Below are 144,179 nucleotides of genomic sequence, written 5' to 3'. Positions count from 1 at the left end.
CATGCCATGCATCAGGAAAACCTCTAGAGATAACACGTTCGAGGAAGGATGTATTGGGCAGATCTTTCGCTGAAACACCGACACGAGGTGTTGCACAATCTTGCATGAAAACAATGGTTTCCACACTGTTGCGTTCTTGCAAAGCAGGAGTAACATGCCGTACAAGAAGGTCTCGATGATGTGTAGACGTCACGATACACCTGACACTCCCACTGGGCGTATTTTCTTCAAAGAAGAATGGACTGAAAATGAAGGTGTTTTTGAATACACACCATACAGTCACATACGGCGAGGACAAAGGCTCTTCGCGCACAACGTTGGGCATAACAGTACCCCTAATTCGGCAGTTCTGTGCACCCACTGCACTGTGCAGTGTAAAATGTAATTCCTCATGCAACAGAATATTGCTCGGCTACATGTCATCAACTTCGATCCGTGCCAGAAAGCTAAGAACAAATTCAGAACGTTGCTGTGGATCATGAATGAGCTTTCAGTTGCTGCACCACATGGATTTTGTGAGGCACCAGTGTAAAATAGACAAAAACTTTCCGAACTGCTGATCATGGGAAGAACAACTCTAGTGACACTGCGCAAGCACCAGCAGTTCCCCGGTGTACGTGCTGCACGGTCAGTTACAGTAACAGCAACCTCGTCGATAACTTCCAGCCGGCCGGAGTGGCCGTGCGGTTCTAGGCGCTACAGTCTGGAGCCGAGCGACCGCTACGGTCGCAAGTTCGAATCCTGCCTCGGGCATGGATGTGTGTGTTGTCCTTAGGTTCGTTAGGTTTAATTAGTTCTAAGTTCTAGGCGACTGATGACCTCAGAAGTTAAGTCGCATAGTGCTCAGGGCCATTTCATATCTTACACGTGATAGGATGCCTTCCTCTTCCAGGTGCCACACCAAGCTCATCATGTCTTCGAATTTGATTATCATCTTCTTTAAACCATTTAATGACATCAGGCCTCTCCTCAGACCTTTCAACTAGCGATATTTTCACAATGCAACACTAATTGGAGCCGTTCACATAAAACAGTTTCATTAACAGCGCATGTGCTCTCTTCTCGATAGCCATACTGTTCACTCACGTTATGGCTTGTCAAATGACACGTGGATATCATATCGTCATACAAACAGTGTACAGTGCCAGGTTTTCATGCGGTGGCCATAACTGGAAAAAAAATCCAGTGTAAACCGTTCCTCAATAACGCACTAGCATGTCTACCAAGTTAATTACAGTCCACACTGCACCTCCGCGAGTATCTGCAGTTTAATTATAACCACCCGGTAGCTGAGAGCTCCGGCGGAATGTGGGCAACTGATTGATTTCATACCTTCTCATTTGGTGTATGTTAGTGCTGTGGTGAACGTCAACGGGCAAAGACTGGCAGATAACCAGAAACGCCAAAGGTTTTGTTCACAGAACATTAAAAACTAGTTAGTTTTTACTAGTAAACTGACGAGTCACAAATGGAATAATTATGTTCTGTTTACTTGCATCTCCAGTTCAAACTATTTCTCGAGTGTTCCACGCCTGAATAGCACGTCGGAGAAATAAATACCTAAATCTTTCCCTGCGAGTTCGGATTACAGTTGTTTTACTATGATTGGCCTTTCTCCCTGTATAGGTGAGAGTCAATACAATTGTTGAGTATTGTACCGCAAGGAAGCAAGGGAGAGGACGTTGTTATGGGTGGTCGGTATCGTTCTTCTACAACACAAATGCACGCGTGGATTAATACAGTTCTTTATTTGCATGAACTGGAAACATTTAGTTGGCTTGGATAGAGTCCGTTGTTTGTGGTACTAGCTCATCAGTAATAGTTCTCTTGCAGACTGATGTAACGTCAGTATCGGTAATATTGCTATTACAAACTTTAGTTTCTCACTGCTAGTAAAGTACAATTCTGGTTGACGTAAACTAGTCCCGCTTTATCTTTGCCAACCAGTGTGCTTGCGACAGCTCATTCCGGCACAAAAATATTTTCGCATTTGGAGGAGAAGATAATGACAGAAATTTTTTGAAAAGGTTCCATTGCAATGAAATACAGATTTGTTTTAATGACTGCCATTCCAACTCGTGTATCACATCATGTATCTCCCCTATTTCGTTATAATACAAAACTAGCTGCCCTTCTCTGAACGTAGCAGCATTCCAGAAAAGGACAAATAAACTTTGTGTGGCCAGTCTCTTTAGAAAGTTAATTTCGCATGACGTTCATTGCCAAGTAATATTTCTCGAAAAAACTTGGAGCATACATAGAAACAACTGCTACAGAATGTAACTACAATACGCAATAAGACGGACAGGAATGACCCTTTTATTCAAAGACAATGATTACACAAAAGTCACCGTGATTCATGATGGTCCCGGGTGCAGTACAGATGAAGGGCTCATAATGAGGTGTGTGTTCACCACGGTTGGCAATACATGCTCTGCTACGCCCTCCCATGCTGGCAGCTGGGTTGGCAAGGAAGTGTAAGGACGCACCATTCCTCCACCAGTGCAGTTGACAACTACTGGATGGTCATTGATGCACATGGACATACTGTAATACGTCTTCTAACGCATCGAACACGTGCTCGATGGAATTTAGGTCCAGGGAACGGGAAGGTCAAACCATTCGTTGAATTTCCTCTCGTTCCAAGAGTTCGTCCACCTGCGGTGTTCGACGACGTCGTGCCTCGTCATCCATAAAAAAGGGGTAAGGGCCGAATGCTACCCTGAAAAGATGCCCATGGGGAAGGACTACTGTATCACTATAACGGTGACCGGTCACTATCACGTGTTCAAAGGCTTGAGAGTCAGGACATCCATGAAACGTTATTCGTCCCCATACCATAACACCTGGACCTTCAAAACGAACATTTTCGACAAAACTGGACGTATCCTCATATGAAAAGAGGTGGAGACGCGAAATGTACCCAGGAGCATTGTCGAAAAGTATCTTTGGCTTGCACGACCCTACCGAAAAGCGCAGATGGAAGAGTTCTTGGAACGGGAGGATATCCGGCGAATGGACCGCCTTGCCCGTTCCCCTGACTTAAGTCTCATGAAGCACTTGTGGGATGCCACAGAGCCACATGTAGGCCTACCAACGACCGTCTGTCAGATGTCAACCGTGCCTAGTGGAGGACTGGGACGCCGTACCACAAGAATTCCTTGCCAACCTTTCCAAAAGCATGCATTGCTGTCCGTGGTGATCAGTCATCCTGTTAATACGTTATTTGAAATGGATTTTAGTTCGAACTAACAGTGCGTGTAGGGGGTATGCAAAGGAGAATACCACAATGTTCACAGGTGTGTTCGACGCTGAGCGATTGTCCCAAGAATACTGGAAAATCTAAGCAAGAGACACAAAGTGGATATGTCTAGGCGAAACCTACTCAGAAAATGACAATAAACAGATTTCATTAACGTTTGTGAAGTTGTGTAGTTCTTTCGTACTAACACGAAATGAGACCCAACTTAGCATTAGCTGTAGAGAAAATCAAGCCATCTGCCACACACAATACATAAATTAACAGAGTACAAATGATACTTGATACAACATTTTGAAATCAATCTACATAAACGGCTAAACTTATTCCAGTACCTCTGACTAATAGGAGGAAGCAAGACGTGAAAATTGGAGAGGTAGGGTCGGTAAGTTATAAAACATGTAAACTACCAACAAATATTTTGTCATTGATGGACGTAGGATGAAATGCTTGATTAGACGCTAATATACTATTTGGTACTGAACTGTATTGTATTATTAAGTTTATCCCCCATTACATACAAAAGTTCATGTGTGGTTAACATACAATGTTATCAGCAGAACATTAGAATAACAAAGATAAAAGAACTCTTGCTGTTATATTAAGCGCCTTACTTCTCCAATCTATGAACACAAAAATTTTAATATCCTTTTGTACAAAGGCTTAAATCTCGGAAAGTTCTTCACTATACTTTTTTAATTTTGAAACAACGTTGCTTTCGAATGTACGTGTTTTATACACCCACTGGAGCCCCGAATGGTGTGTATAAATAAAAATACACCGTATGGCGCTCCCGTATGTGTATAAGTAAACCCGCGTATTCCAAACCAACGTTGTCCCAAAATTTCAAAGAAATCAGTGAAGAGCTGTCGGAGATTTGAAGCTTTGAACGAAAAACATGAAATTCTTGCTGACGCACTTCCCATATATACAGGGTGGTACATTGATCGTGACCGGGTTCAAATATCTCACGAAATAAGCGTCAAACGAAAAAAACTATAAAGAACGAAACATGTCTAGCTTGAAGGGGGAAACCAGATGGCGTTATAGTTGGCCCGCTAGATGGCACTGCCATAAGTCAAACGGATGTAAACTGCGTTTTTTAAAATAGAAACCCCGATTTTTTATTACATAATCGTGCAGTACGTAAAGAATTATGAACCTTTTAGTTGGATCACTTCTTTCGCTTTGTGATAGATGGCGCTGTAATAGTCACAAACATACGGCTCACAATTTTAGACAAACAGTTGGTAACAGATAGGTTTTTTAAATTAATATGCAGAACGTAGGTACGTTTGAACATTTTATTTCAGTTGTTCCAATGTGATACATGTACCTTTGTGAACTTACCATTTCTGAGAACGCATGCTGTTACAGCGTGATTACCTGTAAATACCACATGAATGCAATAAATGCTCAACATGATGTCCGTCAACCTCAATGCATTTGGCAATACGGGTAACGACATTCCTCTCAACAGCGAGTAGTCCGCCTTCCGTAATGTTCGCACATACATTGACAATGCGCTGACGCATGTTGTCAGGCGTTGTCGGTGAATCACGATAGCAAATATCCTTCAACTTTACCCACAGAATGAAATCCGGGGACGTCAGATCCGGTGAACTTGCGGGCAATGGCATGGTGCTTCGACGACCAATCCACCTGTCATGAAATATGCTATTCAGTACCGCTTCAACCACACGCGAGCTATGTGTCGGACATCCATCATCTTGGAAGTACATCGCCATTGTGTCATGCAGTGAAACATCTTGTAGTTAACATCGGTAGAACATTACGTAGGAAATCAGCATACATTGCACCATTTAGATTGCCACCGATAAAATGGGGGCCAATTATCCTTTCTCCCATAATCCCGCACCATACATTAACCCGCCAAGTTCGCTGATGTTCCACTTGTCACAGCCATAGTGGATTTTCCGTTGGCCAATAGTGTATATTATGCCTGTTTACGTTACGGCTGTTGGTGAATGACGCTTCGTCGCTAAATAGAACGCGTGCAAAAAATCTGTCATCGTCCCGTAATTTCTCTTGTGCTCAGTGGCAGAACTGTACACGACGTTCAAAGTCGTCGCCATGCACTTCCTGGTGCATAGAAATATGGTACGGTGCAATCGAAGTTGATGTAGCATTCTCAACACCGACGTTTTTGAGATTTCCGATTCTCGCGCAATTTGTCTGCTACTGATGTGCGGATTAGCCGCGACAGCAGCTAAAACACCTGCTTGAACACCATCATTTGTTACAGGTCGTGGTTGACGTTTCACATGTGGCTGAACACTTCCTGTTTCTTTAAATAACACAACTATACGGCGAACGATGCGGACAATTTGATGATGTCGTCCAGGATACCGAGCAGCATACATAGCACACGTCCGTTGGGCATTTTGATCACAACAGCCATACATCAACACGATATCGACCTTTTCCGCAATTGGTAAACGGTCCATTTGAACACGGGTAATGTATCACGAAGCAAATACAGTCCGCACTGGCGGAATGTTACGTGATACCACGTACTTATACGTTTGTGACTATTACAGCGCCATCTATCACCATGCTAAAAAAGTGGTCCAACTAAAACATTCATATTTCTTTATGTACTACACGAATCTGTAATAAAAAACGGAGGTTGCTATTTACAAAAACGCATTTGATATCCGTTTGACCTATGGCAGCGACATCTAGCGGGCCAACGATTGCACCATCTGGTTTCCCCCTTGAAGCTAGTCGAGTTTCGTTCTTTGTAGTTTTTTCGTTTGATGCTTAATTCGTGAAATATTTGGCCCGGTCACTTTCAATAGACCACCCTGCGATAAACTACCATGTGATATATATATATATCCATGTGATATATATACATCACATGGTACTTTATCGTGTAAATAAAAGCACCCGCAATTTTAATGACACATTGTTTCACGATTTCATAGCATTCGGTGAAGAATTTTCTGAGATTTAAGATTTTGTACAAACGAACATTGATATCTAAATAAATGAAAAATGTAAATGTTTGTGTGTTCAAAATCTTAAATTTCCGTAATTTCTTCACTAACTCCTTTGAAATATCGTCAGTGCGTTGCATTCGAATATGCCAGTGCATTTATATATCGACAAGTGCGCCACATATGTTGTATACATATATGGAATAATTGTAGGGCGTTCAGTAAAAATGTAAATGTTCGGTTGTACAAAATCGTAAATCTCCGGAAGTTCTCGGCCAATTGCTTTGTTAGTTTGATGGAATGATGCATTCAAATATGCGCCTGTTTTGTGTACCAATTTTTTAATATATTTAATATACGAATGAATATGCAATAAAAGGGTAAACTTTTTTACCAAAAATCTCGGAAAATTCTGGATTGTTTTACCTGAAATTTTTACACAATACTCTAATAAATAAGACATACGTTACGTGTATATATATATATATATATATATATATATATATATATATATATATATATATATATGAGGTTGTGAAACGTTGAACGTTGTTGGCGTACAGGAAAGTTTTATTTATGGCTTATCAACTTATGCTACAGAACGTGAATACCCAATAAAAATAAACAATTCTCAATGTCGGAGGGAGAGGTGAAGAGGAGATGGACAGAGGGGTGGGAGAGAATGGGGGTACAAACTGGAAAGGACGTGTTGGACAGAGAGAGGTGGAGGAGAAGATGAACACAGAAAGGGGGGAGGAGGTGTTGAACAGAGGGAAGGGCTAGAGGGGTGGTAGGAGGAGTTGGAGAGAGGGGACGGAGAAGAACCTGGACAGAGAAATGGGAGAGGAGGTAACGCACAGAGAGAGGAAGTGAGAGAGGGCAAGAGGGGATAGAGAGAGTAGTAGAATACAGACAGGGAGAGGGCGGAGGAGGTGCTAGAGAGAGGAAGAAAGAGAAAGAGATGGTCGAAGAAAGGGGATACGGTGATAGGCAGAGACAGGGGAGAGAAGGGGATTACAATGTATAAGCAATATGCATACGTATCAGAAACGTTTGCTTTCTCTTTTCTTACTCGGGAACAGGTAGAATAAAATAAGAATACATCAAATCTTAGTTATTTATTAAATAATTTAGATGTAGGTACATATACAAAAGTTTATCTTCAAAATATTTACAGTTTAAATTAACATTTAAATATGAGTGTGTGCACTTTTATTCTGTAATGTAATCTAATAACCGTGTCAGCTACTGTATGAATTACGATTAGGCATCTCTTAGCCTTCTTGCATATATCCAAGTTTTTTAAGGTTGGACGAAATAGTTAAAAACAACAGATGGTTATATATCTGGGACTCTAACTGAATTAAGAAACATATCAAAAGCTGTTGTGAATTTAAGAAAGAGCTCTGATTTATTTAGAGCTCATCTTTGACCTTTTTCCATCGCTTATTGTCCGGGATTGTTCCTTTCTTTTGTTACATTACTGCAGGCTCATTGCACGTGGTCAATAGTTTAATCTCCTACATTACAAGTGTACAGTACGTCTTGAAGTATTTAGAGTCGTTTGCATTTGGCTTTTAGCTCTTCACAATCTGTTAACATGTCTGTGAAGATCAGAGTTGTTGAGTATAGCTGTGGAGTTCCGATTTTGTAGAACATTTTCTATACTTTGAGGACGTGTTTAATATGTCTTTGTTATTTAGTCTATAGTGTGGCCAAAGACGTATATTACACACTTGAAACAACTCCACTGTAAGATCGAGAGGCCCACGCATGCTGACGATATGTCATCAGTCGCTGCCACCAACATTTTTTGTCGCCGACAATCAGATGCAAGTGGTTAAGTAAACTGCTCTTCCTGCCGTTAATATCAAGTTTTTCGCACCCTAACAGCTACTAGTGCTTTAAGTAGATCGTACATATATCTTACGAGACATGTTACAGCTCTTCCACCCATAAAAATTCATTCACATGAATTCAACCGGGGTTCTCCACTTGGAAATCAACCTGGCTGACCGCTGTCCCGTCGAGGTACCTAACAAAATGCCAACATACTGCTGTAAAACGATACTCCGAAAACAGAAACTAATGGCCCCTGTGGTACTTCGATGTGAACTCGAGAGCACGCTATAATCTCTGTGTCGCTAAGCAAGCACTTCCGTCGCGTCCCGCCGGAAAGTATGCTCTCTCTCCACCAAGACGACTTAAAGGCGTTAACCATGAGCTCATTCTGAGCCATTTATCACTGATAGTCCGCCCCCGGTAGCTGAGTGGTCAGCGTGACTGTACGTCAATCCTAGGGGCCCGGGTTCGATTCCCGGCTGGGTCGAAGATTTTCTCCGCTCAGACACTGGGTGTTGTATTGTCCTAGTCATCATCATTTCATCCCCATCTACGCGCAAGTCGCCGAAAGGGCGTCAGATCGAAATACTTGCACCCGGCGAACGGTCTACCCGACGGGAGGACCTAGTCACACGACATTTACATTTATCTACCACTGATAAATGGGGGACAACCGTGCAAAGACTAGCGCTGCCAGATGTGTGGCACGTGGTCGCTATGAGCATTTCCCAAAGTTAAATAAGCCGTGAGTGGGTGTGTGACTCTGTTCTACCAGCTTACATGCCCGACGCTCGAATTTGATGGAACACGGCTTTGGAACTTTGTGAGCTATTTGTGTCTGCAGAATTAATGGCAAGAGTGGGATTAGTGAGCCGTAGTTATTAACGTACGTTGGTCTCATCTGGTGAGAACCTTACTGTACAGACCGAATTTCGGAGCAATCTGCTGTGCCGTAGGGTTCTTTAAACTGTGTATGTTATATCGTTTGAGGTCTGAGTTAACCACGATTGCATTGAATTTACTGGTTCTAATGCGGCTAGCTTACACTGGTAAAACTGTTTACGCCACAGTTATTTTTGTGGGCTGTTTAGTTCTTGTCTGTTCGGTTTGATATATGTTGCACATGTTGCTTGGTGCGAACTGATATTTGGTATAAAAATTTTTGCAGCCAAGATTGCCTGTTGAAATATTTTTATTTCCTCAATGACCGGTTTCGTTAGAATCTAGTTTCGACAGAGCCTCTCTGTCACCTTCCGATCTTCCCGAAATAATATTGCTGTGCATGAATCGCACAACCATATGGACTACGCTCTCGTTATGGTTGTATGATTCATGCACACCAATATTATTTCCAGGAGATCCAAAGATGACAACTAGACTCTGTCGAAACCGGTCACTGAAGAAATAATAGTACTCAAACAAGCGATCTTTTTTATTGCGCTTAAGTCCAGTTGCTGATTTATGAAAATTGCATATGCTGGCTAGGAGTACTCAGGATTAATGTAAGTTCAGTTTTACAACCTGTTGTTTCAGTTAAAGACATTTGTGCGTTGTTGTTTAAATTTTATTTGTACATTCTCTTATAGAACTATCCTAAGCTATTGGAACATGAAACCAGGCTACATACATTGGTACATTTTCTCTTGGACGAGAATTGCAATATACCGAATTCCATGATTGAGTATTTAATCATGGGTTCTTTAATGAGACAGTAGGTACCTGTTTACGACAGTTCAAATAATTTTTTTGTCAAGTTAAAATAATGTTTCTCTGATTTACAGATTACAATATTTACAGATTACAATATTTACAGATTACAATATTTCATATGGTTTTTGTAGTTTCCCATTGCCTTTTATAATCTGGGGTGCTTACGGGTGTTAACTGATGCGAAGTTTGTATCCTCTTGATTTACTCTGGAACATGTGTTAATCGAAATCTTTTTCTCCCTGCTCCAGTAGTACCTCAATTCATACTGTGCTATAATGAATTTATTTGGAGACAGCACCACCTAAGTGAGGTCAAGCTCTGCCCTATGTCAGGATTTGAAATCTCAGATTAATGCTGAGCAAATCTGAAAAACTAAATGTTTGAAGCTCGTTTTTGTAGACTGTTGTAAACAGCTGCATTCATCTGTTTGTCGAATTCCTTATGTTAAAAAACCGCAAAATTTTTCACGAATTGTTACATAAAACCAAAGTATCTTTTGTGGTTGACATATTATGTTTTTTCCTGGTATTTCACCTCAACACTCCCAGCTCCTCGCTAGCTACCGTTCCCAACTATGTTGTCCGAAGACACTCTGCCTACGTCCCAACATAACTCCTCCCATTGTGATTAAACTTTCGCTCCGTTTATATCAGCCCATAACCGCGTGGAAAGTAAGAAATGCACAGAAACAACAATCCCAAATAAATTACTGTTTCTTTGTCTCATACTCGTTATTGTTAATGAGTGCCCATAATGACAGGGTCATACGCCTAAGGATGGATTTCAAGAACTCACATTGCCTCTTGTAACTACAATGGAATGGTGCTTAGAGAAGATCGTAGTAGTGCCAGATGTCGTTTTCGGAAATAATGTTTCAAACTACTTCCGATACTGTTGCAGCTAGTCAAGAGATTTTGGCGGTAACTGAAATCGGACCAGATATCTTTACATCATGTTCCATACATGCTCCCTCTGCAACAAGTTTTAAATCATGTTATCCAGAAAATCTGAGCGATTCCATGGTGAGCATGTTGAGTGGTGTATATAGAAAGTGTCCTTCTAAAAAAACGTATCCTGACGTTGTAAGACTGCCCTCAGAACGGGTAGCTAATGCTCTGGGTACAATCAATGGCCCATTCAGACGTAGCCACTTAGCAGCGCTTCTGAGTAGCGCTTCCGACGGCGAATGCTGCAGGAACATGAGCGGTTTCACACATGACGCCAGCCACTGAACGATGGCGCTTCTGGCCGTCTCGGCGATCTTCTTCGACGCGAGTAGTGACCACAAAAAGTGGCTCCACTCTCGACATAGCAAGGAACGTGATGTCTGCTCTCTTCGATCTACGTGCACTCTAAAATCCACCGTACAGTGCTAGACAGGGGGCACTTCTAGTCAGTGTCCACTACTTTCTAAGGTGTTCTGTTCACGTATGTAGCGTGGTAAAAATCGCTGCTCATATGACTCTGTACACTCTCATTCCTCTTATACCTCGTATACCTTGTAACATATGGCATATACAGGCGAGGTATTCGGCCACGTATAGTCACTGAAATCTTGGAGTTGTTGTATTTACTGGGCAAAGGGGCCGCGGCAACTCCAGGTACCTAGGGCAGCATCGACAGCCAAGCGATGGCCAGCGAGTCAGCCGCCAGCGACCGGCAATCAGTGGTTTTTGCCAGGCCTCTGGTGTTTGATGGAGATGGTTAGCTGTTTTGAACAGCACTTACGTGAAGGAGCTGGCACTAATCATGGCGACAATCACCATACGGCAGACTGGGGCTATCTACCACCACTAAAAACCCAAAATATGCGTATAGGGTGACCCAAAAGTCTGTTAACATTTGAAAATGCCTTAATTCACGGAATAATGTATGCAGAGACACACATGCCTTAAATAACATGAGGTTTTATCGAAACCAAAAACGAGTGCAGAAACTGACCAAAGATGGCGCCGGGCAGCAACACTTCAGGGACGTTTGCATGAGATCGTCAGCGTGATGGGTACGACGTACTCCAGTACGTTACAGAATCGCAGCATCCCTGACCTGGCTTACAAACACCTACTACAAAGTACGAATTTTATGCAAGATGGCGTTCCACCCCATGTTGCTATGTGTGTGAAAGATCTCTTGCGCATATCGTTTGGTGCGGATCATGTGCTGTGAGGTCACTCTCGTCATGCTTGGTCTCCCAGGTCCCCAGACTTCAATCTGTGTAATTATTGGTTGTAGGGTTATGTGAAGTCGCAAATCCACGTCCGACCTCAAAAGGGATGCTAAAAGACAACATCCCAAGGCAGTTTCTCACCATACATACTAACATGCTGTACAATGTCCACAACATTGTCCCTGAAATACACGTATTGTGATGAGTAGACATCTATATCTACAATACTCCGTGATGTACTGATTTTTCAAATGTTAAGGAATTTTTGGGTCACCGTGAACATTTACTATTGAATTATAACTTGCTTTATATCTATTTATGTAACTGTTTCAGCTCATCGTATTTCCGCACTTACACAAGACACGAACGCACCATGACTTTCCTTGTATCTTGCCCTATGTGCCCAAATGTCATATGTGTAGATTATTGTGTAATTTCTCGTTTATATATTTAATTATTAAATTTAGTCTTTATTCAACATTCTCGTCACTTGAAGTGTAATATTTCATTTCATAAAATGTGAAGTGACACTTCTATTGAACAGCCCACCTTTAGTTTCACCATATTTTAACGTCGCTCTCTTGATCATTTACCACAATCCGTATGATCTGTAGGGTACTGGGAGAGAGAGCTCTGTCATTTCGCACATACACCGGTTGGTTATAGTTAAACTTCTCCTATTTTACACGTTATAACACGGAAACTAATTATCGTACGAGTACCGAACTTGGCAGCATTAAATCCAGAGTATGGGATGCATGATTTCCATGCGTCACAACACCACCATCCAGTTCCAATTAAGGCCACCACCTGCCATAACCAGCGATCGTGATCCATGGTCTCACACACCTGACCAGTCGCAGTGCTCTTGTTGACGTGTCAGCATGAGCTTGGACAAAAGGGGCAGGGCATTATTGGTGAAGCTTTATTATCAAAACAACAGTAACGTTGCAGCTGCACTTCGAGAATACCGCCGGCTGAAAGGATTACGGACAGGTCGTCCTCCTCCACCTGCTGTGCGGTGCACGATGAGGAAGTTTGAATCAACCGGAGAACTGTGCGTCACTCCGGGAAGAGGCCAACGACCGATTGCACCACAGGTGGTTGATTAAATCGCTATTGCTCTTGCAGACAACGCTGCGCGCAATTCCCGATAGTCGGTAAGTGCGCGTGCTTTGTCACGACGATTGAACATCCTGTGTTCCACTATAAGAAAGGTGCTTCGAACCATTCTCAAATGGTGTCCGCGCAAGATCCACATCGTACAGCAGCTTGCACCACAGGACGCACAACGACCTGTTGACTTCGCTCTCCACTTTCTCGTAAGGATTCAAGTTGACAAGGGTTGGCCCTGGACCATTCTATGGGCAGACGAAGCTCATTTTTGCCTGACGAGCGAGGCGAACACACAGAATTGTCGAGTGTGGGGATCTTCACTTCCAGTCAGTATGCATGAAGTTCCTCTGTATGGTGAACGTGTCACCGTATGGTGTGGCTTTACGGGTACGTTCATCATTTACCCGTTCCTTCCCGTACAGGTTGGCGCTCAAGGACCAAAGACGTGCAGTGTGACTGGCCAGGGTTACTGCTATGTGCTTCACGAGCATGTCATAACCGCTCTACAGGAGAGAGACGGATTGAACTTAACAGTTTTCATGCAAGATGAGGCCCCACAGCAAATCGCTCGTGAAGTTGACCTGTTCCTCCGAAACACATTAGGAAACGATCGAATTATCGGCTGATCGTTTCCAAATGCTTGGCCGGCACGATCACCTAACCTCACTCCCTGCGATTTCTTGTTGTGGAGCTACCTGAAGGACAGGGTTTATCAGGGGAACATTCACATATGTGCTGATCTGAAGGGCAGCATAGCAAGAGAGATAGCTAGCATACCTACGGATATGCTTCGTTCTGCTGTTCAGAATGCAGTCCTGCGCTTTGAGACTCTACTGGACACTGGTGGGCGCCATGTTGAGCCTCTTTAGTAGCAGTAATGGTACCAGTGTGTAATGGCATGTGTACTGTAGCAGCACATTAAAAGCGTTTAGTTGAACTGATTCTGCATTATTTCTCTTCCCCATGTCCTTGACATTAATGGTACCAAGTTTGGTCCTCGTACGATAATTAGTTTTGCATTATAACAAATAGGGAAAGTTTGATTATAACCAGCCAGTAATGGTAATTATAACTTGTATGTATTTTAAATGGTGGTCTATTTTCTATATTTTATATTTGTTGTGAATATTGGTGAGGAAAACAAGGCCTGTAATGGTGCCCTGGTCATTCGGAGTTGAGCAAGCACTGTGAGTCGAGTGGTTTTTCCGTGCAGATCCGTCATTGAGGTAATGTGCATGATGAGGAGTTGATAGCGTGGCTTAGGACTGGTGTAGTGATTTTTTAGGTCGCAAGAGTCCCCTCGCATACTTTAACATTTGTTGATTTATAGCAGTGAGCTTCTGAAACTTACTGGAACACATTCCTTGAATGTTATGCAATATGCACCGGTTAAATTTGTTTATTTCTGGAAGAAAGTCTGAAATTATTACTAAATAGACCGTGGGAATCACCATATATTGAACATCATAGTGAATTTTGTTTATGAGCTAACGAATATTTTTTATTTAGTTAACAAAAGGGACGATTTTTCTCGAGGACCAGTGTTGTTGACAGAGAAGTCTACTACCACTTTCAATACTCATTAACATCAGTTTTACATTAGCGAATCACTGTGGGTTCTGGCCCAAAAGTTGCTGATGTCAGCATCGGTATTCATGGAATCATTGACATTAACATCAGCTTTCCTGTAATTACTTCCCCTCCCCCTATTCCTGGAATTCGCCCTGCCCCCTCCAACTCTGGCCAATGGTGATACGTATGTGCATTTATGTCATCATGCTGTCGGTAAATTAAGGGGGGGGGGGGAGGAAGGCGGAGCTCTGATTTTTTGGCGAATGGTCTAAAAGTTCAGTCATCATCCTTCTATCAATTTTAATTTTTATAATTAGATTGCATGAGCGCAATTATTTTTTTGCTGTCTGTCCATACATCTAGGTCTCAAGCTCTCAATTGCTCAATGGACAAGATACTTGTGTTGATCAGTGAAGTCCTTAACAGTTCTATTTGTTGCAAACATGAATGCATTCACAGCGTTCTGCACTACGAATAGAAATGCATGGTGATGGACATGGGTATGACTATAGGCATACAGACAAGAAGAATACTATTCAAGAAATAATGACAGTGCAACAGAGTGGTAAGAATATACCTTACCTTACTGGGCACACCAACACAACGTGATGCACTTGCTAGAACTTATACCCTTCTTCAAATGTCTATTCAGTTTCTCACCACCCAAGAAGTGGTTGTGACCCAGCTGTGAGCTATGATGGAAATGTCAGTAACTATTCGCTCATCTCTAATTATTGTTTTTATTACTAATTGCGTATGTCGTTATATTTAAGGCTTTGTTATTATTACAACGCTAGCAAGATTACTGTTGTCTGAACCACAGATGCAACCTTCTACATCAAGTATATTTGAACTAACAGAAAGAATACAGTCTGTCAATGATTAGTTATTATTGTAATTCTTCGTTTTAAATAAATATTTTCTGTAAAACTGTTTCTTATTTTCATCCAATAACAGCGCACACACACTCACGCACTTGCAGTTTATAAAGTGCTAGCAGTTGAACTTGCAGCAGCAGAGTATTGTGTCAGATGTATCAGGACGTGCCCACCCTCATGCATACCAAGTACACACACAGCGCCATGGATCTGAACTTTGTAGGATCGAACACACACGCACATACACAAAATTGTTGTTGATGCGTTTAAGATATGAAACAACTGGACGTCAAAGTATGTTCTTTCGCTACTCACCAACGAATCCATCCATGTTGTGTACGTACCTGATGTAAGACAGTCACATGTGACTACTGAGGATGCTGGATGTTTCTTTGTAACGATACTGTAGCTGTCCTGAATAGTCTAGTGTCAAGATGAGAGCACTTCTCTACCCAGAGTATGGACTCTTTACATTTAACTCCAATGCGATGCCACATTATAATGATGGTGCACATACATCGCACATAGGTTGCAATTACCCAATGCACACATCACATACACTGCGTATACACCACAATTACACAGCATACGCCACATACATGCCGCATATACGCCGAAATTAGGCCACTCATACACCACATACACTGCAATTGCGCCACTAATGCGCCGCTTGAACACCACAGTTAAGCCATACATACACTGCACATAAGTCGTACATATGCGATTCATGTTCCACATATGCTGCATACATGCCAGGCCGCATCGCTCCCCACTTTGGCTTCGAGACACAGAGGCTGTTGCCGGATATTCACCAGCCACACGAAGCTTCTCTCTAAGAGCCACAGCTGCTCATTCCAGCAGATGTGACTCAACAGGCAGAAACACCACCTAACACTGCTCAAGCCACCTAGAAAACTCCAGACTCCAAACTTTAAATTTGTTACACTAGTGGAACTATTTAATTTCCCGTGAAAAAGGTTTAGCTATTCGAGCATACATCAGTGTTGGGAATTAATGGAAGCATATACTTGCTGCTACATCCACATCTACATCTACGTGATTTCTCTGCTATTGACAATAAAGTGCCTGGCAGAGGGTTCAATGAACCACCTTCAAGCTGTCTCTCTACCATTCCACTCTCGAACGGTACGCGGGAAAAATGATCACTTACATTTTTATGTGCGAGCCATGATTTCTCTTATTTTATCGTGATGATCATTTCACGTGATTACTCTGCTATTCACAATAAAGTGCCTGGCAGAGGGTTCAATGAACCACCTTCAAGCTGTCTCTCTACCATTCCACTCTCGAACGGTACGCGGGAAAAATGAGCACTTACATTTTTATGTGCGAGCCATGATTTCTCTTATTTTATCGTGATGATCATTTCTCCCTATGTAGGTGGGTTCCAACAGAATGTTTTCGCTATCGGAGGAGAAATCAGGTAACTGAAATTTCATGAGAAGATCCCGTCGCAACGAAAAACGCCATTGTTTTAATGATTGCCACTCCAATTCATGTATCATGTCTGTGACACTATCTCCCCTATTTCGCGATAATACAAAACGACCTGCCCTTCTTTGTACTTTTTTGGTGTCATCCGTCAGTCCCACCTGATGTGGATCCCACACTGCACAGCAATACTCGAGAATAGGGCGGACAAGCGTGGTGTAAGCAGTCTCTTTAGTAGACCTGTTGCACCTTTTAAGAGTTCTGCCAATGAATCGCAGTCTTTGGTTTGCTCTACCCACAATATTATCTATGTGATCGTTCCAATTTAGGTTATTTGTAATTGTAATCTCTAAGTACTTAGTTGAATTTACAGCCTTCAGATTTGTGTGACTTTTGTGTAATCGAAATTTAGCTGATTTGTGTAGTACTCATGTGAATAACTTCACACTTTTCCTTATTCAGGGTCAATTGTCACTTTTCGCGCAATACAGATATCTTATCTAAATCGATTTGCAAGTCGTTTTGATCATCTGATGACTTTACAAGACGGTAAATGACAGCATCATTTGCAAACAATCTAAGACAGCTGGTCGGATTGTCTCGTATATCCTGTTCCTTGGGGAACGCCGGATATTACTTCAGTTTTGCTCGATGACTTCCCGTCTGTTACTACGAACTGTGACCTTTCTGAGAGGAAATCACGAATCCAGTCGCACAACTGAGACGATACTCCGTAGGTACGCAGTTTGGATAGAAGACGCTTTTGAGGAACGGTGTCGAAAGCCTTCTGGAAATCTAAAAATATGGAATCAATTTGACATCCCCTGTCGATAGCACTTATTACTTCATGAGTATAAAGAGCTAGTTGTGTTTCACAAGAACGATATTTTCTGAAACCGTGATGACTATGTGTCAATAAATCGTATTCTTCGAGGTACTTCATAATGTTTGATTACAAAAATGGTTCAAATGGCTCTGAGCACTATGGGACTTAACTGCTGTGGTCATCAGTCCCCTAGTACTTAGAACTACTTAAACCTAACTAACCTAAGGACATCACACACAACCATGCCCGAGGCAGGATTCGAACCTGCGACCGTAGCGGTCGCGCGGTTCCAGACTGTAGCGCCTAGAACCGCTCGGCCACTCCGGCCGGCTGTTTGAATACAGTATATGTTCCAAAACCCTATTGCAAATCGACGATATTGATATAGGCATGTAATTCAGCGGATTACTCCTACTTCCCTTTTTGGGTATTCGTGTGACTTGAGCAATTTTACAGTTTTTAGGTACGGATTTGTCTGTGAACGAGTGATTGTATATAATTGCTAAATATGGAGCTATTCTACCAGCATACTGTGAGAGGAACCTGACTGGTATACAATCTCGACCGGAGGCCTTGCCTTTATTAAGTGATTTTAGCTGCTTCGTTACTCCGAGGATATCTGCTTCTATGTTTCTCATCTTGGCAGTTGTTCTTGATTGGAATTCAGGAATGTTTACCTCGTCTTCTTTGGTGGAGGAGTTTCGGAAAGCCGTGTTTAAAAACTCTGCTTTAGTGGCACTGTCATCAGTGACTTCACCGTTGTTATCGCGCAGTGAAGGTATTGCTTGCGTCTTGCCACTGGTGTGCTTTATGTATGACCAGAATCTCTTTGGAATTTCTGCCAGATTTCGAGACAGAATTTCGCTGTGGAAATTATTAAAAGCATCTCGCATTGAAGTACTCGCCATATTTCGAACTTCTGTAAAGCTTTGTCAATCTTGGGGATTTTGTGTTCTTTTAAATTTGGCATGCTTTTTTCGCTGCTTCTGCAACAGCGGTCTGACCCGTTTCGTGTACCATGGGTGATCAGTATGATCACTTATTAATTTATGTGGTATATATCTCTCAATTGCTGTCGATGCTATTTCTTTGAAAATATTCCACAACTTTTCTACACTTACATAATCAGTTCGGAAGGAGTGAAAATTGTCTCTTAAAAAGGCGTTAAGAGCATTTTAATCAGCTTTTTAAATAGATATACTTTGCGTTTCTTTTTGTTGGTTGTAAGTGTTACGGTATTCAGCCTAGCAGCAACTGCTTTGTTGTCGCTAATCCCTGTATTCGTCACAACACTCACTATTTGTCCAGGATTATTTGTTGCTAAAAGGTCAAGTATGCTTTCGCAACCATTTACGCTTCGAGTGGACTCATGAACTAATTGTTCAAAATAATTTTCTGAGAAAGCATTCCGTACAATTTCAGATGACGTTTTATGACTGCCCCCAGCTTTAAACGTATAATTTTTCCAGCATATCGAGGGTAGATAAAATCACCACCGACTATAATTGTATGAGCGGGGTTCTTACTTGAAATGAGACTCAAGTTTTCTTTGAACTGTTCAGCAACTACATCTTCTGAGTCGGGGGGGTCGGTAAAACGTTCAAATTAATAGTTTAGTCCGATTGTCGGGTATAACCTCTACCCATACTATTTCACACGAACTATCTACTTCAATTTCGCTACAAGGCAAACTACTTCTGACAACAATAAATACTCCACCACTAACTGTATTTAATCTATCCTTTCTGAACACTGTTAGATCGTTTGAAAAAATTTCGGCTGAACTTATTTCCGGCTTTAGCCAGCTTTCTGTAACTACAACTATTGGAGCTTCAGTGCTTTCTATTAGTGCTTGGAGCTCTGGTTCTTTCCCGACAATTTACAACTACAATACCAATCGTTTCTACAACTACATCACTGTGTTTTACCTGAGACCCTCTAACCTAAAAAACCGACCAGTTCCTTCCACACAGCCCCCGCTACACGTGTAGCCACCTCCTGTGTGTAGTGGACTGACCTTTTAAGCGGAACCCGGAAACCCACCACCCGATGGCTGAAGTCAAAGAATCTGCAGCCTCCACAGTCACAGAACTACCTGAGCCTCTGATTCAGACGCTCCACTCGGCTCTGCACCAAAGGACCGCAGTCGGTTTTATCAATGACGCTGCATATCGTGAGCTCCGCCTTAGTCTCGGAAGCAAGACTGGCAGTCTTTACCATTTCCGCTAGCCGCCCAAAACCAGACAGAATCTGCTCCGATTCAAATCGACACACGTCATTGGTATCAACATGACCCACCACCTGCAATTGGCTGCACCCTGTACTCTTCTGGCATCCGGAAGCACCATTTCCACATCTGGAGTGACTCCTCGCGTAATGCACGCGGAGTGCACACTGGCTTCCTTCCCCTCCTTGGCAGCCATGTTCCTAAGGGGCCCTATTACGCGCCTAACGTTGGAGCTCCCAACTACCAGCAAACCCACCCTCTGTGAATGCCCATACCTTGCGGGCCGAGAAGCTTCCTGTGGAACAGGGTGGACGGCTGCATCCAGCTCAGAGACATCGTCAGCCACAGATACCGCCGAAACCTGTGGAAAGTCCCCTTATTCCAACAACAATGCAAACCAGCCACAGACTGCACACAGCACATACAGAGCGCTACGTGGCGTTACCAATATAAAAACTTAAACAGCCTACTTACAACTGTTCGTCAAACGAACTGGGGAGGTCCTACGATCGGCCCCTCGGAAAGTTTTTCACTGCCTGCCAGACTTTGGAGTGATCTCCCAATCGACCACAGGTGAGGGGTCAACCTCAATGCACGCAGTACCCGGGGCAGTCACAGCAGTGGACCAATCGGAGGACACGTGGGATGTGCTCGACGTCCCTCGCGTCCCTGCATCCAATCCAACACAGTGATGCCCCTTGGCAGCAGCCTCAAACTGTGTGACGGAAGCCAAAGCAGCCTGGAGCTGTGAGCAAAGGGTCGCCAACTCAGCTCGCATCTGCACACAACAATCACAGTTCTTATCCATTACTGCAGTCGCTCCTGTTTCAAGCTCATAAAAATATGGAACAAGCGAACAGTGTACTCGCTTTATTAGTAGCAGGAACCAAGCTAACAATCAACTCTGCATTTAGTACGAAAGGTAATAAAATTATTCCTCATACTGAAACCTATATATTTACAGCTATCGACAAATCATTCGATCAGTCACGGGAGAAATCTCAGATGACTAACATGTTGAAGTGTACAGCAACAAGACAGTCGCCTTACATGTATTAGTATTGATGATGATGATGATGAATAAAGACTATAGTTGATAATAAACGAACAGGGTGATCTGAAATGTACTGAAAAGCTGGTAAGGGTCTTTCAGGGTAGATTATGCTGGAAACATTTGTTAAGAAAAAAGTCGATTTATTGCGCCATTTCTGAGTTAAATAGCATTGAAGTTAGCCAGTCAGGGCATTGCACATGCAGATTCAAGTGACCTGCCAGAAATAATGTCGCCACACATGTACTTCGTTTGGTTTCCTAAAGCCAAACATGAGAGCTATAGAAAAATTGGATGAGGGATTGTAGTAAGGATCTAACCCAAGCGAAAGGCTAAGCACTCTCATGTGCTGCCATCTACAATATGAGAGAAACCGACAGTAAATGTATCAGGTGGGCTTCTTAAATTTGCACTCTCCACCACCTAATCGGCTAACTTCAATGCTAATGAATGGAGAAAGTATCTATATTTTTTTTCTTAAAATTTCCAGCACAGCCTACCCTACAACACTTTTCCAAGATTTTCAGACAATTTCTGACCACCCAGTATAATATGCTTAACAAATAATGTGTTCTTCTCTCCTTAGAGTCGAGTTGTTGCCATTGCAAAATCAGCAGTCACGTGATGCAGTAATAATATTATATAACCATACCTACAGTTCACACAAATATTGTACCAAAGGCACCAGTGTGGGTATGAAGTTGGATTGTCAGTTCTAATCTACGATTTAGTGATGCCAAATTAGTATTATTTCTGGGTGTGTAGATTCATTATGTAGTGCTTCATTGCAGATGTTATAGTGGAAAACCAGGATCGAATATGCAAAAATGTTTGTTTTGCATGTCTTAAGAAAGAAGAAGTCTTTTATTTTCACCACAGATATTACAGAGTCCAAATCAGTTGGTAGGGAACATTGAAAACTTTATTATCACATTCAAAAAGGACATTATGAATTTAAAACATATTTAGCAAGTGCTTGTAGGAATCAAAATGACATGCAATCAGTTTGTTAGCATATGCTCTGATTGTTGGAATCACATATGGTATGGCTTTCTGGCGATTGATAAAACGAGAAAATTGAGTGGCAGTCGATATAAACAAAACTTATAGAAGTTTCTGCTTGAAAGGTAGTTTACCAATACGCATCTGTATCCGTATACTGCAATAATACAAATCTGCATGTGTGTCATACACTCAATCTGAGGCTACAAAGCCCATACATTTACACATTGACAGAAAAATCGAGGCAATCAGCGCCAAATTAATTTCACTGGAAAGTATTACCAAGGCAGTAGCTAGAAAAGGTAAGCTGCTGACTGACAGTATTGAAGAGGTCAATGCAACACTAACGGATGCACCTAGTTTTATCAGGGCAATACATACGAAAGTTGCATCCTATCACCACCAATAATCTCACAGTGTATATACACTGTATGCCAATCAGAAACTGACTTAGTACACAACAACATGCCAACGATAAATTGCAAATTTATTGTAGTGTGGAATGCTGTTCGATGGAAATTACGACAGGACAGCTGCAATGAAAACAGCCTCTGACAGAAACATTAAACCCATAACAGAAAATCTGAAAAGGCTCTTGTAAACTATGGACTGTGATAGAATAACAGAAGAAGAAGGAGAAGAAGAAGAGAAGGAGGAGAAGGGGGGGATGGAGAAGAAGGAAACACTGTTACTGATTACAACATTAATGAACACAGTGATAGAGACTTAGACTCCACATATGGGGCCAGCAAGGATGACCCTATGTGCAAGATAGCCACCCCACACATTTAATGAAGGACATGGTACAGGTCGGGAATACGAAATTTGAGAGGACACCATGTTTATTAGAGCTAATATTCTTCAAAACTTCAAGTTCTGACAAGTATCTGTCGAAAGAGAAGTTAACATATGTTGAAATATTATGTGTGACTATCACATAGGAAAGGCAACGACCCAAAAGAACAAATAAAAGTCTATAAAAGTAAGAAATACAGTAATATTACTAAATCTTCATTAAAAGCTATATATGGCAGAGGTGAAGGCATTGACATTTGACATAGAGGAATGAACATTCTGCATCTAAAGCATATTTACTACAATGACCTGAACAAAACCATAGAACACTTAGATCTACTCACAACATCGACTGCAGCAGGGAACACAGCTTTTGTAAATGAAATCATTTCACCCATTCAGAACTGTGAGAAAGACATATCACCAGTAATCCTGGAGATAGTCGTTCATGAGTTTCACAAACCTGCATACAAAACATTCACTTGTAGATATTTGATAATATAAGATTTATGTGATTTATCTGCCTGTGAAGGCAAAGACAGAGGAGGGAGCTCCACAGTTATTTGAACTTTTGCTGCAGACTGGGAAATATCAGTATTGCAACAATCATCAAATTGATCTTGGAGGTGAATTTTGTGATAGACCTTTCAAGTTGGAAATGAAACAATGTGGATTAGACCATTATTCAACATTCTCTGAAATGTAGGTGAGCATTGTCAAACATTTTAATAGAATAGTAAAATATCATATGTTGATGGGTCACCAAATGGTTAGATATTTTCCTACAAATAATTGAGCAATCTAATCGAACTAGATATCATATAATTAAAATGCGATGACAATTGACTTCTAAATACAGCACAGCATCATATGAGGTGGACCCATGTAAACAGAAATTTAATGTAGGTGATTTGATGCGTATTTCTGAATACAAAACTGTGTTTGAACAATATTATCTGCTGAACTTCTTTTTTTTCACTTGGTGCTTATTGCTTACAGTGGGTCATTTATTGCCTCTTGGCCGCTGTAATCAGAGTATGGGACCCGAGTGGATCTGAGTAGCAGTTCCACCTGGTGCTCACATCTGATCAGACCGTTGCGCGTGTCGCGCCATGTGAAGGCAGGTTTATTGTTCATTTCAGTGTTTTTTTATTTGTTTCGTACTTTTTCAGAATATAATGCGTGAATTGGAAATGGAAATATAAAAATTTGGTGAATTTAAGAAGAAACAAAATGATAGACCTAGATGTCTGAGGGTGAATATCACAGTATATGCTCCAAACCATTGACTCCCAGACATCTTGCATGTTACTAAGTAGGATGATCCTCGTACAATATTCCTTACCGTAACTGTTGTTACATACATGCTGTACGCAATTTGCGACAATTAACCGGCACTTTTAAGGCTAATTTGTACTAAAATACCCCTGGTTATATATCTAGTTGCTATATACTGCCTGTTGCCTTTGGCAATATGCGACAATGCGCCGGCACTTTACTACCTACCTTAGCCTAATGTGCACTACCAAGTGTATGATTAGAACTAAAATTATTACAAAATGTATTATATTATTACTAAACATACCTACAGTTAAATTAATGTTTACGTTGAATAGCAGTCTAGTTACTAAATGTGCTGTTGTCTGGACTGTCGATTATATAATAATATAATATTGCTCTCTGTGTCGTCTTCCAGGTCGTTACCCAACATACGTAGTCGGTTATTCTTTTGCATATTGTCTTGTCTTCTGTATGGTCATGTGCATCGGTATTCTTCGTGTGTTGCCTTTGAAATTCTGTCTGCTAGTGTATTTAAGTGTGTCCATTCTGTTTTGTATCGTAGCGCATCGTATAGTTGATACTCCGTTTAAAGATTGTGTGCTTGTATTGTGTCCCTGATGTGTATGTAATTTCTGCAGAATAGGACTGTATGTTTGAGAGATACCGTCTCCCCGCATATACATGTAGGTGTCTGCATCAGACTCACGTGGTTAAGATACTTGGGATAAGGTCAGTGACTTATTAAGAAGTGAACCATGCTGTGCCTAGGGTTGGGATATTGCTTTCTCAACCATTCTGATACGCCCAGAAAGACTGTATGGACTCTCTGTTCCTTATCACTTGTGCCTCACTCGTTCTGCCAGGTTTACATTCGCCAGAGTTTAAGCTGGCGATGGCTGTCTAAGGGTGTACCAGTTATTTGGCTAACTCAGTTTAGTCTGCCCATCTTTAGCCAGTATTGTGTAGCCCAGTATCCATTGGTGATATCAGTCACGTAGATTCCAAGCACCACCCATAGTGCTTCGATCGATGTGGTGCCGAAAATTTCCTGATAGTCTAAGAAGGACACTTCTCTGCACCTGGCTTACCAACGTTCTGTCGGTGGTGAGGGTTAGCCGATGCGCCCATGTATTACTGCGAAACTGAGTACTGATTCGTAGAGTGCACAGTGGTATGTTCTGATCACTGACAGGGGTGGTCTGTGTTTTCTGGAGTCTATCCCTGCAAGTTTGTGTAGTATTTTTTCAGCCTTGTCTGTGATTACTCTGATGCGTTTGTGGAAGTTTAACTTTTCGTCTATGTGTATTCCTAGATGGCGTGTCCTCTTTATGTTTGTGTTCCCGACTTTTATTGAAGGATCTCATTCCAGTGGACCCTTCAAGACAGTATATATTGTTTTGTCGCCTGCTGTCTGGAGTCTGATTGTTGTGCACCATTGTGTGATTGCCTGGAGTGGTTCAAATGCTTTCTCTTCTATCTGGGCTCTACTGTTAGGAGAAACTACTACCAGTAGGTCGCCTGCATTATCGACAACTCCATCCGTCCTATTGTCCCCATACAAGAGTTCTAGGAGGATTCAATAGTGATTAACCAGAAGACGGGTCCACAGATCGATCCTTGTGGAGATCCCTTATCAGTTCTCCTGATTAATTTGCGACTGCCCGCACTCCATTCCACTACTCTGTCCCTGCAGTAGTTCAACATACTATTATACAGCAAATGTGGTACCTCCAATTGTTGTAACCTCACACAGTGCTGCCTACCACAGGTTGTCAAAGGCACCTGCGATGTCTATCATTATTGATATGTATGTTTTTTTTGGTATATTTGTAACAATTTCGAGTGTCTTATTAATTCCGCCGTCAATGGATTTTCATTGTCTAAAGCCGAATTGGTGGGGACTAAGACCGTGGAGAGCTCTGTGGGCCTGCAGTTGGCTGTTATATTTATGAAAGATATTGGTCTGTATGATTTGGGATCTGAAGGATACTTCTCTAGATTTTTTTATGATCACCGCATTTGAGGTTTTCCAAATTGTAGGCACCCTGCCGAGTCTTAGGGCGCCATTAAGTACTTCTCTTAAATAAGGGTTGATCTGTGGCGATAATGGTTTGAGTACCCCTCAATGGATGCCATCTGACACTGGCATTATTTTTGTCTTTAATTCTTTTATCGCTACCGCGACTTCTTCCTGAGCAAATTAACAGGTGACAGCAACTGTGTTGTACGGTGCGTTTAGTTCATTTCTCATCGTTGTTTCACGTGGTGCGTCTATGTTCATGGCATCTTCGGGTAGTAGTTCATTCAACAAGAATTGTGCTGGATTCCTCCACCCTCTTGTCATTGTGCCGTCACCCTGCCGTATTGTACCTAATGAATTTTTTTCCAGTGTTGCTTCCTAGTTTGTAGCAGCATTTGTCTGAAGATGACTTTGGCTTGTCTATATGCAGCAAATTGAGTCTGTTTGTTTCTGTATCCACGCTTGTTAGTAGAGTTTTCGTTTCTTTATGTCTCGTTTTAGTCTCGTTAATTCGTATGTCCAGGGTGTAGTTCTCTATTTCGTGTGTGATGCCTTAGGTATTTATTGTTCCTGTGTATATTCTATAATCTGTGTGAGTCTGTGCGCTCTGTTATCTATACTTCCTCTGATATTGTGTGGGTTGTTATCTTGTACTATTTTAGTTTATCCCAGTTTTCCCTCCGGGATATGTAGTGTTTTTTGTCTGTTCTTGTGTTGTGCTAGTGTTTTCGGTTAATTCTAATGTTATTCTGTTGTGGTCGATCGTTTTTATGTTGTCATGTACTGTGCAGATGGTGACTTAAGGTGGCAACGGCCTTGCGCCTTACATGAGTCCATTTAACGTGAGCCTTTAGGTTTTGTTGGAGTAATACTCTAAATTACGGTGTAGGAAATCTATGTGGGAACGCATCGGCGCGAGAGAATTCCGCGATTTTGTAATTATAAGATTTTGCGGAAAGGCAGTACACGAGACAGAGCTCGGCTACCTCCCCGCCTAGCCGCCGAAGGCCACAGCCTGACGGTATGAATGGTGAATTGGAGGATTTCTGTAATCCGTTTAGAGAGGCCACAGCCGTCGCCAACCTCTGAAGGACGTGCGGCTGCAGGTGTTCAAGTGTTTACCAAAACAGAGCAGTGGATAACTGGACTATGCGTGCTCTCGCCTATGTCCCACTAATTTTACGCCTTAGAGTAACTCAAGTGGGGTAGGCCAAGAGTTCCGAATAACAAACTTTCAATGCAAGAATCTGCGTTCGCCACGACGGGGAATCTTGCCGGGAAAATCTCGAGTGGTCTCTTGGGAGAAAACTTCCAGTAAACGTGTTATTGCCCACAGCTGTGGTTCTTCCCAGCCGGCGAGGGCGGAGTTTACTTGCGAAATTTTGTAGAAATAAAAGAATGATGGAAAAGAGTTCTGTTCCCAGGCCGTACATTGGTCGGCACTGGCCAACTGGGTATTTTGAGAGCTTCAAGTGATGTGATTCGCTCGGTAAAAGTTGAGAGGAGAAAACAAAGGTGAAGAGCGATCTTGCTGGACTCTCGGTAAACGTCTTCCGTTCTGGGCTCTCGTACTGAGAGGACGTTACCCAAGTCATCTCCCGTCTTGGTTTTTTCGTTCTGAGGACGTTAGCCACGCCAGCTCTTTGCTGCCGGGAAGATCGTTGCAAATAGAAAAGTTTATGGACAGCGGTCTGTTGTCCGAGTAGTGTAGGAGTGTACTTATCGAGACGCCACACGCCAACCGCACAGCCGCGCCGTCGCCGTCGGAGACCGCCGCTGAAATTGGAACATTACGGTGAGATCGCTCCCGCCTGTGTTAGGAGTAACGTTAAACAGTTGGATCACGTGCAATTGCTGTTTCCACATAGGCTTCACCGTACTTTAAGGTGTAGTGGTTCTTCGTATTTAACGTTTTGTGTCGATGTCAGTCGGTCAGCCAAGTTATAAGAGATCGCGTTTTGGACCAATTTTAACACAGTTCACTACCAATGCCAGTCAGGAGGATAATTTGTAAATTGTTCATTGTGTTTTATTCAGCATTGATCTGAAGGTTATAATAAAATTATTGTGATTCAGTAGAGCCTTTACATTCAGTATTTGATCCTGAAGTCACCCTTTTGCGTTATTTTATTTTTGTGTATGTGTCTGATGTCATTGAACACTCTAAGCGTTCATGATCACTCATGTTTGGAAGTAAAAACATGTGTGATTCATCGTCAACGCTACCACTACAGATTAATTGGGGGTGACAGGGCCACATTTAAATCTAGCGTTATCAATTTTTACGCACTGTTCCACTCCCAATTTCTCTGTAAGTTGTTTGTCAGGGGCGAACACACGCAAAAATCGGACAAGCAACGGGTGGGGTGTTACAACATGTGTGAGTTATTTATGGTTTGCTATACATCTTGCAAACGTATGTGTTTGTCCTGCCGTGTTTAAAATGTGGATTTGTGACTCCTATATCGTATCATTTATCTTTTGTCCTCGGTCATCCGTTCTGTCTGAGTGCCACAGGGTGAGTCTTGCGTTAATTATAAGTTATTATGCATAGAAAAGGCTGCTACGTCCCTTTCATATTGGCATACACACTGAAGCTCCAAAGAAACTTGTATAGGCATGAGTATTCCAATACAGAGATATGCAAAGAAGCAGAATACGGAGCTGCGGTCGGCAACTCCTACATAAAACAACCAGTGTCCGGCGCAGTTGCTCGCCAAAAACACTACTAGCTAGGGCAACACCACCCATGGCGAGCTAACATAAACCCACAAGCGACAACATCAGCATGATTGACGGGATATGCCAGCTGCTATTAAAGCCGACAAGCTCGCACACTAATGCACAAGCAAACCACCAACACTACCCTACACTGTGAATCCGGTATATGACGAACCTAACTGTTACAGATATGCTGACACTGACCAAGAAGCCAACACCGGCACCCAGCAGCAGCCGCCGAGTAACACCACCGCACAACGTCACAGGTATCGACCTGCATGATACCCATTGCTAACAAAGCCTACCCTTGTATGACCTGTTGCTAGCAACAGGAAAACCGCTACTGCTCTTACAACCCGACCAAACTATCGCAGAGGATTTTCTTCCCCCTTGACTCTTGCCTCATCACTATTTTTCCTCTGCCCTTCAACCCCCCACGCTTCGTTCAACTTTCGACCCAATCTATCTCCAGATGAGCGCATATTAATGGTTAACGTTAACCAGACATATGCAGACATCGCAGTAACCACAGCGGGAAGCAATATATTCGATACCTCATCCATAAATGCACCTTCTCGAAACCTGGACAGCAGGCTACACCACGATGCAGAGCGCCTCTCTTGCAGAGTCTACCACTTGAGTTTGCTAAACATCTCCGTAACGCTATCACGCTTACCAAATAACCCTGTGACGAAACGCTTCGCTCTTCTTTGGGTCTTCTCTATCTCCTCAGTCAACCCGACCTGGTATGGATCCCACACTGATGAGCAATACTCAAATATAGGTCGAACGAGTGTTTTGTAAGCCACCTCCTTTGTTGATGGACAACATTTTCTAAGGACTCTCCCAATGAATCTCAATATGGCACCCGCCTTACTAATATTTTAATATGATCATTCCACTTCAAATCGTTCTGTCCGCATACTCCCAGATATTTTACAGAAATAACTGCTACCAGTGTTTGTTCCGATATCATATAATCATAAAATAAAGGATCCTTCTTTCTATGTATTCGCAATACATTACATTTGTCTATGTTAAGGGTCAGTTGCCACTCCCTGCACCAAGTGCCTATCCGCTGCAGTTCTTCCTGTATTTCGCTACAATTTTCTAATGCAGCAACTTCTCTGTATACTACAGCATCATCCGCGAAAAGCCGCATGGAACATCCGACACTATCTACTAAGTCATTTATATATATTGTGAAAAGCAATGGTCCCATAACACTCCCCTGTGGCACGCCAGAGGTTACTTTAACGTCTGTAGACGTCTCTCCATTGATAACAACATGCTGTGTTCTGTTTGCTAAAAACTCTTCAATCCAGCCACACAGCTGGTCTGATATTCCGTAGGCTCTTACTTTGTTTATCAGGCGACAGTGCGGAACTGTATCGAACGCCTTCCGGATGTCAAGGAAAATGGCATCTACCTGGGAGCCTGTATCTAATATTTTCTGGGTCTCATGAACAAATAAAGCGAGTTGGGTCTCACACGATCGCTGTTTCCGGAACCATGTTGATTCCTACAGAGTAGATTCTGGGTTTCCAGAAATGACGTGATACGCGAGCAAAAAACATGTTCTAAAATTCCACAACAGAGATATAGGCCTATAGTTTTGTGTATCTGCTCGACGACCGTTCTTGAAAACTGGGACTACCTGTGCTCTTTTCCAATCATTTGGCACCTTCCGTTCCTCTAGAGACTTGGGGTACACGGCTGTTAGAAGGGGGACAAGTTCTTTCGCGTGCTCTGTGTAGAATCGAATTGGTATCCCGTCTGTTGAGTGATTTCAGTTGTTTTCTGTTCCTTGGACAGTTATTTCGATGTCAACCATTTCTTCGTTAATGTGAGGATTTAGAGAAGGAACTGCAGTGCGGTCATCTTCTGTGAAACAGCTTTGGAAAAAGGTGTTTAGTATTTCAGTATTTTCGTCAGCGATGACCAATTTCGGATCTGCAGCAAAATCTTTGAAAACCAGATACAAATGGTGGCTAGTCTACATTTTAGTAAAGTATGCCATAATGAAAATAAGTACTTTTGTACATGTTAAAAGCTTGGGCATTAAAATATGACAATGTATACCTGTTTTAAAACATGTCCTAATATAGTGAAGCCATACTGGAATCGTCAAAATATATAAGGGGCGTTCAAAAAGAAACGAGCCGGAGGCATAATTACAGAAACCATTATCTGTATGTTAAAAATATTGACCCTGGCTGTTGAGACACTCGTCCCACTGTGACACAAGGCGGTAAATGGCTGTCTCATAAAATTCCCTTGACTGCGATGTTAATCAGTTCCGCACGTACAGCTGGACGTCATCGAGGTGAATCGTGTGTTCCTCAGAGCCATTTTAAGGGGACCAAAAGCGGCGTAATCACAGGGAGAGACGTCCGGACTGTATGGAGGGTGGCCGAGAACCTCCCATTTGAATTTCCGCATGAGTGCCGCCTCTGTGTTGCCCGATTGAGGCTTTGCATTGTCGTGGAGCAGAATGACTCCGCGGGTGAGATTGCCTAGTCGTTTTGATTTGGCCGCTTGGCGAAGGGTGGTCAAGGTTTGCGAGTAATGCTGTGCATTCACTGTTGTCCCGTGCTGCAGGAAGTGAATCAGAAGAGGGCCATCTTGGTCAAAGAAGAACGTCCGCATAACCTTTCCTGCACTCGTGTAGATGGTCTTGGCATTTTTTGGTGGTGGTGACCCTGGATGCTTCCACTGGAGACTTTGTCGTTTTGATTGTGGTTCGAAGTTCTGACACCATGACTCATCTACAGCCACCACTCATGCCAGGAACGCATTCCCTTCCCGAGCATAGCGCTGCAGATGAGCAACACAGTGGGCCATTCGACTTGTTTCCTAGTGTGGTTGAACACTGTGGGGCATCTGTTGGGCGCACATTTTGTGCATGTGCAGTCGTTCCTTCATAATGATGTGAACACTTCCGACGCTCAATCCGACCACGGCAGCTATGGCTTTCTCTGTCACTCGGTGATCCTGGGTAATGAGTGCATCCACCAGCTGGACGATGTCATCGGTAATGCAATATGGTGCTCCAGACCGTGCATCATCGGCTAACTACACTCGTCCTTCGCTGTAACGCTTGTGCCTAGTCTTGACCGTTGCAAGGGACAAGCATTGTTTGCTGTACACTTGTGACATTCGTCGATGAATGTCCGTTCCTCCTACTCCTTCCACTGTCAGAAAACTAACAATACCTCTTTGCTCTTCTTTTGACGTCTCCCTGTCACTGCAATGCAACTGGCAGCGTTGGGCGATTGATGCACGCTGCTGATAGCTCTGTATAGTCACGTGACGTGCATGCGTGCCCTCTAGCAATAGGCTGTGGACTTCCACCCTCTGATCGGAACCACACCTCGCTACACACGTCTCGATATTACCCTCCTGTCACCTGTTTGCGCATTCAACACTCTGGCTCGTTTCTTCTTGAACACCCCTTTTACATTCATAATCTGCTTAGCATCACAGCACATATTTAAAAAGTGGTATAAACTACGCCACTGTGCTGACAAGGTCTTACTGTTAACAGGGCTGTTGTTCATAACAGACTGAGGTACTGTAAGTAAAAAGTGTGTTTTCGTCGTAAGCTCGATAAATGTCGCTACTGTAGGCTTGCACGTATTCGTTAATTATGCAGTTGTATAAAATGCAATAAACTGATAAAGTACAATAGGCAAAAATTATTAGTGCGTTCCTGTTACAGAAACAAAATGTAACATGTAAAAAAACACGAACAAAGTTAAATTTTAAATTATTAAGAGGAAATGCTTAAATGACAAAACGTGTTTCTGTGAAACTCTTGCGGTGATTTTAGGTTGAAAATAATAACATCCAAAAAATAAGTTTAAGAAGCTAACAGAACCATATAAGAAGGATACAATTAACAGAGAAAAAAGCCAAATGGATGGAACGAAAGACTGAGGTAAGGAATCAGTGGCCGCCGCCAGCGTTGAAGTCAGAATGTAACATAGGCGACTATGTTGTAAACGGTAGGGCTTGTACAGCAAACGCCGTCTCAGAACTTCCCATGCAGTTGGTTGGGGTATTCCAAGTTCTCGACTGCCTCTATTGGTAGAGTTATTGGCACTGTGTACAAAACTTTCTTGAATCTGGCAGATCTCATCCTCTGACACACGTTGTCGGCTTGTGCTTTTTCCTTTTTCACACACTCTCATTCTGTTTAAATTGCTTAAATCAACGGCTAACGCTTCTGCGAGTTGTTGGTTGAATACCGAATTTGGCACGAAATGCCCACTGCACTGCAATTTGTGACTCACTTTTCGCGAACTCAAGAACGCAGAAAACCTTGTGCTCCACAGTCGCCATCTCACTCAAAATTGACAGTAGGATGGGCTAGAAATCGCGTTATGTGTTATAAACTGAGAATTCACAGATATCACAATAACAACTTTACAGAATCTGCCTGCGATTTCAGTCGTAAGAAAGAGTATCAAGGAGCGTTTAACATTCAACATCGTGTGCCATCTGTTGGCCGAATTTCGTACTTCCTCCTCTGATCCTCTTGTCTAGCTGCAATTTCAGTGGCAAGTCGCAAGTAGCAACTAAGAAGCGCAGTTAATAATAAACGCCGTGTGTCATCTGACACTCTAAGATCGTACTAGTGTTTTACTTTGTGACACGCTATCGGGTCTAACTATAATTTCCGTGACAAGTCCCAGCTAGAAGTAGCATGTAGCAACTAGAAAGCGCAGTTAACATTAGGTGCCGTATGTGATCTCTTGCCCTACGTTCGTACTTTGTTCTGAAAACCTTCTGCCTCACAGTATGGATGTATTACATGCTTATGCTCAAAGAAATGAACCAAGAAGCTAATTTGCTCTGAGGAAAATTTTATACTCGGTTGAGAATTGGTGCAGCCGAGCAATGTGAAGGCCGAATAAAGGTTGTGCAAACAGACAGACCTGTAGCGTGGACTGGAATTTTCGTGACATATGTAAACACACGCTTCACCATAAAAGCTAAAACTGCACGGGAATTTCAAAAACAGATAACTGATAAGTTTCCAATGAGTATTATGATGAGTATCCGGTGTCTACTGTGCAACTTTTACCAGGAGTTTAATTGCTATATTCACAAGACGGATACTTTTTCCGACAGTACAATATGCAGTTAAATTTTTGTGTGCATTTTAAAATATTGCATTAATACTACTGCCGATTTCAACTTGTAACTGTAAGATCAGTGCTTTCCACGGTTGTGACTTGTAAACCCAGACCTTGGGCTACTCTACAGATCAGTCTGTCGTCACAACCAACATTCAAGGTGGGAGGGATAGACGGACCAATATCGCACTCTAGCAAGTCTTCAACATTAAACACATGGCAGAAAATTTTGGGGTAAGAGATGAGAGGTGAGAACGGAATTTTAATTATTCACTCACAGTATAGTTCACATTTATTTATCATGCCTTTCAAATCATATAATGACATCAGTGGCACACTGTAACAATTCTCATTTTGCACACTTATGTTATCAATTATGGCTCTTTTACGCTGTAAGTCGTTTTGAGTCTTCAAGATTATCTCTTCTAGATGGGGATGGGTACATAGAGCAGCCAGTATTCGAAATGGGAACTGCGTCTGGAAAATCACAAGGATTGTTAAACTATTATATTACTACTAATTACTAGCAATATAATTCATATTATACAGCCGCTAATGCTTCTGGTAATGAAATAACTTGAGTGGGAAGGGGGAGGGGGGAATTTTCACCATTTGCATAAACGACTCCCCTAAGTTCATTCAAAATACTTAGAAACTAACCTTACTTCTGACGAAGACGGTGTAAAGGCGCTGTGCAAACTTTTCTGCTGTCACTGATATTTTGAATTATCGCTATATCGAGTGACTGATATTAGGCTTTAGATACTTGTGAATGTATCAATGTGGTTAGAATCCGTACTCTAAACAAGAACTCCTATGGTACTCTGTGGTATGATTCTCAACATCACACTTCAAAGCCAAAGGACGAACATATGTAAAGTTCATTGTTTCATTGAGATGAAATTTTTCTGTTGGCAAGCGTATCTTTCGTATATCACGTAACAACTAAGGAGCATTCGTTGGAAATATTAATAATACCATTTGAGGTAACTTTTTGTCAGTTGAAATTAGAATTATATTAATACCTTCAGCTGCCGACGGGCCTCGACATATATCAACGGGGACATGTGAAAATGTGTGCCCCTACCGGGACTCCAACCCGCGATCTCCTGCTTAGATGTCAGACGCTCTATCCATCTGAGCCACCGAGGGCACAGAGGATAGTGTGACTGCAGGGGCTATCTCGCGCACGCCTCCCGCGAGACCCACATTCTCACTTTGTCTGTCCACACACTACATTCGTAGTGTCCTAGCCTAACACACTCGTTACTCGTGGAAGACATTCTTACCAAGTCCAGCAAGAGTTCGAGGAATATGTGTGCATCCGCAGAGAAGAAGAAGGTCATGGCTGGTATTGCCAGAACTATATACTTATGTCCGAAAGAACGGACACCATATCCATATAAGTATATTTTGGCAATTGGGTTACTGAAACGTTACATTACGCCTTCACAAATAATCACCTATAAAGGCGAGAACTTACTTATGGGATGCATTGACACAGTTCACTTCTCACTTGTGACTAATGACAGTGTAAAATCTACGGTAATAAATCGCGTAAGTCGCAGAGATCACGTGAATTGCAGAAGTAGCAAAAATCGCAGAAGTCGCAGAAATAGCGGAGGGATACAAGTTGTGAATTCGTTAACGGCGGTTCTTAACTGTGACAAATCGCAGTTAAGAATCGCAGTTACTGAAAAGTAGCATTCACAGAAATCAATGATGTCGGAAAATCGCTGTTTAGCCCATTCCTAACTGACAGTGAAACGGAATGAAGGACTTATTGCCACGCGAACTCTACCGGCAGCTTCTGGAACCATCACCGCCCGCCCGCCGCCGCCCGCCCGGAACTTTGAAACTTCCTTTTTTCTTTGGTATAAAGCTTGTTCACTTTGGATTTGTAGTTGAATACATTAGAATTTTTGAAAATCGGTCCATCATTTAGAACAACCCCGTATTTCAGAATTCTTCATGCTTCACTGCTTCGTGAACCTCCAATATAAAGATTAATGTGTGTACATCCACTACCCCACCCTTCATGCTTTTCATTCCTGGCTGCTTTCTGCCGTTATGTTCCATATTTTATTTGGTCATTACTACTTTACTTGTTCTTTGACATTAACCATATACTGTAAGCGTCTTCATTTCTTGTATAAATTTCTCTATGCTCTCAGTCCGCTATTCATTTCTCTTTTGAGTTCATTAGTTTCCCTGCAATACTCATAACGCTCCTTTAGCAGCATCCCCTACTCATCTAACAATATCCTTATATGCAAGGTTATTATAACTGATATTTCGCTACTTGAGAGGATCGCAATGAAAATACAGTGATCTTAGGACACTGAAATTTTGTGGAAACGTTTGCAATGACACGCAAAAGAGAAATAGCCAATAAACCATTGAAAGAAACGCATTTTAGCTTCCACATGGGAGTTGCATACAATGATTACGTTAAAACGTTCCTTAAAGGACCACACCCTGCCTATCTAAACCATGTTAATTTAGGCAAGTATTTGACCCATTTCTGAAAAAACTATTTGATGCAGGACCTTAATATTTTTACTGTATGTTACATGATGCTAATAGAGTCAACTGTATTAAAATCTACTTTATGAATTTTATAGTTTTTAAGAAACACATTTTTAAATTTATTAACAAAAAATATTAAGTTTTTTCTACAGAAAATATTTTTTTGTGAACTTCCTAATGGGTGAATGCTAATGATTATAGTACCAGAGGTGCCTTTTTATGTTATGCAGAGTCTCTGAAAATTTCATTCCTATATCTATGATAGTTTCTGATATAATGGGACATATGTACTGAAAATTTTAGACTGTGGGGAATTGACTTTAAAGAAAAACTTTTGAAATTTGTTACTTACAGTTAATTAAAACTATCCTGCTGCATATGATGGCCCTTCTTTGGCCTCTAGCAGGTCTTCCAGCTTCTTTTTCACCTTCCTGGATGTTTGTCTTGCTTTCTTGGCCATATTAATTGCAGACCTGTCTGCATCGGCTATCCTCAATTTATCGAAATGTTGCAGCCCAGTGATCATATTTGCTCCAGGATTAATTCCCAGCTTTTTCAGTACCCAACACTTTCCAGTATTACCACAATTGAATGTAGTAACAGCATCATGAACTCATGGTTTCATTGTATGCTTGCCTAGAAATACAGTTTTAGGAAGGCAGTTCCAAATTATGCTGTTGAAACATTCATTTGGGTTCTGTGTCTGCCTGTGCAGACACTTCCTTAGAAGGTCAGGATGAGCCAAGTCTCTGAAAATAGGTTTAATTGCTGTAACAACAGCAGCAGGAAGAGAATGATGGTGAGAATAAGATTCTCTAGTTGGATGAGCCCTATTATATTTGAACCACAAATTTTCTGCTGATGGACACAATCCATGACATGGCTTATCATCAGTAGAGGACTTATGGAAGAATATGGCCCAAACATCTCTCTTCATTGCCTCCAGATTTTCTTTATTTCTCCTAATTGCCTGCCCATAGTATACCTGCAAGTTTTCTATTTCTTTAGTTAACCGATCCTGTCTGGTCAACAATTTTCCATCCTCTAATTTTTTTCCTCGCACATCAACAGTTAGTTTTCTCAGCCTTGTTCCCAAACGTTTTTGAACATTGCCTACATATTCTATTTTGCTAATAATGGCATCTCCATATGGCTTAGAGTTCACCACATTGTTGTATGCCTTACTGTCACCATCCCCCAAAATATTTGGTGTACCGTACGCTTCTTGTTTCTACGGGGCGGTGAAATATATGTTGTACTCCATGAACTTCCATACCACCACTTGTTCCTCTAAAATTAGCCACACAGTTGTGTTCTTTATGTTAATTGACTTTACAGCATTTGCAATATTTAGACATTATCTCCACATCTAACACTTTACCGGTGTCTACATTCGTGGCAGTCACTACTCCATTCAGAGAAGTATGTCCTCTTTTAGCCAACTTCCATCAAGTGCAACTGCAATATCCGAACATCCATCATTTTCTTCCACTGCTTCCCTAGCAGCCAGTTTCATGCTTTCCTCACTGACCTCACATACAGCTTTCTCTAATATTGCAGTCAGTTTTTCAAATTTATTTGGTGGTTGATGTAAGTTCATCACTGCACAAAATGTTCTCCCTGCAGCCATGCCCTTGCCAATGGATCGTAAGACACAAACTAATCTAATATTAATTTCATAAGGACCACTTGCATCTGGTTTTGAAGACCTCATAAATAAAATCACAGCTGAGCATTTAGTGCAAATTATATCCAAACAATTGCTAGGCCTTTTCTCCCACTGGCACTCTCACAAATTTTCACACACCGTGAGTCATCACACGTCTACATTGCACAAATTTAGAAATTAAATCTGATAATATTCTCAAATTTGTAATAATGTTACTGCACCCCTTGTCACTTACAGTAAATTCGTTGTAACTCTCTTGATTTGGCTTTGAGCACTATGGGACTTAACATCTGAGGTCATCAGTCCCCTAGAACTTAGAACTACTTAAACCTAACTAACCTAAGGACATCACACACATCCATGCCCGAGGCGGGATCCGAACCTGCGACCGTAGCGGTCACGCGGTTCCAGACTGAAGCGCCTAGAGCCGCACGGCCACATCGGCCGGCTCTCTTGAAATGGTGAGATCTTCTTTGATGATGCACTTGTTGACGAATTACAATTAGGAACATCCTTGCCAGGCGACATGACCTCTTGTACAGAAAGCTTTCTAAACTTGTTTCCTCTAAACTGTCGTTTCTTGAAAATGCGTTTACGTTACATCATCTTCAATACACACAACAAAACACACATAAACAAGCACTGCAAACGTAAGTATAACAACTACTCGCAATCACACTTGAACAAAACTAACTGCGTGTTTGAAAGCGTGTTGTTTACATACAGCAGAAACAAAAGAATACCGACCGTTGCATTCCAAGGATAGTCAACACACTCGGGAGTAAAAAAAAATCCCTAACGTGCAATTTAGGGGATATAAAGATCTAAAATATAAGCAGAAACGTGGGTGACAGAAAAGTGGGCGTGGTACATAAACACACGTGGTGGGAAAAGGCTCTTTAAATGCTCGAAAAAAAAAATTTTAAGCAAAATCCTTTTCAGAGTATTTAGTAAAACCTTAATCTATGGAAATATGATGAAAACCAAAAATCGATTTTGTTCGACCTGAACCACGGTGTGGTCCATTTAATGCGATGGTTACCAGCATCCAGGAGAGCCTGGAACCGCACTAGAAACTTGTAGCACTTCGAACCGTGGCCCATGGAATATTTTGCTATTCGTGACACAGCTTGTACACTGCTTGAAGATGCACGTTGCGTCCAACATTCTCAGCCGTGCCAACAGAACTTCAGCAATTCGTGTCGCAGTTGGCCGTCGGCCCCTCCCATCAGCAGTTCCCAAATCACCAGTTAATTCGAGCTTCCGAATCATGTTCTTCAACCCCAGTATGGAAGAAGGAACTGTCCGTATTCCTTTACCGCATCGACACTCCCGAAGAGCTGTAGCACTACTACTGTCGATACAGGAGCTTTACGAGTAAATCCCTGTTCACCGCGTCCGCACCCTATGTTGACTGTTTGCACACTGATGCTCGTGTTCCAATCCCAGATGATTATACTACATCACTGAGTTACAGCCACTTCACATCCTTTTACTTCAAGTTATACTTTTATGATACGCTCATCTACTGCATCCCAATGCTTCATATTTTTAGCTAAATTATTATTTACTCGCTTTTCTTTATCGACACCACTGTATAATTCAGTCCGTTTCCTTTCCCCTTCCGTTTAGTCTCTGTAACGGTCAGTAGGTCTTTTTGAAATTGTCTTACTTTTTATTTTTGTTTGCTGAACTTTTCAAAATTCATAATTCATTTGCACCTTCGTCTTCTGTTAAATCCTTCCAGGTTTTTCTTACTGGATCTTTCAGTAATTAAATGTTTTTTTTTCCGCTGAATGAGGGACTAGCCCATTGCTGCAATTCCCTGCCAGGGGGCCAGGTACATTTTTTGCAGGGTTTTGTTCCCCTAGTCTTTGTGGAACCAGTACCGTGCAGTCCAAGACAGCAGCGTTTCTGGGCGGAAGCTTCTTCTGCCTCGTTGACTGCTGGGCTATCAGTTTGCTCCTCCAAGGCCACTCTCGGAGCCTTTGGACCAAGTCGTGATTGCGGCCAATCCACACTGGAGAACAGATGTCGCCGCCTACGTTGCGGAATATTCTTAACTTCTCCCTGCCCTCCGCTGTTGTTCTTCTAGTTCACTGGATACTAAAATGGTTCAAATGGCTCTGAGCACTATGGGACTTAACATCTATGGTCATCAGTCCCCTAGAACTTAGAACTACTTAAACCTAACTAACCTAAGGACAGCACACAACACCCAGCCATCACGAGGCAGAGAAAATCCCTGACCCCGCCGGGAATCGAACCCGGGAACCCGGGCGTGGGAAGCGAGAACGCTACCGCACGACCACGAGATGCGGGCTCACTGGATACTAAGTCACCCCACCACGACAAGGTGAAGATGCAAAGCGGGGGTATTCTGCTTAGTAGACTGAATACATTGACCTTCAAGCTGATTAGGCGATGTTCCTGTCTGTGCTATATTCTGGAATATCTGAATGATATTCTTCAGGAAGTCCGATGGTATGTCTCCGCTCTTATAGATTCTACACACTATCTTGAACAATCGTTGTAGTTGCCATGTATCCCCCCCTTCCCCACTAATGATCCTAGAAATTCCGAAGAATGTTATCTATCGTTTCTGCCCTGTTTGGCCGCAAGTCTTCCGAAGCCCTGTCTCAAATATTGGCTCCCCTATGCCTTACAAATCGACACCCTTTTCAGCTTACATCACGCTCTCAGGTACTTCCTCCTCAGCACAAAGTGCCTAATTGTCCTCTTTAGACTTATATGTATCGAGCGAGGCTGCAGTGATTAGCACACAGCACTCGCATTCGGGGGGACGACAGTTCAAATCCCCGTCCGGCCATCCAGATTGTTTTAGTTTTTCCGTGATTTCCCTACGTCGATTAAGGCAAATGCCGGTTTGCTTCCTCTTCGTTCCCCAAACTGAGTCGGTACTCCGACTCTAATTGTCGCGTTGTCGTCGAGACATTAAACTCTTTATCTTCCTTCCTTCCACTTATATGCTCTCTCTCGTCTGAGTTTAACATATTGATTTTACATTTTTCGGCAGCTGTTTTGACTAATTTCATTCTTCCGATGAACATTTCCCTTCTGTTTTCTTTAATTTTTTTCTTTTCGTTCAGATCTGAGTTACGAACATTCCTTTCTTTTCCTAACCTTTTGTACATTTCCTTCTTGCGTCGAAAATTTGAAGATCGAAGTATTTCTTCTGTTATCTATAATTTCTTCGTAGTTACCCCTCTTATAACTATATTTGCTCAGCTGAAATGACTACTTAACAGTTTCCTGAACTTCAGTGATATTGTAGTAATCAGGATCGAAATGTCTACAGTGCCAGAACATTTTTAACGTATATGATCCCTCAGTACTTTGTTATCAACCGGCCGAAGTGGCCGTGCGGTTAAAGGCGCTGCAGTCTGGAACCGCAAGACCGCTACGGTCGCAGGTTCGAATCCTGCCTCGGGCATGGATGTGTGTGATGTCCTTAGGTTAGTTAGGTTTAAGTAGTTCTAAGTTCTAGGGGACTGATGACCACAGCTGTTAAGTCCCATAGTGCTCAGAGCCATCTGAACCATTTCAGTGATATTGTAGTAATCAGGATCGAAATGTCTACAGTGTCAGAACATTTTTAACGTATATGATCCCTCAGTACTTCGTTATCAGCCGGCGGAAGTGGCCGTGCGGTTAAAGGCGCTGCAGTCTGGAACCGCAAGACCGCTACGGTCGCAGGTTCGAATCCTGCCTCGGGCATGGATGTTTGTGATGTCCTTAGGTTAGTTAGGTTTAACTAGTTCTAAGTTCTAGGGGACTAATGACCTCAGCAGTTGAGTCCCATAGTGCTCAGAGCCATTTTTTGAACTTCGTTATCTCACTTCCTGCTACAGTAATTTTTCCTGACGATGCTCTTATACTAAAGTGTAATCTGAGGGTGTATATCTACTTGTGGTTACTACATACAATCTAATGTCTGATTACGGATTCTCTGCCTCAACATGACGTAATCGAGCAGATATCATCCTGTTCCTCGGGACTTTAAGGAGAGTAACTCGTCATCTTGTGACTTTCTATCAGTGATTGATTATTACGTGGCAGAACTAATTGAATCATCCTCCTCTCCCAATCCTTTTGCCGAACTCGTGAATTTCTTGAGTATTTCTTCCCTTATTACAACGTTCCAATCTCCCATGATTAATAAGTTTTACACACTGAATTACCCGTTCAACTCCCTGATGTGCTCTTTCTCTATCGTCATCTTGTGCTTTTGATCTCAGTATATTTATATGAAGTATACTGGTTAGCGTTGGTTTGGTAGAATGGAAGGAAGACTAGGATTTAACATCCCTTCCATAACGAGGTCATTATAGGTGAAATACATGCTCGGGTAGGGGAAGGATGGGAAAGGAAGTCGGCCGTGTCCTTCTAAAGGAACCATCACTACATAGTTAAACCAGGGAACGCCTAAATCTGGATGGCCTGGGTTTGAACCACAGCCTTCTTGAGTACGAGTCCAGTGTATTCTACAGGATTACTTAGCTCGGTGGCGTTGGTTTCATTTCCGAGTACATCTACCACGTAAGATTTTTTTTCTCCAACATTTAGAACGTTACGCTTTCGGTAAATTTTTCAATCTTCACTACTACTGTGGATATGCAGGGCGATTCTTATCAATGATTAAAAACACCCGAAGTGACGTAGATGACACTGATGCAATTTAATATAAGACATATGGGGCGCTGATTTCAGGAAATACACCAAGGGTGGATGACAAATGTTGAACATGCGACGTAACCAGATGAAGTTTCTCGACGCACGTACAGGGGTTGAGTCTGTCTGTCTATCACACTTATTCATCCCAACGCACGCTGAATATTGGCATCGGGTTGGCTGGACCCACGTGCGTGACTTTAGAGCCCGGGACTCCGGTTTCGAGTCTTACTAGTAGCAAGCAGTATCTTTTTGCATTGCGTTAGACAGTTGATTAAAGTGAGGTAAGACTCACTGCTTTATTTACCGGTCTCGCTGTCTCCACTGGTTTATTGCAAAGTATAGTGCAACTAAAGCCTAGCGTATTGCGTCACAAGAAGAGGAGTATAAGCTTCCGAACTGCGTCGCTACTAAAAAATGGCTCTGAGCACTATGGGACTCAACTGCTGAGGTCATTAGTCCCCTAGAACTTAGAACTAGTTAAACCTAACTAACCTAAGGACATCACAAACATCCATGCCCGAGGCAGGATTCGAACCTGCGACCGTAGCGGTCTTGCGGTTCCAGACTGCAGCGCCTTTAACCGCACGGCCACTTCGGCCGGCTGCGTCGCTACTAAATAAAGCCCACAAACAAAAGAAGGGGCAAAAGGAAAGAACACAAAATAATAGTGTAGTTACAGCGAGGACAATTGTTTCGTAACTTCTACACTACTGGCCATTAAAATTGCTACACCACGAAGATGACGTGCTACAGACACGAAATTTAACCGACAGGAAGAAGATGCTGTGATATGCAAATGATTGGCTTTTCAGAGCATTCACACAAGGTTGGCGCCGATAGCGACACCTACAACGTGCTGACGTGAGGAAAGTTTCCAACTGATTTCTCATACACAAACAGCAGTCCACCGGCGTTGCCTGATGAAACGTTATTGTGATGCCTCGTGTAAGGAGGAGAAATGCCTACCATCACCTTTCCGACTTCGATAAAGGCCGGATTGTAGCCTATCACGATTGCGGTTTATCGTATCGCGACATTGCTGCTCGCGTTGGTCTAGATCCAACGACTGTTAGCAGAATATGGAATCGGTGGGTTCTGGAGGGTAATGCAACGCCGTGGTAGATCCCAACGGCCTCGTATCACCAGCAGTCGAGATGACAGGCATCTTATCCGCATGGCTGTAACGGATCGTGCAGCCACGTCTCGATCCCTGAGTCAACAGATGGGGACGTTTGCAAGACAACTACCATCTGCACGAACAGCTCGACGACGTTTGCAGCAGCATGGACTATCAGCTCGGAGACCATGGCTGCGGTAAGCCTTGACGCTGCATCACAGACAGGAGCACCTGCTATGGTGTACTCAACGACGAATCTGGGTGCACGAATGGCAAAACGTCATTTTTTCGGATGAATCCAGGTTCTGTTTACAGCATCACGATAGTCGTATCCGTGTTTGGCGACATCGTGGTGAACGCACATTGGGAGCTTGTATTCGTCATCGCCATACTAGCGTAACACCCGGCGTGATGGTATGGGGTGCCATTGACTACGTCTGGGTCACCTCTTGTTCGCATTGACGGCACTTTGAACAGTGGACGTTACATTTCAGCTCTACCCTTCATTCGATCCCTGCGAAACCCTACATTTCAGCAGGATAATGCACGACCGCATGTTGCAGGTCCTGTACGGGCCTTTCTGGATACAGAAAGTGTTCGACTGCTACCCTGGCCGGCATATTCTCCAGATCTCTCAACAATTGAAACTGTCTGGTCAATGGTGGCCGAGCAACTGGCTCGTCACAATACGCCAGTCACTACTCTTGATGAACTGTGGTATTGTGTTGAAGCTGCATGGACAGCTGTATCTGTACACGCCATCCAAGCTCTGCTTGACTCAATGCCCAGGCGTATCAAGGCCGTTATTACGCCCAGAGGTGGTTGTGCTGGGTACTGATTTTTCAGGATGTATGCACCCAAACTGCGTGAAATTGTAAACACATGTCAGTTGCAGTATAAAATATTTGTAAAATGAATACCCGTTTTATCATCTGCATTTCTTCTTGGTTTAGTAATTTTAATGGCCAGTAGTGTATGTTTACAACAGATCACGTTTACAAAAGGTACTCGAAGAAAGAGTACCCAAGTGGAGCGACGTGCAGCATTGCCCCCTATCGGCGAGGGTAGCATCGGCAAGTCCAACCGCTGCACGTGTGACGCGGTACATCATCTGGTGACGTCACATATTCAGCATTTGTCATCCACTGTTTTTGTATTTCTCGGCATTTGGGTCGCAAAGTGTCTTAAATTACTGGTCACTGCGTCATTTAGGCCACTTCGGAGGTTTTTAAGCCCTAGTTTGAATCACCCTGTGTATTAACTTGTAGGTTCATTATCTTCTGCAACCTCGTGCGACGGCTACACACCCCCATAGGTTTATCAATTTAAAAAATTGTAAGAAGTGTCAGTGAAAAAAATGGTTCAAATGGCTCTGAGCACTATGGGACTTAACATCTGAGGTCATCAGTCCCCTATAACTTAGAGCTACTTAAACCTAACTAACCTAAGGACATCACACACATCCATGTCCGAGGCAGGATTCGAACCTGCGACCGTAGCAGTCGTACGGTTCCAGACTGAAGCGCCTAGAACCGCTCGGCCACAGCGGCCGTCAAAGTGCCAGTCCTTGTCGAAACTTCGATCAGCAGTCACTTCCAGGAGGAGGGAGATTTTGCTAATCAGTAGCCAATGAACGCAATGCAGAGTCAACACGAACAAAAGCGACAGTAAGCCACGCCTGGCACTCAACATTAATTAGTTAAATAAAATTACACATTGATCTTACCAATATCAAAGAAGCGATTTCTTATTTTTTATTTTAGCCACCCTGGGCCGCCATCTCAGTTTCCTGGCTTCTGGGCTCTCTCTCACCTCAATGATTACGTAATCTGCTGCAAAGCGCTGTTGTGGTGTGTTGACCTTGGATGCTGATAAGAACTCAGCCGCTGTGCTCCGCGTGCCTCCTTCGCTGCCCAGTCACATTAATGTGACCACCTGTCAAAAGCCTGCATAATCCACTTCTCCAGCGCGGACCTTTGCGAGACTTGCATGGAGAGAGTCAGTGAGATTCTGGAAGGTCGACAGGTACGTGACGCCACGCCGACTCCAGTGCCGTGGCCAGCTGCGTTAGGTTTCTCGGTTGAGGATCCATGGCGCGAACTGCCTGGTCGAGGTTGTCCCACAGATTGTCGACTGGGTTAAAATCCACCGAGTTTGGCGCCCATGGGAGTATGGTAAACCTATCCTGGTGCTCTTCGAACCACACATATACATTGTGAGCTGTGTGGCACGTTATGTTGTCGTTTTCCTAGATGTCGTCGTGCCCTACTGCGTGTAGAGGTGGACATTGTCTCCAAAGACGAAGGCATAGTTGTGGATCCAGTGTGACTTCCAGAAGGACGAGATCGCCCAGGGAATCCAACGAAAACATTCCGCAGACCGTAACGCTCTCTCCAGGATGCAGGGTGTTTATTTTCATACGTTTCACGCCATACACGCCAACGACCATATTTCTGATGGAGCATAAAACGTAATTCAGCTGTAAAGTCCACCTATCGCCACTCATTGGACGTCCCACTGTACTGACGTGCAGATTCCAGCCGATGAACAGCAGTCAGCATAGGTGCATGAACCAGCTCCTGCTGCCGAGGCCCATACGCTGGAACGTTCGGTGAACAGTCGTTGAGGAGACACTGTTGGTAGTCCTTGGTTCATCTGAGTGGTCAGTTGCCAACAGTTACACGTCTATTCGCCCGTACACATCTTAGCAGCCTCCGTTCACACCTGTCATCTACGACCCGCTCCCTGGTGTACCATAATTGCCTCGGCTCCTGTTTTGAATAGCGCCATTTTGCCATAGACGGTGTACTTTAACCACAGCGGCACGCGAACTGTTTATAGTCGTTCCGGAAATGCTTCCACTGTTGGTGGACGTCACGTAAGGCGCTCCGTTTCCGCATTGCAACAGTTACACAGTTGTCCCCATACCACCGAAACGCTTTATATACACTCAGCTGCTACTGCTGCCACTTGCTGTCTGTAAGTGGTTACTGCAGGCTGAAGTCGAACATAAGAACACATTCAGCTCCGCGTCCGGGATTACTCGGACTTGGGCGCTGGCGATCGCGCGGATGAAATTAACCGTCATCTGTGACTTGCGCTTTGTTGATTATTAGCCGAGATGCTTCGTCGCCGAGTGCATCGTATGTTTTGTTGGCGTCCAGCTATTGACAAGAAAGTTTTAGATTTAGACACGGACTATAAGATGTATGTCGATACTGCTAAAATTATTGACGTTCTACATGCTCCATCAGTATTTCGTGGTTTCCCGTGTTGATTTTCCATTGACTGATGTTTGTGTTCAATTTAGTCAAGCGTGCCTTACTATCGCTATTGTTCGTATTGATTCAGCATAATTTTCATTGGCTACTAGTATGGAAAATTTCCCTCCTCATAATGTGACTTCTTTCGTGGTAACACAACCTGAAGTTTCGACAAGAATTCATATTTCAGACAATTTTTTATTGATAAACCTACGTGTCTGCGTAGTCGTCGCATGCTGTTTATTCCACCTTTATGGGCAGTTTTCCAGCTGAAAAGCAAAAGGGTGCTTTGAACGCCTTTCCGCTCCCCCTCCCTCTTTTCGCTGGGCCGTTTTTAGAATGAGTGGGATTCCTTAAAATAACGATATTTTTATTGTAGAGAAAAAGCTAGACTCGGGTTCACATGGCATTTCCAATTTAGTTAGTACATGTAGGCTGTGGTGGGTGCAACACTATGCCAACAAACTTGGAAGAACTGTAGAGTGTGTTGAGGAACACACTAATGACTGAAACCCATATCCGAAAACGGCAGCCATCGACTTTGTAGAGCTTACAGTTAGAATTGTTTTGTGATGGCACTTCCTGTTATTTCACGTTGAGGAGCCATTGCCGTGTGTGAAATACAAAGCAAGTCCTTCCATATTTCGGCAACGTGCTACGAATCGTCGAGCCAATAATATGCAAGAACCTCTCTACGTCAAAAGCACACTTTTGAGAGGCCATATTTGTCTCCGCCATTTCCAGCTGAGGCCCATATTTGTTGGGTTTTATCTTATAACTAGCGTACTATGAATATAACTATCCTGTTTCGCCGGCCGCGGTGATCTCGCGGTTCTAGGCGCGCAGTCCGGAACCGCGCGACTGCTACGGTCGCAGGTTCGAATCCTGCCTCGGGCATGGATGTGTGTGATGTCCTTAGGTTAGTTAGGTTTAAGTAGTTCTAAGTTCTAGGGGACTGATGACCACAGCTGTTAAGTCCCATAGTGCTCAGAGCCATTTTTATCCTGTTTCAAACCACTAACGCACGAGGTTCTTTCGAGCACCGCCGTTATTATTGCGATTCGTTGCAATAAAATGAAGGAAAGAGTCATATTGGTAGATAAAGGATCTTCTTAATTAGTTATTTTTATATAACATCTCGCGTGTTATAAAAGTATATACGTTTTAAGGCAACAGCACACTGAAGATTTACCATAAACACGTTGTTCTCGGCGAGATCTGTTATAATTAAACGTCAGTTGTTACATATCGGCGAATAAAGCATTCAAGATATCGTTAGTAATGTTTAATTCTCGTATTCATTGTGTAGTCTCGACCTACAACTAGGCGTTTAAGTGCCAGGTTATTGCCATTAATCATGAATGGAGTGATCTTTAGTAGCATCTAACAAGCTACTTCTGATTTCAAATCTTTGGTTGAATATATCTATCTAATTTATATGCTAGATCTGTCTGTTTGTTGGGGTGTGTTTTCCCCTCTTGCCCTAAATCAATAAGTTTTTATTTAGAGACCGAAACTGCCGCTAGATGGGAAGGAGCCGGACACCGCCACGGTCGAGGGAACAAAAAACTGGCTAATTACACCAATGTTCCAGCCAAAGCAGCATCAGCGGCAGACAGTTCATTCACTTCCTTTCGAATCACTTATCGTCCACTAAAGCTCAACACTACAAAATGACCATCGGTTGGATGGAGCACTTACGCCTAGCCTAAATGTCACTATCAGTTTATTATATCATTTGTTAGAGCCGATTATTGAATTACAGTAGCAAAACCAAGTTTCAAGAATCGAATAAAGCTTCAGCTTTCATGCGTGCTTCAATCTTGGACGACATTCCCTACTTACGAATTACTGTTCAGTATTATTATTTTACTAGCAAACCAGGCAATGCTTCGCAAGTGTTAAATACGTGTAGGAATTGAATATACATCTCAAATTCCTTGCCCTCTCTGTCCATCTTCTGATCCTCTCTCCCTCTCTGTACATCTAGCTCTTCCCTCCACCTCTCTGTACATACCCTCCTTCCCCCCTGTCTATGTCCATTTCCGTCTGAATGTTCAGAAGAGTATAGTGTAAAAATATGAAGCAAATCTGTCTTGAGCTCCTGAGATCTGTGGTAACTACGCTTCTTCTTGTCCGTCCGAACATTCTTTCGAGTGCAGCGAAACAATTTGTAGTAAACAGTTCAAAAACTTTTCGAAGTTTTCGGTAGCAGCGTTTCCCCTTTATATATTCATAAGTGTTTGTATATGTAAACTGCCAAACTGATTTTTTTCTATGAAAAAATGTGACAGCACAACTGTGAAACTGAACGCATTTTTTTATTTTCTTTTTCATACCAAAACTGCCCACATTTACAAAAAAAAAATGCTCAGTCTAGCCTTTTTCAGGCATGATCTTTCAAAACTGATTTTAATTCCAAAAATTTTCTTTCATGCGAACTTTGTTCTGACGATAATGAACTCAAAAAAATCGACCAGATCGGTCAAGCCCTCGGCAGGTGATGATCGTTCATACATGCGGCAGATGATTTTTTTTTTTTTTTTTATATAGATGTCCGCGGCTCGTGGTCTTGCGGTAGCATTCTCGCTTCCCGTGCGCGGGGTCCCGGGTTCGATTGCCGGTGGGGTCAGGGATTTTCTCTGCCTAGAGATGACTGTATGTTGTGTATCTTTCGTCATCATTTCATCCTCATTCACTCGCAAGTCTCAGTTGTGGCGTTAAAGAACTTGTGGAGCGGCGGCCGAACCGCCCCGCCTGGGATCTCCATACGCTCCTTATTATTTATACAGATTTCGTGTCACACACGGCAATAAAATTCAGAGCAGTGCTCGGCTGCCATTTGCTTACTGCCTTCATCCGACTGCATCTGCAAACTCCCCTATAACGACGCTCGCTCTCAAAACAAGCAACCACGAAACTTAGTTGTTGAGCCCAGATGGTTAACCACGCACCGCCACACCTACAGAGGTTCTCTCTCTTTTCATATCGGTTAATTCTAAGAAGATACCAACGATCCCGAACATAGCATTTGTTTCACGGTGGAAGCGGATAAAAATGGAGAGTACCCTTTTCTGGACGTCACGGTTCCTAGTAATGTAAATTTCACCTTGGGACACAGGGTGCACGAAAAGTCAACACACACTCGGGCTCGAAGGGAGAAAGAGACGTAGCTCTGACTGTTCAGACAAGCCATGACCTCAACCAAGGGAATCGTTACACACATGTACAACTTTTTTTAATTTATGGACGTATAGAGCGAGGTTAATTTATTAAATTTGTAAATTATTGGGGAAGGAATACCATCTTCTGTGTTAGGAAGTAATGGGAAAGAGTAAACCAGGCTCAAGATTAGGGACACATTTGCTGAAAAAGAAGTCTTACAATCTCATATATTTCTGTTATATGCATTTATAACAATTAACTCAAGTTAGTATACAGGGTGATTCAAAAAGAATACCACAACTTTAGGAATTTAAAACTCTGCAACGACAAAAGGCAGAGCTAAGCACTATCTGTCGGCGAATTAAGGGAGCTATAAAGTTTCATTTAGTTGTACATTTGTTCGCTTGAGGCGCTGTTGACTAGGCGTCAGCGTCAGTTGATGCTAAGATGGCGACCGCTCAACAGAAAGCTTTTTGTGTTATTGAGTACGGCAGAAGTGAATCGACGACAGTTGATCAGCGTGAATTTCGAACGAAGTATGGTGTTAAACCTCCTGATAGGTGGTGTATTAAACGTTGGTGTAAACAGTTTGCAGAGAATGGGTGTTTGTGCAAAGGGAAAAGTTCTGGACGGCCGAGAACGAGTGATGAAAATGTAGCGCGCATCCAGCAAGCATTTGTTCGCAGCCCAGGAAAATCGACTCGCAGAGCTAGCAGAGAGCTGCAAATTTCACAATCAACTGTATGGAGAGTCCTACGAAAAAGGTTATCGTCTGAACGTCAACTACCCGAGGCGATGGATCGGCCGCCAGGCAGCCCGTGACAGAGCACTTCATCACTGACCTCCAAGAAGCCCTGATCTTACCCCCTGCGATTTTTTCTTATGGGGATATGTTAATGATATGGTGTTTCGGCCACCTCTCCCAGCCACCATTGATGATTTGAACGAGAAATAACAGCAGCTATCCAAACTGTTACGCCTGATATGCTACAGAGAGTGTGGAACGAGTTGGAGTATCGGGTTGATATTGCTCGAGTGTCTGCAGGGGGCCATATTGAACATCTCTGAACTTGTTTTTGAGTGAAAAAAAAACCTTTTTAAATACTCTTTGTAATGATATAACAGAAGGATATATTATGTTTCTTTCATTAAATACACATTTTTAAAGTTGTGGTATTCTTTTTGAATCACCCTGTATATTACAAATATGAGAAACTGTAGATCGCTGACTCACATTGTCATCAGATGAAGTGTAGGCCGTAAATTCTAGAGGCTTTTCCGAATGTGTTTTCTGTGCTCCTGCATTTATACTCAGCTGGCTACACAACGGAACACTTTTTGTCTAAATTATTATTTCATAGCATTGGAGGGCAGCGTGGAAGGTAAAAATCGTAGTGGGAGACCAAGAGATGAATGCACTAAGCAGATTCAGAAGGATGTAGGTTGCAGTAAGTACTGGGGGATGAAGCTTGCACAGGATAGGGTAGCATGGAGAGCTGCATAAAACCGGTCTCTGGACTGAAGACCACAACAACAACAGCCCACTTGGACCTGCACTCTCTAGAAATCGTGAGCAGCCAGGAGAGATGGAGAATGCGTTTAGAATAGTTTCTTTGCCTTGTATCTAGGTTTGTATCTACATCTATACTTTGCCAGTCACTGTGGAGCGCATTATAAATTTTGCGTTGTCGTGTCGGAAGTCAGATCTGAAAGCTGGAGAGATCTGTAGAGATTGAATAAGAGTCCCTAACCGTTCTTTCCACCCCCCTGTCGTCTTCTAAATTTGTGTCCCCAGCGCAGAAGACAGCTCGTCGGTGGTGGTATCTTCTTCGCCGGAGGCTGCTACTCTGTCGTCTCGAACTTGAACTTGTGTTTGTGCTTTTTTTTTGTGTGATGCCACTTGCCTAGGTTATTCTCTGTATCTACAGAGGGCAAGAGCTGTAGTATTGACAATTATGGTAGGGAACACCTCTCATTAATGTATCCTGTTGGTTTATATTTTAAAATATCACTGCCGACCGCTGTGGACGAATGGTTCTAGGCGCTTCAGTCCGGAACCTCGCTACTGCGAAGGTCGCAGGTTCGAGTATTGCCTCGGGCATGGATGTGTGTGGTGTCCTTAGGTTAGTTAGATTTAAGTAGTTCTAAGCCTAGGGGATTGATGACCTCAGATGTTCTCATAGTGCTTAGAGCAATTTGTACCATTTTAAAATATCACTTTTGACACTGTCTTCTACAACACTCGATATTGCTTTCTTAATAGTTCGGTAACTTTACTGACAACTTCCGATACAGAGTGCGACATGTCTGTCCGAGAAGAGATACACGTCCGCCTCTGAAGAACACCCGAAACAGAGTGACTAGCGCAGCCGAAGTACTTCGTCTCCCAGGCGCGCCAAAGCAACCCGAAGGTGCCCAAAGTACTTCGGTTGTAATACCATTACTCTCTCTGTCTCTCAAAACTAGTGAAATTTAATAAACAAAAACTGTAGACTCGTAGGGTAACCATGAGAGACTGTCATACTAAAAACTGAGTTAAATACAATGAAAAGTATATAAATAAGTAATAAGAGAATTTGGGCGTTTTGGCGTCTAACACCCGAATGTGCCGACCAATCAGAAGCAAGTTCAGTACAATTGGCGGTGTCTCCACGGGAATAGTACATACGAGACTGTAGGATCTGCTGCTTGTATTTCATTCCACTTCTGTACCCATATGCTACTTCACGTGTATCAAGCTGCATCAAGGCGAGCTTCTAGCAAGATAAAATACTGGCGGGCACAGCCAAGAATATCACAGCATGACGCAGATTACGTCCACTGTACTAGTTATTAGGATTTCTCACCGTTCCATTCATCTATGAAGCCTAGGAAGAAACATTATTTAAATACCTTCTCGGTGTACTATAATTAATCTACTCTTGTCCTCACTATCCTTATGGCAGTGATACTAGAAGGTTGTAGTATATTCCTAGGATCATCGTTTAAAGCTGATTCTTCAAACTTCGTAAGTAGGCTTTTTCGGGATGGTTTACGTCATTTGCAAGAGTTTGCCAGTTCATCTTAAATAAAAACTGCTTGGCTGCTGCTTTAAAAAATTTATTCAACGACTGGCTTTCGTAGCATAGGAGCCTCATCATCGGATTAAATACGCTGAATCATGACAAAGCTGCAATATGGACGAGGATGAAGTTTCCTCGTCTATGAATAAATGCCACAATTGGCGTATCATCAGGTAAGCGGAAAGTATGGGTCCACGGTTCCTGAGGCGTTCCACGGCCAACCTATCGTCGACCGTTTGGGTTCAAGGACGAGGAATGTTAGTCCCTGTCTGTGTCGCGGCTTTGTCATGATTTACCATATTTAACGCGATGATATGGCATCTACACTACGAAACCAGTCGTTAAATAAAATATTTACAAGAGCAGCGAAGTCGTTATTATTGAAGAGGTCTACTTATGGCTGCGGTTGTCTCTCATACAGAACAGTTCGCCAGTTCAGTTTCTTCAGTATCTCTTTAACACCCTCCCACGGGTCAAACAAACCTGTTCTCATTCGTACTGCCCTTCTCTGTATTCGTTCAATATCGCCTGTTAGTCGTACGTATTTGGTACGCGTCCCACACACTTGAGCAATATTCTATAATGGGTCTCATGAGTGAATCTGTAAGCAAGCCCATTTGTAGACTGTGTGCATTTCCCTAGTATTCTACCAGTAAACCTGCTTCTGCCACCTGCTTTACCCTCTACCGAGCCTATGTGATCGTAATAATTCATGTACCTACTATGATGTTTCCCCTGGAAAATGTATAACCAGAATAAAAATGGAAAGCTACATTGCATTGTGCCTCAGAAATCTAATTGCTCTAAGGTAAGGGCATCACAAAGGCTGCAGCGAGAGTGAAAATGATTTTCTTTTGTTTTGTTTTCAATTAAGATATGATTTGAATGGACTCCCACTGTAGCTGATTCTGCGCGTGTTGCTTTTAGTTTTCCCGTTGTGATGAAACCAGGTGCAGCAATCACTGTAGGATAGCGATAAGTTGTGTAATGGGTAACTAATGGGTAACCGTGTTAAACGTAGTACAATGCAATGGAATATGTCGCAGTGCTCTCTGCCGCCGTTGGATAAGCAGCTGCAGCAGCAAGTCGTATACCCCTAGCTTACTTATTTGTTACATAGTTTAATTCTCAATTTCTTTGGGTGTCTTTGGGTACTTGCATTGTTTAATTCATAAATTTCGGGCGTATTATAGTATTTGAGAGTTGTAGCATCGCACTTTAGTACCTGAATAGTGTAAATTCGCGTAGTCGTCTGTCTTCTGTTTATGTTTTGAACGGCCAGTGTCGGTTGGTCACAGCCAGTGTGCTCCCTGCCGCCGTTGGATAAGCAGCTGCAGCAGCAAGTCGTATACCCCTAGCTTACTAATTTGTTACATAGTTTAATTCTTAATTTCTTTGCGTGTTTTTGGGTACTTGCATTGTTTAATTCATAAATTTCGGGCGTATTATAGTATTTGAAAGTTGTAGCATCGCGCTTTAGTGTTTACTTCGTAGATTCTTACATAAATTGCGTGTGAGTTTCGTATAGGAGGTGTAATTTCGAGTTTTAGTTACTGTAATCATAAATTCAGGCAGATTGTAGCGCAGTCGTTAGACATTTGTACAGGTTAGTTAATACATTCTTTGCGTGTTTCCCTTGCGTTATCTAGGCACGGACTCGTGTTTCAGTAACTGTTGTTCAACATCGATTAGAATGGATAGGGACTGTGATTGCTGTGTTCGGATGAGGGCTGAGTTGGCATCCCTTCGCTCACAGCTGCAAGCGGCGCTGACTTCGGTCGCGCAGCTTGAGGCTGTTGCCAATGGGCACCACTGTGGGGAGCCGGACTTGGGTATCACGGGGATGTCAACCTCGTCCCGTCTGTCCCCAGATCGGTCTGCCGCTGTGGTTGCCCCGGTTGCTGCACGCAGTGGGGCTGAGCCCTCGCCTGTGGTTGATTGGGAGGTCGTTCCAAGGCGTGGCAGGCAGCGAAAGACGTCCCCGGAGGCTGATCAGAAAGCCTCCCCGGTGCGTCTGACAAACAGGTTTCAGGCACTGTCTCTGGCTGAGCCAGATGCAGCTGCCTGCCCTGTTTCAGAGGATGATTCTCAGCCTTCAAGGTCCGCGCAATCAAAGAGGGTGGGCTTATTAACAGTTGGGAGCTCCAATGTTAGGCGCGTAATGGGGCCCCTTAGGGATATGGCGGCTAAGGAGGGGAAGAAATCCAGTGTGCACTCCGTGTGCATTCCGGGTGGAGTCATTCCTGATGTGGAAAGGGTCCTTCCGGATGCCATGAAGAGCACAGGGTGCTGCCAGCTGCAGGTGGTGGCACACGTCGGCACTAATGACGTGTGTCGCTTTCGATCTGAGGAAATTCTCTCTGGATTCCAGCGGCTATATGATTTGGTGAAGGCTGCCGGTCTTGCTTACGAGATGAAGGCAGAGCTCACCATCTGCAGCGTCGTTGACAGAACCGACTGCGGACCTTTGGTGCAGAGCCGGGTGGAGGGTCTGAATCAGAGGCTCAGACGGTTTTGCGACCTTGTTGGCTGCAGATTCCTTGACTTGCGCCATAGGGTGGTGGGGTTTCGGGTTCCGCTGAATAGGTCAGGAGTTCACTACACTCAGCTGGCGGCTACACGGGTAGCGGGGGCTGTGTGGCGTCGACTGGGCGGTTTTGTAGGTTAGAAGGCCTCGGGAAAGTACGGGGTGGGCTGCAATCTCAAAGGGCGCATGGCAAATACAGGACGTGCTTGGATCAAGGAACAGTCGGAATTGTAGTTGTAAATTGTTGTAGTTGTGCTGGGAAAGTCCCTGAGCTTCAAGCGCTAATAGAAAGCACAGAAGCTGAAATCATTATAGGTACAGAAAGCTGGCTAAATCCTGAAATAAGTTCTGCAGAAATTTTTACGAAGTCTCAGACGGTGTTCAGGAAAGATAGATTAGGCAGAATTGGTGGTGGAGTGTTTGTGCCTGTCAGTAGTGGTTTATCTTGTAGTGAAGTCGAAGTAGGTACTCCGTGCGAATTGGTATGGGTGGAGGTTATACTTAACAGCCGAACTAAGTTAATAATTGGCTCCTTCTACCGACCCCCAGACTCCGATGATATAGTTGCTGAACAGTTAAGAGAAAATTTGAGTCTCGTAACAAATAAATACCCCACTCATACGGTTATAGTTGGTGGGGACTTCAACCTTCCCTCGATATGTTGGCAAAAATACTTGTTCAAAACCGGTGGTAGGCAGAAAACATCTTCCGAGATTGTCCTAAATGCTTTCTCCAAAAATTATTTCGAGCAGTTAGTCCACGAACCCACGTGAATTGTAAATGGTTGCGAAAACACACTTGACCTCTTAGCCACAAACAATCCAGAGCTGATAGAGAGCATCATGACTGATACAGGTATTAGTGATCACAAGGTCGTTGTAGCTATGCTCAATATCGTTTCTTCCAAATCCACCAGAAACAAACGAAAAATAATTTTATTTAAAAAAGCGGATAAAGTGTCACTAGAAGTCTTCCTAAGAGACAATCTCCATTCCTTCCGAACTAACTATGCAAATGTAGACGAGATGTGGCTCAAATTCAAAGATATAGTAGCAAAAGCAATTGAGAGATTCATACCTCATAAATTGGTAAGTGATGGAACTGATCCCCAGTGGTACACAAAACAGGTCCGAACGCTGTTGCAGAGGCAACGGAAAAAGCATGCGAAGTTCAGAAGAACGCGAAATCCCGAAGATTGGCTAAAATTTACAGACGCGTGAAATTTGTCACGGACTTCAATGCGAGATGCCTTTAACAGGTTCCACAACGAAACATTGTCTCGAAATTTGGTAGAAAATCCGAAGACATTCTGGTCGTATGTAAAGTACACTAGCGGCAAGACGCATCAATACCTTCGCTGCGCAGTGCCGATGGTACTGTTACCGACGACTGTGCCGCTAAAGCGGAGTTATTGAACGCGTTTTCCGAAATTCCTTCACCAGGGAAGACGAATGGAATATTCCAGAATTTGAAACACGAACAGCTGCTAGCATGAGTTTCTTAGAAGTAGATACCTTAGGGGCTGCGAAGCAACTCAAGTCGCTTGATACGGGCAAGTCTTCAGGTCCAGATTGTATACCGATTAGTTTCCTTTCAGATTACGCTGATACAATAGCTCCCTACTTAGCAATCATATACAACCGCTCGCTCACCGATAGATCTGTACCTACAGATTGGAAAGTTGCGCAGGTCGCACCAGTGTTTACGAAGGGTAGTAGGAGTAATCCATCGAACTACAGACCTATATCATTGACGTCGGTTTGCAGTAGGGTTTTGGAACATATACTGTATTCAAACATTATGAATCACCTCGAAGGGAATGATCTATTGATACGTAATCAGCATGGTTTCAGAAAACATCATTCTTGTGCAACGCAGCTAGTTCTTTATTCGCACGAAGTAATGGCCGCTATCGACAGGGGATCTCAAGTTGATTCCGTATTTCTAGATTTCCGGAAAGCTTTTGACACCGTTCCTCACAAGCGACTTCTAATCAAGCTGCGGGCCTATGGGGTATCGTCTCAGTTGTGCGACTGGATTCGTGATTTCCTCTCAGGAAGGTCGCAGTTCGTAGTAATAGTAAAACTGAAGTGATATCAGATGCTCCCCAGGGAAGCGTCCTGGGACCTCTGCTGTTCCTGATCTATATCAATGACCTGGGTGACAATCTGAGCAGTTCACTTAGGTTGTTCGCAGATGATGCCGTAATTTACCGCCTAGTAAGGTCATCCGAAGACCAGTATCAGTTGCAAAGCGATTCAGAAAAGATTGCTGTATGGTGTGGCAGGTGGCAGTTGACGCTAAATAACGAAAAGTGTGAGGTGATCCACATGAGTTCCAAAAGAAATCCGTTGGAATTCGATTACTCGATAAATAGTACAATTCTCAAGGCTATCAATTCAACTAAGTACCTGGGTGTTAAAATTACGAACAACTTCAGTTGAAAAGACCACATAGATATTATTGTGGGGAAGGCGAGCCAAAGGTTGCGTTTCATTGGCAGGACACTTAGAAGATGCAACAAGTCCACTAAAGAGACAGCTTACACTACACTCGTTCATCCTCTGTTAGAATATTGCTGCGCAGTGTGGGATCCTTACCAGGTGGGATTGACGGAGGACATCGAAAGGGTGCAAAAAAGGGCAGCTCGTTTGGTATTATCACGTAATAGGGGAGAGAGTGTGGCAGATATGATACGCGAATTGGGATGGAAGTCATTAAAGCAAAGACGTCTTTCGTCGCGGCGAGATCTATTTACGAAATTTCAGTCACCAACTTTCTCTTCAGAATGCGAAAATATTTTGTTGAGCCCAACCTACACATGTAGGAATGATCATCAAAATAAAATAAGAGAAATCAGAGCTCGAACAGAAAGGTTTAGGTTTTTGTTTTTCCCGCGCGCTGTTCGGGAGTGGAATGGTAGAGAGATAGTATGATTGTGGTTCGATGAACCCTCTGCCAAGCACTTAAATGTGAATTGCAGAGTAGTCATGTAGATGTAGATGTAGATGCACAGAAAGAATAATAGAACTTGGAATAACACACAATTCGAACAGCAGGTTGTAAGAAAAAGGATGTAAATATGCATGCGACAGCGCGTTGATTGTGCGTAATCGTCACGTCACCCAACTTACATTTCCCAGCGGAAATAGATTGCTGAAACATATAACAAACTTGTACAGACAATTAGTGATATTCAAGACACATACTACATAAATAGTCATTTGACTCATATCAAGTTTATTATTCATAATCAAGTTAAAGACATAAATATGGCGTCCTTTCCTGCATCTAGGCAGAAGAAGGAATAGGAAGTAAGTAGGACCCTAACGAACTTCCTTTGTTTCGTATAAAAGAAGAACGAAATTAATCCTTCGACTCTAATACACTGAGATCCAGAATATATAAATATCTCTCCGTAGTAGTTAATTAAAAGATAAAAAATAATTTATTATACTACAAAGTTTTACATCCAGGTATTTGTTTGAGACCACCGATACAATAGTGACCCGTGGATAATATAGCATAGGTCTTTTTTGAGAAGAGCACAGTTTTACATTTCTGAACACTTAAAGAAAGTTACCAGTCTTTGCGTCACTTTTAAATCTTATGAAGATCCGACCGAATGTTTATGCACATTATTTCAGACAGTATTTCGTTATAGTTAACTGCATCGTCTGGGAAGAGTCTGAGGTTAATATTAACACTGTCCAAAAGGTCATTATTATACAACATTATCAGCAGGAGTCTCAGTATCCTTCCCTGGGTCACACCGGAAGTTATTTCTACATCTGTCGATAACTCTCCATTGAAGATAACTTGCTGCGTCCTCGTTTAACAAAAAGAAAGATCCTCAATCTAGTCACAAATTTCGCTTGATACCCCATACGATCGTACATTTGATAATAATCGGTTTTGTCCCGTTCAGTAACGGCAGGCTTTTGAAGAAAAACTGTATCAGATTGTGATTACGACGCAGTCGCTTCCTCCGGCATTGTATGGGGACCAACACCCCGTTATCATCGTCTGGGCTCCGAACACAGCATGGCGCCGTATCCGTTGCTGGGTCGCGGTGGTATCGAAAAAAAAAAATGGCTCTGACAACTATGGGACTCAACTGCTGAGGTCATTAGTCCTCTAGAACTTACAACTAGTTAAACCTAACTAACCTAAGGACATCACAAACATCCATGCCCGAGGCAGGATTCGAACCTGCGACCGTAGCGGTCTTGCGGTTCCAGACTGCAGCGCCTTTAACCGCACGGCGACTTCGGCCGGCCACGGTGGTATCGCTTAACGCTCTGTCTAAACCTTATTAAATGTGTAATCACTCACGCTTTTCGTAATTTTTGGTATGTTTTTATGCATATTTTCCGTTTACTGTGGTATACACGAAAAACCTACCAGTGTTTCTTGCGTCGCACTATGCAGAAACACAGTAGTATGTGGAATGTAGGTTTGTTTTCTTAAGAAAATTTACAGTGTACCCGTCCGCATTGAATTGGCAATACGTAGATTGATGAAGAAATTTTAAGAGTTTGGATCTACGTTAGAAAACAAAGTATTTTCACCGAGAGAAACAACACGGTTTAGGAGCGGCCTTGAGAAAGAGCCAAAAAATTCTATGCGCAGATTTTTTATTGATCTGTCAGCAGCATTTGTCCTCAAAAGTAATCACAAACACAAACTAAAGCCCTACAAACTAACGGTACTGCACTGACTTATCACTAGATACCGTTGCTCAATGTCAGTTCTGCAGTTGGCTTTTGCAGCCTGTGCTGGCTGATCCTGAAACACTCCTTTTTTTCTGATGAAGCTTGGCAGCATTTATCCAGGTACGTGAAATTGCAGAGCAATCGGCATCTAAGTTCCGACAATATTTCTCGGTTCCATGAACAGCGTCTGAGGGACATGAAAGTTGCAGTTACTGCAGCACAAATAATTGGATCGTTCCTTTGCCATCTAACTATAACTCTTAGGTGTGTGCATAATGTACTGCAAGCTTTTTTCGTAGAACAAACAACTAACGAAAAGACGTACGGTTACTTCACACAAGGTGATGATGGTGCACACACCACTAAATGCATTTATGACAGTTAAACATTGTTTTTGACGATAGGATAGTTGACTGATTTCATTGGGCAAGGTACACACGATTTTTGTCTTTCTTGATGCTAAAAAATAAGGTGAACGCAGTCCCCATACACTCTAATGGTTACAGCACAGTATTCAGCTTGTGATTACAGGAATTTCGGAGGAAAAAATTCGATACGTATTTGACAATTCGGTGAGGAGATGTGAGGCTGCTCGTTGGCTAGAAGTGATTTTACTTTGAGCACCTGCTTTAGTCGCATTGCCCTTCATATTTGCTCAACTCAGAGAAGACACGCCGAGCCATTTCGCGGTACTTGCTCGGGATACTTTCTGGTGCTGTCCGAACCCACCCTCTTGTGTCGCACGTAAAACTCACCACATGTCTGTAGTTTTCGGGCGGGAGTACCATCGTAACAGGTTTTCATAAGAGTAGATCGATCATGCAGGAATATATTCGATTTATTGTCAGTATGGGAAATCATAAATCAGCCAGACATGTCGCACTTTTAAGGAAAACAGCTGTGATGAACATAAAGTCGTAGCAGACAGGCCAGCTCGAAAACTCTGCCGTCGCCTACCAATGTCTAGATGCGGGCCACGGTATGATGAAAGGAGATACCCAGATCGTCCTGTCCTCGCCGATGTACTAGCACTTCATCGTTAAAAACGTACACAAACTATGCGTAAAGCTGGTCCTCAATGGCCTTCATACTAGTTTGAGACACCTATCCACCCCTATGCAACCCTCCTGATCGTTGAATAACTACTGCAACTTACGTCCATTGGAACCTGCTTACTGTTTTCAAAGCGTGGTCTCCCCTACAATCTTTACCCTCAGACTTTTACGTCCACCCAAACTAACAATTTCTTGATGCCTCAGGATATGTGTTATGGATCAAGTGGTCCCCTATTCTATTCAGTACGGAACTATTTTATCTACCAGTATAATTTCAATACTCTCCCGTAGCACCACATTTCTAAAGCTTGTGTTCTCTTCCTGTCTGAACTGTTCACTCAAGTACAAAGGCTCACACAAGAGAAACACATTGAGAATAGACTTTGTAGCACATTTACATTTGAGGTTAATAAATTCCCGTTCTTCTGAATTTCTTTCCTTCCTATTGAATTTTTGTCTTTTCCAAATGGACCATCATCAGTTATTTTGTTTCCAAACCATAAAAATTCATCTACCACATTTAATGTCTCGTTTCGTAATTTAATCACTCACCAACGCTTGATTTAATTCGAATACATTCCATTACACATGTTTTACATTCGATGGTGTTCATATTGTACCCTCTTTTCGAGTCACTATCTCTTAAGTTCAGTTCTTCTTCTAAATCCTTCACTATTTACGACAGAGTTACAATGTTAACGAATAATCGCAAAGTTTTTCTTTGTTCACCCCGTAACTTTAATTACCTTTCCAGCTATTTCCTTGGTTTTCTTTATTGATTGTTAAATGTGTAGGCTGAATAACACAGGAGTAGACAACAACCCTCTCTCATTTTCTTGTGAACTATTGCTTCTCTTTCACGACATTTGACTCTTACAACTGCAATATGTTTTCCATAATATTTCTAAAAGTGCTTTACCTGCCTGTAGTTTTTTCGTGTTACCTTCAGAATTACAAAGAATGTTTTCCAGTCAACATTATACTCTAAATCTCAAATGGTACACGCTCTTGTCTCATTAATCTGACCATTGAATATGTTCGAACAACGTGCAATAATGACTCACAGACAGCAGGTGGCAGCACTAACAGTGGAGGGAGAATGAAGCGCGTCGGGGGGACGCGGAAAATCCTGCATTTGTTGTCGTAATGCAGATAAGGAGGTTTGGCGTCCAAAACGACATGATGATTGAGGTTCGGGCATTTCCGAAACGGCTAAGTTTGTAAAGCATTCTCTTGCCACCGTAGTTAAAGAATACAGTGCAGGGCAAAATGGCGCTATCCAAAACTCGCACCGAGGCAACTGCTGCATCAAATGGTTCAAATGGCTCTAAGCACTATGGGACTTAACATCTGATATCATCAGTCCCCTAGACCTAGCTAACCTAAGGACATCACACACATCCATGCCCGAGGCAGGATTCGAACCTGCGACCGTAGCAGCCGCATGGTTCCGGACTGAAGCACCTAGAATCGTTCGACCATAGCGGCCGGCAACTGGTGCATCACGGGCGGTAGATGGCAGGGGTGAACGACAGCTGCGGAGGTGTGTATAGACGTGCAACAGTTGAGCAAATGACCTCCCAGACGAAGCGAGGGATTACCAACAGCGTCTCGTCAACGACCATTGCTGCGTCTGGGCTTTCGCAGCAGGCGCCTGGTTCCTTCACCCTGCTGACTGCTGTTCATCGGCTCGACGACTGGAATGTGCATGCCAGTACCGTTACCGGACATCCATTGAGTAGCGACACGTGGCCTCTTCAGATGAATGACGTTTTAAGCGTCATTAGTTGGTTTCTCCTCAGCACTGTGGGATCTACGAGCACAATAATGCAACGTGTATCACAGCTCGCAGCGTACGCACATGGTTCGAAGAACACCAGGTTTAGTTTACCGCACTCCCCCGGCAACCAGACTCGGTGGATTTAAACACAATCGAGGATTTGTGGAACCAGCTCGACCGGACTGTTCGTGCCGTGGATCCTCGACCAGAAACATAGCACAGCTGGTAACGGCACTGGAGCCAGGATGGCTTCACATCCCTGTCGGTACCTTCCACAACCTAATTTACTCTCTTCCTCCTCGTCTCGCACCAGCGTTGCAAAAGGTGGTAATTCAGGCTTTACACAGGTGGTCACTAGGCAGTGTACTTTCCTAATCGCGTCACGTGGGCGCAATGGCACCAGGCGGCCTGTTTTGCGACAAACAGAGGTCAAAATATGTTGGATCCTAGGTTTGTCTTCTAAAGTAGTTCGTAGACGTACATACAGTGGAATAATAGAAATACAGAACTTTGGTTCAGATAAGAGTGGGAGGCAGCGCTGACTGCGTTAGGACACCATCGGTCGCAGATCATTGAATGTGGCCAGATCGTGGTGATGGGAGGCTAGACGTCCGGACGTCTGGTTCCGGCAACCGCAGCTGGCCAGGCTGCACACGTCGAGGTCTGCGGCTTCCCGCGCCACACAGCGTAGCGTTCTGGGGCATCCGGGGGCTCTGGCCCTCAGCTTACCCTGCGATTACGTTACAGCATCTCCTCTCCTCCGAGCGCATACGCTTTTCTCGCGAGCGACCAGATAAACTGCTTTTCCACAACAGCTTCTTGCAAAAAAATCCCCTCCCACAAAGCACGTGTGTCGTCTGTTCCGTACTTTACCCTAATGTCTCCGCCACATACTGCCGGAACCACTCCCATTTCACACCGACCCTGCTTTACCTTGTGCGGCAAGTTCAACCATATTGCTGTCAATCCCCTCCACAAGCAGAGGAAGATCCTGTTTCATTACCCAGACACATTGCTCATGATATAAACTCTCTTCTCAATGCTACAGCCCCCCATTAGCGACACGTGCTGACTCAGAGTTACTTCTAGCAAGGGGAAATATGTCAAACCTGTTTTCGAGTCAGGGACAGCTCTGCGGCCGGTAGCCACTTTCGCCTTCCGCCCAGACGACGCTATAGACTGAAGAGGCGCCAAAGCATTAGTCTCACGTGCCAAAATACCACCGCAACCGGAGGAATCAGCCTAAAGCCTGTTGACCGTGACCAAAACAATTTACTGATAGCGGTTACTTAGAGCTTTCTCTTCACAGTTGTACCCAGTCTGTTTTTCTGTAGCTGAGCATCAAGGCCTAGACGATTACCCACAGAAGAACCACAGAACTTCTACCTACCATTAACGTAACACTACCAAATCGATTATGATTATTTCTTAATAACGTAAAAAAAAAAAAGTTATAAGGCTTACAGAGATCTGTCGATTGGTTTTTTAGAAGTATCGATTGACTTTTTACGTTTCGGGATACATCGAAAAACCGAAAAAAGTCTCGTTAGCGTTCACGCTTCCACACTTACTATTTACTTAAGAACAGACCGCGGCAACTCGAGAAAATACGTTTTAAAAATAAAATAAAAATTACTTGTGATTTGGACATATATAGATTTTTTAAAAAAGGCGCTTTTCATTACTGACTAGATCTTCTAGGCGGATATTCCTCCAACAACAGTTTTAGCCTCACTTTATTTGCAAACAGTTGTGCTACCATGTTACTAAATAATTTTTACGAATTTATTAACTGTAAGGATCAAAAAATGACTTCGAAGAATTTCTATTTTGTGTTGGGCGTCTTTTTCAACAAACTATCTCAATTTTTATTTTATGAAAAAACTTTTCAAAACAGGAATTTCACATTTTTGCGACTTTAAAAAAAATTCTATGATCTTCTGGAAGGAAGCTAACTTTTATTTCTTTTCTTTCTTAAATCTAGTGGACGCAATAAACATTTCACGGTACGCTAGATGGAGGCTAATACTAAATAGTTATATTTTCAAGGAAAGAGATAATTCACTGGTTTTTAGTACTAGTAATTGAGAAATAAAGTGAAGCGTGCTAGCGTGGAATGCGTAAACTGCAGCGGGCGGCACAAAATGACGGTTGAGGGTGGAGGTGGGGATAGACAGGCGCTCCCTCGCTCTCAAAATTGATTGTATATGCCCCGTTGGACAGTCTTTGGTATCTGTAGTCCACAGCTGAATTTTTTTGTGAATAATTTACGAAATAGTGGTCAGTGCATTATAAAACGCATGTGAACTACAACTGACAATATATTTTTGTAACTTTTGGTGAGCATTAACTGTTTGAAATATAAAGGTCTAGGGTTCGGGGATGGTCTAAATAAAAGTCTACGCACGTATAATTTTCTGTTGTGTTGTTGTTGCGGTCTTCAGTCCAAGGACTGATTTGACGCAGCTCTTCAAGCTACTCTACTCTGTGCAAGCCTCTTCATATCCGTGTAACTACTGCAGCCTACATCCTTCTGAATCTGCTTATCATATTCATCTCTTAGTCTCCATCTGCAATTTTTATCCTCCACGCTTCCATCCAATATTAAATTGGTGATCCCTCAATGTTTCAGAACATGTCCTACCAACCCATGCCTTCTTCTAGTCAAGTTGTGCCATAAATTCTTCTTCCCCCCAATTATATTCAGTACCTTCTCATTAGTTACATGATCTTCCCATTTAATCTTCAGCATTCTTCTGTGGTACTAGATTTCGAAAGCGTCTATTCTCTTATTGTCTAATCTGTTTATCTTCCATGTTTTACTTCCATAGATGGCTACGCTCCATACATATACTTTCAGAAAAGACTTCCTGACACTTAAATCTATACTCAATGTTAACAAATTTCTCTTCATCAGAAATGCTTTTCTTGCCATCGTCAGTGTACATTTTATATCCTCTCTACATCGACTGTCCTCAGTTATTTTGCTGTCAAATAGCAAAACTCATCTACTACTTTAAGTGTCTCATTTCCTTATCTAATTCCCTAATTTATTCGACTATATTCTACTATTCTCGTTTGGCTTTTATTGATGTACATCTTGTATCCTCCTTTGAAGATACTGTCCATCCCATTCAACTGTTTTTACAAGTCCTTTGCAATCTCTGACAGAATTACAATGTCATCAGCAAACCTCATGGTTTTTATTTATTACCCCTGTATTTCGATCCCTACTCCAAATTTTTCTTTTGTTTCCTCTACTGCTTGCTCAGTATACAGATTGATCAATTTCGGGGATATACTACAACCTTGTCTCGTTCCCTTCTCAATTACTGCTTACATTTAGTACCCCTCCACTCTTGTAACTGTTCCATAAAAATTGTAAATAGCTTTTCGCTCGCTGTACTTTACCACGACCAGCTTCAGAATTTGAAAGAGAGTATTCCAGACAACACTGTCAAAAGCTTTTTCTAAGTGTATAAACGTAGGTAGCTATAAACGTAGGTTGGCCTTTCCTTAAACCATCTTTTAAGATAAGTCGTAGTATTGCCTCGCCTATTCCTACATTTCCACGGAATCCAAACTGATATTCCCCAAGGTCGGCTTTTACCAGTCTTTCCATTCGTTTGTACAGAATTCGTGTTAATATTTTACAACTGTGACTTACTAAACTGATATTTCGGTAATTTTCACACCGTCAACACCTGCTTTCTTTGGAAATGGAATTATTATATTCTTGTTGAAGTCTGAGAGTATTTCGCCTGTCTCATACATCTTGCTCACCAGATGTAAGAATTTTGTCTAGCCTGTCTCTCCCAAGGTTATCAGTAGTTCTAACGGAATGTTGCTACTCCAGGGGCCTTGTGTTGACTAAGATTTTTCAGTATTCTATCAAATTCTTCACGCAGTATCGTATCTCCCACCTCATCTTCATCTATGTCCTCTTCCACTTCCATAATATTACCCCGCAATACATCGCCCTGGTATAGACCTTCTTTATACTTCCTCCACCTTCCTGCTGTCCCTTCTTTGCTTAGGGCTGGTTTTCCATCTGAGCTCTTAATTTTTGATACAAGTTCTCTTTTCTCCGAAGGTCTCTTTAATTTTCGTGTAGACGGCATCTATCTTAACCATAGGGATATACGCTTCTACAGTTTTACATTTGTCCTCTAGCCATTTCCGCTTAGCCATTTGCACTTCCTGTCGATCTCATTTTTGAGATGTTTGTATTCTTCTTCGCCTGCTTTATTTAATGCATTTTTATATTTTCGCCTTTCATCAATTAATTTCAATATCTCTTGTGTTACTCAAGGATTTCTTCTAATCCTCGTCTTTTTAGGTGCTTAAACCTCTGGTGCTTTCGCTATTTCATCTCTCAAAGCTACCCATTCTTCTTCTACTGTTTGTACTGTATTTCTTTTACCTGCTCTTATTAATTGTTCCCTAACTTTCCCTCTAAAAATCTCTACAACCTCTGGTTCTTTCAGTTTATCCAGGTACCATCTCCTTTAATTCCTACCTTTTTACAATTTCTTCAGTTTTAATTGAAATTCATAACCAATAAATTGTGATCAGAATCGACATCTGTCCCTGGAAATGTCTTACAAATTAAAATCTGGTTCCTAAATCTCTGTCTTACTATTACATAATTAATCTGATACCTTCCGGTATCTCCAAGTCTCTTCCACGTATACAACCTTCTTTCATTCCTGACCCTGAGTCCATATTCACATAGTAGTTTTCGTTCTCTTCCTTTTCCTGCTATAGAATTTCGGTGCCCCATTACTATTAAATTTTCGTCTTCCTTAACTATCGGAATAATTTCTTTTATCTCATCATACATTTATTCAGTCTCTTCATCATCTGCGGAACTAGTTGGCATTTAAACTTGCACTGCTCTGGTAGGCTACAATAATGCGTTCACTATGCTGCTCGTAGTGGCTCATCCGCGTTCCTATTGCTTCATTCATTATTAAACCTACTTTAGCATTACCCCTAATTGATTTTGTGTTGATACACTCCTGGAAATTGAAATAAGAACACCGTGAATTCATTGTCCCAGGAAGGGGAAACTTTATTGACACATTCCTGGGGTCAGATACATCACATGATCACACTGACAGAACCACAGGCACATAGACACAGGCAACAGAGCATGCACAATGTCGGCACTAGTACAGTGTATATCCACCTTTCGTAGCAATGCAGAATGCTATTCTCCCATGGAGACGATCGTAGAGATGCTGGATGTAGTCCTGTGGAACGGCTTGCCATGCCATTTCCACCTGGCGCCTCAGTTGGACCAGCGTTCGTGCTGGACGTGCAGACCGCGTGAGACGACGCTTCATCCAGTCCCAAACATGCTCAATGGGGGACAGATCCGGAGATCTTGCTGGCCAAGGTAGTTGACTTACACCTTCTAGAGCACGTTGGGTGGCACGGGATACATGCGGACGTGCATTGTCCTGTTGGAACAGCAAGTTCCCTTGCCGGTCTAGGAATGGTAGAACGATGGGTTCGACGACGGTTTGGATGTACCGTGCACTATTCAGTGTCCCCTCGACGATCACCAGTGGTGTACGGCCAGTGTAGGAGATCGCTCCCCACACCATGATGCCGGGTGTTGGCCCTGTGTGCCTCGGTCGTATGCAGTCCTGATTGTGGCGCTCACCTGCACGGCGCCAAACACGCATACGACCATCATTGGCACCAAGGCAGAAGCGACTCTCATCGCTGAAGACGACACGTCTCCATTCGTCCCTCCATTCACGCCTGTCGCGACACCACTGGAGGCGGGCTGCACGATGTTGGGGCGTGAGCGGAAGACGGCCTAACGGTGTGCGGGACCGTAGCCCAGCTTCATGGAGACGGTTGCGAATGGTCCTCGCCGATACCCCAGGAGCAACAGTGTCCCTAATTTGCTGGGAAGTGGCGGTGCGGTCCCCTACGGCACTGCGTAGGATCCTACGGTCTTGGCGTGCATCCGTGCGTCGCTGCGGTCCGGTCCCAGGTCGACGGGCACGTGCACCTTCCGCCGACCACTGGCGACAACATCGATGTACTGTGGAGACCTCACGCCCCACGTGTTGAGCAATTCGGCGGTACGTCCACCCGGCCTCCCGCATGCCCACTATACGACCTCGCTCAAAGTCCGTCAACTGCACATACGGTTCACGTCCACGCTGTCGCGGCGCGCTACCAGTGTTAAAGACTGCGATGGAGCTCCGTATGCCACGGCAAACTGGCTGACACTGACGGCGGCGGTGCACAAATGTTGCGCAGCTAGCGCCATTCGACGGCCAACACCGCGGTTCCAGGTGTGTCCGCTGTGCCGTGCGTGTGATCATTGCTTGTACAGCCCTCTCGCAGTGTCCGGAGCAAGTATGGTGGGTCTGACACACCGGTGTCAATGTGTTCTTTTTTCCATTTCCAGGAGTGTAGCTCTGTATTCACCGGAGCAGAAATCCTGTTCCACCTGCTACCGAACTTCACTAGTTCCCACTAGATCTAATTTTAACCTTCTCATTTCCCTTTTTAAATTTTCTATCCTACCTGCCCAATTAAGGGATCTGACAGTAGATGCTCCGATCCTTAGAACGCCAGTTTTGTTTCTCCTGATAACGACGTCATCCTGAGTAATCCCCAGGGATCCGAATGGGAGACTATTTTATCTCCGGAATATTTTACCCAAGAGGACACCACCGTCATTTAATCATACAGTAAAGCTGGATGCCCTCGGGAAAAATTATGGCTTTAATTTGCGCTTGCATTCAGCCGTTTCCAGTACCAGCACAACAATGGTCTTTTGGTTGATGTTACAAGGCCGGTTCAGTCAGTCATCCAGATCGTTGCCCCTGCAACTACAGAAAAGGCTGCTGGCCCTCTTCAGGAACCACACGTTTGTCAGGCCTCTCAACAGATACCCCTCCGTTGTGGTTGCACCTAAAGTACGGCTATCTATGTCACTGAGGCACGTAAGCCTTCCCACCAACGGCGATTTCCATGTTTCATGGAGGGAGGATTTTTTGCACGAACAAATTCTACACCGATATTTATGACACGAAAATTCTCTACACACATTTTTCATTGTTTTACTCTAGTGCAAACATCTACTCAATGGATTGTAATATATTGTTGCAACAAGAAGTTCACAAAATATTTACGTATGGAATTTTTGTGTAGGAAGAATCTTCACATGACCTTTTCGTATAGCAAATATAACATTCGTGTTTATCTCATCAGGCTACCCCAGAGTAAGCACAAGAGGGTTATAACCGAGATATCAAGGATTATGGAGGCGCGGGATTTTCAAAATCAGTTTTCAGAGCGAGAGAGTGCCGGTAGCACAACTCTTTGTCAAGAAAATAGGCCTAAAACCGTTGTTTTAGGACGATCCGCAGACCAGATCTAGTCAATAATCAAGAGCGCCCTTTTTTTCCAAAAATCTATGTATGCTGAAAAATAATATTTTTTAATTTTAAAAAGAGGTACTTTTTCGACTTATCGCGGGCTATATTTATAGTAAATAGTAAGTGTGGAAACGTGAACTTTAACGGGATTTTTAACGTTTTTTTCGATGTATCTGGAAACGTATACAATCAATCGAAAGTTCTAAAAAAGCTATCGGTAGATCTTTGTAAGCCCTGTAACTTCCTCCTGTAACATTTTTCGCTCGTTGCCGACTGGGCAGTTTTGTTGGGAATGCAGGAAAACGGCATAGCGTATCTTCAATCAGAAAGATTCCCGACAATTAGTAATAAAATATTTATTAAAGGTGGGGAAATACTTAATTTAAATCTTTCTTCTTCTTGCGAAAATTCCAGCACAATAGGATGTTTTAAATTATTACAAATCCTCTAAAATATTTAATTCCTGTTACTGTGACTCTGAGTGGTGCCTACGTAGAGTCCAGATCTGGCCTACGATGCCTACGAAGTCTCCGAGACGACGGACGGACGCTGCAGCTTGTAGAGTCTGCTGAAACTGGCGAATCTACACGGCTCGGTGCACTGAAGAGAACTGTACGCCGTAGCTCAGTGTTCGGGTATTATTAACGAGGCATCGACCAGTCGCTATCCGCACGCGTGATGCGCATGGGTTGGCAGTTGCGGCCCGTGACGGACGTCGGGTTAGTTCGTTCTGCCAACACACGCAGCTGCTGCACAACGAGTGTTTCTAGCGCGGCTTATCGATTGTGGTGCAGTACTCTCTGGAGTCGAGAGTACCGCACCACAATCGGAGAAACCACTTTTTTGGTAATTCAAGAACAACTGTTTTTCGCCGCTGAGGATTTTTAGGTCATGTTCACCATCTCCGTGCGAGTTTCATGAAACAGAAACTCTATTTGAAATTTAAATGCCTATACGCTCTTATTTTTTGTTTTCGGGCAATAACTTCGCAGTCATTTGTCCTTAGTGCTTAGACTACCAGGGAATGGTAACGCTGAATCTCGTGAGAACGCTTGTTTAGCTGGCTACATACACTATGGATTGTATCTTAAATTGATTGCCAAAACCACTATTTTTTACAAAATTTCTTTGCTCCAAGCTCATGGTGGCAGACAGAATAACTTGGGAAAACATCTGACTCATTTATGTATATTGTAGTAATGTCGCATTTTCTCACGAGGATTGCTTAAAATTGAAACTGTGCCATAATGAGTATGCTTTTACCGCAGTGCTGAAAGTCTGAACAGCATTCCAAGTTTTCTTATAAGAATTTAATTTATTAGTTTTATATTCACCTATAAATAAGTAAAGAGTAAGAAACCATATCAGGAGTTGCATTCGATTTAACGCCCACAGACGGTGTTCTAGTCCGATGTATGGGTCTGCAGAGCAAGGACCTGTGACCTGTGTTTGTGTTACTTAGTATTGTGCAAAACTTATACAGCCTTGTATAGGGATTCGAGGGTTCAGAGGGCGTCGAAGTAGCCTTAGGCAAATGCGGAAGTTATTTCTCATTTCCATTTCAAGCGTGTAGCCTAATACTCATCCTGTCCACATCTTACAAAATATGGAAACGTGTTGTAAGGGAGGCTTGTACCTTGAGCTGGGGTGTACCATGAGCTAATCTTATGTGTCTCTAACTTCAGTCTTTTTCACACCAAAGGTTATATCTACTATGATATGAGTATGGCCAGCTCTTACTGCAACAGCAAGGAGTAATCATTTCAATTTTCTACATATATCATTTTTCTCACCTATAAGTAAGTCTTTCTGTTCTTAATTCAATGTTATTTCAGCTATAGCCGTACAAATAAAATTAAAGTTAAATGATTAATATTATGATAGATATTTATCTTAAATCACCATGCTGAGACTTGTCATGGAATTTTATTATTTTAAGTTATGATGGCCATTCATTGAAGTGAGAGAAAAATTGTACCTTATGCCAGTTGATGGTATTGCACCATGATCCTGGCCAAAAGCTATTTTGTAACAGACATTTATAATATGGCAACAGAGATTGATGATATAAAAGTGCTACATAGGGTTAACACAATAAAAGTAATTTTTTGTTTCTAAATGTTTATTAGTTCTGATTTGTTGACCAGAAAAGTACTTTTATTTGGGTTTATTTGGATGTTCAGTTCAATAGCCCTCTGTATATGTTCAAAATGATCTATGCATAGTACATGCATTATTTTAAACTGTGGCCCCTGGTACAAGACCACATTGTATCTTGAGAAAAATACAACGTTTTTCAAAATTGTCACTTTGAAATAGACTTTTAATAAACTGATTATGTATTGTGATTCATGTGATTGGAAATGAGACAAGTAATGAAATGATTAAGCAAGCACCTCAAAAACCTAATTTTTGCGTCTGCTACGACGATACAAAGAAAACACGTTCAAGGCACAAGCCACTCCACTACACTAAATGTTCTCATGCACTGTGTGAATTGTCGTTAGTATAACTTCGATCTCAAAACATTCAGATTACAGTCAAATATAAAGAACCTTCTTGGGCATGTATTTAGGGAAATTATGGAAACCGTAAATCAGATTATTGGAAAGCGAATTTTGCTTCTGGAAACAAGTTCGAAGCCTTAACCAATGTTGTAGCTCAAGTGACATTTAATATTAGATGTGATAATATACTACAGAAGAATTCACTAAGGGCTTGAGAAAATGGCGAGAACTAACAACAAATAAATAATGTATGTTTGTTACGAGCTTTCGTAGGCTTTATAGTACATTTTTTCTATTTTCTTTATTGTACTTGCACAAATGGAAACCACCAAACCGTAAAATTTTATGAGTATATTTTCAGGCTCATTTGCTGTATTTGTTGTGTATCATGGTGAATGAGTAACTTCCAGACCATAACTTGAATCGTTCTGCCTCGCATTTTGCTCAGATATGGTATCCTCTAGATGCTCCTGTGGTTTTCTGTGCGAAATTTGGTGGATATACACTCGTACATTCACTTTTTGACGTGCAATATTTGACTGACTAGTTCAAGAATAAACTTATATAAATATACTTTTTGTGTAAAGTGTGAGAGTTTTTAGTTTTGTTGAATGTTATTTGGTATTAAGTCTCTAAACATGACAGTGTACACTAAATTGCAAATGAAACTTACCATAGCGAAGTATAGTCAAGGAAACAATGAGTAACTAAATATCAGTCTGAAAATATGAAACCACTTAGTTGTATGAAGATTGTTTGTACGAGTAAATTTGCAAAATTAGAGTAATTTAGATGTACCTTTCGTTACAATAAATCCATATTGAGGAAATCCTCGAGGATGCAGAACAACACAGGAAAACGAGGAAGAACAATAAATATTCACAGAAAAAATCAAATACGCTAATGTGCCTGCACAGATCCCAAGTGAAATGGTCATCATTGAAGTGGAATAAGTCAAACAATCTTAAATATATTTTCAACTAAAAGATAATACATAACTTGTCACAGACATGTAAACGATCAGTACACTGAGCTGCATATTTGTTGATTTGTTCTGATAACCGTTTTGGAGGATACGCTAAATCAACTTTGGATTTGCTTCTCTGTGTTTGATTTTCGTTGTTCCTGGACTTCCTTCATCCTTCAAGAGTGAAGTTCCTTTCCTTTCTGGGTCGAATTTCTTCCTTTTGCAGACCTCATTCTTCCTTCATATCTTGCCTTTTGTGTCGCTTCTCTAAAAAGTTTTGTTCTAATTCCCGCATTTTTCACATGTTTGTCAATTTCGGAGCTATGTGGGTTTAGATTTGCAGTTGTGTAGTAAGATAAATATCTACTTAGTTAGTCTGTTACTATTAATTCGGTATATGTGGCCTTTAAACTGTTGTCTTCTTTTCCTCATTACATCAGTTAACGTTTCCATTTTTAAATAGAGCTCCCTGTTTGAACATAATCAGTGTTACTATTATATCTAGGTCCAAGTATCAACGTTAGCATTCTTCTTTGAATTTTTTAGTTTTTCAAAATCACCAAATCTCCTTAGTGTATGTGCTTCTGCTGTGTATATCGTTTCAGACCTCACCACTGTTTGATAGCGTCTTAGTTTTGTGTTCCAGGACAAAGTTTTTTTGTTACATATGTTTTTTGTCATTTGTAATGCCCTTTCCATTTATGTACACTGTTTTCTGTGGCTATCTTTTCTTTTGTGTAGCTTGTTATCCATTTTCGTAGGTGTTTCAACCAGTTTGTTTTAAATAGTGTGTTATGAATTTTTTTAGGGCATCACTGAAATTTTTCATGAGATAACTTTTTTCAAATGATATTTTACTCCTATTTTGTCTGCTTGCTTCTGTAGTTCTGTGATTTGTTCTTTGGCTCTTTTTACTGAGTCAATGGTCAGTGTCATGTCACATGCAAAAGCTAAGCAATCTATGGTGATTTTGTTCCTGGCTGATCACCCTTAGTGTTGTTGGATTTTTCCCATTCTCTCACTACTTTCTCTAACACGAACTTAAAAAAGTAGTGGTGATAAGTTATCTCCCCGTATTACTCCTGATTTTATTTCAGAAGTATTTGATAGTTCTCCCATAGATTTTACTTTTGATGTTGTGTTTGTTAAAATTCCTTTAATTATTTATGTTCTTTTATAGTCGAGCCCAAATTCCTTTAAAATATTGATTAGTACATTTCTATATATTGTGTGATATGTCTTTCTGAAATCTACAAAAATTATGCATTTCAAGTTTCTGATTTCCCTCATTTCTATTTTGTCTTTAGTATTTGCTCTGCAAAAGACCTTCCACTAGTAACTCCTGCTTTATGCTCTCCTAGTTGTGCATCGAGAATCCCTTAAGCTCTGTTTAAAAGCGCCATGCACAGATCTTTTATGTGACTGAGAAGAGGGAGATCTTCTTCAATTGTTGGGATAATTTTTCTTTCCTTTTTTCATGAAGTGGTTGTATTAAAACCGATATTCATTCTGATGATAAGCTGTTGTCCACATTTCATTAATGATTTCTATAAAAAGTTGAATAACTTCCTCACTAGAGTGTTTCCACATTTCAGCAACTATGCTGTATTCTCCAGATGCTTTGTTGGTTTTAAATTGTTTTTTGGTTTCTCTGTTTTTCTCTGTTGTTCGTGCCTTTGAGTCTGGTTGTATTTGGATTGCATTATCACAATTAAATTGTTCTTTTGGTGGATCGCAGTTGTGTAGATCTTTGAAGCAATCCGCAAATATTCTGCAGTCTTTTGTGTTTTTGGCTGTATAAATTGCAAACATGATGATGTGTACTTCTTTAAACTATTGTAGAATGTTGTTGGAAAATTTACTTGTGTTCTGCTCAAAACGTGACTCAGTTGACGTTAGTCGACCTTTTATACATTACACGTTGATCTTTTTGAGACCTTCTGATGCATGTTTCGTTTTTTCTGTAAAATTTCTCATGCTCTTATCATTGTTATTTGCGTTCCAAATATCCCAAGCTCGTTGTCTCTTTATAGTTAACTTATCACAATCATCATTCTGCCAAGCATGTTTTCATTTCTTTTTGAGAGGGGGAGTTTCGTCTGCAGTCCCAATAAGATCTTTTTGACGTTATCAATATTTGCGTATTGGAATTTTCAACTGCATTTTTTAATCGTTTTCTTTAGATAACTTTTGTAAGTCAGACTTTCTTGGCTGGTACTGGTTCTTTTTTCTAAATAGTGACCTAACCTTGAACTTCCTTTTTCTATATATTGGTCTAACCCTGAACTTCATGATAGACAGGTAAATTTGTGAATCAAAATCGGCACTATTGACAACTTTTACATTGAGTACCTCTATTGCAGAATGTCTGCGATTTATTTCTCAACACAAATCTGGTTTGGTGATATCCATGTAGCTTTTTTCCAGGAAGTTTTTTGAAGAATGTAGATTTTAATACTATGCTTGAAACTTCCCCTTAGAACAATTATACATGACTATTTAAACTGACACACAGTATTTTTAGCGCAACGCAATCTGACTTTCAAAAATCCCTGCAAAAGAATGGCCCTGACTAACATTAACCTATACCTTTCACAAATCACTTGCCTCACAAAAATCTTCGTTACTCAAGCTACTGCAATACAGCGAGCTCCACTACTGCCAGCTAAATAAAAGATTCAAACTACTGAAGGCACTAACTACTAATAGGCATAGTTAGCAAATGAAAGATTTTGATAGAGAACAAACAATGTATTTACCTCAATAGTGTTCAAAAGTCGTAATGTATATAGCAGTTCATGACATCCAGTCTTACGAATTCCAAAACTCCGCCATCTCTCTCCCAACATCCACCACTGCTGGCGGCTCACCTCCAACTGCACAGCGCTACGCGCTGTTAACATCCAACTGCCCAACACTACAATGGCAGACAACAATGCAAACTAGCCACAGACTGCACACAGCACAGCCAGTGATTTTCATACAGAGCGCTACGTAACTTGCCAATAAGAAAACATAAACAGCCTACTTACATGCTATGCTGTCTGCATAGGCTTAAGAGCCCTTCTCTGTCCACGTTAGTTCTCTTATGTGCAGGGAATTTTCCTATTACTGATCTGTGCTGATGTTCTGAGCCAATTCGTGCATTAACTTCTCCAAATAGTCATACTGTGTTTTTCCGTGGAATGTGATCTAGGGTGTTTGACACATTTTTCCAAACATTTTCTCTTTGTTCTTTCTGTGTTCTGTTTTTCTTATTTGTTGGTGCATGTGTATTTAAAATGGTGTAAACTTTGTTGACTGAAATATTGACGTGGAAAGGTTTTCATTAATTGATTTAATATCTCTTATTGAGTTTAATATGATTTCGTTTACAACGAACCCAGTTCCAAGTTGGGGTACGTTTTTCACAACTTTTTTTCTGGCTTACCCTTAAGTATCCTGAATCCTTATGAATCAAAAAGATGTTCATCTGTAAATTTTGTTTCTTGCAGTGTTGTCAATTTTTTTCCTGTAGAAAGTTTATTTAAGTTTTAAGTTGTCCTGTTTTTAAGACTGACTTTACATTAAAAGTCGGTAGGTAATTTATGTTCCTGTTTTTGTTTATGGTCTGTTGTTTAAAGCAGGTTTCAGAATGCTCAGACTCACTCTCTCTACGATGTCGTAGTCCCCCAGGGTCCGAATACCCACTTTTCATTTCCTTGGAAATGGGAGATTCGGTGTTCCAAGGGGTAAACTCTCTTAGGAAGAGCATCTCCACTGTTGACTGATTGTTGAGCTGGGTGAACAAGTCCCCTAAAGATACTACTCAAGGTTGTTAGCTCTGAGGAATATGTTAACAGCCGCACCCCCCGGTGAACAGATGTTGACCCTTTTCCGCTTGTTGCAAGTCAGACGCGTTGTCGATTTTTTTCCTTGTATTGCTTCTTCCGCAAGTTCCGCCGCCCGAAGGTCCATTCTTTCCGCATTCACTATCATTGAGGTCTTCACTCTAATCGTAGCATAGAGCCCCCAGGGTGCTATCGACTGGTGCAGGTGAACCCTGGTTTTTTCACGAGGTTGTTACTCTTCCTCTTCTTCCCTCACCGCTTGCACGTTGAGGCCCCGGGCTTAGGACGGGCATAGCGGAGTTACTGAGGTCAATATTATAATTCTTAGTCTATTGTAGAGATGCATCATCAAACAAACCGCATTATCGCACTGAATTTGTGTCATGGTGTAAAAATACTCAAGTTACTTGATATTATTGTTAAGAAATACACATCAGTTGATCCTACTAAGAAATTTATAAATGGAGTAGAAGAAACTGGCCAGCAATAAATCATTTAGGCCCACCTTAAACTGAACTTCATTGGTAGTTGAACAGATGCACACGATCATCGATATCTACAACTTATGAGTCAAAGTAAACCTGGGCTGGGTGCTCCAAAACTGTATTCGGCGTTTGAAGAGGCCGTAGGACATTACGTACCTCATCAAACTATTAGGAGGCGATGCCACCACCACATCGTACACCACAACGCCATGGACTCCGTTACAGATGGCAAGAAGTCATGTAGAATGCACACCCCAGGATTGGCATCTGGTGTTGTTTACTTGCGAAATTAGGATCGGTTGTACCGTGATAACCACAGACAACGTGTCTGGAGACAATCCAGTGACATCGAATGCCTCTATGATTATGTCCCACCTCTGCAACAAGGTGGTGGTCGAGTGCTCCTCTGGGGTAGCATTACATGGGCTTACCGTACACCTATCGTGGTTGTTGAGGGTTGTCTCACTGCTCTAGGGTACGAGATTCTGCAGGCAACAGTGCGATCGTATCGCCAACATATTGGTGACAGACTCATTTTGATGGGCATAACTCGCTAGCTCATTGTGCCATTTTTGTGAACACGTTCTTTCAGCACGCGAGGATCAGCAGAATAAATTGGTCTGCCTGTTCCTGGACGTGAACCCAATCTAAAACGTCTGGGATCGATTGAAACGAACTGTTTTTGGAAGTTCACAGCGTCCACGTTCTCTGAACTATTGAAGCAGAATCGCCATTGAAGAATGGGACAATCTGGAGCAGGGCTGGCTCGATGACGTCACCGATGGTATGCCATGATGAACTGAAGCTTGAATCCGGGCAGGAGACGTTCCACTACGTGTTGTCGTTGCTCAGGAGTGTCAAGTGAAAAATAATAAAAAAAATACTGGAAACAGACAATTTTGTTGTTAATTTTTTTAATTTTTATACATTTTTAATTTTTTTTATTTGGACATATTGCAAATGAAAACATACGTAAGCCCCAGAGCCAATTTTTGTTTGCTGCTTCATGTGTTCCCAAATAAAAGGGTGACGCATAACTTTTGCTGGCGTATGTGCACACACGAGAAAGTAAGGGCCTAAAATGGAACCTAGTGAGACACCTGATGTCTTATATCTTAATACTGAAAAATTGAAAACAGCACTACCAAAAGTATTTAAGACCGAAATAAGAATGGTATAATGGCAATAAATATATAAATTTCAGACGTGTAAACCGCCACTGACGTCCCCATACAGTAGGGTCCTACTTTGCATAACACAGGCATTTTCATTGCAGCGAATGTGAAGGTTTGCAGGAATAGATACACAGGTTCCTTTTCCGTGCATTTTCGTATATTGTCTAATACAGTTATCACTTCTGACCTGGACTAGAAGATGTTTTCACTAAATGTATTGCTGGTAACATCCCTTTAATGACAGACTATTTTTATTATGTGTGATCTACGTGCACTATGAGGGTTTTCATTTCTTTCAACCGCTAATACTATTGCCTTGGAGTCAGCAGCTACACGGTTCGGGATGTCCTTACATATTCGTAAGTTCTCTCAATATTCATCTTCGTCTGCGAATATCTATGAGTTGTTTAGTGAGACAACACACACTTTCAGGTAGTATTCGAATTTACTTTTCTTATGTGGTATCTGTATCATGTAGAGGACTGTACTAATCACGACTGGCTTATGCTTTTACAAGTTTTTGTAGAGGGAGTTTGTCTGGTGATCATTATTATTATTCATGAGTCAAAAGTTCAGTGTTGAGCAGAAAATGTGTGCGGTTTGTTATGGACTAGAGGGCAGCCTTTACTGTGTTGTTGAGGCTGTATTTTTACGCTTGTTGTTACTTGAGAACCGTTTCTTCACGCTTTTCGTACATTAGACAACAGATTTTGAAACTTATGTAACACCCACGAGATAAATTTTAGCTACAGTGCGACGAGAGGAAATTACGCCTTTAACAGTTATAAACATTATCTATTGGACATATGAAAAAACAGTGAAAAGATGATAAATATTAATTATTTATATAATATTTTATGATGTAATTGGACATATTGATGTGTATCATACAAAGACAGTGATAATTGTAAATTCCTTTTATGATCTGCTTTTCTCTTCCTTTGTTTTTACCTTTTGTTGGTTGGCATTTTGTAGGTTCAGGACGCAAGACGCATATCAAACTGAGGTCTGTTAAGAAATTGTAATTATTTGTTAATTATTACTTGAGAATAGAGTTCATTATTATTATAAATATGAGTGAATAATTATTTGTAACTTTAATTCCTCTCTCAGTAAGCATTTTCTGTGTTGAAACTTCCTGCCAGATTAAAACTGTGTGCCCGACCAAGTTTCGAACTCGGGACCTTTGCCTTTCGCGGGCAAATGCTCTGCCAACTGAGCTACCGAAGCACGACTCACGCGCGGTCCTCACAGCTTCACTTCTGCCAGTATCTCGTCTCCTACCTTCCAAACTTTACAGAAGCTCTTCTGCCAACCTTACAGAACTAGCACTCCTGAAAGAAAGGATACTGCGGAGACATGGCTTAGCCACAGCCTGGGGGATGTTTCCAGAATGAGATTTTCACTCTGCAGCAGAGTGTGCGCTATATGAAACTTCCTGGCAGATTAAAGCTGTGTGCCCGACCGAGACTCGAACTCGGGACCTTTGCCTTTCGCGGGCAAGTGCTCTACCAACTGAGCTACCGAAGCTCCTTTCTTTCAGGAGTGCTAGTTCTGCAAGGTTCGCAGAAGAGCTTCTGTAAAGTTTGGAAGGTAGGAGACGAGATACTGGCAGAAGTAAAGCTGTGAGGACCGGGCGTGAGTCGTGCTTCGAATTCGAATCAGATTGGTTCTTTAAAAACAGTGCTCATAGCACGATCCTTATAACAAACTTTTCTAGCTGATGAATGGAGCCGAAATTAATTGAGTTGCGAAGAGTATTGTTTCAGGTAACATACGTCAGTGTTGTGCGCGGCTGATATTCGATGGTTTTAATGATCATTTTGCTGAAGATAACTGTTTCCATCATAATCAATAGTTGTATAGAATCTGTTGTATGAACTGTGATTTAGTGACACTTACACAACTTACAGACAACACTTTAACACGTCGTTAACTTGGAGTTCTTTAGCAACTTGACTAAATCTTTAGCTGGGAGAAAAATTATTTAGTAATTACTCAATGTAATAAAATAAGATTATTATTTTCATTTACAAATTAGCTAAATACCAAACCACTGAATAACACAGCGAACGCCACACTTAGTAGATAGTGAATGCATTTTAGGATTAATATATAATAACTATGGCGCTTATATCGATGGTGAGATACTTCGTAGATGTTCGAGGAGGTTGACTAATCTACTAAATATATACGAACTGCTACTCTCACTTAGCATCAGTCCTGTTTTGTAGTCATTTTGAATTCACAGTTACTCTTAATACATATTCTCGAAGGATATTTTACCATTTGATTAGCATTTCATATTAAGCAACAGACCTGTTTTATAGAGTTTTGAGAGTTAATTTTGCTACTCGGCAGAACAAAATAACGATTTATGTAGAGTTTTCTTCGCATAACTGATAATGTGCTTGAGTGATCTGAAGTATCCCATTGTTTATTAAGGAAAGAGCACTTGGTAGCGTTTATTTTAACATTGTTTTCTTGTGTGTGTTGGATGAGTAATGTCTTGGTAGATTAATGTTGTTTTCACATTGATATAGATCGGGTGCGATGAAGGTGCAGCGCATCACAGAAACCGATCGCAAGCGAATGAAGAAATTTAAACAGATAGCGGAAGGTATAACTATCCAGCATCATAGACACTGAGGCGACAAAAGTCATGGGATACTTCCTAAAATCTTGTTGGACCTCCTTTAGTCCGGCTTACTGCAGTAACTCGACATGGCATGGACTCAAGAAGTCGTTGGAAGTCCTCTACAGAAATATTGGGTCACGCTGCTTCTATAGCCCTCCGTAATTAAGAAAGTGTTGCCGGTGCAGGATTTCGCGCACGAATTGACCTCTCGATTATGCCCCATAAATGTTCGATGGGATTCATATCGGGCGATCTGAGTGGCCGAATCATTCGCTCGCAGTGTCGAGAATGTTCTTCAGACCAATCGCGTACAACTGAGGCTCGGTGACACGGCGCATTGTCATCCGTAAAAATTCCATTGTTGTTTGGGGACATGAATTCCATGAAAGACTTCAAATGGTCTCCAGATAGCCGAAAGGAACCGTTTACAGTGAATGATTGCTTCAGTTGGACCAGAGATCCCAGTCCATTCCACGTAAACTAGCCTACACCATTAAGGAGCAACCTTCAGCTTGCACAGTGCCTTGTTGACAACTTGGATCGATGGCTTCATGGGATCAGCTCTTACCAACTGCAATCGGGACTGATCTGACTAGTTCACGGTTTTCCATTCGTCTAAGATCCAACCGATATGGTCACGAGCCCAGGCGAGGCGCTGCCGGTGTAGTCGTGGTGTTAACAAAGACACTCGCGTCGGTCGCCCGCTGCTATAGCTCATGAACGCCAAATTTAGCAACATTGTCCAAACGGATACGCTCTTCGCACGTCCCAAATTGATTTCTGCAGGCATTTCACTCATTGCTGCTTGTCTGGTATCACTGACTGTTCTACGCAAAAGTCTCTGCTCTCGGTCTTTAAGTGATGGCCGTCAGTCACTGCTTTGTCCGTGGTGAGAGGTAATGCCTGAAATTTCGTATTCTCGGCAAACTCTTGACATTGTGTATCTCGGAATACTGAATTCCTTAATGATTTCCAAAATGGAATGTCCCATGAGTCTAGCTCCAAATACCATGCAGCATTCAAAGTTTGTTCATTCCCGTCGTGCGGCCACAATCACGTCGGAAAGAGTGAAGGGTCTAACTCGGATGTATGCACAGCTGCAATTTATTTTATAAAATGTAATTTCTCTTCCTTCATTACGGCACATCCGAATATCCTATTTATGGCAGTAAGCCCATCACTAATGTTGGTGGTAATCAAACCGGTTACAAATTTCTCTGGCAAGGGACCGTACGTGGCAGGTTTAGGAATGAAATTGCTTTCTGTGTGCACAAAGCCTTTACATCGAAGCTGATTCTAAAAAGAAATCTATAATATGGAGTTACAACTGCTGTTGACAGAACAAAAATAAGATATTGTTTCTGTGGCTTACTTAACAAAAAAGGATTACTTTTCCCATATAGAAGACGAGTTTCTGGTGAAAGAACATTTATGCCTTATGATAGTGATTCTGTCACACTGAGAAACAAAAGAGACTAACCGTTTGGGAAGTTCCAAAAGCTCGCATCGTCACTGAAGCTACGCACAAAACACTATTCACAGTGTGATTCTTGAGTTTCTCCCGGCGTATTTGATAATCAAAATATCCACGGGTATGCTGCCGGTCTATAGTGTCCAACGGGCACAATATTTCGGCGATCAAACATGTCGCCATCATCAGGTGAACTGACGGACTGAGCTCCTGTGAACGTGCCGGCACGGAGATCCGTACGCTATGGCTGCTCAGAGGGAACTGGGTTCGGTCGCGGCGGCGGCCGATTTAAATTCCCTCCGCCCGCGGCGCGCGCCCTCCGCCGTCCGCGCCCAGCGCCACGGTCGCGCGGTGGAACAGATTGCGACGGCGTCTGAGATGACGTCGGTGTGATGGCTCTGTCCGCCGTGGTCGTCACAACTATACGTCTGCTCGATTTACTCTTGATTAACCCGATCGCTGGTTCCCAAGCCTTGCTAAGATTATAGCCACAGTCACGGTTTATGAGGTCGTCATTGGTGCGAATTTCGATGGCCTCTCTAACAACGCTGTCCCAGTATCTCGACGTCTGTACCAGAATCCTCGTGCGGTCATACTCCATGGCGTGATTTTCCGACAAACAATGTTCAGCGACCGCCGACTTGCTCGGGTACATCAGTCGAGTGTGCCTCTGGTGTTCACGGCATCGATCCTCGACGGTACGCATCGTCTGACCAATATACGACTTGCCGCACTGACACGGAATCTGGTACACGCCGGCCTTCCTCAAACCGAGGTCATCTTTGGCGCTCCCCACCAGTGCACGAGTTTTATTTGGAGGACAAAACACAGTTCCGACCCGGTGTTTCTTCAGAATGCGGGCGATTTTCCCCGAGAGTGCGCCTGTGTATGGAATAAATGCAGTGCCTATCTCCTCCCTCGCGACTTCATCCATCTCAACAGGTTGTGCTGCAGTGGTTGGGCGGAGAGCACGTTGAATCTGCCACTCTGAGTACCCATGTTTTCGAAATATTGAATCTGCCACTCTGAGTACCCATTTTTTCAACGTGCTCTCCGCCCAACCACTGCAGCACAACCTGTTGAGATGGATGAAGTCGCGAGGGAGGAGGTAGGCACTGCATTTATTCCATACACAGGCGCACTCTCGGGGAAAATCGCCCGCATTCTGAAGAAACACCGGGTCGGAACTGTGTTTTGTCCTCCAAATAAAACTCGTGCACTGGTGGGGAGCGCCAAAGATGACCTCGGTTTGAGGAAGGCCGGCGTGTACCAGATTCCGTGTCAGTGCGGCAAGTCGTATATTGGTCAGACGATGCGTACCGTCGAGGATCGATGCCGTGAACACCAGAGGCACACTCGACTGATGTATCCGAGCAAGTCGGCGGTCGCTGAACATTGTTTGTCGGAAAATCACGCCATGGAGTATGACCGCACGAGGATTCTGGTACAGACGTCGAGATACTGGGACAGCGTTGTTAGAGAGGCCATCGAAATTCGCACCAATGACGACCTCATAAACCGTGACTGTGGCTATAATCTTAGCAAGGCTTGGGAACCAGCGATCGGGTTAATCAAGAGTAAATCGAGCAGACGTATAGTTGTGACGACCACGGCGGACAGAGCCATCACACCGACGTCATCTCAGACGCCGTCGCAATCTGTTCCACCGCGCGACCGTGGCGCTGGGCGCGGACGGCGGAGGGCGCGCGCCGCGGGCGGAGGGAATTTAAATCGGCCGCCGCCGCGACCGAACCCAGTTCCCTCTGAGCAGCCATAGCGTACGGATCTCCGTGCCGGCACGTTCACAGGAGCTCAGTCCGTCAGTTCACCTGATGATGGCGACATGTTTGATCGCCGAAATATTGTGCCCGTTGGACACTATAGACCGGCAGCATACCCGTGGATATTTTGACTATTCACAGTGACTGTTATGCAAAAAGTTTTTTATGGCTAAGTCGGCTGCTGGAAAAAATATATGAATTTCAATATGCATATTTCAATGTGCATGTTTGGAAACAGTTTCATTTTCTTTTAATTTTATACCATTTTGTTCTTAAGCGTACTAACGTATAATAAAAACACACATATGACAAGAAACGTGTATAGTTTTTGTGTTTGTGCAGTGATCCGAAACTTTTATACTTGACCCACTGTTTACTTCCTTGCCACAAATGCAGTTCTCTTCGCGAAAGGTACTTGGGCGACCTAGAATGCCTGTTGACTGTCATCCTCTGTCCTCTTTGTGGGAGTGTCTCGAAATGCGCAAGATAGTCTCTGTGGATTTAGAGGATACACAGCTGTAGGAGAGTTATGGTCCAACTGTGTGGCTATGTTTAAGCGATGCTGATACTGAATCTAGTGTAGGCCGCCATGCACGCCTTCAGTCTCTCTGGGATAAATACCTTTATACGCACAGAAAAAATGCCTTCTTCTGCAGTTTCATGTTTTATTTTTGTCTGCCAAACATGTTTTTCTCATTCAGTGAGTCTCGGCCGTAGTGTATAATATATAAAAAAAAATATTTCATTATACATATTTTGGTAGGAGTATAGTGATTCCTGGCGTCTAATTTATTTTGTTTAGCGATATACACATATGTGGTCCGCAGCTCGTAGTCTCGCGGTAGCGTCCTCGCTTCACGAGCACGGGGTCTCGGATTCGATTCCTGGCGGGGTCAGGGATTTTCACCTGCCTCGAGATGACTAGGTGTTGTTGTGTCTTCTTCATCATCATCATTCATCCCCATTACGGTCGGAGGAAGGCAATGGCAAACAACCTCCACTAGGAGCTTGCCTAGTACCGCGGTCCGGGTCTCCCGCATCGTCTCCTACGCTCTGTTACGGAGAATGGGACTTCATCATCATCATCACACGTATGTGGTTGTGTTTTTGTAAATAGATAATTCTGATGAGCTGCGAAGAATCAGACCTCCTGTAAAATATGCATACCTGAATAATTTTATTTGTATTACAGATCACTAATAATGTCGAGCATGAATAGGCGAATCACGTTTGGTAGACTGGAATAAAACATTCAGTTGCAAAAAACAAATTTTTTTCTTATCTAGTATATGATCAAGCATAATTAAAGTAACAACTGAGAAAAATGGCAGCAAATATTCGTAAAATCACAGTATTTGAGTTATTTCACATGCATACATTACGGTTGTTTTACAGAATGAGATGTCTCGTTTCATATTCACCTCTGTGTTTAATTAACGAACAAAAATACAACATCTGAACGTCGTTATGAAATCTCACTGTAGAAAATACACTCTCAGCATGGCCTTTAATTGTCTGTGTCTATGTGTGGCAAACGTCTGCTTAGAATGGTGCATGTCGATAACTGATTTCATATATCTAAGCAATCGAAATACACACGTCTGTGGAGTAATTCCAAAATAAGTTTTCATATTCATTCAGTTAACAGCTATTCATACAGAGATTGGAATGGAGAAGGAAAGGTAGGGGACATACTGCGACTGACTTGCTAGCTATGCACCAGACAGACGTATTCACATACTAAAAGCAATTAACGCCCTCCACACGAATGGGCGCTAAAATGAAAATGAAGATAAAGTGCCGGTACCAAACTGTCGTACCCACAGCAATCGTAAGAAAACGATAACTCACAGAAACATGTATGGAAAGGTGTATCAGTCAAAGATTAAAGCGGGCTACTCTCAAGTCTCAGGAGCCCACGCGATGCGTACCCAAATTAGTGGTGACCTTGAGGCGCTAACAGCCTCTGTGGCACCAGAGATAGAAGTGGAGAGAGAGGCGGCGCTCTCTAGAGAGAGAGAGAGAGAGAGAGAGAGAGAAGGAGGGAGAGAGGTGGCGAGAAAGAGAGAGAGAGAGACAGACAGACAGTGAGCGACAGACAGACAGAGAGAGGGAGGGAGAGAGACAGACAAACAGACAAAGAGAGAGAGAGAGAGAGGGAGGGAGAGAGAGAAAGAGAGACAGAGAGGGGTCTTAGCTGGCTGTGAGACTTTTGTATCATTTGCAGTAACATTTTTTTCTATTAAATCGATAAGGCTGCACTGGTATGAGTTTGTAAACAGTATGGCTTCACTAATTGTATGTTTACCCTACACATTTATAAATGGGTTTTATTTCGTGAGGAACACAAAATACGCGCAACATTTCTCTTACAAAGCAATAACAGTACATTTCCGCACAATCAATATTTTTCTTCATTGCTATTATCAGTCGTGATAAGAAACAGGAAGGTTACTCGTTCAAAGAAGGTTCAGTAGCTTGAAGTGGAAAAATGATAAAATTGTAAAAAAAATATTTATTTTCTCATTGTATGTAACAAAACACTTATTTCGCAGTGACAATGTTTCTTTAGTGTTATCAAGTATATTAAACTTAATTTACAAATAGTACGTGTCAATGACCCATCATTAAATGACGGAGGAACATACAACCTTTTTTGAAGATTACATACTGTATTTAAGTAGCTTGGAATACACAGTACTGACATTCGTCAACTTTCAGACCAGCACCAATACACATAATTATCTTTGTGGTGCAAAAGACTAGATGGATTACAATGAAGTAAAAAATTACAGTTTGTAAAATATTATCTGATTTATCGATATCAGATTTCTCTTTGGTACCAGAGGAAATTTATAAGAATGCTTGCATAGCAAGTAAAATCAGGCAGCACCTTCAATGATGCGAAAACTTTTACTTGAATCGATAATGTCGGCTATCAGCAATGACGTTTCGGCGACATGAAAATTACTGCAGTAAGACAATATGAGGGTTAAATGTCAGTTAAAATAATGACAGGCAAAGAACATTAATTACTGTACATCATATGTGAGCAGTTGAGACCAAAATCCGATTGTGGGAAACTGAACGCATCCATACCGTAATTGGTGTGGAGAGCTACCTATGTTAATTAAGTTACAATTGACAGTGCCATACTAATACTGACGGTTTGCCTCACCGTCATCACAAGTAATAATTTTCTCGTTTCCTCATAACGACTAATTTGTGGTTTTCTATTCAAGGAACGAAGAACTTGTGGCATCAAAACAGAGCCTTGTTTCCATAGCAGGAGTTCTGTAGTGGAAGTTTGATAGAAATCATAGTTAAAAGGCATTTGACTAAAAATAAGTAGCTCGGTAAGTAAATAATTATGGAGTAGGTTATTAAACTAATTTGTAATTAAGAAACCACAGAGCCAATAATAACTTATAACAGTTGAATGCTCGTACACAGTGAGTGTGCTGGTTATTTTACATAAACCTACAGGATGGTTGCGTTGATGTTAGTGTTTGAGACGAAATGTTAAGGAACGTACAGTGTTAAACTTGACAGCTAAATAGCGAGGAAAATTTTTCACCTAACACCGATATTCGTACCAGTTATATCGAAAGCCTTCACGGAAGACGGACGCAAAATAATAACTTATATCACAGTTCAAGCCGTAGCGTTCTAGGAGAAGTCTATAGACGACTCATACGAACCGGATTCTCAATCTGGAATTCCAGTCGAAAATTTTGGCAACACTAACTGGGCAATAAATAAAAATTCTTGTATATAGTACAAATAAATAAATAAATAAATAAAGGGAATAAATAAATAAGAAGTGTCCTATACTAAATGTCGTTGCTGAAACGGTGCGCGTCATTGGACGATGGAAGCAGACGGGCGACACAGCCGCCGGCAATGTCCCTGTCGCCGTTGTGCTCGGGCACTGGTACAGTGAGTCGCAGAGTCTTGCATACGTACGTCCGGTTGCGGGCCTCGAACTCGAGTCCCTCGACGCCCTCGGCGCACCACGCTTCCATGACGTTCACGTCCCTGTTGAATTCCGTCCGCGCCGGGCACACCGTCTCGTTCGCTACTCTCTTCCAGTCTTCCAAGCCCTTCAGGTCGCGCACGGCGGACTGGCTAGCGGTGGTGACAACTGGTGCACCAACCGCTGAGCCTGCGAGAACCACCAAGCCGGCCGCGACGAGTGCAGCTGTGCGGTAGGTTCTGCAGTAGCTGCTTCTGTTGGCCATACTGATTATTGGGTGGGAGACGGCGTGGAGACAGACGGGCTGACTCGGAGACTGTGTGCTGCGTGCGAGCTGAGGAGGAAGTGATCTCGCTGGAGCAGGCGGCCGCACTGTCTCCTGGCGGGCCATCTTCTGCTCTTAATAGCGCCGGCCGCCTGCGTGTCTGTGACGGAGGCGCGTTGCTCAATACTGCCGAGACGGGGCTTTTCTTCCGTTGCGCGGCGCCCGCCGCTTCCGATACGGACGCTGGAGGCTGCGTGAACGGACCAGGTGGCGCACAGCTCGAGAATAGCTCCTCTCCGGACACGGCGCCGGTCGCCGCCACACTCGTCAGCAGATGTAAAACACATCCTTTATGTCAGTCTTTCTACTTCCACATCTAAATTCTGCAAACCGCAGTGAAGTACACGGCAGAATGTTCATCCTGCTCCACCACTTGTTAGGGCTAATTCCGTTTCCATTCACGCATGGAGTTTAGGAAGAATGGCTGCGTAAACGCCGCTGCGCACAGCAATTAGTCTAAACTTGTCTTCGTGGTCCCTAAAGGAAATACGTAAAGGGATGCAGTATATCCCTAGACTCTATACTTCCACGTCGTTCTTTATATATATTTTTCAGAACTGGCTTGTGGTAATTCCATGAAAACGTCTTGATCGCGAAAAACTTTATTTACGACGCATTTCGAGTAATCATCATCAGATAACAGACAAAATTTACGCAAGACAAAGTAGAAAAAATGTTCTATTATATGTGGGTTATACACACAATGTCTCCTCTTCAAATAATATGAATTTGAATAATGTTATGTAGCTGCATATTGTATTTTAATAATGTTATGTATTTGCATATTGCACTTTTCATCGCCCTTCCCCCTCTTCCCCCATTCCCGTCCTAGTAATATATTTCTAATGAGACTGTTATTACTCGTAAACATATTCGTGAGGTTTCAGGTTAATGGTATACTTTAAAAGCGAACAATGTACTCAAAAGAATGGCCATTTCTGTTATAATGTAATTTTGTTTGTTGTATAAAATTGAGTGAAAATGGACCATCGGGGGAAAATTTCCTGCTCACTCTTCCTGCTTTGTTCAAATGGTTCAAATGGCTCTGAGCACTATGGGACTTAACATCTATGGTCATCAGTCCCCTAAAACTTAGAACTACTTGAACCTAACTAAACTAAGGACAGCACACAACACCCAGTCATCGCTGCTTTGTTTCCCTCCATCTCTTTATGCTACCCTCCCTTCCAATTCCTCGGTTCTCAGCATCCCTTACCACCGCCTATTTTCCTACTCAACTCACTCTGTCCCTCCCTCGCCCTACAAATAATTAGTTCTACATCTGCATTTTAATATTTTGCTATACGTCCGTCTTTTTTTTCTTTTTTTTTTTTTTTTTTTTACGTGACCCATCCGTCGTCTCAATAGGCTGAAGTTTGGAAAACAGTAATGAAAAATTTTAATGTATTCCTTTATAATGATGCCCTTTGCGTTGTTATCTATGTCGACTCTGTCGATGGAATATTTGGACATTGTGCCAAGCTTGCTGTACGATCTTTGTATGTGTCCCATGACAGGCTTTGACTTAACGTATTCTATGTTCCATTTTCCATTGACGACATGAGGCTTATCGTAAAAAAATGTAATGTGGTAGGAATATTTACATTGTTTTGTATATTATAAAAGCTATGTCCTGGTTTGTTTCGGTCTTTGAGATCAACGCCAACTGGCACCAACTTGAAATAATACGTTCCTCCAGTCTGGTGCCATCAGCCTCTGGCATGCGATGTCTCAAAATAACATCTTTTGCAAACGCGCCTAACGGCAGTTTCAGATGAGATTGTACGTTTCTCTTGCATTCCTCACTTGTATTAGCTTTCCTAAGCGTATGGTGTGTACCTGTATTCAGTATGTACTTCCGTCCCTGATACTACATTGCACTTGTTGCTTTTCTAATTAGTCTTTTATGTAAATTTTGCCCCAGTTATCTGATGAGGATTACTCGAAACGCCTCGTAAAAGTGTTTTTAGCGATCTTAACTTCTTTGTAATTATTACATACCAAGACTGGATGGTCGCATACCTTACAAAGGAATAACTTCGTCAGTCAAAAGGAAGACATTTTTAGAAAGAGGTACCTCACTCTGATCGCGATCAGCTGTGAGCACGTAGAATGCCTACGTTCCTAGCGCTCATGCAGACTGTTGATGTAGCATGAGCATGGGCACTGGGTGGTTCAATTTATGTTTGACGATGTAATTTATACTACAAATGTGACAGCAGTGAGGAATTCATGGATTTTATTATCTGTCACCAAAGATTTTATGACGCCTAACATGATCTTGTAAATGCTTTTATGAACCTGATGATGGTCCGTGAATTGAAACGGGTAGTTAATGGAAGAAATTTTAAGTGCAGGCCTTGGCGGCAATCACAACGTTTCTACATCTACATCAGTACTCCAGAAGCCACCTACCGGTATGTGGCGGAGTGTACTTCTGGTAACCCCTTCCATGTTCCAGTCACGAATGGCACGTGGGAAGAATGATTGTTGGTAAGCCTCTATATTAGCTCTAATTTTCGAATTTTTTCACCATGGTCATTTCGCGAGATGTATGTGCGAGGAAGTAATATGTTGTCCGACTCTTTCTGGAACGTACTCCTCCGAAATGCACAACGCCTCTCGTTGATTCTGTAACACTCTCGTGCCGACTAAACGATCCCGTGACGAAAAATTCTTCAAATGGTTCTTGAAACTTTATAACTGCTTTCACAGGATAATTTGCGACTGTCTTCAAGTGTCCACAAGTTCAACTTTATTCAGTACCTCCGTACACGCTCTGCCTTCGGTCAAACAAATCTGTGACTATTCGTGCCACCTTTCTCTGTACGTTCATTTCCTACTCTTAGCCCTATCTGATAAGGGTCCCACGCACTTAAGCAATATTCTAGGATGTGTCCCACGTGTGTTTTGTAGCCAGTCTCCTTTGTGGACTGATGGTATTTTGGTATTATCCAGCCAACGAACCTACATCTGATTTACCTACTACTGAGCCTGAGTGATCGTTCCATTTCATAAAAATAAAAACTGTTGGACCCAGGTAACTCTAAGAGTTGACTTATCATAGTTGTGCCTCATTGAATATCTTTCTTTTTTATTAAAAAAAGAGTCCTCAATGTTACACTTCCGCCGGCTGGGGTGGCCGAGCGGTTCTAGGCTCTACAGTCTGGAACCGCGCGACCGCTAGGGTCGCAGGTTCGAATCCTGCCTCGGGCATGGATGTGTGTGATGTCCTTAAGTTAGTTAGGTTTAAGTAGTTCTAAGTTCTAGGGGACTGATGACCTCAGAAGTTAAGTCCCATAGTGCTCAGAGCCATTTGAACCATTTGTTACATTCCCGAACATTTAAAGCAAGTTTCTAAACCTCGCATCACTTTGAAGTCTTACTGATTTCAGCCTTAAAATTTGTGCAACTTTTTCTATATTTCATTGTAAATAACTGACTCACCTGTGAAAGATCAAGATCAATCGTATGCAACATGAACAGCAAGGGTACAGACATATGCATTGTGTCCATCTGAAATTACTCCCACAAATGTTGATGACTCTCTATCCCAGATAACTTTCTGAGTCATCCCGACCTAGAAAATCTCCGTCCAATCTAAAATTCCGCTTGATGCCTTATGGGATCGTATTTTCGCTAATTAGCTTATATCTGCTGCTGAGCTAAAAGTTTCTTGGAAATCAAGAACTAATACCTCTTCCTGACTCTTGAGCCATGGATTTTAGGACGTCATATGAGAATATCGCGAGCTGCGATTCGCATGATAGATGTTTTCGATGTATCACACCATCCGGGATGACTCTCTCTCGGCACGGGATTTGTTCTCTTCTGAAAGCTTCTGACGGACTGAAACTGTTGCCATACCGGGACTCGATCCCGAAATCTTTTCTTTCGCGGTTACCGCTCCTACCGACCGCGGTATTGACGCACGACTCGCGAGTCGCCATCACAGCTCCCTTACCCTCTGGCTGTGCCATTTCTCACAGTGCTAATACAGCGTGGTATTCCGAAAAACAACTGTGAAAGTTTGGTTAGCGGGAGAGAGGCAGTAGTAGAAGTACAGCTGTGGAGGACATGTTCCCAGTCGAGCCTGGGTAGCTCGGTGAGGGGGAGAAGGAGGACTGGGGGGGGGGGGGGGGGGCGCAGGCGCGGTAGTTCAGCGGGGACTGACCTCCCTCTGTAATAAAGAAAAAAACAAAAAGGAGTGTTCCCATCAATGGAATTTTAGAGGTGTCACGCGACATTTGCACAGAAACAATAAAGAAAGAAAACGAGACAAGTTCCGGTAGGGCTCGTGCTGTGAGAGTTCCATAAAATTGTATTACACATTTGCATAATAATAATAATAATAATAGTAATTTCGTGTGGCTCAATAGCCTGTGACAAGTCTTTCTACTGGACGCGATTTATGTGATCTGCTTATCCAACAGGGGAGAAGGGACCTACAGCTTAACGTGGAATCTGGGCCACGTGTTGTTTCTGGCGACTCCTCAGATCGTTGAGGATTGAAGGCTACGTTAAAACTAAGACTGAAAAATCGGTTGTCCGACAGCGATTCAATATCGCGAGCTCTCGCTTTCTAGACACGCGCTCCACCGCTAGAGAATTCAGGCCAGAGATGTATATGGACAGTTCATCTATCGCAGTGGTCGTCAAACTGCGGCCCAGGTGAAGTACGCACGCGGCACGCGTTTCTCGGCCTTATTTTATAATAATATGCATCTAGCAATCAACAGCCGAATCCAAAAACGTCAAATTACTTAAGAGCTTCTCAAGAGAGTAATTTTCCCGTTTATCAATAAACAAAAATAGTTACTCAGACACTAAAATTTTAAGATGTTCTCAGTTTTAATTGACGTTGGTGGATTGGGCCGTGAGCTTAGTAAAGTCAGCTGCTTACCTCACAAGCGGATGGCCACAGACATGGCCAACTTACTCAGTTCAGGTGGCTTGTGTACAAACGAAAATGCAAGGCTAAGATAACGACACTCTCCCATTTTCGAGGGAAAACTATCCCTAACGTTCTCAATGCGTAATCAACACAAAACTGAGGCAAGATTCGAACCTGCGACCGTAGCAGCCGCGTGATTCCGGACTAAAGCGCCTAGAGCCGCTCGGCCACAACGGCGCTTCCGTTCACCAACGCGTACTATAAGGGTACCTTATGGCTACCTAAGAACCAGTCGCAACAATTTCTTTCCTCGAGTTCTAGGAAATTATTCGTTTGCTGACCCCGTATATGATGATTAAAAGTGCTAAGTTTTTATTTTAGTTAACTATCGGGCCCCTCAATTTTGAGTCGACTGCGCGTCTTGAAATTTAGGAGTGGTTTTCTCAAAAACGGGAAGGTGATGAGCCAAAATATCTTAATGTCTTATTTTAGGTTGCACATAAGCGTTCCGGCAAACATTAGCCGAATCGGTTGGCAGTGTCTGGGGCGTGTTCCCCTAGTCAGGGGCAGAGAGGGAGGTAGCGCAGCCACTGCGCAGTTGGAGGATGCGAGAGGATGAATGATTTATTGTTTGTCTTCGAGTACTGACAACTCGTGGGCTTGTGGAAGTAGTAACTATCAGCTGCTGTGGTGTAAACTTTGACACAGAAGTAACATGGACTCTTGAATGAGCATAGCAGAGATGGTCATCTTCAAACTTCGACACGGAAGTAACATGGACTCGTTAATGAGAATTACAGTGATGGTCATCTTGAAATGCAGTATTTTTTTCTAGTCAGGAATATAAAATTAAACTAATATTGTTGTAATACAGTAGAAGAAAGATGACAACCAATACATTTAGTACACGTTTGTGGTCGTATCTCATATTGCATAACGCATTTAAATGTAAGTAAAGTTAGTGTTATTAATCAGGAAACAAAACAAAATTTCGACAGGCAGTTACTGTGTTACCACTTGGGAGTCTCTGAGGGTGGCAGTGGTCTGCAACAGACAACAGTCGACACGAAGTAGTCAGAATGGTGCAGACTTTTGACGTTCAGTACCTGCGGGCAGACGGCCAACGCATTGCGTCCTTGCTACAGCTACTGCATTGTGAGCTCATAACATACCAATTTACGTAGGTAACCAATTAATAATAATATCGGTATATACGTGGCTCGAGGTATCGTCCCATATATGGCCGTATCTTTTGACTGCATTGACTTAGAAGCTTAAAAGACCGTAGACGTCAGATTGTGATGTAAATTTCAACTTGATACCTTTACCTATTACTGAGAAGGAAGGGTCTTAATAGTCAAGTATGCAGACTTAATAGTCGAGTATACAGACAGAGGGACATACGGACGGAAAACAAAGTGATAGTACAAGGGTTCGTATTTTACCGATTGAGGTGTGGAATCCTAAAAATGACTAAGTAACAGACTGAAAGACAGGTGAAAGTCAGTAAGAGCCCTGCCAAAGTTTCGTTCTCGAGTCCAGATCCAGCAGACAATATTGATCTGGTGGAAGTTCCACCATCAATTTTTCATCAGCAGCAGCTTCAACTTTTTCCTGTTTATTCCATTTAGAAAACTCTGCAAATAAATGGGTTCGTTCCCTTGCGACTGCCGCCCTACGATCCAAACCTAAATCCCATTAAATTCACCGTCCCCCGAGCAATAGGCAGTGAACACCACGCAAGTCATTGTCCTACAGACGCCTAGCGTTTCCAGTGCCCCACTTTTGCTGGTTTCTTGGTTGGAAGGAGTGGACTAAACAATGAGGTCATCGGTCCCATTGGATTAGGGAAGGATGAGGAGAAAAGTCGGCGGTGCCCTTTCAAAGGAACCATCCCGGCATTTGCCTCAAGCGATTTGGGGAATCACGGAAAACCTAAATCAGGATGGCCGGACGTGTGTTTCAACCGTCGTCCTCCCGAACGCTAGTCCAGTGTGCTAACCACTGCGGCAACTCGCTCGGTGTCGTACTTTTAAGAACAGTGCACGCTATTACCAATTTCTTCCTCCTTGTTTCTTCGGCACAAACACGACGTTGCTGTCAATCGCGCCATGTCTTCAGTTTGCTTCGCTGTGTAATCTCGCAGATGGTGTTTTACTGTTGATGATCACCATCAATATGAATGAAACCATTGGTCCGATTAAGCCGTAAGTTTTCATTTTTTTATTCGTTTCGTTATCGGCCAATTTCTACAGTTGCGTCATTATCAGGCACACGTGGATCAGCTTCACATGAAGCCTCATGCTAAGACGTGGCTCGTAATGACGTTCTTGATAATGACGTAGTAGTCTAAATCGACCGACAGCACAATCAATAAAAAATAAAAACAGTACACCCTAATACGGACCATGCTTTTCTTCACAAAATTGCTGGAGGCTAAGGCTCCACCCACAAGCAAAATCAGAATGATCGAGATGGGTTTGAAGAGACTAAATATTTGTTGTCATTAGTCTCTCTTTCACTCTCCCTTTCCCTCCAGAACGGAATCTACGGACCCCTTCTGTCTGCCTACTGAGTAATTCCCTTTCGCCGCGGCTGTACTTCCACTTTAATAGCGCGTAGCAAAATATCCGTAGCAAACCACTGGTCATCTTCTGCTGCACTGTGCTGCAAGCTTTGCAAACTGCAGCTCTTTGAGACGTGCCTAGGTGACAGAAGGGATGGGAAAAACCAACCGTCTAAAACCGATACCGGTATTTTAATTCTGAATGACCGATGTTTTTCGCTATTTGTCTAGTCTCGGTAGTAACAGTATTTTTTTTCAATTTTTAATAATAACTGACTAAACAGCCGGAATATCAATTTACCATTCCATCAGTACCAAAATTTTTTTTCAAAAACTCTGTAATGTTGAATACTGAAAAATTTCCATTCCTTTGAAATGTTGGATTGTTGTAGAAATTGGGAAAATGTATCAGTACTACTTTAACGACAATGCCTATGGTTATAAACCAGCAACAGATACATGACATAGAACCGGTAAAGCACTACAGAGGCAGTAATGTGTCTGTTGCCTTGTGGTGTGGCCGAATAGGCGCTACGTATGTACGTTCAGTATCCAAGTCCTTACCCTTGTCGCTGTCGTACTCGGACGTCAGTTGCACTGCAGCATGGTACCATCTCTAGTGTGGAAGTGCTTCACAAATCGCAGTAGCGGTGTACTATAATATTCTGTTTGCTTTAAAAAATTAAAAACGAGAGCGACAAACTTGTAACATCATAAGGAGAAACCATCTACGATATTACTTGGAAAAAAAGTAAATTTTATTGATGTACCTTTCTTGACGTACTATGAACTCTGGATAATAACTGAATCTACAGTTTTGTGGTTACTTCAGAGTGAAAAACTGATACCGCCGAAAGGTGAGGATGCGGGTAAGTCATCAACATCGGAACTTTGGCCGTCGCAGTCGTCGCGCCCGTCCCCTTCACCTGCGCAACTGTTGCCGGGGACAATGAGTCCGATGTCTGCCGCAAGTTCAAGCATATATCGATTGTCATCTCCTACTCCTTCACCTTAATTAGAATTTTTTAGCGTTTATTCGAAGTATATGTTTATTACTGGAAATGCCAGCAACAAAAAACACTCAGTTTAAACTGGAGGCAAAGAGAATCGGCGTACATCTACATCTACATCTACATGGATACTGTGCCTAGGTGACAAAAATCACATTTAAATGCCCGGCAGAGGGTTCATCGAACCACCTTCACAATTCTCTATTATTCCAATCTCGTATAGCGCGCGGGAAGAATGGACACCTATCTCTTTCCGTACGAGCTCTGATTTCCCTTATTTTATCTTTGTGATCGTTCCTCCCTATGTAAGTCGGTGTCAACAAAATATTTTCGCATTCGGAGGAGAAAGCTGGTGATTGGAATTTCGTGAGAAGCTTCCGTCGCAACGACAAACGCCTTTCTTTTAATGGTGTCCAGCCCAAATCCTGTATCATTTCTGTGACACTCTCTCCCGTATTTCGCGATAGTACAAAACGTGCTGCCTTTCTTTGAACTTTTTCGATGTACTCAGTCAGTCCTATCTGGTAAGGATCCCACACCGCGCAGCAGTATTCTAAAAGAGGACGGACAAGCCTAGTGTAGGCAGTCTCCTTAGTAGGTCTGTTACATTTTCTAAGTGCCCTGCCAATGAAACGCAATCTTTGGTTAGCCTTCCCCACAACATTTTCTATGTGTTCCTTCCAATTTAAATTATTCGTAATTGTAATTCTTAGATATTTAGTTGAATTTACGGCTTTCAGATTAGACTGATTTATCGTGTAACTGAAGTTTAACGCGTTCTTTTTAGCACTCATGTGGATCACCTCACACTTTTCGTAATTTAAGGTCAACTGTCACTTTTCACACCATTTCGAATTTCTCCTAAGTCGCTTTGCAGTTTGTTTTGATCTTCTGATGACTTTATTAGTCGATAAACGACAGCGTCATCTGCAAACAACCGAAGACGGCTGCTGAGATTGTCTCCTAAATCGTTTATATAGATAAGGAACAGCAAAGGGTCTGCAACACTACCTTGAGCAACGCTAGAACTCACTTCTGTTTTACTCGCTGACTTACCGTCAATTACAACGAACTGTGAACTCTCTGACAACCGATTGTTCCAGCGATTATGATCATTCCTAGGTGACACGTATATATGGCGGGGTAAGGTGCAGGTTCTGCGCAGAATCGGAGAGGAAAGAAATATGTGGGAAACACTGACAAGGAAAACTTACGGAATGGCTTCAAATGGTTCAAATGGCTCTGAGCACTATGCGACTCAACTTCTGAGGTCATCAGTCGCCTAGAACTTAGAACTAATTAAACCTAACTAACCTAAGGACATCACACACATCCATGCCCGAGGCAGGATTCGATCCTGCGACCGGAGCGGTCGCTCGGCTCCAGACTGTAGCGCCTAGAACCGCACGGCCACTCCGGCCGGCACTTACGGAATGATAGGACGTTTCTTAAGACATTAGAGAGTAAATTCCACGGTACTAGAGGGAACTTTAGGGGGCACAAGCTGTAGAGGAAGAGACATTGGAATAAAAAATGGTTCAAATGTCTCTAAACACTATGGCACTTGGCATCTGAGGTCATCAGTCCCCTAGACTTAGAACTACTTAAACCTAACTAACCTAAGGACATCACACACATACTTGCCCAAGGCAGGATTCGAACCTGCGACCGTAGCAGCAACGTCGTTCCGGACTGAAGCGCCTAGAACTGCTCGGCCACACCGGCCGGCGATTGTAATACAACCAGTAAATAATTGAGGACGTAGGCTGTAAGTGCTACTCTGAGATGAAGATGTTGGCACAGGAAAGGAATTCGTGGCGGGCCGTATCAAACCAGTGAGAAGAAAAAAAAAAGTGTTGAAGGAATGAAGGATTATTGGGGTTTGTCCCGTCGAAGATGATTAGAGACGGAGCATACGGCGGGATTAGGCTAGGGTAGAGCAAAATCTTAAGTGCGCTTTCGGAAGAACCTCAGCGGCATTCGATTTAAGTGATTTAGGGGCACCAGGGAACCTCTAAGTCCAGATCGCAGAATGGGGATTTGAATCGGAATGTCCCAATCCCGGAGCCCACGGCACGACTGGATTTGGTGGCAAAGCACACTGCACGTGTAACGGTGGGATATGCTGAGTCTGCTCTGCCAGAGTGTGGGCAGCCGGTGGTTGCTCCATGGCACGGCAGCCTCGCTGCCTGGCGTATATCTTCGGATGAGCGCCGAGAAGCGACCACGTGACGGGAAGCGGACACTAGAGGAGGCGCCGATAGCCGCGTAGACTGCACCGTCGTCTCGGGGATTCGCACTGAAAGGACCCCGTGGTTCGTACTAAGTGACTCAGAGCGGTGAGGAGGAAGCCAGCGTTGCTCTGCTCTCACAAGATGTCACATTTTGTTGCATTTATCATTCCGTTCCTACAGTAGTCTCCGAGCAATAACTTTTGTTACAAATATCTCTATTTCCGTAATTTCACTAATGTCGATGTTAAACAAGGTTGTTCTTCTTATTACAGAAGTTTATTCACCTCAGATGGCAGAAAAAATACACAATCATTACGAGTTTCACCGAAATTAGATTCCCATCTTCAGATAGTTTGTGCAGAAAAACGTTTTGACAAGGCCAATCCATTTCGTCGACTGTCCACATTAATTGGATACAACGGTGATTTTTTTCTGTATAAATGATCTGAAGATGAATAGTTAATTTCGCTGTTACTAGAGCTGTCTGGGTAAATAAACTTCTGTAATCAAAAGAACAACCGTAGTACTGTTCTGTTCCATTTTTCTGTTTTTCTTCGCACTAGTAATTGCTCTCGTAATATCTTATTTTCCTTACGTCGCGCGAACATGCGGGATAACAATATTAAATGTCCTGTTACCTTTCCGTTTCAATACACCTCAGACAATTTTCTGTTCGTGTAATGGTTCAAATGGCTCTGAGCACTATGGGACTCAACTTCTGAGGTCATTAGTCCCCTAGAACTTAGAACTAGTTAAACCTAACTAACCTAAGGACATCACACACTTCCATGCCCGAGGCAGGATTCGAACCTGCGACCGGAGCGGTCTCGCGGTTCCAGACTGCAGCGCCTAGAACCGCACGGCCACTTTGGCCGGCTGTTCGTGTGTAATGACTTTCCCGGAGACTATAAATCTACTCTGTAGGAATCAGCATGGGTTTCAAAAAAGACGGTCGTGAGAAAACCAGCTCGCGCTATTCGTCCACGAGACCCAGAGGGCCATATACACGTGTTCTACATCTACATCTACATCCATAATCCGCAAGCCAACCGACGGTGTGTTGCGGAGGGTACTTTGAGTACCTCTATCAGTTCTCCCTTCTACTCCAGTCTCTTTTCCAGGTAGATGCCGTGTTTCTTGACTTTCGCAAGCCGTTTGATACAGTTCCCCACAGTCGTTTAATGAACAAAATAAGAGCATATGGACTAGCAGACAAATTGTGTGATTGGATTGAAGAGTTCCTAGATAACAGAACGCAGCATGTCATTCTCAATGGAGAGAAGTCTTCCGAAGTAAGGGTGATTTCAGGTGTGCCACAGGGGAGTGTCGTAGGACCGCTGCTATTCATAATATATTTAAATGACCTAGTGGATAACATCGGAAGTTCACTGAGGCTATTTGCGGATGATGCTTCAGTACATCGAGAGGTTGTAACAATGGAAAATTGTGCTGAAATGCAGAAGGATCTGCAACGAATTGACGCATGATGCAGGGAATGGCAATTGAATCTTAACGTAGACAAGTGTAATGTGTTGCGAATACATAGAAAGGAAGATCCTTTATCATTTAGCTACAATATAGCAGGTCAGCAAGTGGAAGCAGTTAATTTCACGATCAGCAGTTACATTTTCACGCAACTTGGGTGCATAGATCCTGAGGAATCAGTACCCAGAACAACCACCTCTCACCGTAATAACGGCGTTGATACGCCTCGGCATTGAGTCAAACAGAGCTTGGATGGCGTGTACAGGTACAGTTGCCCATGCAGCTTCAACACGATACCACAGTTCATCAAGAGTAGTGAATGGCTTATTGTGACGAGCCAGTTGTCCTGTCACCATTGACCAGACGTTTTCATTTGGTGAGAGATCTGGAGAATGTGCCGGTCAGGGCAGCAGTCGAACATTTTCTGTATCCAGAAAGGCCCGTACAGGACCTGCAACATGCGGTCATGCATTATCTTGTTGAAATGTAGGGTTTCGCAGGGACCGAATGAAGGGTAGAGTCACGGGTCGTAACACATCTGAGATGTAACGTCCACTGTTCAAAATGCCGTCAATGCGAACAAGAGGTGACAGAGACATGTAACCAATGGCACCCCATACCATCACGCTGGGTTATACGCCAGTATGGCGATGACGAATAGACGCTTCAAATGTGCGTTCACCGCGATGTCGCCAAACACGGATGCGACCATCATTATGCTGTAAACAGAACCTGGGTTCAACCTGCCATTCGTGCACCCAGGTTCGTCGTTGAGTACACTATCGTAGGCGCTCCTGTCTGTGATGCAGCGTCAACGGTAACCGCAGCCATGGTCTCCGAGTTGATAGCCCATGCTGCTGCAAACGTCGTCGAAGTCTTGCAAACGTCCCCATCTGTTGACTCAGGGATCGAGACGTGGCTGCACGATCCGTTACAACTATGCGGATAAGATGCCTGTCATCTCGACTGTTAGTGATACGAGGCCGTTGGGATCCAGCAAGGCGCCCCGTATTACCCACCTGAAGCCACCGATTCCATATTCATTGGATCTCGACCAACGCGAGCAGCAATGTCGCGATACGATAAACCGCAATCGCAATAGGCTACAATCCGACCTTTACCAAAGTCGGAAACGTGATGGGACGCATTTCTCCTCCTTACACGAGGCATCACAACAACGTTTCACCAAGCAACGCCGGTCAACTGCTGTTTGTGTATGAGAGATCGGTTGGAAACTTTCCTCACGTCAGCACGTTGTAGGTGTCCCCACCGGCGCCAACCTTGTGTGAATTCTCTGAAAAGCTAATCATTTGCATAACACAACATCTTGTTCCTGTCGGTTAAATTTTGCGTTTGTAGCACGTCATGCTCGTGGTGTAGCAATTTTAATGGCCAGTAGTGAAAAAGGCAGGACATGATTCTTAATATGCGATATGATCACTACGGACGACGATCCCTGCTCTACAGCGATCATCCACCAGCGCTGGTAGATGGTCGTTGCTGTACGTGGACGGGCCGCAACACGCCTCCCTAGTGCATTTCACACGTGCTGGATGGTGTGTAAGTCGGGGGAGCGGGCAGACCAGTCGATTCGCTTAATATCCTCTCGTTCCAAGAGCTTCTCGAGTTACGCTTCTAGATGCGGTAGCGCATTGCCATCCACACAAGGTCAGGGCCGAATGCATACCTGAAAAGAGTCGCACCCAGAAGGAGTACAGGATAAAAATAGCGTTGACTGGTGTACCGTGTCCAAAGATTTGGAGGTTATTCGCTCATGTAAGATTATGCCTCCACACGCCCCAACACCTGGACCACCAAATTGATCATGTTTGACAATGTTCCTGGGTGCATTACGCGTTCCCATCTGTCGCCATATGAGGCTTCATCCAGAATCCCTACCCAGACCGACTCTGCTCTCAATCGACGCGACCCGACTCTTCGTTGGTGCAGTCCCTACGCTCTTGGTACCATCGCAAACGATGCCTCCGATGTCCGGGTGTCAACGGAACACAACATACGGTTCGTGTGGGCCAAGAGACTATACGCATGCAATCGCGTGCCGCTGTGGCGCTTGAGATTACGTGCTCTGCAGTCCTGTTGAAACTGGTTGCAACTGCACTCGCTGTCTGACGTGGGTCCTTTATGCCTTTTGGACAATCTAGCGATTATATGCTTCTGTTGTTGGTCGTGGTCGACCATCTCCTCTATCTCGGGAAGCATTTCCCGTGCTTGTGAACGTTCTCCAAGCACTTGAAACAGTGCTGTGAGCAATAACAAATTCCTGGGCTACAATAGTCACACATCGTCCTTCTTCCAGTTTCCCCGCGATTCATTTCGGTGTGATGTCCTCCAGCTTTTGTATCCGAATAATGTTGAAAGGATAACACCAGCCCAGTGGACTGTAAGTGCCCACTGACTGACACACACGGTCTTACCCCTTTCTTCAACTGCGTCGTGTTGCGAAGCCGGCTCCACTTGGCCTCTTAGTCACACTGACCTCGTACCTCGTGACATCCAACTTTCTGCTCCCGCACTTTCATTTCCTCCGAGTAGGCATGTTACTTTATCTAGCTCGGCCTTAAGTATTGTAGAGCAGCGTACAAAAAATTTTTACCTAATTAGCATTTTCATGGGTAGCTGTTGCATAATCATGAAATCGCTGGTTCTATTCTCGTTAGACTTTTTTTTACTTTTATTTCAATTACATATTTCTTAATAAATCTACACGTTAGTCAACAAATATTGGATCATGATTTTCTATAAAAAGAACACATTTTTAATAACTATTCTTGTGTAAAGAAATTAAAATTTAATACAGACATGCGTAATGCCATTTTGTTAATTGTTCAATCTTTAGCAACCAAAAAGTATCATTATGTTTCGATTTTTGAACTTAATTTTATTTTGTTCTGAGAAACCGCATTTTCATGTGAATAAAAATTAAATATTAAAAAAATGTTACTTTTATCAAAAACCATGATTCGTTATTTGTTAAGTAACACACCCATTTGTTAATTAAGATGAAATTTAAAGAAAAGTAAAAAATTGCTTCAAATGATATTCGAAACAGTGACTTAGGAGAGCGTTTGTGCTTAACAGCAATAAGAAGTATTTTAATCTTCTAAGGGGACTTATCGAGTTTCATTGCGAATTGTGTCGCAATGTTCAGCAAATTGATGTCGTGACATTGTACTGTTGACATGCAGATCCTACAAGTACGAAGATAAAGTGCCTTTTTAATAAGGAACGGTCAAATATTTTGTGAAATGATACGTGTAACATTAATTGTGTAATTTTCCCTGAAGTCAGTAATCAATTTTTTCTTAATTACGAACATTCCTTTCAAACACTTAAATATTTTTTTGTAAAAATAGACTCCACACTTGTTGGTTTGAGACCCATATTGTCTATTTCTCACTTTTCGTTTGGCCATGAAAAATCGGACAAAAGTCCATAATGTTATCTGACATAGTCAAACTGGAGATAAACGATCTGTGCTTATTGAAAGTTGTGGAGCCTAAACAAATCCTTTATTAGTTAAGCTCGTAAGCATAATTTCTTATTTACAGTTAGTTTTGGCTAAATTAATTAGCTATCTTCAGATCTGTAATACATAGAAAATTGACCATTAGAATATAGTAGTATAAACTGTTAATACAAAATAGTTCTCTCACAAAATACTTAACACAAAAATGTCCGTCACCAAATAGCTGGACACATCGTTACAATTTTATTTTAGTATCACTGCTGATTATTCAGCCTTACAGAACACTGATATGTAATTATCTATAAAACATTTTAATCTTCACGACGTATAGATCACAGTGGATAAACACATCACAAAAAGTGAATGTAGTGACTACAGTTCTTACCCAAATTTACGAGGATGTTGTGCCATGTGTAATAACAGAATCAGACATTCTCTATACGTGCAGAGTGGGAACATAACTTACAAACTGTTATTCTGATAACGTAGCAACAGAACAAATGTATAATACTGACTCCGTTTTACGACAGTTTCTTATTCACTGTGCAGCTCAATTACTAAGTTAGCTTCGTATGTGACAGTAAACATCATAGATTGCTCATGACACACGGCCACCTGCAAACAAGAAGTGCCTATATCGTTGCGGGCAGAAGACTAACCGAAGGGAGGCGTCAGGCCTTGTAAGGACGAAAATTCCGCCAGATGGTGCTATTAGTAGGTGTTAATCATAGCAAAAACCACTTAACGATAAACGGTGGCAATATAAGTAAGAATAATTTACAGGAATGGATAACATAAAAGGCTACGTATAATTAAAATTAATTTTCTAAATGCCACACAACGGCGTGGAAATACATTGGAGGTGGTTGTAACGTGTAACCTATACATGTGTTTATTTGACGAAGTATAGCAACAAATTAAAAAAAAATTGAACGAATGGATAACATAAAAATTATGTGCAATTAAAATAAATTATCTATGTGTCACACAGCGGCATTCAACTACATTATAAATGACATAATGTAACTGTTATGTATGTCATTATTTGACGAAGTACAAATGGTCGTCATTACAGTTACAGAAAATTACAGAAACGTGGAAGTGTGAAAATTATCATGAAATCTATAGTTTTTGTCCCCTAGTAAGAGAATTCAGAATTCTAGAAGGCGTTCGGAAGCATGTCGTGGCTCTTACAACGGTTTTCCAGGGAACAGCGAGCAAAATAAACTTTCAGTAAACAAAAAGCTCTTATAACCTAGAGAAAGTTATTCTTATTTAATAAGTGATAAATAACATTTTCCTATTTAACAAGTGATAAGGACTGTAAGTACTGCCAACCTACTCAGCAATCAGCGAGACGTGTATGTCGATAACACAGAGTCATAATGTACTTGGCATGAAAAATATTTCTGCAGATGACATCTGTACCTGAAAATATCTGAACGATTATAAACCGCCGAGACAATGCTCGAATAAGTAATAGCTTGCTTTATGTTGCTTATGTGCGGTTTGTATGAGGGATACACCATACAAAAATTTATAATCAGTAGGGTGTAGCCCAATGTCTACACAATGCTAGATGTGAAAAATCTGTGTAACAATGTTAGGATTAACAGTGTTCTAAGAGATCTCATTAATATTATATTAGCTGACAATTTAACCTAAAATGTTGATACATTTCAAAGATCTTGATGTTGAAGTAGCATGTAGCCCGAGATGTACATGTGTGGGCACAGATACGTACGAATATTGGTTACAAGAAAGAAAGTTCTCTATCCTTTACTTAAGGTCTATGACTAACGTAACGTGTGGTGATGTATAGTGATGAATGCACTCTTTACAAAAAAATGCATTCTACATCTACATCCATACTCCGCAAGCAACCTGATGTGTGTGGCGGAGGGTACCTTGAGTACCTCTATCGGTTCTCCCTTCTATTCCAGTCTCGTATTGTTCGTGGAAAGAAGGCTTGTCGGTATGCTTCTGTGTGGGCTCTAATCTCTCTGATTTTACCCTCATGGTCTCTTCGCGAGATATACGTAGCAGGGAGCAATATACTGCTTGACTCTTCGGTGAAGGTATGTTCTCGAAACTTTAACAAAAGCACGTACCGAGCTACTGAGCGTCTCTCCTGCAGAGTCTTCCACTGGAGTTTATCTATCATCTCCGTAACGCTATCGCGATTACTAAATGTTCCTGTAACGAAGCGCGCTGCTCTCCGTTGGATCTTCTCTATCTCTTCTATCAATCCTATCTGGTACGGATCCCACACTGCTGACCAGTATTCAAGCAGTGAGCGTTGATAAGTATAGGAGCAGCACAGATAGTAATAACTACGTACTAGTACAATTCATTTTGAATATAGAGCTATTTACAAAGTAAACTATTTATTTAAAAAAAATATGAATGAAATTGCAGAATTTGGTTTGGAATGCTGTGACAGTATACACTAATTTACTCTTACACATAGTTTCCAGCCACACTGAGACATTCGTCGTAACGTTTAACGTGCTTTGAAATTCCGCAATTGCAGAATTATGCCACCTGCGACTGAAGCCAACATACGATGCTGGTTTCCAAGTCTTCTTTTTACAGGAGAGTACGAATGATCTGTGGGAAATGAACACGACGCTCAGTGCCGGTGAACCTGCGGTTTCTCTAGCCCTTTCGTCAACCAAACAAATTAGATGTGCATCTCGTCGACTGAGTATAGTAAATGCTTATCTCATTTGTTTGGTTGACGTAAGGGTTAGAGAAAACTGCAGATTCACCGTCGCAGAGCTTAGTGTACGATTTCCACAGGTTATTAGTACGCTTCTGTACGAAGAGTACTGAAACCCCACATCTTAGGTTAGCTTCAGTCGCAGGCGACAGAATTCTGCGATGACGGGATTTCAAAGCACGTCAAATATTGACATATTTCAATGTGGCTAGAAACTGTGTATACAAGGAAATTAGTGTGTCCAAAAAGCGAAGAAGAAATTAGCTCTGTTGCAAAAGGCTTTATTGCTAATGAAGCGTTTTGCGCGGTTAGTACATCATCAGATTATGTGGCTTATTGATTCCGAATTCAAATTTTTTACGTTTTTAATGTAACTTTACTGACCTTGTCATTCTAAGTCGTCCTCCTGGTCCATATTTGACGGCAGCATATTCCGCTTTAGCCTTATGAATAATAAGGCTTTCGCTGTTTTAAGACAAGTAGAACAATTTCTATACCTCCCCAATAGCTTAATTTCGGTGACTGTCAGTGCCAGAAGGCTTCGCATATTTTCATGTAACAGAAACTTCTTTGTTATTTATTTAAGATAGTCTGAAGATGCGCCAACAGCACGAAAGGCTTCATTAGCAATAACGCCTTTTGCAACAGAAACTTGTCTTTTTAAAATAATTAATTACTATTGCTGCAGCGGTGTAATGGAATGAAGAGAGTGTACAAATGAATGTGTACTTTCACAGTATTGTAACTCAAATTCTGTAACTTCATTAAGATTTTTTAAATAAGCGGAGGTTACCGTACGAGAATCTCTCGTACGTTGAAACATAATGAAAGAGACGTGTAACAAAGAATTAAGGAAGAACGCCTATCGAACATGTATCTCGTGTTCTAACGTCAGTATGATAAGTTGACCGAGGTATAGATGCTAAGGAGGAGAAAGGCATGTACTCTACTGGCCATTAAAATTGCTGCAGCACGAAGATGACGTGCTACAATCGCGAAATTTAACCGACAGGAACGAGATTCTGTGATATGCAAATGATTAGCTTTTCAGAGCAACACACAAGGGTGGCGCCGGTGGCGACACCTACAACGTGCTGACATGAGGAAAGTTTCCAACCGATTTCTCATACACAAACAGCAGTTGACCGGCGTTGCCTGGTGAAACGTTGTTCTGATGCCTCGTGTAAGGAGACGAAATGCGTACCATCACGTTTCCGACTTTGATAAATGTCGGATTGTAGCCTACCGCGATTGTGGTTTATCGTATCGCGACATTGCTGCTCGCGTTGGTCGAGATGCAATGACTGTTAGCAGAATATGGAATCGGTGGGTTCGGGAGGGTAATACGGAACGCCGAGCTGGATCATAACGGCCTTGTATCACTAGCAGTCGTGATAACAGGCATCTTATCCGCATGGCTGTAACGGATCGTGCAGCCACGTCTCGATCCCTGAGTCAACAGATGGGGACGTTTGCAAGACAGCAATCATCTGCACGAACAGTTCGACGACGTTTGCAGCTGCGTGGACTATCAACTCAGAGACCATGGCTGCGGTTACCCTTGACGCTGCATCACAGACAGGAGCGCCTGCGATGGTGTACTCTACGATGAACCTGGGTGCACGAATGGCAAAACGTTATTTTTTCGGATGAATTCAGGTTCTGTTTACAGCATAATGATGGTCGCATCCGTGTTTGGTGACATCGCGGTGAGTGCACATTGGAATCTTGTATTCGTCATCGGCATACTGACGTATCACCCGGCGTGATGGTATGGGGTGCCATTGGTTACATGTCTCGATCACCTCTTGTTCGCATTGACGGCACTTTAAACAGTGGACATTTCAGATGTGTTACGGCCCGTGGCTCTACCGTTCATTCGATCCATGCGGAACCCTACATTTCAGCAGGGCAAGGCACGAACGCATGTTGCAGGTCCAGTACGGGCCTTTCTGGATACAGGAAATGTTCGACTGCTGCCCTGGCCAGCACATTCTCCAGATCTCTCACCAATTGAAAACGTCTGGTCAATGGTGGCTGAGCATCTGGCTCGTCACGATACGCCAGCCACTACTCTTTATGAACTGTGGTATCGTGTTGAAGCTGCATATGCAGCTGTACCTGTACACACCATCCAAGCTCTGTTTGACTCAATACCGAGGCGTATCAAGGCCGTTATTACGGCCAGAGGTGGTTGTTCTGGGTACTGGTTCCTCAGAATCTATGCACCCAAGTTGCGTGAAAATGTAATCACATGTCAGTTCTAGTATAATATATTTGTCCAATGAATACCCGTTTATCATCTGCATTTCTTCTTGGTGTAGCAATTTTAATGGTCAATAGTGTATGTAAGCAATATAGTAGTTATGCATAATTTTCAACATAAATGTAAGAAATAACAACTTTCTCTGCGTACGTAACAAGAATCCTCGTACATTAATTAGTACGACTGTCAGAAATGTAAGAAGCTTTAAAAAAGTTTCCGTTTGAAGGTTGTACAGTCCTGAATCGGTATATCAATCAGGCGAAACCGCCGTGATTATTGACGTAATCATCTTACGACGCACCAGGCCGAAGGTACCCGTTTGGTAAAACGCAGTGTCCTGCTAAGTGAAAAAGTCCGTAACTGCCTGCTGCCCATCCTCGTCCGACAGGAATCGTCGACCAGTCAAGGTCTTTTTGAAGGGACCGAAAACGTGGTAATCGCATGACGAGAGGTCAGGACTATAGGGGCCGTTTGCTCGAGTGTCTCCCAGTAAGGCCGGCGCTACTTCTGCTGTAAAACATTTGCGATTTGGGGGATGGGAGCTACCGTGAAGCAGCAGCGTCCTTTGTCGCAGTTCTCCCGAACTGTGTTTTTCGATAGACACGCTGCCCCATTCACTGCCTTCCTTCTCTGATGGGTATCAACAGGTGGTGATCCTTCGGCAGCTAAGAAAACAACGACAGCACGTTGGCTGCTTGGACGCATTTGGCAATAACGTCGTCATAGTTCACATTTTCGCATGTACAACACGCACGACGGAAAGAAACGGATGCCACACTAAAGGCCGGTTCCCACTAGAGCGCGGCAGCGCGGCGTGCGGCAACGGCAGCGGCAAGCATTTTCCGCGTTGACGCGGCGGCTCGCGGAACTGGCGTTCCCACCTGGAAGCGGCAGACGCTAGCGGTAGCCAATGACGGACAGCCACTGAGGTACGGGCTGGGACCCACCGAAACGACCGGTGTGTTTGAATAACGATATCTTACACCTACATGAAGGAAAGACGAAGTTGGGTGAAGACATACCAATTTTTCATTTTCTGTACAAGGTACTCTTTCATATATTTCATTATTCGTGTTTTCTCATTTCAACATAAACAGATTTCATGACTACCATTCATGATTGATCACTACCTCCTAACACATTGAAACAATGTACGATAAAAGAGATTATTCAGATAGTTAAGGGAGACAAAATTTAAAATGTGATACGGTAGCGGGTACACGAAAACAGTAAGAACACAAAGGCTAGGTGGAAGGGATGAAAGTGGAAGCCACCTGATAGAATTTCCCACAGAGCATAATGTAATCATCGCCAGCACCTCACTTAAGAATCATGAAAGAATAATATATATTTGGAACACAGTTTTCGAAACCAGATTTTAAATTGTAAGGTATTTCCTGGTGCAGAAGCAAACCTGACTGAAGACTGTCAATAGCAAAAAAAGCGTTCTGAAAAAGAAAATTTGTTCACATCGAATATAAATTCTAATGGTTGGATACTATTTTACAAAGGTATTTGTGTGGAGTGCAGCCTTGTATGTAAGTGAAATGTGGACGATAAACGGTTCTGTCAAGAAGACAATGGACGCTTTCAAAACGTGGCGATCAATAAGAATGCTGAAGATTAGATACGAGGATCGTGTGACTAAAGAAGAAGTACGGAATTAAATAGAGGAGGAAGAGGAAATTACGACACAACCTTGACAACAATAGGGGTTAGTTGACAGGACGTATTATGGGGCGTCAAAGAGTGAGGACAATGGGGTTGGGTGATAGTATTCTGATAATAATCATCTGTTGAAATGCTATTGTGAGGACAACGGGGTTGGGTGATAGTATTCTGATAATAATCATCTGTTGAAATGCTATTGTACTATTTTATCTATTACTGTAAGCAGTGAATTTACTCTTCCATGCACTCCTCCACAAAACATTTAAACCAAAACTGAAATCAGCTGAACACCAAATCTTTCAACCACTGTCTGACAACTACTGGATTTACTTTCAACTTTCTATAATTATCACTGGCTAGCCACACATACATACAGATATAGAGAGAACAAAAATAAACAAACATTAGTTTTCAGCATATAATTCTGCAGATTGGCAACATGTACATAAACAAACCAGACAGGAAGGGACATGAGGTGAACACACTGTAGTTACGACTTCAAATCAGAGTTTTCAGTAAAACGTCTACAGCTAGTGACAGAAGAAAAAAGAGCGAACATTAAAATGTGCTTATGTTCCATAATCTAAGTTTTAGTTCAACCTCCAGCATGTGACCAGGTGAGGCGAAACGTATATGTCCGCCAAAAACTCGATTCACTGTAAGTAATCAGTCATTCACGTAAAAAAAGATGTGAACTGTTTTATAATCTGCAAGTATCACATATCAAAACAAAACTGAATCATTCTAGATTCCACTGAAGATGCCTTAAAGTAAAAGGCGAAACGCGCGTTGAATCAGTAAAGTTCACTGGATAAAGAAAAAAAAGTTTGTTACTTACCAAAGGAAATAATCAATAGCTGTAGATATTTAGTAAATTACATTTTATGACATACCAGCAAATTAGTTTCGGTTTAACTTGTCATTCCACATGCTATTACATGCTGTTTAAAACAATTCATCTATCCCTTCTGAAAAACTGTAGTTACTTTCATATCTCGGTAGATAAACAGATTTAGGATATTTATCATGCGACGAAATACATGACTTTTCACAAGTTATCGTTTGCAAAAAAAAACAAGTTTCGATTTCTTGAACCGTTTACGAAACCTGCCGTTGATACAACCACACGGTTTACGACGAGCAGGACGAAGTACCGGTCGCGCCGCGAGCAACCCGCGCGCGGTCACGGCACAGCCCGTCCGCCGACATATCATTCAATATCTCGAGAATGGTGATAGCTATCGATCTGATCTCACCTTTAAAAACAATTTCGATATGTTGACTAAATTTCATATGCAATAATGTATTACCTAAAATGAACTGTACGCAAAGTCCACGCAATGCGTTTTTACCTCTGCACACTCATTCAAATTTCGTGTAAAGGTTTACGTAAATGCGATGCAGCAAGTAACCACGACGAATAACGAAAAGAAATTCGGTCCTTTATCGAGAGAAGATATCAGGCTGTAACATGACCAAGAATCAAATTTTTCTACCGAATAGTTTCCTTGGAATCGGATGATAAGTATTTCATAGCTGCCGCCGCGGCCGCGCCAGCGCTTCGGCGAAAGTTCGTGTGGCCCGGGGTTCCGTATCTGACGTCACGCTCAGCGCGTTCTGTGATTGGCGGCGCGCACCTGGAGCGCGTCACGCGGCAGCGGAAGCGGTTCGACATGGTCAAACCGCGACGCAGAGCCCGCCGCGCCTTGCCGCTGACGCCATTTCCATGGCAACCACGCCGCTGACGCGCGGTTTTGACGCGCGGCAGCCCTAGTGGGAACCGGCCTTAATCCCTTGCCCACATGTAAATGCCTATATACCCGCATCGGTGTCACGTGACGTTGCATTACGATGCAGCAACCCCTCGAACGGAAACTTTTTGATCTCCCCTTATTAAACTGATAGTTCGGTAATTTTCACACCTGTCAGCACCTGCTTTCTTTGGGATTGAAGTTATTATATTCTTAAGTCTGAGGGTATTCCGCCCTTCTCATACATCTTGCTCACCAAATGGAAGAGTTTTGTCATGGCTGGCTCACCCAATGGGCTATCAGTAGTTCTAATGGAATATTGCCTGTTCCCGGGACCTTATTTCGACTTAGGTGTTTCAGTGCACTCTTAAATTCTCCACGCAGTATCATATCTCCTATTTCATCTTCATCTACATCCTCTTCTATTTCCATAATATTGCTCTCAAGTACATCGCCATTGCATAGACCCTCTATGCAATTTTAACGAACATATTTTTCTTTAAACAATAGGAATGTGCTGTGTGAAATATTTGTAAATGTGGGAAGGAAGTGCTCTTAAATGATATTCACTCCTTTTAATGACATAAAATTAACTGAAATTAATATGAACAATCAGCATTGTTTTTCTCCACGTTGTCGTACACTACAAAATATTTCTATTACAAAATTAATTTTCTTGCATTCCTGAAGCAATGCTATTAATTAACCTAAATACAAGAGGGCTAATTACAATACTGAACTCATGATTGATAGTTCCCCCTAACTGTCATGACGTAGATAGTTTCGACTCAATGAAAACAGTACACAGCAATAATTACTGAAGTAATAAACTAAAAATTAGTTACCTTTTTCTTAAATCCTGTCCCTTTATACAATCATCTCAAAAATTATCTTTCATCCTGAGGTTACAAATCACGAACAGATCAGACAGAAGTCTCTGTGCACTACATCGAATGTACTCTTTTCGGCTTGATACAGCATCTTCCTTCATCGACTACTACTGCCCAACGTTGCGATTCGACTGTTCCCTAGCTCGCCCAAGCTCTGGAAACCAGAGACTGTGTATCACATATGAGATAGCATGCAAAGACGTTTAAAGCGACAGCCGAATAAACTGATAATCATCATCGTACGTGCACTCAAAGGTGCATCAAGTGGTGAAATATCAAACAAACTACGATTTGCCACATTTTCACTTAATGTATAAAACTTTCATACTGTCAACTGAGCGTAAAACTCGTCTGATTACTTTTAAAAATAGGAACTTCTGCGACAATTCTACCCCCACAATCAGGAAATGTAGTTGCAATTCCCAGGTAACTCTTCTCGCCTGAAATGTAACTTTGCCAATCGTTGTAGATCACACCTTCGTTCCTTCAGGAACAGATTTGTTGTTTTTCGAGTTAGGAGCACATCTAGGAAACCGCTGTTCAGCTTTCTCTTAATGGCTGCCTCCTTGCAAGACCTCTCGCACTTTATTTTACCAACCAACACTGCATAAATTTCCCTCGCGTCATGGGTAACAGCCTGACCTTTTACTCCAGCCACGAAAGCCCTTGAAAGAGCAAGGTGTTAACAGTGAAATCTTCCCGAAGCTAACTACATTTTTGTTAGAGGAAGCCTACCCGTTCATTAACTAATGCACCGGCATCGGAATACCTCTTGATTTCGTCCCAAATGAGTCCCATACCAATTACAGTGGTCTACAACATCAACGGCGCTAGGAACAGAAACGCCATGGGAAAATTTACTTTTCTGACAGGTGTCCCTATGGGCTCGAATCAAATTCGTAACCAATAAAACATGCAAAAATACTAATTTTTTCTAAACAATAGATTATCTATTCATACCATTTATTCAGTCTCAAGCAAATTATGAACAATGTGCTTCACCATTTTCGGTTGTGTACTCTGACGTCATGTTTCAGCGCCGCGGTCAAGGCGGCTCCCCCACTCCCTCCCCCCACCCCCACCCCCCCACCGCCAACCCGTCTCCCCGTCGGAAGTTTGAGTCCTTCCTCGGGCATGGGTGTGTGTTGTTTTGTCCTTAGCGTAAGCTAGTTTAAGTTAGATTAAGTAGTGTGTAAGCGTAGGGACCGATGACCTCAGCAGTGTGGTGTCATAAGAACATACCACAAACTTCCTTAAAAATTTTCTGACGTCATGAAAAATGTTCGTAGGACACGAGACTGCTTATTACGCCAGTGGGAGCTGAGAGGAACGGGAGAGTTTATGAAACAGCGCGGCTCTATTGCTGACACCCAGGATGCCCGCGGCGGTCTGTTGAGGTGACGGTGGTGGTTCCCGGTCCCCACTCGGCCGCGTTGTCCGTAATCACAGCGCCCACGGAACGGTCGTGGCGATAGCTGCCTTCCGTCTCTGAGACAACCGCAAGAAACAGTTGTAAATTCCCGATACGAGCTAGTCTTGGACTTTAAATGGTAATGTCGACGTAGTGACACCTATCTCCTTGTCTGGAACTGGCTAGTGGAGAAGGGAAAACTGCAACGTGTATACGGCTCAGAAAAACGATCAGTGGCTTTGGAAGACGATTGCAGTGAAAGAGTGATCAGTGGAGCGCGATACGGCAAAGAAAGACCCATTATAGAAAATTTCGTTCGAAGACACTGACTGACATCGGTGGTATTGCATACCACATCTATATCTACTACATCTACATCTATATCCTGCAAACGACTGTGAAGCGCATGGCAGAAGGTACGTTCCATTGTACCGGTTATAAATGCTTTCGTCCGTTCCATTCAGTCATGGAGCGCGTGGATAACGACTGTACGTGCTGCAGTTAATACACCCTTGTCCTCACGATCCCTATGGGAGTGCTATGTAGGGGCTCTTAATACGTTTCTAGTCATCATTCCAAGACACCTCTCGAAACTTTCTAAGCGGACATTCCCCGGATTGTCTACACCTATCTTTAAGTGTCTGCCTGTTCAGTCCTTTCAACATTTCTGTGACAGTTTCCATCATATCAAACGAACCTATCAGCATTGATACTGCCCCTCTCTGCATAAATTGAATATCATCTGTTACTCCTATCTGGCACGGGTCCTACATACTTGAGCAAAATTCTACGATGGGTCGGGGTAGTGAATTGTAAACAATCTCCTTTGCAGACTGATTGCATTTGCCTGGCATCCTACCAACAAACAGAAGTCTGATACCTGCTCTACCCACAACTGAGCCTCTGGCATCGTTGTATATCACATCCACTCTTAAGTATTACACTCAGGTATTTGTATACCCTCTACGTGATCCACACCGGTTCACCTTGGAGCACGTGTGCACAGTCTTCTGTGCACAGTCTTCACGCCCGACGGAGTTGTTTGCAGAGTTAGTCTGGTTGCGGCCCCAACCGGCCACTCAGGTCACCCGATCTGTCAGTATACGACCAATTTGTGTGGGAGCCCTCAGGTCTAAGATGTATGACAGCAACCCTTATGGTCTTCAAGAACTGCAGCAGAACATTTAGGATGAGTCTGCAACAGTTCCAGCAGTCCAGCTTTGATCCAACTTCAGCAACTTGCTGGCCCAAAAGTGCCAAGAGAATGAGTGATGGTCGCTTTCAAGATCCGCTATAGTCAGGTTAGTACTGAATTTCCTTTCCTCTGCTGAGTTTCTTTGTACCCCGGAACTCTGTTCTCCGGGCCACTTTTATTTGCTCCATCCTCAATGAGTTTACCGATTTCAATTGTGACTCCTTAATACTCTAGTCATAGCATACTACGTTTCTTCGTTTTTTGAAGTGCACAATTTTACATTTTTTACCGTTTAAAGCTAATAGTCAATAAGTGCAACACTTCATAATCTTATTAAGAGTTATTCCACAAAATTTCAGGCGTGCAGCCGCATAAATTCTTCTTCTTCTGATATTTCGGCTGAATACCGTCCAGTCATCTTCACAGTGAACCGAGGTGGCTGACGCTCCACCATTTGTTCCGTCCTTTTAAACCCGCGGACTGAACCACTGCGCATACGGCCACAGATCCACAAGGCGTCAGAGACGTTGATCGGTGGCAAAGAGGTATGACATATGCGTGGAGTCAGATCTATGGCTTCGCAGTCCATCCACACGGTGACGTTGATGTATCACTGCGAGCTGTACCGTCCATACGTCTTTGTGATTTAATTACAGAAACTGCCAGATTCCATGAGTTTTCCGACCTCAAGCCGCTATCTCTTTTGATTAAATTCGTCGCCAACCGAATTTCAATTGCTTCTTTCACTACTGAGTCCGAGAAAGATGAAGTGGAGGCTAAAATTTCGGCGTTATCGTACACCATAGAGTGCCAAGTGTCGAAACAGTCCTCCGCCACCGCAGATTTATTAGGCTGTAACAGCCGGGTGTACCTGCTGTGCTCTGTGCATCTCTGCTGGACTGTACGTGTTGTCTGTTCGATGTATGAATAGCCGCACTCTCAGGGGATCTTGTAAGCCCCAGGCTTCAGGAGCACCAAATTATCCTTACCGGACCCAGGAGAGCTGCTGTCTTTGGTGGAGTGTGACAAATCACTTTGTGTTCACTGAGGATCCGTCCTATTTTTGAGGATATGCTTCCCACGTATGGCAGTAACGCCATGTATTTAAGACTTTCCCTGTGATCTTCTGCTTTTCTTGTACCCACTGTTGGTTTCATTTGTAGTGCCTTACGTATCTGCTGTGGAGATGTCATTGCTGACGAGAGCAATCTGGAGGACGAGCTTCTACACCTGAGAAGAGTTTTTAGAGCCAACGGGTGCGTTACGACCAGACAGTGTGGCTAAGACAAGTGACATCGAACTTCACACAAAATTCGTAAAAGAAGTTGACTGATGATCGTGTTTAATAGGTTATATAGAGATGGTCATTCTCATTCCGTCGTACGGCTTCATAACATGTACACGTGACGATCTGTGCACTGCTGAAGTAAAGCTCTTCGTTTTTACCACGAGACTGTGGACCTTACCAACGTCGTGTAGGTGTGGTTACGAACAGGTTTAGAATTAGGTTTTAAGTATTCGTGGAATCGTATGTTTTCTAGATCAACGTCATTTTTTTAAGCATCATTAAGGTTTTGCATTTAACAGACACATCGTGAAAACTAGACGTGCGCAATATGTAAGTAACCTTGCGTTTCTAGTTTATGGTGTACAAAATGCTCTTGTGTTAATGACAGAGCCTGTATATGAGATGCCACCCAAATTCCAATCTGGCAAATAAAAGTTTTGGAGTGTACCTCATATTGTACAACAATATGTCCTTTATCAAATGCAAACAATCTGTGGCCCTCCCAGCATACAAGATTTTAGCTGTGTTCTACTTTTGACTAATTACTTATGTAAAAAGTAAGCACGAATATAAATGATTCACCTACGTTTACAAATGATAAATTTCTATAACAGTGCGAGCAAATATATGTATACTGACCGGAAAAAATTCTAATACCAAAAAATAATTGACATAGAGTAATGAAATTTCGGGAATATATTTGTCTAGGAAACATTTTTGAATGATTAACACTACAAGACCGCAGGTGAATGCTAGCGCGAGATAAGCCATTGCACATATGAAATTCTGGTACATTAATAATAACAGGTGTAATCGCTAGAATGTTGAATGCAACCTTGCAAACAAGCATGCATTGTGTCTACATCTACATCTACATGATTGCAATTCACGTTTAAGTGCTTGGCAGAGGGTTCATCGAACCACAATCATACTATCTCTCTACCATTCCACTCCCGAACAGTGCGCGGGAAAAACGAAAACCTAAACCTTTCTGTCCGAGCTCTGATTTCTCTTATTTTATTTTGATGATCATTCCTACCTATGTAAGGTTGGGCTCAACAAAATATTTTCGCATTCGGAAGAGAAAGTTGGTGACTGAAATTTCGTAAATAGATCTCGCCGCGACGAAAAACGTCTTAGCTTTAATGACTTCCATCCCAACTCGCGTATCATATCTGCCACACTCACTCCCCTATTACGCGATAATACAAAACGAGCTGCCCTTTTTTGCACCCTTTCGATGTCCTCCGTCAATCCCACCTGGTAAGGATCCCACACCGCGCAGCAATATTCTAACAGAGGACGAACGAGTGTAGTGTAAGCTGTCTCTTTAGTGGACTTGTTGCATCTTCTAAGTGTCCTGCCAATGAAACGCAACCTTTGGCTCGCTTTCCCCACAATATTATTTATGTGGTCTTTCCAACTGAAGTTGTTCGTAATTTTAACACCCAGGTACTTAGTTGAATTGACAGCCTTGAGAATTGTACTATTTATCGAGTAATCGAATTCCAACGGATTTCTTTTGGAACTCATGTGGATCACCTTACATTTTTCGTTATTTAGCGTCAACTGCCACCTGCCACACCAGCTTGTGGCATGGAGTTCCACGCGTGTTGCACTTGGTCGGTCAACACAGCAACGTTTAACGCTCGGTTTGGATGACGCTGGCGTTGTTATCAGATGAAGTCCCGTATGTTCTCGATTGGAGACAGACTGGTGCTTGAGCAGGCCAACGCAACATGTTGACACTCTGTAGATCATGTCGGGCTTCAACAGCGGTATGTCGGTGAGCGTTATTCTGTTTGAAAACACCCTCTGGAATGTCGTTAATGAATGGCAGCACAACAGGTCGAATCACATACAAATCTGCAGTCAGAGTGTGTGGGATAACCATGAAAGTGCCATTACTCCAGGTGTAGGTCCAGTGGGTCTAGCACGCAGAGAGGCTGGCTCCAGGACCTCAAATGGCCTCCTCCTAATCAACAAATGGTTCAAATGGCTCTGAGCACTATGGGACTTAACTTCTGAGGTCATCAGTGCCCTAGAACTTAGAACTACTTAAACGTAACTAACGTAAGGACATCACATACATCCATGCCCGGGGCAGAATTCGAACCTGTGACCGTAGCGGTCCCGCGGTTCCAGACTGAAGCGCCCAGAACCGCACGGCCACAGCGGCCAGTCTTAACCAACACATGGCCATCACTGGTACCGAGGCAGAAAAAAGCTTCATCAGAAAAGACAACAGACTTCCATCCTGAACTCCAGCGAGCTCTCGCTTGACACCACTGAAGTCGCAAATGGCGGTCTGGGGTCCACGGAATGCGGGCAACAGGGTATTTGCTTCGGAGCTGTCGTTGAAGTAACCGATTTGTAACAGTTCGTTGTGTCACTGTGACGCCAGATGCTGCTCACTGTTTTTCGTTCAATCTCAGTGAGGTGTTGATAAAGGCAACTTTCTCGCCTGAAAGGCATTTTTGATTAACATCGACTCACCACGTCCAATCTCAAAGATACGTAAGCCTGACGACCGTTAAAGCGTGTTTTTCAAGCAAACATGATTTTCTTCCTCATAGTGGTGCTACTAGCGCCAGTCTTATGCAACTGGCGTGAAATCTGAATAGATATCGTCTTCCAGATACAAAAACATTCCTGCCAACTTTCGTTTATGTCACAGCTCTTTCTCTGTTTGACGAGTATTTTCCGTCAGCGTATTTTAGGTCGAGGATAGCAAATTGTTTGAAGATTAACATCTGAAAGCTAAATCTTACTCAGAATAGATTCTAGGTTTATGTATAAGTACCGGGTGATCAAAAAGTTAGTATAAATTTGAAAACTGAATAAATCACGGAATAATGTAGATAGAAAGGTACAAATTGACACAGATGCTTGGAACGACATGGGGTTTTATTAGAACCAAAAATATACAAAAGTTTAAAAAATGTCCGACAGATGGCGTTTCATCTGATCAGAGTAGCAATAATTAGCATAACAAAGTAAGACAAAGCAAAGATGATGTTCTTTACAGGAAATGCTCAATATGTCCACCATCATTCCTCAACAATACCTGTAGACGGGGAGTAATGTTGTGAACAGCACTGTAAAGCATGTCCGGAGTTATGGTGAGGCATTGGCGTCGGATGTTGTCTTTCACCATCCCTAGAGATGTCGGTCGAACGCGATACACTTGCGACTTCAGGTAACCCCAAAGCCAATAATCGCACAGACTGAGGTCTGGGGACCTGGGAGGCCAAGCATGACGATAATGGCGGCTCAGCACACGATCATCACCAAACGACTCGCGCAAGAGATCTTTCACGCGTCTAGCAATATGGGGTGGTTCTAATAAAACCCCATGTCATTCCAAGCATGTGTGTCAATTTTTACCTCTCTATCTACATTATTCCGTGGTTTATTAAGTTTTTAAGTTTATACTGACTTTTTGATCACCCGGTATATGCCAGTGTAGAGTACATAGTGCTAGGTACTCTACACCATTGCCAGTCGTTCCGTTACCTATTTTTCTCGCGTATGGAACGAACCAAAATTGATTGAATGCCTTGTGAGAGAAGAGAATTTTCTGTAATTAAATTCTAGATTTTTCCCTTTTAAACGCCAGAAGTGCCAAGTTTTCTGTGCCCCCGTTGTTTTGTGGGTATAGGTAATCGCGAATTTATTAACAACATTGTGACACGTAAGGCCACTATTGGAATACAACGTCATGTATTAGTACATATGGTTTGCTTGTGTTGTGTTGTTATCTGTTTGAGGTACTCCTTGGGTAGTAAGCGGCGTTTCGGCGTTTAGAGTGAGTCAGACGACACCCATTACGTCACAACAAGTATGGCTCAGAGCTTGTAACAAGTAATGTCATATCTGCCTATCGGGATTCTATTTGGTTCAGTGCGCGGTTTAAATGATGCGTACAGTGGGTGGGGGCAGAGTTCACGCTGCTAGCCGGTTCGCGCAGCAGTGCCAGGCGGCCTGAGTCATGTGAAGTTGGCATCCGACTTTCGAGGAAAATATATTTTTTCAGAGTTCTTGATAGATACGCTGTAGTTCTCGAGTTTTCTGTATAAAATTTGAATTGCTTCTGCAGAATCTTGCGAAAAATAATAGTACTTGTAAAAACAGTTAAATGTCAACTTTGCAAAACAAAAAAAGATCTCAGTTCTGAATAGCTCCTAATGACCCTAATGACATTTTTTTCCGCAGAGAGATCTCTATGACATAATTGCAGTAGATGGCGCCTGAGCTTGGAGAAATACACATTTTTCAGAGTTCTTGTTAGATGTATGGAAGTGAAACATGGACGATAACTAGTTTGGACAAGAAGGAATAGAAGCTTTCGAAATGTGGTGCTGCAGAAGAATGCTGAAGATTAGATGCGTAGATCATATAACTAATGAGGAGGTATTGAATAGGATTGGGGAGAAGAGAAGTTTGTGGCACAACTTGACTAGAAGAAGGGATCGGTTGGTAGGACATGTTCTGAGGCATCAAGGGATCACCAATTTAGTATCGGAGGGAAGCGTAGAGGGTAGAAATCGTAGAGGGAGACCAAGAGATGACTACACTAAACAGATTCAGAAGGATGTAGGTTGCAGTAGGTACTGGGAGATGAAGAAGCTTGCACAGGGTAGAGTAGCATGGAGAGCGGCATCAAACCAGTCTCAGGACTGAAGACCACAACAACAACAACTTGTTAGATACGCTGTAATTGTAGAGTTCTCTGTACAAAATTTGAATAGCTCTGCTAAACTTCACGAAAAAAATTGTGATTACAATTCTGAATAGCTGTGAAGTTGGCGCCCGATTTTATAGATATTAACATTTCTTCCAGAGTTCTTGGTAGATGTGCTATGGTTATAGAGTTCTCTGCACAAGCTTTGAATAGTTCTGTGGCATTCTACGAAAAAAGAAAAATATGATCAAAATTCTGAAGTGCTGAATAGCTGTTATTAGAGATGGGCAAACGCGTTGATCTTTGGGAACTAGTTCGCTAGAGATCGTTCCTTTTCAGGAACCGATCATTTTTACTCGTTCACCGTTCTTTTTATCTAATTGCGTGTAATATGGATTTTAGATAAATTTGCAGGAAAAATATCAAGTACGCACAAATATTACTCTGCGTGATAAATTCATTAATAACCTAATGCAGACATGTTCTTTACTTTGATTTCCCTAGCTGAATGTGTTCTCTGAAATCATCGCATTAGTCGGGTGATGTGACGGCCAGTGATCGCAAGCCAGACAGAGAGAGCCCAGGTCGAACTAAACGGAAGTACGGATTAGAGAACCGGTTCACGACCCAGTGCGGACAATCAAAGTGGTCATTCACTTTCGAGGGACGCTTGTAGACGTAGAAAGTACAACGCCTTTTTTTCAGTTCGTTCACAGTAAGTTATATCTATTTCTGTAGGCATTACTAGCACGAAACAAGTGGATGTAAACTGTCATCAGTATAATCAACATTAACAGTTGTCTTGTATAATTTGCGAATTGTAAACTGACTATGAGTCGGGGCTCCGTACTAAAATTAGAAGATTTGTATCAGCAACGGAGGAAAGTACATAAGTATGCTGTAAGATCGTCTAAACATAAAAAGTGAATGAAACAAGACATTTCTTTTGAAACTCTTGACGATATAGCACACGTCATTGCTTTGAAAATCCTTACAGTCGAAAAAGAAAATTAGTTTTTATTCAGACAGCAATCGAAAAGAGCATGCAGGGGATCTGTCATCAATTATTTGAGAAAGAGGGCTTCTAAGCAAGACCAGGCAGCCATTAACAGAGGAGAGTAAAACGAATATGAAAATCAACAAGTAAATTACATATTTACGTACTTAAGAGATAAATTTTACACAGAAATATGTTTGAAAATAAAAGAAAAGAAAAATCCACTGCTAGCTCAGTGTTGATAATTTTACGCATATATCGGCCCTTTAACTTACTATGGAAAAAGGCATGAAAAAGTTGTTTATAAAACTCGTACTAAATGGCTTTTGTGTCAGATCATTCGTTTCTGACACAACGGCGTAAAATACGACTACTTTTAGAGACGTGTGTGTTTTGACTGAAAACATTTTGGAAAAACATCTCTTGTATTTACCTTGCAGACATAAGATGTATGAGGCGACTGTATTGATAGTTTTTCACTTAATAGCAAATTCTCTTCTCAAGCCACCACCTCACGGAGTTTATTTCCGTGCTGCAAAGGGATCCATTGTGTAAGGTGGTTACCGAAAACCTTTTAAGTATTGAAAACGTTTAAATTCCTTGATGAAGCGGAACTGCGGCTACAAGAACAGACTGCAATTTGTTCTGTTCGTATTTTTCTTACCGCTATGTATGTTCAAGGATTGTTTTGTGCTGCTTCAGAAGGAAAAGTTCTCTATTTGGGTTTCAGAAGTCTTTCAGAACTTGGTATGTGTACATCAGATTGTTGATAGTGATGCCCCGTGGTTGCTGTCCACAGTTCTGTCGCTTTAATCTTATGAACAAAAAATTAAACCAGTCACTACACTGAATTCTGAAGCAGAACCGACAGACGAAGATACAGAAGAATTTTAGCAGGAATTTATCAAATTCCAAAAATCACGGCTAATGCGGTTGAACTGCTCGTTTTTGTACATTTAAACAATTTTATATGAGTGAGAAATTCCTTAAGACTGATTTTTCACAGTGGCCTGTAAGTGAAGCTATCAATGCTCTACACCTAGTTACTCAACTAAAAGATGTAAATTATCCGACTGAAGGCTTAACTTCAAATAATACTGAAAAAAAGAGGAACAGAAACTACAGACATAAGGTTCCAGGGCAGTAAGAAGGCTATGGATGAATATGGTTAACAGAAGAAAATGTGATCTTATTGTCATGTTTGTCTCGTACGCTTAGTAAATAGTGGGATTATAGGTTGTATTATGCAGCACTACAGTATTAATAATTAGTCTGGAAGAGATAAAGTTTTTTCGCTAAAAAGGTAGAACAACGTACAAGGTGAGCCATTATTCCTTTGTAATGGTATATAGATGAACGTTGAACGGCCGTTCCTTAAAAGTCGTTCCTCGGCACTTCTGTTCACTTTAATGAACAGTTCCTTCGAAGCCGTTCGTCTGGGAACTACTCACCTCTAGCTGTTGTACATCAGAATGCACATGATGTTAAGCTCTTGCAGTCGATGTCTTAAAGTGTAATTAAAGTAAGGACGACAGGAGAGATGGAGGAAAGGGAATGTTTCCGCATCGATTACTTTCAATTCGTCCAAGCTGAAAAGACATTTCAATTCCCGTAGGTTGTACAACTTTATTGGTGTTACGGTTTATAAATATCAGTTACATTAGGGTGGTGAATACACAAAAGCACCGACTGAACGGACATAACCATTGAAACTAGCGTTAGCATTATTGCATATACTCCTCAAATCCTCATAATAACTCCATTTGGCCTGACCATAGTATTTTATTGGCTTTATTACACTAGCGCGTTTCGGCATTTCACCATTTTTAAAGGATCTACAATAAAATGGGTATCCATGAGAAATATAGCGTGCAATATAGTAAGTACATCACGAGATGCGAATGAAAACTTGTAAGTAGGCTGTTTATGTTTTCTTTATGTAAGTAGGCTGTTTAGGTTTTTTTATTGGTAACGCCACCTCTGTATGAAAACCACTGGCTGTGCTGTGTGCAGTCTGTGGCTGCTTTGCATTGTTGTAATACTCGCCATTGTAGTGTTAGGCAGCTGGCTGTGAACAGCGCGTAGCGTTGCGCAGTTGGAGGTGAGCCGCCAGCAGTGGTGGATGTGGGGAGAGAGATGGCGGAGTTTTGAAATTTGTCATGAACTGCTATATTTATATATGATGATATCAAGGTAAATACATTGTTTGTTCTCTATTAATATCTTTCATTTGCTAACTATCCCTATCAGTAGTTAGTGCCTTCCATAGCTTGAATCTTTTATTTAGCTGGCAGTAGTGGCGCTTGCTGTATTGCAGTAGCTTGAGCAGCGAAGATTTTTGTGAGGTAAGTGATTTGTGAAAGGTATAGTTTAATGTTAGTCAGGGCCATTCTTTTGTAGGGAATTTTGAAAGTCAGATTGCGTTGCGCTAACAAAATATTGTGTGTCAGGTTAAGCACAGACATGTATAATTGTTCAAAGGGGACGTTTCATATGTCGACCCTTAGCCGAGGATACCTCACTGGAATCTTCTGATTTTTTTTCTTGTAGTTTGTGTAATTAGTGTAGATTTTGTTTATTGATAGCGCGTAATCATAGAGAGAATTTCCTTTGTAATTGTAGTTTTTCATTGTTGTACAGTAAAACAGTTGTGGCATGCATGTAGATTTGCAGCAAGTTTTTCGCAGCTGCGCTTGCAATTAACTAAATATTATTTTCAGTGCTATGTTAATGTGTTCTCTTATTTTTGCTCTTCAAATTGTGTTTTTCTGTGTTGTCGTGTGAAATACTGTGACAATAATGGCGTGTGAAAAACGTAATACTAGGCTCCAAAGTAAACTGAGAAATGACAGTGAAGACGAAAGCAGTGTGTTAGCGCCGAGAGTAATGAATTAACTAATGTTCAAAGTAGTAATTTGGTAATTGCGCATAGGGAAATGGAGCGGGCGGCAAACAATGGTGTAGACAGTGAAACAGGTAGTGAACAGGGAAGCGTTATCGATCGATTGGTCAGCAACAGCTCGCCTCAGGAATCGGGAATGACAGAACACAATATTGCAAATACTGCAGACTCAGGTTTTGGGTTCTCACCGTTTTCTCAAATGAGTCAAGACACATTTTCCGCTTGTCAAAATGTGAATGTTGCCGGTGCAACTTCACTGCCGAAAAGCACTGAGGAACATGTTTCAGACACCAGTGCATTGTTATTACAATTAATGCAACAAATGGGACAAAAGCTTGAAAAGTTAGACACAATGGAACAACACCAGAGACAAACACAGCAACAGTTAGACACAGTGGAACAAAATCTTAAAAAGTTAGACACAGTGGAACAAAATCTTAAAAAGTTAGACACAATGGAACAACACCAGAGACAAACACAGCAACAGTTAGACGCAATGGAACAAAATCTTCAAAAGTTAGACACCACACTTGAACAAACACGCGAAGATTTAACTACTGAGTTACATAACATTGAATCGAAATGTCAAAAAGTCTGTAATGACGTAAAAACACAAATTTGTGAGCATTTTCAACCTATTTTTTCGCGGCATGAAAATGCATTACAGAATCACGAAGCAGCCATAAAAGAACTGCAAACCATTGTTCATGAAAATCATGAGGCCTTGTGGGCTAAAATTGACTCAGTTGCATCTACCGATTCGGTTACGCAACTTGCAAGAACTCAGGAAAACTTAAAGGACACAGTAGATACTCTGAAAATTGGTTCAGAAAGACACATGGAGGAAATAAGTACACTATCGGAGAAAGTAGCCGAACTTTCGGATCAGGTCACTAACTTATCTACAAAGGTAGATGATGATCTGAATGACACAAGACCCGTAGCGTTCACTGACACAGAAGAGTATGAACAAATAAGAAAATTCAAACAAAATCAGAATCAAATTAATACACAACACCAAAGAGAAATCCGGGAAGTACAAGATCAGTTGGCACAAGTAGTACAAGAATTACGTATTTCAGAGGACACTCGCGCCCCAATACGGGAAGAGGGACATAGAAATACGGAACAGCCACAAAATAATAACACAGGGCATTTCGGAAGTTATGAAAGAAATTGGCAATGTGCACCGAATTTTGAGATGGAATGGCCGACACGACCTAACAATGACCGACATGCGACTCGCCGACATGACGATTTTGACTATAAGCTGTTCATTACTACACGTAAATTCAAAACGTTTAAGAATTCTGGCAACGACATTCATCCACAAGCATGGCTCCATCAATTCTCTCATTGTTTTCCTCCCAACTGGTCATTAGAACACAGATTAGAATTTATGTGTGGCTACTTGGAGAATGAACCAGCTGTAAGAATGCGATTGGTAATTCACGATTGCCACAGTGAAGGAGAGTTTTACCATGCCTTCCTCTCAGCATATTGGTCTCAAGCCACACAAGACCGTGTAAAACATAGCATCATGATGATGAAACACTTTGAACAATCTGAATTTTCCAGTCTTGTCAAATATTTTGAAGACATGTTGCATAAGAATCAGTATCTTTCAAACCCATACAGCCCCTCAGAACTCATCCGCATTTGGTTAATCAAACTGCCTGAACATTTACGACATATTATTTTGGCAGGACGTTGCAAAGACGACATTGAAGCTTTTCAGGGACTGTTACAAGAACTAGAAATTGACACTGATAATCGCGGAACGCGAAAACAAGGACACAACAATTACAGGTCACATCCGTCACAATTCCGTGATGACAGAAACAATAACCGGACACGACTGGTCTATTCTTACAACGCAAATCGTGACCAAAACAGACACCACCCGTATGACAACCACTGGCAGAATAACAGTTACAGACAAAGATCGCATTTCCATAGTAATGAATATGACAGAGACAATCATAGAAACAGACAATTTGGCAACCAGAACTATTATTATCACGGGAGACAGAATACCTTCAGACGCAATGGTCCACCGTGCAGTGATAATTCAGGGAGAAATTCTCCACCACTTAACCGACAAGAAAGAAACTACAGGAACTACCGACATGACGACAGACGATATGATCGTAACGACAGATCTGAATTGCATCAGAACTGGCGGGATTCGAACAGAGCAGGGCCTTCTCGTCAGAGTGAATTTGTAGAAGTTAGGTCTCCTAATCCCAATAACGACGCGCGCCAACAAAGAGACAGAAAATGACTCGCACAGCAGGCAGCCGCGTGCGCCCGCTGGCTCCGAGAAAAATAACATAAGACGCTAGCCTTGAGAAAAATTTCAGCGTTCTTTACCGACGTACACCGCCTGACAATTGCATTCAAGTTCAAACTCTGAGTACTATGAAGAGTAAAGGATTGCACCACACTTCACATGTTGTCTTTGCCATAAAACTCTTAACTTCACATTTCTAGTATGCATTGTCAGACTTAAGAAACTGTTAACATACAACAATGTTTGAAGTTAAATATCCAGTCTAGAACCTAGAGAACATTTTTAAACAGAAATTACGAATGCATTGTTATAGTGAACAGATGACACAGTGTTGTATTTGTACATTCTTGCTTGTTTGTTGCACGATTACGTAACGACTATAAGGCTCACATACTTAGAACATTTACCAGTACTGCTAATGAGATTTTAATGCAACATTTTGGTTTATTTGAAAATAAATTCTGAATTTAAAGTGCTTTCTGAGAGATACCAGATGACACAGAGGTTAGTTTATGTGACAGCTACACGATTTTTATCACGACACTACTAATGAGTGACAATTTACAATGTTGCTTTTGCGGTGTATCTGTTTTATATCTGCACAGTTTTTCTGAATTCTTCTGGAAAGTAAAACATGTTTTAGTAGTAACTTTTGTGGTACAGCAACAATGAGATTGTCTTTTCCGTAGCACAACAATACGTTACAGCACAGTACTTTCTTCATCACGGCAATAAGCGTAATAGTTAAGATATCTATACATAAAGCATTTCACTTTTGTTTATCATGAGGTAAGTACATTGACTTCTGCAGAACTTAGCTTTCGGAGGACGATAACTACGACACTTCCACAGAGATTATCTTACAACAAGACGCACAGTTTAGCGCTACAGTACACGTATTTGAGTGATTAATTTTATACTTAAAACATTTATTTTTAAAGATTTTTGAATTACAAAGAAAGTTTTCCGTGATATATTTCATTCCATTGGTGTAATCTTTAACACCTGACGGTATAATTACATTAATCCTCAGGGGGGGTATACGCCTACTTTGTGTACCATGTGTTTGGCAACCACAAGGAACCCTAGCTAATAAGGTATTTGCTTATACAACTTTACACATCGGTACCATATTTCTCTAACACACAAATTACACAGCTATCTGATCATGTAACTGAGAGATAAACTTTTTTTTATTACATCAGTGACAGATGTTTACGCAATTACACAGTTGGATAACTTCACACTTATGAAATTGTATTATGTCTGTACTTTGTGAAATGCTCATATTTTTTCGGAACCATTGTGATACTATGAGAGCTTTGAATGATGCATTTTTGGTATGGATTCATGATTTTTAAAGTATGTTTGAGGCAGATGACACTTTTGACATGAGCAGAGAATTTTTTTTAATTATTGGAGGAAGCTACGACGATTTTGAGATTTGACTGAGGTGTTATGATGTTATTTTTACGACGACTTTGTGTACTATGCTGTTGAGATATGTTTATGATCAATAAGATGATGCTACCGTATATGAGGAATAAGAAGTATGTTGGAAACCAAGAATCGTACTTTAAGAGTTATGAAATGTGCGTAAATGCGTGACTGTATCACAATGCTGACGAATATTTTATTTGGACACTTATATTTATAGGATTTTCTTTCTACAGATTTGCAACGCTAATTCTTGACCTGTGAAATATTTTTATGTGAGACTGTCACTGTAGCGGAAACTGCTGTCGTAAATATTTCCGTAAGAAAGTTAAGTGACCACCTGCACGTAATGCGTCATGGGCACCCAGCTGTGTCGGACGCCTGGAGAGAGGGCCATTGGCGCGTGCCTTTCAGAGCACAGGAAGGAAAAAAAAAAAAGGGAGGCCATTATCCTGGCCATTGTCATTCCTTTAGAGAAAGCATCGCAAATCCGACACGCTAATTACTTGGAAACATATCGTACTTTCTGATATTTACTGAAATGCCTAATGAAATGACAAGAAATAGTTTGTCTACACACCTGACTATGACTACTGTCTTTCTAGATGAGAGATTTTTTTACTACTTATGAAATGCCACATGACTATTGAACAATGTTCTTACGCTTTGCTTTGTACATAGTTGCTTATTTCATTTGATATCTAGTTTCTAGCTGCACTGCAGCATTGGTTAAAATAAAATTTTATAGATGTACTAATATAAATATTTTCTGTCTACAGATCGAGTATATAATAATTTTTTTCAAAAAAATGAGGGAGCAGAAAGCGACATTTACCTTCACAGGAACTGCATTCATAATTTTCTTTTCAAGTACTTGGTAATTTCTTTTGTAGAATAAATTGTGATGCATCACTCTAGTGTTAAGATGTGACATAGGTATTAGACATGGCCATTTTTAGTGTAATATTTTTTTCTGCTTGAGCTATGTCATGTTTTGATATAAGTTATTACATTTGCTGCTGCTAGCTTTGCCAATCTGTATTTTTTGTCATTGATGTTTGTGTTAATTGTTTTGCGCTGCTGCATTGCCTCGTCCCTTAGTTTAGCATCTGAGCTCAGTAGATTTAAGTTAGCTTAAGAGGGGGTAGCCTATAAGAGAATGAGTTGCGATGAATTTGAAGAAATGCACTGAGAGGCTATACGAGAAAAGTAAAGAAAGCAGGTATAGATAGGACTTTTGGAAATAATGAGGAATGAAGGGAGATCTCCGAGAAGTAAAGAAAGTTTTGTTTGCAAAATACTGCAGTAAAACAAACCCTGTCCTTTCCCTTTTGTGTCATCCCACAATATGTTTGTGTACACTTGTGTATTTCTTTTCTTCCTGTCTCTGTGTACTGTTTCATAGAACTTTTTTCTCTTCTAATACTAAGTTACATTCACTATGATGAGGAATACCGTTATCCTCAAATACAATTGGCATTAATAATGTGTTATTTACTTTGTAAAGATGTTTAGACATTATTTATTCTGTTTTGTGTTAATGCTCATGTGTGAAGTTGGTGTTTCGAAAGTTATTCTGATCTTTTATGTATGTACTTATCTCATAATTCCTGTAACACTGATGTATATGTTATTTCGATTCTTTTGTAAAGCCCATATTACTACAAATGTTATCTGTATTATTATGTTTTTAATGATGTATTTTGTACCTTTGTAATTGTATTCTTATGTTATACAATTGTAATTGACACTTGTTCATCAAATTAAGTAACTTGTAAGTTCCATTTTACTGCACACGTTTCTGTTGGTCATAGTATATGGACAATATGTGAGAAGTAGGGACTGTTAGTGTTTGCACGTGTGTTAATAATTCAGCAAGGGACTGGATAACAGCATTGCTGGTTCTAAGGACAGTTCCGAAAACTTTGTGAGTGCACAAGTGGTGGTTATGGACTAGCTATATTATCCGCAAGACTCTTCAATGGTGATTGTGCACCTGCACAGTCACAACATATGGCTGCTGGCTATCTCTACAAGGACTACAGTGGGTCTACATCTTTGATGATCCATCAATATCATTATTTCTACAAGGACTGCAGTGGGTCTACACCTCTGGTGGCCCACCAATACCGTAATCTCTACCAGGACTACAGTGGGTCTGCTCTGTGATGACCTACCTACCAATACTCTTCAAAATTTCGACTGACTCTGCTGTGGGTTTGCTCTGTTGTGACCCAATACTTGTCTGCATGTCGAGAGTCAGCACTGTCTTTCCGTTGGAAGGACAACACTACTTCTTCAAGACTGCATGGAAATCCACTACTTCCGTGTGCATTTTCTTCTACTGCTCAGACTTTGAGAAAAACACTATTTTACCGTAATGAACGATCAGGACTGTTTTTATGGACTGTGAGAAAATTTGAGCTTTTGACCAACATTGTATCAATAAGTGTGTGCATTCTGTGAGAAAATTTGAGCTTTTGACCAACATTGTATCAATAAGTGTGTGCATTTGATATCTTTGTTACTGTAATTGTGAAAAATTTTTGTCAAATCTGTATTGGCCAGTGCCCAACACCATTTGTAAAAATTTTTTGTGGGGAGCATGGGGGCTATGTAAGTAGGCTGTTTATGTTTTCTTTATGTAAGTAATCAGTAGTTAGTGCCTTCCATAGTTTGAATCTTTTATTTAGCTGGCAGTAGTGGCGCTCGCTGTATTGCAGTAGCTTGAGCAGCGAAGATTTTTGTGAGGTAAGTGATTTGTGAAAGGTATAGTTTAATGTTAGTCAGGGCCATTCTTTTGTAGGGAATTTTGAAAGTCAGATTGCGTTGCGCTAACAAAATATTGTGTGTCAGGTTAAGCACAGACATGTATAATTGTTCAAAGAGGACGTTTCAAACTAAACATCAGCAACCAAAAATATAACAAATGTTTCATGGATAACAGGGAGCAAACGTATCTGACATACACAGGGTGGTCAGGAACAGCATGACAAGCGTGTCAGAGTGTTGCTGGATAGGCTGTGCTGAGAAATAATTGTTAAGAAAAAAAATTCGATACGTTGCGCCGTTTCCGAGTTAATACGCATTGAAGTTAGCCAATCAGGTCGTTGTGCACGCAAATTCAAGTGTACTGCTAGATAAAACCAGTGTCAGTTGTCCTCATAGCGTAGATGACAGCTCATTTGACTTCTCAGCCTTTGGCTCGGGTCCTACCCTTGCAACCGCCTGAAGCGTTCCCTCCCTCTCTTCTCTAAAAGTTTCCAGTTTCAACTGAATCAATTACTTGAAGTAACATGTATGTATCACATGTAGATTACAATCGCCGCGAGAGGACAACACTTCATTTGATGGTGGTAAGTGATTCTGTTATCGCACGGGGCTTGTGCTTCAGAAAGAACATACTTCTGTTCGGTAGGGAACGCTGAGTGTGATTATTACATGTCTTCTACCACCATCTTTTTAAGTCAGAATAGCAGGACCTATGTTTGACTGGTGTTGAAGACCGACTACGTTATTGCTTGGAGACCAGCGATAGAATGAACGAAAAATTACTGCAAGGTACTTTAAATGACCGAAGATGTATCTCAGGGCCGTTTTGTGTTCTGTTCAAAGGTAAATTAATGACTGAACACCGTATGTGTTCGGTCATTTCGTCTCCCAGACAATTCGTTGCCGAATTGAATATTCTGAAAAATCTAATGCATAAATACAAATACATGTCAAAGTCCGAAGAAAGGAAATTATTCTTTAAACGGTAACACAAAAATATATAACATGCTGAAGATTAATCTTAATTAAAGCCAGCGTAAAATTACATAAAAGAGGGACATCTTCTCGGCAGCATAGATTTAAGGCCAAACAGAAACCACTGCTAAACAAACAGCCGAAGTATTTTCTCCTTTTGTTAATTTTACCAACCAGTGCTTATAAACAACTCACTGATATCTTTGACGGAATATCTGAGCTTTTGATTTGAATGAATTATATGCCTACTTAATTAAAGAAAGGACGTACTAGAGCTAGGCTCTATTCTTGACATCAGTAAAAGATGTATATTTTCTAAAGAACACCTCACGTCCCACGTTGAATTTTTGTATAGCTCTCTTGTTCGGTATTAGGAAACATTTGGCGACACCGTCTCCAGAGAGACTCTTGAATTTGGGCGCATAACGACCTGATTGGCTGTCTTCAATGCTAATGAACTCGGAAACGGCGCAACGTATCGAATTTTTTCTTAACTTTTATTTCCCAGCACAACCTAGCATGCAACATGTTTATAAAACGTCGAATACTTTAAGAGGTGGTAGTACCCATCGAAAATACAAGAAAAATAAGTCCAATAAAGATAGGTCCGGAAAAGCATACTTTCCGAGAAAAACATGGGATTATGGGAAGGACTGCACGACGCTTGGTTGCGCATGTCAGCACAGTCGTTGCACTGCCGCTGCGTCAAATGTGTCGGAAGTGTATTATCATGTCTTACTCACAGTACTCTGCCTACCATTAGGTGATCTACAGTCATGTGTGCTTCGAGTCGTGTTGTAGGCTACTTCAGTTACTATCGTGTTTGTGTGCTTCATTGTACAATATTGTCAACCATGGATTCATATCATGGTGTTTTACACTACCGACCATTAAAATCGCTATACCAAGAAGAAATGCAGATGATAAACGGGTATTCATTGGACAAATATATTATACCGGAACTGACATGTGATTACATTTTCACGCAATTTGGATGCATAGATCCTGAGAAATCAGTACCCAGAACAACCACCTCTGGCAGTAATAACGGCCTTGATACGCCTGGGCATTGAGTCAAACACAGCTTGGACGGCGTGTACAGGTACAGCTGCCCATGCAGCTTCAACACGATACCACAGTTCATCAAGAGTAGTGACTAGCGTATTGTGACGAGCCAGTTGCTCGGCCACCATTGACCAGACGTTTTCAATTGGTGAGAGATCTGGAGAATGTGCTGGCCAGGGCAGCAGTCGAACATTTTCTGTATCCAGAAAGGCCCGTACAGGACATGCAACACGCGGTCCTGCATTATTCTGCTGAAATGTAGGGTTTTGCAGGGATCGAATGAAGGGTAAAGCCACGGGTCGTAACACATCTGAAATGTAATGTCCATTGTTCAAAGTGCCGTCAATGCGAACGAGAGGTGACCGAGACATGTAACCAGTGGCACCCCATTTCATCACGCCGGGTGATACGCCAATATGGCGATGACGGATACACGTTTCCAGTGTGCGTTCACCGCGATGTCACAAAACACGGATGCGACCATCATGATGCTGTAAACAGAACCTGGATTCACTCGAAGAAATGACGTTTTGCCATTCGTGCACTCAGGTTCGTCGTTGAGTACACCATCGCAGGCGCTCCTGTCTGTGATGCAGCGTCAAGGGTAACCGCAGCCATGGTCTCCGAGCTGATAGTCCATGTTGCTGCAAACGTCGTCGAATTGTTTGTGCAGATGGTTGTTGTCTTGCAAACGTCCCCATCTGTTGACTCAGGGATCGCGACATGGCTGCACGATCCGTTACAACTATGCGGATAAGATGCCTGTCATCTCGACTGCTAGTGATACGAGGCCGTTGGGATCCAGCAAGGCATTCCGTATTACCCTCCCGAACCCACCGATTCCATATTCTGATAACAGTCATTGGATCTCGACCAACGCGAGCAGCAATGTATCGATACGATAAACCACAATCGCGATAGGCTACAATCCTTCCTTTATCAAAGTCAGAAACGTGATGGTAGCATTTCTCCTCCTTACACGAGGCATCGCAACAACGTTTCACCAGGCAACGCCGGTCAATTGCTGTTTGTGTATGAGAAATTGGTTGGAAACTTTCCTCACGTCAGCACGTTGTAGGTGTCGCCACCGGCGCCAACCTTGTGTGTTGCTCTGAAAAGCTAATCATTTGCGTATCACAGCATCTTCTTCCTGTAGGTAAAATTCGCGTCCGTACCACGTCATCTTCGTGGTGTAGCAATTTTAATGGCCAGTAGTGTAGCTTCTCCCAAACGAGGGTTCACTTACGTGTTTACTGTTATTGCGCTGTTTGTATCTACAAATGGTGTAGTACATTTATATTTTTTCTCTTCCAGCGCTTGTTAACAATGGAAGCCTACTACTCGACAAGTGAAATGTCAGACAAGACATTTTGCTGTGGTTTAGCAAATGGACGTAGCCTGCGAGCGCGTGCCCTCTGTTCTGAAAAGTGTCCACAGCGCAGAGCGGCCTCTGTTAAGCTGTTCGGCAGACTTTCCCAGTGTCTGAGGGACACAGGTACTCTTGTGACTCGGAAGACGTACAGTGGAAGGCCCCACGCATGACATCGAGGAGCATATGCTACGAACGGGGTAAGACATCCCTGGAACCAGTGTGCAACGATTAACAGCACGCTGCTGCTACGATCGCAGGTTCGAATCCTGTCTCGCGCATGAATGTGTGTGATGTACTTAGTTTACTTAGGCTTACGTAGTTCTAAGTTCTAGGGGACTGATGACCTCAGATGTTAAGTTCAAGATCATCAGTCCCCTAGAACTTACAACTACTTAAACCTAACTAACCTAAGGACATCACACACATCCATGCCCGAAGCAAGATTCGAACCTGCGACCGGAGCGGTCGCACGGTTCCGGGCTGAAGCGCCTAGAACCGCTCGGCCACACTGGCCGGCCCAGATGTTAAATCCCATATTGCTCAGAGCCATTTGAACCATTCGATTAACAGCAGCAGAAAGTGTGTTTCACTCTCTTATCTGAGGTGGGAGGGGGCGGGGGGTACTTCATGGACAATTGCTGTTTCCATATTATCTGCGGCATGTTTAGGCCCTATGGCCACAGAGTCATCATGAATGACAGACGCCGGTTCTGTCTACTGATGTTGCAGAACTGTGCCGCAGATCCACTGTTCGCATCCAAGATTTCATTTACCGATGAGGCACAGTTCACAAGAGATGGTGTTGCGAAGTTCCATTACCAGCATGTAAGGGCAAATGTAAATCCCTAAGCAATTCAGGTAAGAGATGGGGAGACGCACTTGGCGACAGATTAATAGGGTCCTACGTGCTACCACACAGGCTAACTAGGGCGCATTATCTGAACTTTCTCAATAATGTATTGCCTACCTCGGTGGAGGCTGTACCATTGCAGTAACGAATACAAATGTGGTTCACGCATAATGGCGCACCTGCATACTTTCGTCAAAATGTTCGCGAACATTTGACACAGGCATTTCGCGACCGCTCGATTGGTCGAGCCGGGAGCATGCTTTGGCCACTCGTTCCCCAGACCTCAATTCTCTGCACTTTTGTTTATAGGGAATTTAAAGGAATTGGTCTACGCCGCTCCAATCAACGATGTGCGCATACTACAGGGCCGCGTCTTCAATGCGTGCTAGCAGTTACAACAACAGCCGGGTATATTTCAAAGGGTGCCTCATTCCTTACGTCCGAGGGCGGAGGGGTTCATTGTCATGAAAGGACTCCACTTTGAACACCTACAGTAAACTAAACTCGTGTTTGTCTCAGAAACTATGCATTTCCGGACCCATGTTTGTTTGACTTATTTTTCTTGTTTCCATTAGTACTACCACCACTCAAAGTACTCGACACTTTTTTTTCAACACCCAATATATATACCACATAGCGGGAAAACGTAGTCAGAAAAGTATGCGAAATGTTCCTGAATAGTTTACTTCAAATTTTCAAAGAATTCTCTAAAAAACGATCGAACGGACATAGGCAACATTTACTGATGCACAAAATAAACTGGTATAGGCATGCGTATTCAAATACAGAGATATGTAAACAGGCAGAATACCGCGCTGCAGTCGGCAACGCCTATATAAGACAAGTGTTTGGCGCAGTTTTTAGATAGGTTACTGCTTCTACAATGGCAGTTATCAAGATTTAAGTGAGTTTGAACGTGGTGTTATAGTCGGTGCACGAACCATGGGACACAGCATCTACGAGGTACCGATGAAGTGGGGATTTTCCCGTACGACCATTTTACAAGTGTACGGTGAATAACAGGAATACGGTAAAACATCAAACCTCCGACATCGCTGCTCCAGGAAAAAGTTCCTGCAAGAACGAGACCAACAACGACTGAAGAGAATCGTTCAACGTGACAGATGTGCAACCCTTCTGCAGATTGCTGCATATTTCAGTGTTGGGCCATCAACAAGTGTCAGCGTGCGAACCATTCAAGGAAACATCATCGATATGGGCATTCGGAGCCGAAGGCCCACTCGTGTACGCTTGATGACTGGGCGACACAAAGCTTTACGTCTCGCCTTGGACCGTCAACACTGACATTGGACTGTTGGTCACTGGAAACAAGTTGCCTGGTCGGACGAGTCTCGCTTCAAATTGTATCGAGCTGATGGACGTGTTCGGGTATGGAGACAACCTCATGAAAGCATGGACGCTTCACGTCAGCAGGTGACTGTTCAAGCTGGTGAAGGCTCTGTAATGGTGGGAGGCGTGTGCAATTGGACTGATATGGGATCCCTGATACGTCTAGATACGACTCTGACAGGTGACACGTCTTCTTTCCTACATCCGTTCATACCTATTGTGCATTCCGACGGAATTGGGTTATTCCATCAGGACAATGCGACATCCCACGGGTGCAGAATTGCTACAGAGTGGCTTCAGTTACACTCTTCTGAGTTTAAATACTTCCGTTGGCCACCATACTCTCCAGACATGATCATTATTGAGCATATCTGGGCTGCCTTTCAACGTGCTGTTCAGAGGAGATCTCCACCTCCTCGTACTCTTATGGATTTATGGATAGCTCCGCAGGATTCATAGTGTCATCCCAGCACTACTTTAGACATTAGTCGAGTCCATGGTATGTAGTATTAAGGCACCTCGTCTTGCTCGCCGGGCTCTACACGATATTAGGCAGATGTACCACTTTCTTTGGCTGTGGTTGTTCAGTGTACTTTTCATGTATTTGGTATATAAATATCTATATGCCATTTAAAGGGTATGAATTTTTGCAAGAATCTCGAAGTTTTGGAGTGATTTACTTCCAATTTTTGTGCAATACTCTAGCAAATATTTGAGCATACATGGACTACATCCTTTTCAATATACTTAACATGTAAATATACTCGCAGATATCACGGAACGGGGAAACGTTGTTAGCAAAAACGTCGAAAAGTCTTGACCGGTGTACTTCAAATTTTTACATTATACTCTAACAAACGTTTGGATTGTGTCTCCTAAGAGCCGTCAGGCGCGTTTCCACTGGTGTGACAACAGATATTTGCAGTTTCGTTTTCGCACTGTGTAGCTGGCACACAAATAGTGCTCAACAATTTTTCGTGCGACGTCCAGCTGCGACGGAAAGCTTAGGTTTTTTCCCGTCAACAAAGAAATTACTTTTAAAGCAGAATTTTACGTACCCATTCGATAGAGTGGTCCCAGATTAGTCTAGTCCGATATTCGTTTTATCGATATGTATAAACAGGGACAGCAAAACATGAAGAATAATCAGTACTCCAACAGCGACAGCATTGCCCTGACCTGCACTGATGGCTGCCGCCAAGCATCCAGCGTTGCCGAGTATAATGTTAACAAAATTCGTATACACAAGAATGTGGAGCTTCGTATTATTTCTCGCGCTCGATGTTAGCAGAACTCAAGAAAGTTGTATATATGGCTTAAGGGCTTATGATTAAAATATTGGTACGGAATCTGGATCAAAAATGGTTCAAATGGCTCTAAGCACTATGGGACTTAACATCTGAGGTCATCAGTCCCCTGGACTTAGAACTTCTTAAACCTAACTAATATAAGTACGTCACACATATCCATGCCTGAGGGAGGATTCGAACCTGCGACCGTAGCAGTAGCGCGGTTATGGACTGAAGTGCCTCGAACAGCTCGGCCACAGCGGCGGCAGGAATCTTTATCATCCGAAAATTTTGCAACTTTACCTGTTCGCATATTAGAGCACCGAGAAATATTGTCACTGAAGCGCTATCTTGACAGATCCAGCACCTCGAGAGGTCTCTCTCGTACATCGTATACGCACGATCTCAACCAATTTAGCCATTCATTTTAAGAGACTTCATTTCCCAATAAAGGTTTCGTTTACAACACCAATAAACAAGGCTCACAGTACGAGAAAACAAAAGGTTGACGGAGTGGGGGGAAGGAAATGAATGTAGAGGGGAGTAGGAAGGAGGAGGAAGAAGGAGAGGAAAGAAAAGGTGGATGGAGAGGGGGGAAGGAAATGAATGTAGAGTGGAGCAGGAGGAGGGGGAAGGAGGAGAGGAAAGAAAAGGTGGATGGAGAGGTGGGAAGGAAATCAATGTAGAGGGGAGTGGGAGGTAGGGAGAAGGACGAGGGAAACCATTTGGAAACCATTTGTGGCAGCGTTAACGGAGGAGGAAAAGACCTACAGTTACTTCCAACAAGATGGAGCAACTGGTCATCAAACCGGCCGAACCTTGGAGCACATTTACCACAATCTTCAAGCCTGAGAGAGTTGTTAGCAGAAGTCAGTCTGGTCGCGGCCCTAGCTGGCCACCCATATCACCTGATCTGTCAGTCTGTGATTACACTGCTGGGGAGCCTTCATATCTAAGAAGTTTCGCAATAACTCTCATAGTCTTCAAGAACAGCAGCAGAACATTTCGGATGCGATTCAAACAATTCCAGCAGTCCAGCTTCAATCTGCATTCAGAAACTTGCTGACCAGGGCCCAAAAGTATCAAGAGATGAATGGTGGTCACTTTCATCTGCTGTAGTCATATTAGCAGTACGGTACTTTCCAGAATGAGATTTTCACTCTGCAGCGGAGTGTGCGGAGCGTCCGGCACACAGTTTTAATCTGCCAGGAAGTTTCAGTACGGTACTTTCTTTCCTCTGCTGTGTTTCTTTGCACGCAGAAGCTCTGTTCTCCAGGCTCATTTGCCCTACCATGTAAATCTTGACTAGAAGCGAGAGATACACCTGTGACCTTTTAATATTATGAGTATATTTTAGACATTACCTTCATTAATTTTAATAATCTACATAGCGGAGACATTATATCTTTCACTGTACCATGTGGGTTGCACCTGATGATGCGGCTTTAGGCCGCGAAAGAGGTTGTGTGTCAATAAAAGAACAATTTACCAGCTGTCAGTCGCATCCTGCTTAACATCATGAATTAATTCACAAGTAGTCCCTGTGCATCCTTCCACACCTCTAATTTGCAGTTCATGACCTAGCTGCTCCTTTCTCAACCGAGGTGGATTACGTAGATTCTTTGCTTCCATATTGAAACAGAAAATATCACACAATATCGACTCCAATATTGACAACTTACAGAAAAATTGACCCCAAGAGATATGGTAACAGCAACCTGAATGAAACCCAAGCATGCAGCAGCATGGACTACCCTCAACACAATATACCAATACAGCTAGGAAGAATTACATGGTAGCCTGGGATAAGTCACTCACAGGTTTCACTTACATTACAATTTGTTTTCTTCAACATCACAATAAGTTCTATTTTTCACACTGGCTATGCATTAAGGATTCTTCGCTTATGCCGAAATTTATTGTGGACGTAATATCCGTAAAAACAAAATAACTCGACCAAATGCAACAACTTAATGTTCTTGAAAATTATTATTATGTCTTCTTAGTAAAATTTTTGAAAAAGGTAAGTAAAAGTTCAATTTATTAAATCGTAACGTTCCAAAATCTTTTACAAGAAGGACGAATCTCAGCACGGTTCTTTGACATTAACCAATTTGAACAGATTCAGCGTTTTGTCTGTGGTGTGGCTCAACTTTGTCCTTCTTTTAAAAAGGCACTGCAGATTAACATCATATGGAATCTGCAAAAGAACTCGTGTTAATACCACACGGTAGTCATATTAAGCCTCAGAGAAGCAATTTGCATCACATGCAGCAGATATTTCTTGCACAATAACGCCTTATTAAGTAAACCTATTTAAGCTAATGATATACTAATTCAAACATAGAGTAGCTCTTCTAAAAATATCGCATATAGTATCCTTTGTTTCCCAAATAACCCTCTATCTCAAAGCCGATCAACGCCCCTCAATAACATATTCATGTTCCATGAGACGTGAGTTAGCTAAATTCAAATGACGAACTAGCAGTTCACTTCGAAGATGCAACGCAGTATAGCCACGATGCCAAAACCACCGTTGGGGCCCACTGGATATTCCAACGGCGTGACGGAGCTAACTCCGGATCACAGGTAGTAAGGCAGGTCGATATGATAGTATACTGGTTGGTTGGTTTGGGGGAAGCGACCAAACAGCGAGGTCATCCATCCCATCGCATGAGGGAAGCGATTTAGGGAAATCAGGAAAAACCTCAATCAGGATGGCCGGACGCGGATTTGAATAGCCGTCCTCCGAATGCGAGTCCAGTGTGCTGACCACTGCGCCATCTTGCTCGGTGAGCACCATATGATGGTCAGAAGGCTGAAACTGACTGTGCAAATAAAGTATTTTACCAGCATCTCAAGGCGGTAATGTGACATTTTTCCAATATATAAGAGCTGTGGAGCACCACCTGCTGATTATATTGTTGGTATATATATATACCCCCGGCAAGAAATGTGACGCAAGTAAAACGAAAAACAATTTTTAGTTTATGTCACTGAAAAATACGTCTGAAATGCACCAACGTCCGCGAAAAACATTACAGCTACATCCAGCAATCAGTTCAGTTCAGGGCAGTTGTGTCAGTTTTGCTGTAGGCTAATTTATGATTCACTACTGCAAGATCAGTGTCGCTTCAGCGTTGCTGCTGGCAGTTGTGC

Source organism: Schistocerca serialis, chromosome 4, assembly GCF_023864345.2.
Source record: "Schistocerca serialis cubense isolate TAMUIC-IGC-003099 chromosome 4, iqSchSeri2.2, whole genome shotgun sequence".
Classification (NCBI taxonomy): domain Eukaryota; kingdom Metazoa; phylum Arthropoda; class Insecta; order Orthoptera; family Acrididae; genus Schistocerca; species Schistocerca serialis.
The sequence above is the reverse complement of the archived record's forward strand: the minus strand, read 5'-3'. Positions refer to the sequence as shown.